The sequence below is a fragment of the Zalophus californianus genome, chromosome X (assembly GCF_009762305.2).
Source record: "Zalophus californianus isolate mZalCal1 chromosome X, mZalCal1.pri.v2, whole genome shotgun sequence".
NCBI lineage: Eukaryota > Metazoa > Chordata > Mammalia > Carnivora > Otariidae > Zalophus > Zalophus californianus.
In genome coordinates, this window is record NC_045612.1 from 31,177,122 (window position 1) to 31,295,497 (window position 118,376).

The window sequence follows — 118,376 nt, forward strand, 5'->3', positions numbered from 1 at the left end:
TGTGAGGGTGAGAATTAAGTAAAATAATCCACCTGTTAAAAATAAGACCGCCAGCCCAAAATGGAGTCACTCATGCTAATCCCTGAATCACCAAAACCAGACCTAATATCGTTTTCCACCTCTCCCAGAAATGGAATCCTAAAGCAGTCAGTCGGGAATCACCAGGTCAGTACTAATGAAGTAACCTAAAGAAAAGTGACCTCACCCAACCAATTCACTTTTTGCTAGTATCTTCCTTGTTCCTGCTCCCTTTTGTATACAAAAGTCTTTCATCTTGTACAGCACCTCTGAGCTTCTTTCTGTCTGCTAGGTGGAATGCTGCCCAATTCATGAATCCTTAAATAAAGCCAATAACATCATCTTTAAAATGGACTCAGTTGAATTTTTTTTTAAGATTGTATTTATTTATTTGAGAGAGAGAGAGGGTGTACACATGAGCACAAGCAGGGGGAGGCAGAGGGAGAAGCAGACTCCCCACCAAGCAGGGAGCCCGACGTGGGGCTCAATCCCAGGGCCCCAGGATCACGACTTGAGCCAAAGGCAGATGCTCAACCGACTGAGCCACCCAGGTGCCCCATGAATTTTGTTTTTTAACACACATAATGGGTTTGGCAGATTGGTTAAAGCTAGTTATATAATTTGTTTTGCAGGGCTTACTTAGCAAACTACGTAAGAGTAGGGGTCGGGCGCCTGGGTGGTTCAGTCATTAAATGTCTGCCTTCGGCTCAGGTCATAGTCCCAGGGTCCTGGGATCGAGCCCCGCATCGGGCTCCCCGCTCGGCGGGAAGCCTGCTTCTCCCTCTCCCACTCCCCCTGCTTGTGTTCCCACTCTCGCTGTCTCTCTCTGTCAAATAAATAAATAAAATCTTAAAAAAAAAAAAAAGAGTAGGGGTCATCTTTCCTCAGGATTCGGGGAAACGAAAGGATTTTGACACCACAAAATAAACACATACCTAAGGTGAATTATTCATTAAAATGGTAAGTATATGAGAATGAAAACAGTCTATTGCCACACCTTACTGTCTACATACACGGGACTTTGCTAGTGTGCTGTCTTCATTTGCATTGCTTTTCCAGGACTCTACTGTCCACACAGAAGTTTCTTCATTACAGGAACTTCCCCATAGTCCCATCAACTCTTCAAGGGAAAGCATCAACAGTTTGTGCTCTAAAATCCTTCCCTTTCCTCGAAATTCTCCCCTTGCTGTTTCCACCAATCCTAGACTGTTGGTATCATGATCCTTATCTCATCCTAATCAAGTCTCCATGTTGAAAGACCCTCTGCCTTAAATCAAAATCTTCATTCCTCAATAAATCCCGACCTCTCCTTTCCTCCCTGAAACACTGCCAAAACCTTGTGAGGTGGGGGGGTCTCCCATACTGAGGTAAGGAATAAATTCAGCCTTGTCAAATCAACAGGTATGTCGGTGATATTTGGGGAGTTCAGCATTTGACAGCTTTGAAGGCCCCACAGAGATCCGGTGGTGGCTGAGACCTCATCGCGATAGTCCAAGACCTTCAACTTGAAATGAGTGTCCTCTTCTGAGGCCTCTTAAGCTTCCTGCTTGGGGCTCTCTGACTGCAAATGTGGGTTTTGTAGGTTTCACATTGGCTGAAGCTCTGATCCCTTTCTTTGAGCTCCCAGTTGCTAAGGATACTGGTCCTGTGGTCCACACATCACCCCCAATGAGAAGCCATTCCTAACCCCTGGACTGTAGGGCCCTCTGTGTGCCAACTGTCCCGGGCTCCTCCTTGCCATGGCTCTCACTATAAGGGTAAGCCTAGTGGGACCAAAGTTCCCTGCATTGTAATCGTGAGGTCAACCTGTGATGTGGCTGGGACCTGGGTGATTTTTATGGTGATCTCTTTCTCTCCACAGGCCCCATGCCCCCCATCCTTGAGTCTTCTTCTTCCTTGTTCTCTCTCCTTGAGCTTGAGTTCTCTTCTTCCATTCAAATCTTCTCATTGAGTGCCCAAAAGAGTTTTAACATTTTCTTCTCAGTCCTTCAGATTTTATATTAATGTCCCTCATTATTTTAAGACATTCCCACAACTCTCTTGCTTTTTCTGTGAAAACAGTCATACTTACTACAATTAATGCTCAGGCGACTGTGTTTATTTCTTGCAGGCTTTTTTGTATGTTTCTATATTTGCTTAGACTTTACCCCCCTTACTCCTCTTTTTGCAAATGATCTTTAATTTCTGCTCTTGAAATGACTACCTTTATCATTAGAAAAAGAGCAAAAACTGATAGCTATGTATATGTAAAATTCTAGAGAGTATAACCTCAATAAATTTTATATGTATCTACACTCACATACAGAGTTAGAAAAACATTTTACGAGAAATATGCCCAAAGGTTCGGTGCTTACCTATGGCTTTTTTTGCTCTTTCTGTGCACTTTTGTAGCTATTTAAATATTAACCATACAAAATCTTTTACATAGTTTTGTGTCATTCTGAACATCCTACTCTTATAACAACTCTAAAATTATTTAATAAATAAAATAGTTGCACAAAACATTCTGGCAGGCAGCAAAGGAAAAAGTTTGTATGTTGTCTCTTAAGTGTCAACTATCAATGATACCATAGAGAGATACCATAGAGATTCTATTTTCAATTATGTTCTCTTGAGCTAAAATAGATCTTGGTTCATCCAGGGTATTTAAAATCAACCTTCATCAGGGCGCCTGGCGGGCTCAGTCAGGAGAGCATGCGACTCTTGATCTGGGGGGGTGGGGCGTGAGTTTGAGCCCCACGTTGGGTGTAGAGGTTACCAAAAAAAAAGGTAAGTCAACTTAAAAAAAATTTTTTTAATCAACCCCCATCGTATCTCTCTAATAAAATTTATTTTACTTACAGATTTTCCAACAGCTTTAACCTGTGTTTACCAGACAGGAAACTGGGCAAATATTTGTATCTGCCTATTACCCCTGCCCCCACTAATCTTCCACTGCGATACAGTTTTTCTCAGTAATGTCAATACTTTGCCTTGAAATATATGATAGGAAGTTCACAGGCTTTGGTGCCAGGCTTACCATCTGTTTACTGCTATATCACCTTACTTGTTGCTATCTCTTCCTGAGACTCATTTATATCCTTTAAAATGAGGTTAATAATTCTTACTCTATTATTGACATGTTCAACACCTCGCAACTGAAAACAATAGTCGTCCTTATTGTTATTACTCTTGATTATTCTTTAGTATAAGGAAAAGAGCAAACAACACCCCAAACAGTCATATTTTACAGGGCAGTTGCCTTTTTTTTTTTAAGATTTTATTTATTTATTTGACAGAGAGAGAGAGATAGCGAGAGAGGGAACACAAGCAGGGGGAGTGGGAGAGGGAGAAGCAGGCCCCTCTTGGAGCAGGGAGCCCGATGTGGGGCTCGATCCCAGGACCCTGGGATCATGACCTGAGCCGAAGGCAGACGCTTAACTGACTGAGCCACCCAGGCGCCCCTACAGGGTGGTTGCTTTTAATATTTACAAATGCACATGGAGTGACTGGGAATTTGAAACACCTAAACTTAAGGTCTGATGATGTCACAGCAATGAGGCTACAAAGAAACCCATCTCTCACCTTCTGCCATGCGAGGGGCAAATGGTCCAACTGATAAGCCACAACCTGTGAGAGTGAGAAGCAAGCAACTGATCTAGAACGTCTCCCATGTTTCCTACCTTATCAATGAGAGGCGGATGGCGGTTCCATGCGCGCTGTTCTCTCCTTGACCATCTGCTCCCCAGCAGCGCTGGTTCCAAGAGAGCGGCCTGGCACTTCATTCATTCCAGCGACAAACCCGTAAGGCGAGCCAGCTTGTGTTTCAGGCAGCGTACTAGGAGCTGGGGATGCGCCTGTGAACTAAGCAGACTAAAACATTGGCCCTTTTGAGTTTATATTCCAGCGGGGAGAGACAGGAATAAATAACTGATATAATCCATCAGTAAATTAGGTAGCCTAGAAGAGAGGCATGTGACGGAAGGGGCGTGGGCTGGCCGGGGGCCAGGTGTGCCGTTGTTAATGGGCTGCTCGGGGTCAGCCTCATTGAGGCGGTGCCATTTGAGCAAAAACTGGAACGTGATGAGGGATCAAGGCACAGGGACATCTGGGGGGACAGTAACAAAGTACCAAAATATCCAAATGGCGTGCTGTTAGGTATGGGGGTTATAAGCTTAGAGGGGAGGACAGATATAAGCAATTATGACAAACTGGTAAGTACTGACTCTCAACTCTAGAAAACAAACGGAGAGTTGCCAGAGGGGAGGTGGGTGGGGGGCCGGGGGGTGACTGGGTGATGGGCCTGAAGGAGGGCACGTGATGTGATGAGCCCTGGGCGTGATACGCAACTGATGATGAATCATTGAACGCCACATCTGAAACTAAGGATACACACTATATGTTGGCTAATTGAATTTAAATTTAAAACGTGATAAGTACTGCCTAAGATATAAAGAATGACCTCGAGTGGAGTCAGGGAACGCTAGCCCGAGGGGGAGATGATTCTAGAAGGTCGACAAGGGTTTGGCCAGGTGACGAGGAACACTGGGCCGATGGGACAGCACGTTGGGAGTCAAAGATGACACAGAGGACCGTAGACTGGTGATCTTTGAAGGCCCTTTTCCAGAGGGGCCACACTTCATTTGTCTGGTGAGGCCCCAGTCATGTGAAGGCACACCCAGAGTTCTGGATGCAGCGCGTTCCATTCGAAGCACGGAGCCTACTTTGTTCGGCCAAACCTCACTAGTGGTCTTTCAAGTTGTTTGCAGCTTCCCGCTATGACCCGAGAAAGCTAGGGTAAACATCTTTGTTCATAAAACTTTTTTACACTTGTTCAGCTATTTTCTTAGCACGAATTTCAGGAAGTTAAGCTGCTGGATTCAGGGGTTTTCATATTTCAACCTTTGATACGTTTCCCGCTTGGCCTTCCAGAAAGAAGGTGTCAATTCTCAGTCCTACCAGCAGTGTGGGAGAGAGGCTCTTTGCCCACATCCTTACCAACAGTTTGTTATTTTTAGTATCTTATCCCAGAAATTGAATATAAAAATAAATATGAGGAGAAGACAGTTCCAAGCTCTGAGAAGGAAGTTTCCGAAACGGATCGTTTTTCCTGTCTTGTTCGATAAAAGAAATGAGACGGAGGCCATCCTGCCGGGCAGACTTTAAATCGTGAGTATGACGGTTCAGAAATCCGAACTCAGGATGCAGCCAATAGAATGATCAGACCGTTTGTACCCATTACCTTAGGAACGCCTCCTCCAGCTTAGGCACCACCTCTGGCCCTGGGGTGGGGCAGACCTGAAGTTCAGGGCCAGCTCCACCCCTCATTCGCTGTCTGATCTTAGGCAAGTTACTGTAAGTGGGTGTGCCTCGATGTCCTGGTCTGTAAAATGGGCCGGTGAACGCAGCACATATCTGAAGGAGTGGTCATGAGAGACCACAATGAGCTGTAGGTTCTGGCCTCAGATGAGAAGCTGTAGCCGGAGAGCCATGCATCCTGTCAGCATGAGGCTGGAGACCCAGCTCTACTCCTTCTGCCCCCTTTTATGCTGCAGGGTGAGACCCCGGGGAGTCGTGACAGGATTTCAAGGTTACCTGGGTCATGAAGGACTCCTCAGACCGCAGTCCTGGCCCCTTCCCCGCCCCACAGCGGGGAGGCTCGGTGTCCCTCTGCCATGAGCACCCCCTGGCCCCCATCTGTTGCTCAGGGGCGTGGCTTGGGTGGAGGAGGACTTGGCCGGTCTTGGGCTCTCCGAAAGGACCAGAGGCCGTGTGGGGGAAGAAGACATGCCCTGCGGACACATAAAACAAGGAGAGATCCACCTCAGCGTTTAACAAGTGTTCTTTTCTTGCCCTACATCATCGTCACCGTCACCACCGCCATCACCACTGAACTCTCAGGCATTTCCGAATCCACTCCGCGGCTGTCGCTGCTGCAGCCAGACGGTCGCATTGTCAGGTTGACACTAAATAAGGCCCGTCCGCACGGCCTGGACAGCCTCTCATGCGCCCCTGTCTTCCCTTCCGGGGCAGCGTAATGCCTTCTAGGAGAGTAAGAGCTAGCGCTTCTCGAGAGCCTATGGCGGACCAGCCGGCCCTGTGCCCGTCATACGCGGGGCACCCCTGGGAACGGCAGGTCACCTTATCCTGAATGGACAAACCTCAGTTCACTCTGAGGATCACGGCCCCGCGGGGTCGTGATCCCAAGCCAGCCTTGGGAAGCCCGCGCTCCTCACCCCCTTCTGAGCCCTTCTGCCGCGGCCAACTAGCTGCCCGACCCCTAGGCAAGTTTCTTAACTTCCCCGCATGTTTCCTCATCTGAAATGTGTGCTCATGGTAATGCCTATTTTCGGGGGTTAAAGGACTTTGGTACAGGCTGCCCGGCCCACGATAAGCTCTTCATAAACCACAGTTGTAAAGATTTTTTTTTTTTCTTTTTAATACGATCAGGGAGGGATCAAGAAGAGGAAGGAGATTCAGCAAAGGAGACCGAGCAGCGGCACCAACAAGATCAGGGAGGGGGAACCGGGAGAGAGGGGCGTCATGGAAACCGAGGGGAGAGTATGCCGGGAAGGAGGGGCCCTAACGCAAAGGGCTACTCAGAGGCCGGTTTCTTCTGAGAAGACAAAAGAGCAATTTTCATCTCTTAGCGACCGATGAGAAGAAAGGAAGAAAGGAAGAAAATTGGCCTATAGCTTTATTTTTTTAAGCTTTTTCTATTTAAATTCCAGATAGTGAACGACAGGTGTTATAGGGGTTGCAGGTGTACAAATAGAGGGGTTCGACACTTCCATACGTCACCCAGCGCTCATGGTGACAAGTGCCCTCCTTCATGCCCATCCCCTAGTTCTCCCATCAGGGTGTCCCCTGGAGTTCAGTCTGTTTCTTGCTTTGCCTCTCTCTCTCTTTTCCTCCTTTGCTCATCTGTTTTGCCTCTTAAATTCCACGCACGCGTGAAACCACAGGGTGTTTGCCTTTCTCTGACTGACTTGTCTCGCTTAGCATAACACTCTCTAGCGCCATCCATGTCACTGCAAATTAGCCTACGGCTTTCAGGGAAGCCTTTTTTTTTTAGACTAACTCCATTAATCTGATCAGAATGCTCAGGTGTCAGTTCCAAGTCTTCTAATTAGGGAAAATGCATATTTCTTTGGTTTTTTTTTTTTTCTTTAAAGTAAAACAAACAAGCAAAAAGACATGTCAGGTTACATCAGGCTGGTGAAATAAAAATTCAGACAATCTCAAACTGACACTGCGGAGAGGAGGGGAAAAGAAGAAAAAGGGATGGATCACAGTACAGGTTTCCAAAGCAATGGTCTATACTGAAACCCCCAGACTAACTCCCGTGAAAAGGAGGGTAGGAAATGGACAGAACTTACTGGTGTTTCATTCCATCTTTCTATTCTACCTGGTGCCACAAAGAACTTACGGCCGCCTATACTGTGTCTTTGGACAAATATTCAACAAGTGTTTCCAGAGTACAATCGAGAAAAAAACGATCGGGAAGCGGCCTGCTATTCTACTCTAGACTAGATGAGGGAGAAAGATAGCTCCCGAGGGGAGATTCAGGGAGACATAGAAAGGAATTAAGGGTGAAAGTCTACATACGCTGTAAAGCACTGGGGGCCCCTGCGGCTTTGGGGGCCTGAGTGGAGCTGCCACTTACCTGGGGGTGGCGGAAGGGCCCCCTTTGGCTCGGGAGAAATGAGGGTGGCTTTCATGGTCCCAGAGGTGCCCCAGAGGGATGCAAAGAGTGGCCCTGTCCTGGCCAGTTATCAGCTAAAGGATCTGAGGCAGAGAGGCCCACGCAGTCTCCTTCTGGCCCAGAGGGTTGAGAAGGCTGAGGCTTAAGGCAAATTCGGGGTGCTGAGGGTGGGGGAGGGGAGATGGCAGAGCACAGGAGGCCGAGCCTCCAACCCTCACCACCGTCACCACCGAGGGGTGAGTGTGGGTGGCCGAACTGCGGGGTTTTAGGGCCGGATTGTGAGGTCATTGATGGAAAAGGAGCAAGAAGCCAGGGAGGAGCCGAGGGGCTATTTCTGGAAAAAGCAGCACTTCAAGGCGCGTTCTGGGTATGGCAGCCCAGGGAAGACCGCCCCGGCTTCTCCTGCTCCCTCGGGGCCTCAGCCTGCACCCCCCCACCCCTCCTGAGCTGTCGTCAGCTGCTAGCCTAACTAAAACCCCAGTGTCTCTCCCAGAGCCCCTCAACCTCCGCCATTCCTAGGACAACACAGCCCCAGAGTTCTGTGTGACCCCCTGGGCTCTGCGATTCCTCCCAGGCTTCTTGAGGCTGTGGATCTCCGTGTGTTTCCCTGGTCATCGCGCCCTCACGGGGTGGGGGGCAGCTCCCCTTACCCAAACAGCTCTGGGCTTCCCCCGATGCCGCCACCCCCCGCCTCCCCCCCCCCCCCCCCGCTGCCACTGCTGTTTATGGTAACCTCTCAGCTCGGTGGAGTCCCCATTTCAGGCACGACAAATGCCCCCGGGGGGCCTCAGTTCTGGCATTCGGTTCCCTCTCGGCACCCTGCCCTAAATGCAATCACCCCCCACCCCCAGCCGTGTCCTGTTCACAGAAATAGGGACATGTGCCCCTACACAAGACCCAGGGGCCCTCTGGGGCTGGGGCCACACGCGTCCTCTTTTATCACCCTCCAAAATGAGACCCAGAGATGAGACAGGGCAGGTTCCAGGAAGGTCCACCTTTTCTTTCCCTCCCTCCCCCGTGAGTGCCCTCCACTCGACTGAAATGCGGGGTGGGGCTTCCCGGCTTTCTGATCACCAGTACTTCAGGTGCCACCGGGCAACTCTGATGGCGGCTAGTCTCAATTCTTGGGGTGGGGAGGGGTTGCCTTGGAGTCCTCGGGGGCGCCTGTGTCCTCCAGCAGATCCCTTCAGGGCTTATGGGGGGAGGCTCTGGCTCTATCAGGAGCCAGAGCCTCCCGGGCTGGGCTCCCAGGAGGAGATGCCCTCTCCTTCCCTTGACTGGGGAGTGAGGAGCGGTGGCGTCGGGGCCCCAGGAGAGAGTCCACGTTGGGACCGGGATGTCCACAAGCAGCAGGAGCTACAACAATCCAAGGAATCCATCTGGAGGAGGAAGAGCGCTCCTCCCCCGAAGTGACCAGGAACGGCGTCCCCGGAATCCCCCACTTGGGGGCTATTACCCCAGCGCCAGGCCCCTCCACTGGACTCCTTTGGATACAGTAGAGAGGAAGAAAGCATTGGGGCGGTCAACAAGTGGGTGCCATAATCTGGCTGTATGACCTGCGGGACAGGCCAGTTGTGGCAAGGGGCTCTGTCCATCTCCCTCTGGGGACTATTTCAGCCCATTTCTTCATCCCTTTACCACAGCTGCAAATTGAGGTTGATCAGAACCCCACCCGGGGGTCCAACTGCACCCCTTTATAGCTTTGTACTATATTTCTCTTGTTCCTTTTTCTTTACCTTTTCCTAAAAGAGTAACACAGAGACATTAAAATAGATGCTGATATATATTTATTGACATAGAAAGAAGCCCACGACATACATTGTTTGGTGAAAAAATACAGACTATCGAACGGCACTTATATTTGATCACTTTTATCTGCACATATATCTGGGTACATAGGTAGAGGGAAATATCTAGAAGGACATTCGTCAAAGGGTTGACAATGGTTAGATCAGGGTGGAGAGTTTGGGGTAACTGGTGCTTTGACTTTTTTGTACTTTTCTTTATTGTTTGGAGGTTTAACGATGCATTATGCCACTTTCACAAAGAGAATAAAGCCATCAAAGAAATAGGCACACAAAGAAAACAGACCCTTAGGCAGCAGAGAGGGAGTGGGGAAGCAAGGGCAGAGGTCAGGCCGTCTCCCTCCACTGAGCTGGTATCCAAGACCCTTTCTGCTCCGCTCCGCAAAGAAAGCTGCTTGGTGGATTCATGCAATTAGAAGCGCCCCTCCCTAGTCGTCCCATTGCCGGACTCGGAGTTTGGGTTAAGGGTTCACTTAAGGCCGGGGGCTACCACCTCACTGCGGCTCGGAAGGGTCATCTTGTTTGCCAGGGGCCTCTCGCGGCCCCTCCTCCTCCGTATGGGTCAGCTCCTGCAGGGTGATGATCAGATTCTCAAACACCTGGGCCCTGTTGCTCTCATTGTCACAGGTCTCCTTCGAGTGGCCCTCCTCACCGCAGTATGAACAGCGGATCGCGTGTTTTCGCTTCCTGGCTCTACGCAGATTCCCAGGATCATCATTCTTATACCCCGAACCCCCACTGGTGGAAGGAGACTGAGCCCGGGAACTGCTGGGGGAGTCAATGACTAGCACTCGGTCCCGAGGTCTGGGCCTGCGTCTGGGGAGAGGAGACGCCGAAAAGTGCAGTGGAGGGTCCGGAGACTCCACCAGGATCACATCCTCGTCGGAGTCCTCGAGGGCGTCGTCTATCTCTATGACGTTGCAGTCAGCACCGTCCACCACTATCGGGGGGGAGCCCTGGGAGGCCACTGGACTGGTGGCCCTCTCCACCACGGGCTCAGATCTTTTGGGCCGTTTCTGCTTAATGAAAGTGTCGTCCCAATCCTCTTCCTCTCTTACCATTTTGATTAACTCTAGGAAACTGGGGAGTCGCTCCTGCTCATTTGCGTACGTCCTAAGAAGATGCTTCAGCCTAAAGCGCAGGTCCCCGTTCAGCTCGGCCCCTATAAGGAGCTGGTGCAGGCGACTCTGGTTGGCATCTTTCTGAGCTATGATCCCTGCCTGAATAGCGTTCTGGAGCTGCACCTCTAAACGGATCACATAAAGGGAGGCTTTCTCCCCCTGTGCCTGCAGGGTGTTAAAAAATTTACCGTGAGCGGACGCACTGCTCTCAGACTCCCCAAACACCAATTTCATGGCGCGCAAGAAATCAGCCACGCTTAGGTTGGGGTTGGCCGCCTGGAGCAAAAGCATGACCTCCCTGGCGGGGCCTCGCAGGGTTTTGAGCAAGCGCTTGAGCTTTTCCTCCTCAGACATATTCCAATCGGGTAGGGCCCCATTGACTTGGATCAGCCAGTTTTCGAAGGTTTCTTCCCCCTGGGCTGGCACCACCCTCCCCGAGAACACCTTCATGTTTCTCTCGGCCATGGTGGCCATTAAAGGACCGAGACTTCTCCCCAGGGACCTCAGCATAGAATGGGCCCAGGGCGGCAACGGTGCGTTCTGCCGCCGGCTATTACCCATGCGCGCAATGATGCTAGCCATGACTGACGACGATGGGGTGGGGGTGGGGGGGTGGGGATCCGAGTATAACAAGACGCTCAGGCTCCGTGGAAATGCCTAATCTGCGGGCGCGCTGGGGCACTCCGCCTTCCTCCTGTCTCAGTAGGGACTGTAAAAAAGAAAAAGAAAAAGAAAAAACAAAACAAAAACGGGGAGTAGTTAATAAAGGAACTGGCTGCAATGGTATTCTCTCCCTTCCTGAATGTCCTGCAGTACAGTTTATATCTGCCCACTGCCCTAAAAATATCCTCCAGGAGACCGGCAATTACAAGCTCACGGAGCCAGCCGGTGTCTCCGTTGTTAGCAGGGTGCTTTTTACAGCCACATCCATCCCCTCCCGCCCGTCGTCCAGGAGGAGGGAGGGCAACTGTTGCTTCTAAGTGTAATAGTGGATGGAAGCTGATATTGGGCCCTCAAAATAGAGCACAGTGGTCACAGATTTATAGGAATAAATAAGGTCTCATCAACCTCCTGGTCTCAGGTCCCAACCACACCCCCTTCTCAAAGTTCTCCCCTCCCCCGTTATTTCTCAGATTCTCACGGGAGCGCAGGAACAGGCGCGCGCGCCTTTATTCCGCTTCCAGCTTCTGCAGCCGGGGGCCTCCGTGGGAAAGCTCGTCTCCGGGCTCGGGCCGATCTCTGTCCACCGGGGGTCGCCGATCCGGGACCTCGGGGCGTCCAGACTGCGCCGCCGCGGAGGGCAGGGCAGGGAAGGGTCAGGTGCAGCCTCATCCCTCATCCCGCTCCCTCCCTCCCCGCATCCTCCCTCCCCGCCTCTCCCCCGCCCCCCCGCCCCCCCCCGCCGCCTCCGCCGCCCCCCCCCCCCCGCCGCCGCCGCCTGCGCCGCCTCCGCCGTCTGCAGGCGGAAAATTCCTCTCCCACCTTCTGAGTACGAACCAAAGCGACCCCCGCCCCAGGATATTTCCCCCGGGAAATCGTCGGCCTACCAGCTCTGCAATCGGCCGCGCAGAATTCAAGTTCGGATTCGGCTCTGATGGCCTGCCACGGAGACAGGGAATAGGAGTGGGACACGCACAGCCACACACTCCTCTCCAGAAGAGATGAGGAGATGCAAAGGGGGGGATCAAGGCAGACAGCTTGCGTTCCTCCCCCCCCGCCCCCACCCCCCGAAAACGCCCCCCTTCTCAATCTAGGCAAATCCTACCCATTAGGCAGCATCCAGGGGCACCCCACTTCCTCCCTGAGCGCCGCCGGGCCACGGGAGTGCTCCTGACCTTCGCAGTCCTCGATTCCCCAAGCGGGGAGCCGCCCAGGACTGGTGGGGCTTCCCCTCCTCTCTCGGCGCCGGGCCGATCGCGCCCCCTTTCTTTACCTGCGCTCGGGCCTTGCCCGCGGTGGACGCCGCCTTCCGGTCTCCGCGGCCCTGCAGGGGAGAAGGGACGGGCACGGCCTCGGCCGCCCAGCGACCGGGAGCTGCCCGCGGAGCGGCTCCGCACGGCCTCCCAGCGAGGGGTAGCCGAGTCCAGACAGCGCGGTTCCCACGGCAGCCGCCGCGGCTTTTATCCTCTGCCCACTGAGACAAAAGAGCGTGACGAGAGGGCCGGCGCGGCCAATCAGCGGGGCGCGGGGGCGGGCTCCCGCGCGGTCTCCAGCCGGATGCAAATGCACGCCCGCGGAGGCGGTGGCGGCGGCGGCGGCGGCGGCTGCGGCGGGGGGGGCGGGGGGGGCGGGGGGGGGCGGGGGGCGCCGGGGAGGGGGAGCGTGAGGTGGGCCGCCGATCCGTCGGGTGTCAAGCGCAGCTGCATTGCCTCGACTGGAAGAGTTCGCGACTCTTCCCTTCTTCTGTCTCCCTCGGCTCAGCTCCGCGCCTCGGGGCCGGGTGCATTAAACACGGGATGGAAATCAAATCGACGAGAAAAGTAGTTCACCTTTGTATGGGGCGGGGGGAGGGAGAGAAGAGCATTAGCGCTTTCTGGGTGCAAACCCGCTCGCCCAATTCTTTTACTGTGAAGAAGGTGGTAGTGCGTCCATTGAACAGTGAAGGTCCTCAGGCATCCAGGCGCTTAACCAGTACTCACCGAAGGATGGGTGCAAGGCTGGCTGCATGAGAATCATTTTGGGGCGCTTGTTAGATAGGCAGACTCCTGGGCCCCGAATCGGGGGGATTCTCATTGCCTAGGACTAGAGCTGGGCGTGGTTTTGCGCCTCGTATTTTTGACCAGCGCTGCAGTTAATTCTGAGAGGATGCAGGGAGGATGGTGAATGAGTAAATGGACCTGCCCTCAATGTATCTGTTCATAGCATTATCTGTGGTGAAACGCAGCTCGGGAGCAGATGCCCCTACCTGGGGGGTCCGTGGTCTTGCCGAAATTGTATGCAAAGATTCTGGACTCTGTAGGAAACTGAATCACGGCCACCCAAATATACCAAGTCCTCATCCCTGGAACCTGTAAATGGTACCTTGTAAAGTGAAAGAGTCTTTGCACTGGTGGTTAGATTAAGGATTTTGAGGTGGGGAGATTATCCTGGAGTATCTGGGTGGGCCCTAAATGCAATCACATGCGCTCCTGAGAGAGAAGAAGAGGGAGAGCTGACGCACACTGAAGAGGAGAAGGTGACATGAAGACAGAGGCAGGGAGTGGAGTGGTGTGGCCACAAGCCCAGGAATGCTGGCAACGACCGGAAACGGAGAGGCCAAGTTGGGAGCACTGCCCTGCCCACTCCTTGCATTCGCCTGAAGAAACTGATGTTGAACTTCCGGTCTCCAGAACTATGAGAGTATAAATTTTTCTTGTTTTAAGCCGCTGAGTTTGTGGTAATTTGTTATGGCAGCTGAATCCACAGCTTTGTCGATTTTTAGAGGGGCCTGTGGTCCAGTAATGGTTAAAAACCCCTCTCTTCCAATCTTTCTTCATTAATATCTTGCTCCTTTGGGGCGCCTGGGTGGCTCAGATGGTTAAGCGTTTGCCTTCGGCTCAGGTCATGATCCCAGGGTCCTGGGATCGAGTCCCGCATCGGGCTCCCTGCTCCTTGGGAGCCTGCTTCTCCCTCTGCTTCTCTCTCTCTGTCTCTCTCTGTCTCTCATGAATAAATAAATAAAATTTTTTTAAAGATTTTATTTATTTATTTGAGAGAGAGAGAATGAGAGATAGAGAGCACGAGAGGGAAGAGGGTCAGAGGGAGAAGCAGGCTCCCCGCTGAGCAGGGAGCCCGATGCGGGACTCGATCCCGGGACTCCGGGATCATGACCTGAGCCGAAGGCAGTGGCTTAACCAACTGAGCCACCCAGGCGCCCAAATAAATAAAATCTTTAAAAAAAAATCTTTCTCCTTCATTTTGTACTGCAGGAAGAAGTGTGAGGAATAACACACCCTTCGACCAGACCCCCCGAACTGCAGCTCTCTGCCGGTGATACAGTTCTTCCGTTTCTCACCTCGAGGACAGGGTTCTAGGTTGCCCTTCTGTGAGCTCCTGAGTGGACCACTCCTTTGCTGGATTTGGCATCCCTGGCCTCAGAGAAGGAGCCACCCCATGAAGGATGAATGGGGCAGAAGCTAGGGGCTCCATGTACTAGCCTGCTAGGGCTGCCATAACAAAGTGCCACAGATTGGGTGGCTAAAACCACAGACATGGATGTTCTCACAGTTCTGGAAGCTAGCTGTTCAGGTCGAGGTGCCCACGGGATTGGGTTCTCCTGAGGTCTCTCTCCTGGGCTTGCAGAGAGTTACAGTCTCGCTGCCTCTCCACAGGGTTGATGCTCTGTGTGCCTGCTCTGATGTTCAAATTTCCCCTTCTAAGATTTTATTTATTTATGTATGTATGTATGTATGTATGTATGTATGTATTTGAGAGAGGAAGAGAGAGTGAGTGAGAGGGAGAGAGAACCTCAAGCAGACTCTGCGCTGAGCACAGAGCCTGACGCGGGGCTCGATCTCACAACCCTGACGTCACGACTGGAGCCGAAACCAAGAGTCGGACGCTCAACTGACTGAGACACCCAGGCGTCCCTCCAATTTCCTCTTCTTATAAGGACCCCAGTCATATTCGACTAGGACCCACTCTCACAGCTTCATTTTGACTTAATCACTTCTTTTCAGGGCCCATCTCCAAATACAGTTACATTCTGAGGTACTGGAGGCTAGGGCCCCTACACACGTTCTTTGGAGGGACACAGTTCAGCCCATCACGCTCTATTTTCCCTTACTTTTGGTTCTGGGAAAGCATGTCTCCTTTTCCTAATGTACAGTGTAGCCAGGAGGTCCCTGTGGGACTTTCGGGGCTCAGGGTGGTGGTGGCATGCACTGTCCAAGGGGACCACCCAAGTTCAAGGTTGTTGCTGTGTTGCTTGTTCTTGACTGGTGATGCTTGGAAGTAAGTGAACAACTGGATGCCCTTCAGCTCCTGTTGGATTCTTCTTTAGCCTGTCGAGATACTTCGCCTGCTCCTTCCTGCTTTCTTATTTCCAACCCTACTACTTAGCATCCCTTGGAGTATATGATCCAAATCTGGAGGCGAAGCCCCTTCCATCTCAGGACTGTGGCCTGTCTCTTGTGGATGGAACAGTGTAGGGTGGGGAGGGTGGTAGAAGTAGGGAGAAGGCAGGCCGGCCACCTTGCAGAGTCAGGGGTGAGCTGGCAGTGGCTTATGGGTTAACTTCGGACTGTTCCTTTGGCTCCCCAGCACTAGGACATCTGACCCTGGCCTCTAAGCAGATTCTTTTTCTGGATTTGAACGGTTTCATCACCACGTCAGGTCATTTGCAGCTGGACCTGGTGGGTGGCATCCAAGAAGACAAAGACGAGACCTCAGAGCTCTGGCAGAAATGTTGAAAGGAAACAGAGGGTGTATCAGGTGTCCAGGTTGGGTCATTAGAACAAAGAGAGGGTCTTTCCACACGGGGCTAGGAGGAGCATTTGCTAAGCCAGCTCTGGTCGGTTAGAGCATCCCTTATCTCTGGCTTCCTGTTTTGGGGGTTTCCGGGGACACTTCCAATCACAACGATTCAGGCTCTGATGGCTCTAAGGAGGCCACATTTTGTTTTCCAGTTGCAAAATATAAACTTTAAAAAACCCGATGATTACGAGCTAAAACTTTCAGTCGAATCAGTAATAGCTACCTTTGGTTGCCTCGCTCCTCTTTGTCAGGAATTTCCCATCCATTATGTCCCTTCAGCATCTCCAGCAGTCCTGTTGAGACATTGTTCTCCCACCAAAGTAGCTAAGGGCTTGCAGACACTTCACACCGGAACTCTGGCTCATGGGAAGTCAGAGCCAAGTGGCAATGTTTATGAAAGACCCTCCCCAGACTAAGCTGGGACCCCATGGGCAGCATCTCTCATGAAAATAGTCCACGAGATGGTGATAAAAAGCTATTTTTAGACAAACAAAAACTAAGAGAGTTTGTCACTGGCAGACTGCACTAATGGAAATTCTAAAGGATGTACTTTGGGAGGAAAATTATCTTAGAAGAAGGAGATGCAGGACGGAATGAAGAGCAAGGAAAGTAATAGTACGTGGGCAATACAACTGAACATTGATGGAAGAAGGAATCATAAAAACGTCTGTTCTGTTTTTTTAAAAAATAAAGTACTTTACAATATGAAGAGACGTCAGGAGCGACATAAGTGGAGCTCAAGTTTTCTAAGAACCTCATTTCATATTGGAAGTGATTTAGGTACTTATTAAATCTAGACTTTTATCAAAAGTAATAATGTATGTAGGAAGTAATAGGATGTAATTATTAAAATAATAGCAAGAAAATGTAAATCTTCAAACCAGGAGACAGGGGAAAATAATTTAAAATTTTAAAATTTCTCAATTCTTTTTAAGTCAAGAAAGAAGAGGCAAAAGAAGCATAGGCAGGGGGGCGCCTGGGTGGCTCAGTCATTAAGCGTCTGCCTCCGGCTCAGGTCATGATCCCGGGGTCCTGGGATCGAGCCCCGCATCGGGCTCCCTGCTCCGCGGGAAGCCTGCTTCTCCCTCTCCCGCTCCCCCTGCTTGTGTTCCCTCTCTCACTGTTTCTCTCTCTGTCAAATAAATACATAAAATCTTAAAAAAAAAAAAAAAGAAGCATAGGCAGAACCAATACAAGCACAAAATAAAATGGTAGCTTGGGGAAAAAAGGGGTAGCTTGAAACCCCAATCTATCAATAATTTTATTAAATGTTTATGAGCTAAATGCTCAAGTATTGTCAAATAGGATTATCAAATACATCCATATGCTGTTTAGGATAGACAAATCCAGGGCGCCTGGGGGACTCAGTCGGTTAAGCCTCTAGCTCTTGGTTTCAGCTCAGGTCATGATCTTGGGGTCGTGAGATCGAGCCCCGTGTCAGGCTCCATGCTCAGCGGGGAGTCTGCTAGATATTCTCTCTCCCTCTCCCTCTGACCCTGCTCACACAAGCTCTCCTCTCTCTCCCTCTCTAAAATAAATGAGACTTTAAAAAAAAGGGGGGGTCACCTGAGTGGCTTAGTCGGTTAAGTGTCTGACTCTTGGTTTCAGCTCAGGTCGTGATCTCAGGTTCCTGAGAGCGGGCCTGCATCCTGCTCGGCGCTCTGTGCAGAGTCTGCTTCAGTTTCTCTCCCCCTCTCCCTCCGCCCCTCCCCTCCCCAGCACTTGGGGAGAGAAATCCAAAATATAAGGATACAGATAGGTTGACAGTAAAAAGGTGGAGAGAGATAAATCATACAAATAGTTATGCAAGTGATAGAAAACATGTATAGTGATATTCACATCAGACAAAATACAATTAAAAGGCAAAAAGCATTATCAGAGATACAGAAGTTCATTTCATAATGATAAAAGATTCAGTTCACCAGGAATGATTATGCATTTATAACAAAACCTGGAAAAGTTAACTTACTAGAAGGAGAAATAGACAAATATACAATCAGAGTGGGAGGTCTTTCCCCACCTCTCTCAGTACTTCGTCAAAGAGACAAAACACATGTCTCTAAGGATATAGAATTTTTGAACAACATAATTAATAATCTGAGTTTATAGCCAAAGTATAGGACATTGCAATCAATAACTACAGAAGACACATACAGAACCTTTATAAAATTTGACCATGTACTAAGCCAAAAGGCAAGTCTTCACACATTTCAAAAAATTGGAATCTGATCATAATGCAAATAAGTTACACATTGATAACTATAAAAGATAACTGGAAAATCTCTGTATGTTTGGAAATGAAGATACACATTCTGGAATAACTGATGGGTCAAAGAAGAATGATAATGGAGTTACAAAACATTTGTAGTTGAACAATAATGAAACTACATCAAAACTTGTGGGATGCAGCTAAAGCAATGCTTAGAGGGAAAAAGTATCTCATAGCAATGATGAAAGGCCAAAAGCTGATGAGTTAAGTATCCACTGCAAGACTTAAAAAAGCAAGGGGCGCCTGGGTGGCTCAGTCGTTAAGCGTCTGCCTTCGGCTCAGGTCATGATCCCAGGGTCCTGGGATCGAGCCCTGCATCGGGCTCCCTGCTCAGCGGGAAGTCTGCTCTCCCTCTCCCGCTCCCCCTGCTTGTGTTCCCTCTCTTGCTGTGTCTCTCTCTGTCAAATAAATAAATAAAATCTTTAAAAAAAGACTTAAAAAAGCAAACAAGATAATCTCAACAAAAGTAAGAAAACATGAAATTATAAAGAACAGAAATTAATGAACTAGAAAGAAAGAAAAAATCCCCACAATTCAATGTCCTCTCTTGACAATTCTATTAAACATTGTACTGGGGTATGATCTAATGATTTATAAGAAATATATATTTTGTCATTCAGATGACCAAAATAATATTCCTCAGATATATTGATTCTTCATCCCCAGTTCCTGTAAATGCTTCAGAGGCATAAAGGTGAAGTGGGTGTCTTGTTATTGATGAAGGTTGACTTTTGGACCCCACACAAGGGTAGGGGCTGGTTGCCAGGAGGACCAACCAAGTGATTAAAGTGTTGGAACTGGGCCTGGGCGCCTGGGTGGCTCATTTGGTTAAGTGGCTGCCTTTGGCTCAGGTCATGATCCTGGAGGCCCAGGATCGAGCCCCGCATTGGGCTCCCCGCTCAGCGGGGAGTCTGCTTCTCCCTCTGACCCTCCCCCTTCTCATGCTCTCTCTCTCATTCTCTCTCTCAAATAAATAAACAAAATTTAAAAAAAAATAAAGTGCTGGAACTTTCAGTCCCACCCACACTGGAGAAGGGGGAGGGGCTGCAGGTTGAATCAACCAATGGCCAATGGCTTAGTCAATCAAGACTGTGTAATGAAGCCTCCATAAAACCCAGAAAGGACAGCTTTTTGAAGAGCTTCCATGCTTGGGAAACCAGAAGGCTTCCACATGCCACAGAACCAGGCCCCAAGCTCCGTGAGGACAAAAGCTCCTTTGTTCAGGACCTCACCCTATATATCTCTTCATCTGGCTGTTGATTCGTATCCTTTATCATATTCTTTCATAAACTGGTAAACATAAGTGTTTCCCGGAGTTCTATGAGCCACTCTAGCAAGTTAATCAAACCGAAGGAGGAGGTCGTTGGAACCTCCAATCCATAGCCAGACAGAAGCACAGCGAACAGCCTGGGCTTGAGACTGGCATCTAAGGTGGGGGTGGGGGACCCTCTTGTAGGACTGAACCTTTAACCTGTGGAATCTGATGCCACCTCTGGGTAGACAGGGTCAGAATTACACTGAATTCTCAGACCCCCTGGTGGTGTTTGAGACTTGCTTGGTGTTGGCCGGGGGAATCACCTCTCCATGGTGGAGTTGGGTCTAGGAATCCTGAAAAGATGGGGGTTCTAGCCAGGGAAATTAGGCCAGAAAAAGAAATACACAACATCCAGATTGGAAAGAAGTAAAATGATCTCTATTTGTAGATGATACGATTTTGTACATAGAAAAGCCGAAGGAAACCACTGAGACACTACTAGAACAAATAGATTAGTTCAGCATGATTGTAAGATACAAGATTACTATACAAAACTCAATTGTATTTCTATACACTAGCAATGAACAACCCAAAAATGAAATTAAGAAAACAATTCAATTTACAGTAACATCAAAAATAAAATATTTATGAATAAATTTAAAAAATGTGAGACTCCTACCATAGGAACCACAAATCATTGCTGAAAATACTTAAAGATCGAGGGGCACCTGGCTGGCTCAGTCAGTAGGGCATGTGACTCCTGATCTCAGGGTTGCAAGAGTTTGAGCCCCACATTGGGCATGGAGCCTACTTAAAATTTTTTAAAAAAGAAATTAAAGATCCAAATAAATGGAAAGATATTTCATGTTCATGAATTGGAAGACTTAGGATTGCTAAAATCGTGATCTACAGATTGACCTACAAATTCAATGTGATCCCTATCATAATCCCAGTTGTCTTCTTGGTAGAAATGGACAAGCTGATGGTAAAGTTCATGTGGAAATGCAGGGGACCCAGAATAGCCAAAACAATCTTGAGAAAGAAGAGCAAAGCTTGAAGATTCACACTTCACAATTTCAAAACTTATAAAAAGCTACAGAATCAAGACTGTGTGGTACTTGCATGAGAATAGATATACAGATCAGAATAGAATAGAATTGAGCATCCAAAAATAAATCCATACATTTATGGTCAACTGATTTTCGACAAGGGTGCCAGATCATTCAGTGGGGAAAAATAGTCTGTGCAAGAAATGACACAGGGACAGTTATATATCCACATACAAAATAATGAAGTTGGACCCCCACCTCACACCACATATACAAATTAATACAAAATAGGTCATAGATTTAAATATAAGAGCTAAAATTATAAAACTCTTAGAAGAAATCATAGTAGAAGTTTATATTTGTGACCCTGAGTTAGGCAGAACCTTCCATGACACCAAAGCACAGGCAACAAAAGAAAACACAGATAAATAGACTTCATCAAAGTATAAAACTTTTGTGCATCAAAGGACACTATTGGGAAAGGGAAAAAACAATCCACAGAATGAGAGAAAATATGTGCAAGTCGTATATCTGATAAGGGACTTGTATCTAGACTATATAAAGTACTTTTATAACTCAATAATAAAAAGACAAATAATCTGGGCACCTGGGTGGCTCAGTCGGTTAGGTGTCTGCCTTCGGCTCAGGTCATGATCCCAGGGTCCTGGGATGGAGACCCATGTCAGGCTCCCTGCTCAGTGGGAAGTCTGCTTTTCCCTCTTCCTCTGCCCCTCCCCCCACTCATGTTCTCTCTCCCTCAAATAAATAAAATCATTTTTTATTTTTTTATTTTTATTCTTTAAGATTTTTATTTATTTATTTGAGAGAGAGAGAGAGAATGAGAGAGAGAACACGAGAGGGGGGAGGGTCAGAGGGAGAAGCAGACTCGCCGCTGAGCAGGGAGCCTGATGTGGGGCTCGATCCTGGGACTCCAGGATCGTGACCTGAGCCGAAGGCAGTCGCTTAACCAACTGAGCCACCCAGGCGCCCCTAAAATCATTTTTTTTTTAAAAAAGACAAATAATCCAATTAAGAATGGGCAAAGGAGGGGCGCCTGGGTGGCTCAGTCATTAAGCGTCTGCCTTTGGCTCAGATCACGATCCCAGGATCCTGGGATCGAGCCTCGCATTGGGCTCTCTGCTCCGCGGGAAGCCTGCTTCTCCCTCTCCCACTCCCCCTGCTTGTGTTGCCTCTCTCGCTGTGTCTCTCTCTGTCAAATAAATAAATACAATCTTAAAAAAAAAAATGGGCAAAGGATCTGAATAGGTATTTTTCCAGGGAAGATACAGAAATGGCCAATAAGCACATGAAAAGATGCTCAACATCATTAGCCATCAGGGAAATGCAAATGGAACCCATAATGAGAGACCACTTTATACCTACAAAGATGTCTACAATAAAGAAGACAGACAGTAACAAGTGTTGGCAAGGCTATGGACAAATTGGAATCCTCAAATATTGCTGGCAGGAATGTAAAATGATACAGCCATTTTGGCAATTTCTGGAATTTCCTCAAAAGGTTAAATACAGAATTACCATACCATGCAACAATTCCACACCTAGGTGAATACCGAAGGGAATTGAAAACATCTACCCACATCAAAACTTGTACACGAATGTTCAGAGCAGCATTGAAAGTAATAGCCAAAAGGTGGAAACAACCCGAAAGTCCATCAACTGATGGACGAATAGAAGGAATGAAGTACTGATCCACGCTACCACACCCATGAACCTTGGAGACATGATGCTAAGTGAAAGGAGCCAGTCACCAAAGGCCACGGATTCTATGGTTCCATTTATATGAAATGTTCAGAAGAGGGGCGCCTGGATGGCTCAGTCGGTTAGGCAGCTGCCTTTGGCTCAGCTCATGATCCTGGGGTCTTGGGATTGGGCCTCACGTCGGGCTCCCTGCTCAGTGGGGAGCCTGGTTCTCCCCTGCCTGCCATTCCCCCTGCTGGTGCTTGCTCTCTCGCTCTGTCAAATAAATAAATAAAATCTTTTTAAAAAATGTTCAGAAGAGCCAAATCCAAAGTGATGGAAAGTAGGCTAATGGTTGCCAGGGGCTGGGGGGAGGAGAGAAAAGGTGGCGACTGCTAATGGGTACAGGGTTTCATTTCAAGGTGACGGAAAAGTTGTAAAAATCGATTGTGATAATGATTGTACAGCTCTGAATATATTTTAAAAACCACTGAATTGTATACCTTAAAAGGATGAATTGTATGAGTGTGCACTGTATCACGATAAAGTTGATTTTTTATCATTTGTTCATTTTTATGTATTTATCTTTTTAACTAGGCTCCACACCCAACATGGAGTTCGAATTCACGACCTGGAGATCAAGAGTTGTGCACTCTACTGACTGAGCCAGCCGGTTGCCCCTACATTTTTATTTATTTTTTCAGATCGCTTTCACATCTGTGTTTTTAAAAATTTTAAGTGGCTTAGATTTTCTTTTATTCTTGAAGTATAGTTGACACGTAGTGTTGTATTAGTTTCAGGTGTACAATGCAGTGAGTTGACAATTCCACACATTACTCAGTGCTCGCCACAAGAGGAGTCTCCATTGGTCACCACACGGATGTTATTACAATATTGTCGACTAAATTCCCTGTGCTGTACTTCTCATCTCCGTGATTTATTTATTTTATAACCGAAGTTTGTATGACTTAATTCCCTTCATCGATTTCCCCCCGCCCTCCCCTCTGGCAGCCACCAGTTTGTTCTCTGTGTTTTAAGAGTCTGTTTGGGTTTTTTGTTGGTTGGTTGGTTGGTTGGTTGGTTGGTTGGTCTTGTGTTTTAGATCCACCAGAAGTGAAATCATATGCTATGTGTCTGTCTCACGGACTGATCTAGAGCAAGAGAGGGAGGAGGGTGTTGTGCAGAGGCGGAAGGCAGGCCGGACAGCCCTGGGTGTCCCCCTGGTGGAGGGAGGCTGGCGGGTGAGCAGCCTCTGAGGCTGCTGGCCTTTCTGGTGTGTGTGATCAAGGGGAACACTGAACCACGTCCTGGAGGCCTGGGTTCAAATGGCAGCTCTGCCGCTCTTGGAACAATTCATCAGTCTCTGGGTGTGTCAGTTTCCTCATCTAAAGGGCAGATGTAGTAACAATGGGAGCTCTTTCATCAGACTGTGGCGAGGACCACATAAGATCATGCTATAAAAGCACTGTGAGGGGCGCCTGGGGGGCTCAGTCGGTGAAGCGTCTGCCTTCGGCTCAGGTCGTGATCCCAGGGTCCCGGGATCGAGCCCCGCATCGGGCGCCCCGCTCAGCAGGGAGTCTGCTTCTTCCTCTGCCTCCACCCCTCCCCCTGCTCATGCTCTCTCTCTCTCTCTCTCTCTCTCTCTCTCTCAAATTAAAAAAATAAATAAATAAAGCACTGTGAAAGCTCGTGGTATACAGAAAGACAAGGTTATGTTTTTGCTTGCTTTCTTTACTTGTGCGTCCCTGGCACCTGGGACAGTGTCTGGCACACAGAAAGTTCTCAATAAACACTTGTTGAATGAATGAAGAATATATATACTAGATTATGAGTACTATTTGGAAGACTAGGTGCTCGCGATAAGCAAAAGTAGGAGAGAGGCAGAAGCAAGTTTCTGCACCCTTCTCCTTGGAGCCCCGTCCCCTGTCCCTTGACAGGGAGGTGCCCTGGAGGTATCAATACCCAGTGTGCTCATGCTACCACGTTTCCCCTTGCCCAGCCCGCTTGGGACCGGCCACGAAAAGGGCAATGGCTGCCATTCCTCCAGAGCTTCTTACCGTTCTTGGCACTAGCCTTTGCATGCACATCTTCAGCTTCAGCTTCCAATCTACCCCCAGGTTTCATGACTATTTTTCTTGGGGAAAAAAAAAATACATATTAATGGCTCTAAAGCTTGAGTTTTCTCACTGAAGCTGTAAGGCAAATCGTACCACAGAAACTCGATGGTATGTGGGAAGGGGCCCAGCCACCATAGCTGTGCCATTAGGCGTGGCTGTGACTGACCGGGGCGAGAGCAGGGACCAGGCCCAGGGGCGCGAGCTGCTGGGGCTCTGCTTCCTGAGGTGGTCCCCAGTGTTGTGACGAGCCGGCTAAAGACCCCTCCTGTTGCTGGGTTCCAACCTGCACTAAGGCGCCGAGGCTTTTCTATTCCTTTCATAGCTTCATCTCTGGGACACGGCAGCTGTCATTCAAATCCAGGTAATCTCTTTTCAGTGCTCTGTGACATTTAAGGGAGCAGATGGAACGGCTTGTCAGATGCTTGTCGGAAGCTGCTCACCTGGGCCCACAAATCCTTCCCCTCAGCCAACAGATTTTTCATAAAGGAGCGCTAATCTCTCTGGCTTACTGCCCTTTGCATCCCTACAACCTTAGATGCTGGGGCCATTGGCTAGGTTCAGAACCTTCTGGTAGGCTCTCCCATACCACCACCTCCACCCTTCCTTTGTAATTCTATCACAGGTAGAAAGAATAGAACTACTTGTTGATTACCTTGGGTCTTCCCTAAGTGCCCCCAAGTTCCATGGCAGTAGATGGAACTGACTACCTTCTCTGCTGGACTCATGGTGCCCAGCTGGGCCTGGCCCAAAGCAGATGCTTAATCCATATTTGTCGAAGAATGAAATAATGAATGAACTAACAAGTGAGTGAGAGAGAAAAGTAGAATCACATAAATGTGGTAATCGTTCTCAAACCTTTGAAGAGCCGTCATATGGAAGAGGAAGGATTTTTTTATTAACTTTTTCTTTTGAGATAATTTCAAGATTACAGAATAGGTACAAGAGGGGTGCCTGGGTGGCTCAGTCATTAAGCATCTGCCTTGGGCTCAGGTCATGGTCCCGGGGTCCTGGGATCGAGCCCTGCATCGGGCTCCCTGCTCCATGGGAAGCCTGCTTCTCCCTCTCCCACTCCCCCTGCTTGTGTTCCCTTTCTCTCCGTGTCTCTCTCTGTCAAATAAATAAATAGAAATCTTAAAAAAAAAAAAAAAGAATAGGTACAAGAATACTACAAAGAGGGGCGCCTGGGCGGCTCAGTCGGTTAAGCTTCCAACTCTTGATTTTGGCTCAGGTCGTGATGTCAGGGTTGTGGGATGAAGCCCCGCGTGGGGCTCTGCTCGGCACGGAGTCTACTGGAGAGTCTCTCTCTCTCTCTCTCCCTCTGCCCCTCCCTCTGCTTGAGCTATAAATAAATAAATAAATAAATAATAAATAAATAAATAAAACCTTTAAAAAAATACTACAAAGAATCCTCCTAGACTATCTATCCAGATCCCACCAATTGTGAATATTTTGCGACTCTCTCCCTACTTACGTATTAATGTTCTTTTTTCTGAACCATTTGCAGAACTATTGTATATGTCATTTCACTTCTTTTCATATTTCAGTGGGTAATTTCCAAGGACAAGGACATTCTCAGAGATAACTACAGCACGGTTATCAAATTCAGGATCTACCATCTACAGTCCTTGCTCCCAGTTTGCCAATAGTGTGGAAAACTTTTTTGTTCTCTTTGTTTCCCCAGGGCAGAAGGATTCACAGGTAGATGGATATACAAGGGAGACGATTTTTGACCATAGAATGTAAAGACTGATCTAAAAAAATTAGAATGGACTATCAGAGAATGAAACGGGCTCTCTCCAATAACAGAGAACTCCCTGTCGCTGGAGGTATTTAGGTGGAGACCAGATTACCTGTCAGGAACGGGGGAAGAGGAGATCCCTTAGGAACATGAGCTACAGAATAAGCTTCTCTCTGTGTGCACCTCTCCAAACGGGCTGACTTACATGCAACATTCTCGGCTTCTTTTTTTTCCACTTAGCATTTCTAGTGTCAGGGTTGGCCCTTTGTGTGTGGCTGGAATAGCCAGTCTTTTCCATGGCATGGTGTCAGAGCAACCTCATTCCAGCAGCCTGATAGCCTTTCCCCTGACATGTTCTATGAACAGTCAGCCCCGAAATATACTACTAATGTGTATTATGTGCTTATGATGGGCCAGGCACTGGTTTAAAGTGCTTCGCAAGTGTTAACTCATTACGTCTCAAAAAAAAAAATAAAAATAAAAATAAAAAAAACCCCAGGATGTATCTACTATTATCCTTATTTTACTGATGAGGAATCTGAAATTCAAGTAGATTTTTGATATCTTGCGTTGGTTCAGATCCAATGTGTTAGCATATTTAAGACATTATGTTCCAATTCAAATGAGTGTATGTGGAGATTTTAAAAATTGGCTCAATTCTTAGAAAGGAAAAAAAGTGAAAGAAACTGAAACATGGTGCTTTGGGACTTCAAGAATATTAGTATTTCTTTATCTTCTTATATGTGTTCTTTTCCAAAAAGGGCAGGCTAATACAGAGTTTGGGGGGTTATTTTTGTTGTTGTTGTTGTTCTGTATTTCTTTAAGATTTTATTTATTTGAGAGAGAGAGTGCACGCAGAGGGGAGAGGGGCAGAGGGTGAGGGAGAAAAAGTCTTTTTTTAATTGTTATGTTAATCACCATACATTACATCATTAGTTTTTGATGTAGTGTTCCATGATTCATTGTTTGTGCATAACACCCAGTGTTCCACGCAGAATGTGCCCTCTTTAATACCTATCACCAGGCTAACCCATCCCCCCACCCCCCTCCCCTCTAGAACCCTCAGTTTGCTTCTCAGAGTCCATCGTCTCTCATGGTTCGTCTCCCCCTCCGACTTACTCCCCTTCATTCTTCCCCTCCTGCTATCTTCTTCTTTTTCTTTTTTCTTAACATGTTGCATTATTTGTTGCAGAGGTACAGGTCTGTGATTCAACAGTCTTGCACAATTCACAGCGCTCACCATAGCACATACCCTCCCCAATGTCTATCACCCAGCCGCCCCATCCCTCCCACCCGCCACCACTCCAGCAACACTCGGTTTGTTTCCTGAGATTAAGAATTCCTCATATCAGTGAGGTCATATGATACATGTCTTTCTCTGATTGACTTATTTCACTCAGCATAACACCCTCCAGTTCCATCCACGTCATTGCAAATGGCAAGATCTCCTTCCTTTTGATGGCTGCATAATATTCCATTGTGTATATATACCACATCTTCTTTATCCACTCATCTGTCGATGGACATCTTGACTCTTTCCACAGTTTGGCTGTGGAAACTTCATGTTTTCCTTTTTTTTTAAAAGATTTTATTTATTTATTATTGTGGACATTGCTCCTATAAACATTGGGGTGCACATACCCCTTTGGATCCCTACATTTGTATCTTTGTGGTAAATACCCAGTAGTGCAATTGCTGGATCGTATGGTAGCTCTATTTTCAACTGTTTGAGGAACCTCCATACTGTTTTCCAGAGGGGATGCACCAGCTTGCATTCCCACCAACAGTGTAGGAGGGTTCCCCTTGAGGGAGAAAGAATCTTAAGCAGACTCCGCACTGAGCGTGGTGCCCAATGCGGGGCTCAATCTCACGACCTTGCGATCACGACCTGAGCCGAAACCAAGAGTCAGAAACTTAACCAACTGCACCATCCAGGTGCCCCTGGTTCTATATTTCTATGTTTCCTGATTTTCTGATTGTTGTTGTAACTATTATTTTTATTTTAAACACCTACTTTTCACTTTAATTGACATGCCAATTCCAGACTCAAGACTCTCTGAGGGACTGTGTGTATAAAGCTGATGAATCTCCCTATTGCACTATCATCCCAGAAGACAGAGGAACCAGGACAATGGCTCCTTATTTCCAAAGCCTTGGGGATTTCATATTTTTCAGAATAGTTATCTCCTGGCCAATTTGTACTAATCGTTCAAATTTCAGCTTAAATGTCAGAAAAGTTTTCACTACCCTTCAAGATGTGATCAGATTCCCGTTTCCTGCTCCCACTGCAGCATCCACCTTTCCCTCAGAGCAACGATCACACTTCTTATGACTGTCTTCTGTCTTTACAGTTAGACTGTCATACAATTTTATTTATTTATTTGAGAGAGAGTGAGAGTGAGAGCACGGGAGTAGGGTGAGGGGCAGAGGGAGAAGCAGACTCCCCGCCGGGCAGGGAGCCCAATGAGGGGCTTGATCCCAGACCTGAGCCGAAGGCAGACGCTTAACGACTGAGCCACCCAGGCGCCCCTGTCATACAACTTCTTGAGGGGCCACATCTGTTTTCCTCCCCAACGTGGCTTCAGTGCTTAGCACAGTGTACCCACTCAATAAATGTTTGCTAAATGAATGAACCGAAAAGACGAAGACCCGGTTCCACTCCAGAAAAGGAGGTTGGCAAAAGAAAACATCGAAGGAGGAAGCGGTGCCCCTGGAGGCAAAAACGAGGGTGTCCTAATATCAAAAGTCAAAGCCAACCAGTGACTCGGTCAAAACGAGGGATTTGGTGGGTCCAGCGGAGAGCTGTGGTCCCAGCCAGAACCTTGGTCGGCAGCTACAGGACAGCAGCGGGGGCAGGAAAGAGCTCAATTCGGTGCCAGCATGCCATAGCTGGCCGGAAGTAGTCTGCTGTCAAGGGTTAAACGCTTCCAGAAAGAAAGGATACTACAGAACACGTGCCCCCACAGTTTCCTCCGTTGGGGATGGAGGAATAGACCTAGCCTAAAAAGACTTCGAGGAAGAACTATAAAAGGTTTTTGAGAGGAGGGGTCTTGGTGGCCCCCAAATCATGTCCCCTCTCCCTAAGTGGCAATCACAGAGCTGCCATTAGCATTTCTCCATGCAGCCCCCAGATGGCAGCAGTGTGTTACTCTGGAGCTGCGAGTTGCTGGTAAGGGCTCTGCCTTGCGGTCTCGCTTGCCACTGCATGACTGCCCTGTAGCAAGCTCAGATTTGGAATTTCTTCACCCTGTGCCCAGAGGCTTGCAATGAGTCTTCTGGGAGTGAGCCCACTGCTCTTTTCCCGGGGGCTGGCTCCCGCACCCCTGACTCTTGAAGTTGCTTTGCTCTCATTGCCACCCGAGTGCCCTCCAACCTTGTTGGAAATCATGACCCAGTGGTTCCCGCCAACAGCCTACAGTCCACATGTCCAAAACAGAATTCGTGTTTCTCATCCGCCCCCTCCCTCACCCCCACTCCAGGCTTTGCTTCTCTATAGCATCTTGAACATCTCCTGTTCATTCGTCAAGTCCTGGTGAGTCCACCTCTAAAATATTTCAGATCTGAGTTCTCTTTTCTAATTTCCCTGGCACAGGAGAGCCTCGCCACCTCTCAACTAAGCTCCTACCTCATTGGCTTATCTCCATCGTCTTCCTCCCACAATCCATCCTGCTACCACCATCTGTGACTTTGCCCAACCTCTTCCCAGGACAAGAATGCCCCCTTTTGTGAATCTGTTCAGATTCGACTCACACTTCAAGGTTCAGATCATTCCTTCTATTGCCTGTCTACAGCACTTCATTTGGACCTCCTTTTATAGCTTTAATTTTTCACACTCTGCCTTGAAGATTATTATTTATATATATGGATCACTCCCTCCCTCCCTCCCTTAGCCCAGGATGGCAACTACGTGGCACAAATTCTTCAAGTCATCCCCCAACCAGTACCCCATGAGAGGCATCACTAACGGATCTTAGCTGTCTTTCTGCTGAGCCTAAACGCAATCTCAAAATCCTTCTCAAAACAGTATCTCCAGGCAGAACTGGTTCACCAGATGAAACAGATGTCCCGTCCCTAGCTCGGACTCTGAGAAACAAGGAGACAGAAAGCAAGTCCTATTCTTCTTTGAACCCACCACAGCATCTTATACATACTCTATACTCATGTAAAGGCTTCCTGAATGAAGGAATAAAGCAGTGGACTAGAGCAGACCCTGGTAGCAGGAATGCTGCTCCCAGACTCCACGGTTCAATTCAATCAGCTTTTTTTCACTCCAGTGGATCTACTCCATCCTGCTGGTGGTAGTCACATGGTGCATATCAATATTTCCCAATGCTATCCAAGCCAACAACTTACCAAAAGCTGCATGACTAAGTGTTCACTCAGCAGGTGGAAGGAGCACGTACTTAACCACACATCATTTCCCTCAACCTACCATGCAGACTCCTAAGCCTGTTTTTCCGGCCTGCTTTCCAGTTTTCAGTACATTTAAAAATATCCTAAAGGGGTCACGCCATTTTGGTCCTAATGAATCCATGCTTAAGTGTTTCTTCATTATCACATTTCCAACATGCTTATATCAGTCCTTATCCCAAGGGGGGAGAAATGATACAACACAGATATGCTTTCGATTGCCACGTGCACAAACATTCCCTACGCGTATTAAAAGTTGGCATTTGGTTGTGTGGGGGGTGGGGCAGGGTGTGTGTGTGCGTATAGGGTTGTTGTTGTTTTTTTTTTTCCAAGGAAAACTGAGTGTTGGCTGTGTAAGAACTTCCAAGGCCAATCTTGAGTTTTCACTTTGTTCATGGCTGACTTACTGTCCTTATCAAGAATTTCCAGAGCCCAGTGCAAGACACAGTGACCCTAATGTGCAGTCAGAGCAATCTGGAAGGTCGTGGCGGGGAGCTACTTTGTGGTGACAGGGCCATACTCATTACTAGATGCCAATGCAGTAAGGTTTTGAGGGCCAAACAACTATTTGTTCCTAAATCCTTGCCCCTATATATAACAAAGTGTTGGTATTCAAAAATCCACCATGAGCCTTGCTGGATCCTGATTCGAACAAACAATAGAAAAAAAAGAAGTGAGACAGTTGGGGAAGTGTAAACACTGACTGGATATTTGATAATATTAAGCAATTATTGTTAATTTTTTTAAGTATGGTATACTTAATGGTATTGCAGTTTATTTCTTGATTGATTTCAGTACTTCATGTTTTCCTTTTTTTTTAAAAGATTTTATTTATTTATTTGAGAGAGAGAGAACATAAGCAAGGAGACTGGCAGGCAGAGGGAGAAGCAGGCTCCCCGCTGAGCAGGGAGCCCAATGCAGGACTCATCCCAGGACCCCGGGACCATGACCTGAGCCAAAGGCAGTCCCTTAACCAACTGAACCACCCAGGTGTCCATACGTCACATTTTCTTATCTTACCTTTTTGGAAGTGATCTAGACAGTCCATGATTTTCACTTCACTCATCATTTAATTTGGCAAAACTTTATAAAGTTACTGGTTACCAAAGATTTTGGAAGCTATTTAAAAGTTTGCCTATAAACCTTTTAATCTTATTTACATCTATTTGATTTACTTGTTCTTAACAATTATGTTTAGACTACCCACAACACTTCGGGAGGCACTGGACAAAGTCAACCATTATTTCAAGTTTTTTTTTTTCTGACAAATTTGCAACAGAGATAACATGAACTTATGTGATTTTCAGTAAACACAAGCAGAAGAGAAGTTGTATATTTAATCCCGGTAATTCTAAAGACATGTCTATTTTCATTAACCCCACAACCTTAAATTAGCTTTAATAACGAACACTTTCCCTATTGTAGTTTTTTTTTTTTAATAAAAGGGGTCCTTAGTTTTTAGAGATGTGTACTGAAGTATTTACAGATGAAATGATACAACGTCTGGGATTTGCTTCAAAGTAATTCATTGTCTGTGAGATGGAGAATGGGTGGAGGTAGAGACGAAGCAAGACCAACCATGTTGATCATTGGAGGATGGTCATTCATCTTAACAGTCTCTCCACTTTTGTTTATGTTTGAACTTTTCCATAATAAAGGATTTTAAAAAATCCACCATGAAAGCGGCAGCATGATTTCGGAAAGGCTCCTCGGACGATGAATCTCACCCAGGAGAGGGAGCCCACAAACACGTTGGCCTTCCTTGACCACGTTAGAAAGGATGAATGGATCAAACGTCTTGTTATCAGGAGGCAGAAGCCAAAAGGGAGGAGAAATGAGGTGAGGCGGAGTCTGAAAAGAGAGGAAGGTAGGAAAGGTCTGGAACATGGACTCTTGCCAGACTGGCGAAGCCACTGCCAGCGACGGAAAGACAGCACTGAGGGTGGTGGCAGCTGGGGAGAGGATGCTGAAAGAAAGGAGTCGACTCGGGGCACCTGGGTGGCTCAGTCGTTAGGCGTCTGCCTCCGGCTCAGGTCATGATCCCAGAGTCCTGGGATCGAGCCCCGCATCGGGCTCCCTGCTCAGCGGGAAGCCTGCTTCTCCCTCTCCCACTCCCCCTGCTTGTGTTTCTGCTCTCGTTGTCTCTCTGTCAAATAAATAAAAAAAATCTTAAAAAAAAAAAAAAGAAAGGAGTCGACTTGGAAGGGGGAAGATATCTTGCCTACGCACTCTGGCGGGGGCTGGTGGGATGCAGCTTGAACGTCCAAGCTATAAAGCCGACTCACGCTTGGGAGAGAGCTGTCCTTATTGCCCCTCCACTGCTTTCGGACACAGCACGGAGAGAAGACGTTTGGGATTCACTCTTAGTCCAATTCTTAAGTCAAACAATAACGCATAGAATCATCTTCTGGTTTTGTCTGCATTTTCAAATCTACAAGTCTTAGGTCAGCTGCTCTTTTTTGATGTCTGCTCCCATTATTTTTCTAGAAAAACGACTCCAAATTGCCATTTTCTTAACTGTGAATATTAGACCTGAAAGGCCCCCTGTAGATCGCTTACTGCTTTTTTCCCAGGTGAGAAAACACAAACTAAGAGAAAGGAAATGACTCGCCTGGCAGGCACGTGGTAGGTGCTCAGTACCTTTCTACTGAGTCCGGTAGCGGGTCATACTAATCTGCCTCTACCAAGAAATTGGCATCAGATCTGGCAGGTTGGTGCCCATGTCATACAGTTTGCACATCACTCCTGGTCGAAAGAAAATGATCACATCGACAGAGAAGGCAAGCTTAGACTGTTCCTAGCTTGGGTACCTTCTTCCTCTATGATTCTAGTTCTAGTCTCTGTGGGTCCCCTATGTGCTGGCAAGGCAGCTCCTGGGTGCGAAGCTCACAGCTAACCCAGGCCTCCTCTTCGGGCTGAGGCTTGTCAATTGTCTCTTAGCCTCCTCAGTGCCCCCAGGTACTGGCCAGCCTTATTTTGGGCTGCATGGCAGGGCGCGCATTAATCCCCATACATTAGATGTTTACACTGCACTCCCATCCTGAGAAAATGGTTAGTTTGGGCTCCAAACAGCCTATTGTACTGCCAAGGAGCAGCTATCTAGCATTATTTCTTCAGTTTCCATCTATCCCAGGGGAAGGAAGGAAAGGGAGGGAGAGAGAGAGGGAGAAAGATAGAATGGAAGAAAGAAAGAAGGAAAGAAAGAAGGAAAGAAAGAAAAACTACTTTTGATTTGGGGCGCCTGGGTGGCTCAGTCAGTTAAGTGGCCCACTCTTGATTTCAGCTCAGGTCATGATCTCAGGGTTGTGAGATCAAGCCCCATGTGGGGCTCCGCGCTCAGCAGGGAGTCTGCTTGAGGATTCTCTCCCTCTGCGCCTTCCCCCTCCTTCTTTCTCTCTCTTTCTCAAACAAATCTTTAAAAAACTACTTTTGATTTTAAGTGTTTTTAGAAGCATAAAAAGAGCTAAGATTCTGATGTCCTAAGAGTTGAATATAGCATTCTTTTTCTCGAAACAGTGCAATTGGGAAATGTCATGCCACTGCCAAGTCAATACAATGAAGGAAAATAGTGCAACATGATATTGTAAAAGCAGGATACATTGCTGTCACCATGATTCTCATTTTCGCATAAAGGAAAAGGAGCGGCACCTGGCTGGCTCAGCCGGTGGAGCGTGCATCCCTTGATCTCAAGGTTGTAAGTCTGAGCCCCACGTTGGGTATAGAGAGTACTTAAAATCTTTAAAAAAAAAAATTATATGCCCAAGAAGACATCTCATTGTGAAATTTTAAAACACTAGAGACCAAAAGAAAACTTTTAAGCTTGCAGAGAGAGTTACACCCAGAAAATTGGAAATCAATAAAGGAATCAGACTTTTCAAAAGCAACGCTAGAAGCAAGAACATAGTGGAATATGGTTTTAAAAATCTGAAGGGAAATTGTTTCTAATTAGGAATTCTTCACCAAGGGCTAATTTTAATCATATGTGAAGATATGTTCAGATACAGAAGGGTTTTATTAAAAAAATTACCTCCCTCGCGGGCGCCTGGCTAACTCACTCACTTAAGCATCTGCCTTCAGCTCAGGTCATGATCCCAGGGTTCTGGAATCGAGTCCCGCATCGGGCTCCCTGCTCAGCGGGAAGCCTGCTTCTCTGCCCCTCCCCTGCCTGGCTCGTGCGCATTCTCGGCATTCTCTCTTTCTCTCAAATAAATAAAATCTTTTAAAAAAAATATATACCTCCCTCGCAATCTTTCTAAGGAAGTGAGTACAGGATGTAGTCTGGCAAAACCAGGGCATAAAGCAAGAAAGAGGACCACCTGAAATGTGGAAAGCAGAGTCGAACAAAGAAGAGAAGCTAAGGGCACTCCCCGGATGACAGTTGGGTGGCAGGCCCAGAGGGCAAATATTCCAGAATGGATCGGGTAGCCAGCAAACTCCACGAGGGTTGTCTCCCAAGAAAAAGAAATGGAACTCATTGATTACGTGTGATAGATGACCATGCCAAATGGAGTTCTGTGGTTCTCTCAGCAAGTTTGGGGCTGAACTCATGACAGGTACTTAGAAAAACAAATCAAAGAAAAGAGACAATTTGGGGAAGACAAGATAAAGGAAATACAATTTAATGGTACTGTACATGGATCAACTGTGCATGATTATACAAATATTGCAAATATTTAATATTTTAACCAAAATTTTTTTGTATTTGTAGAAGTGTGAGTGCCTGTGGTGTATGTCTGCATGTGTGTGTGTGTGTTGGGGACATATAAGAGAGCTAGTTCCTCATCCTCCATAGCAGAAATTCAGAAATAGGTAATTTCTAAACCTAAATAAAAATAAGAAACATCATTAAGTATTTGGGCATTAGTCAGAAGGGTTAGATACCAAAAGAACCAGCTAAAAACGTTAAAAGCAGTTTAAAACAACACAAATTTATTATTTCACACTTCTGTAGGTCAGAAGTCCAACAAAGTATGATTGATTTTCTGCTTGAGGTCTCATAAGGCTGAAATCATGTAGTTGGCCAGGCTGGGCTCCTATCTGGAGACGCTAGGGTTAGATTCAGATGCCAGGCTCATTTCACGTTGTTGGCAGGATTCGGTCCTTCTAGCGCTTTCTAGCAGCCTCTTCATTCTCAAGCCCATGACAACACTTTGAGACCTTTCTGTGCTTTGACTCTTCCATTTCTAGCCTGAGAAATTTCTCTGCTTTTAAGGGCTCAAGTGATGAGATTGGGCCCACCCAGATAATCCAGGAAAATCTTCCCATTTTAAGATCTATAATCGTAATGACATCTGCAAAGCCCCTTTTGCCATGTAACGTAACGTTTTCACAGGCTCCAGGGATAGGGTGAGGGCATCTTTTCTGGGAGCAGGAATCAGGGGTCAGGAGTGGTGGGGCAGGAGACCACTGTGTTTTATAAGACCTGTGGTATTCTTCGATTTTTAAAATTATGTACATGTTGGGGCACCTGGGTGGCTCAGTCGTTAAGCGTCTGCCTTCAGCTCAGGTCATGATTCCAGGTCCTGGGATCAAGCCCCACATCGGGCTCCCTGCTCGGCGGGAAGCCTGCTTCTCCCTCTGCCACTCCCCCTGCTTGTGTTCCCTCTCTCGCTGTGTCTCTCTCTGTCAAATAAATGAAATCTTTAAAAAAAAGATAATGTACATGTTTCATTTTGATCAAATAAAAACCAAAAAGTTAAATCCAATGACCAAATTTGCAAGTATTGAATTCAAAGGGACTCTATTTTAGGTAACGTATCAAATGTCATTATAGAGGCAATCTGTATTATACAAAAATCCCTTTTTGTGTCTCTAGGCAAAATGACCTACGATCTGCAAAGCATGGTAAGAAATAGTTGTTAGGCACAATCATGGCTGGGCCCTTGTGAAAAATTCTGATTTGGATGTACCACAGGGCTCATCCAAGGTATCAATCCCTCTGTTCGTACTGTTGTATTAAAGGACCCACTCTGGTTACTTTTGGCAGTTAACCACCACTCATGGCTAGCTATTTCCTGTAGCAACAGGAGGTGACCGTAAATGCATTTTCTTGATATGCAAAACAAGTCATTATCTCAGTTTTTGTTGGATGTCAGAATAGAGCTAATCTAGTCCAGTCTCCTTATTTTACAGAGAACACTGATGCCCAGCCAGAGGTAGGGACCTGCCCATGGCATTGCTTGTGTCTGTAGCAAAGACCCCCACTTCTGAATGAGTTCCACAACTTACGGCCACTGTTAGGAACTTTGGATGGCATGAAAAATCGCGAAGTCTAACATCTTCATCTTATAGATAGGGAAGCCAATGCAAACAGGAAGAAACGTCTGCCCAAGGTCATTTGGAACTCCGACATTCTAAGCTAGGTTACTTTGCACTGTGCAAAGCACACAGATGAATAGCATGCACAAACGAATCTGAAGACGCTGTAAAAAGCTCACTTAAATGGTTTAAATTCTCAAATAGCTTCTGTTTGATAAGCAATTTGGCAACAATTTGAAAGAAAATGTTTCTTCTTTAGGTAGCTTTCTTCTTAGGACAAGTAAATATATCACTGGCCTCCTAATACAGGCTCTCATGTCAGGCTGACTTGGTTTCCAATTCTGTCTCAGTCATTTACTAGCTGGGTGATCTTGCATACACAACTCAATTGTTTTATTTTTTTTAAATATTTTATTTGAGAGAGAGGGAGGGAGGGAGAGCGCACGAGCTGGGGGAAGGGCAGAAGGACAAGCAGACCCCCAACTGAGCGCAGAGCCTGCCACAGGGCTCGATCTCAGGACCCCGAGACCATGACCCGAGCGGAAGTCAGATGCTTAACTGAGTGAACCATCTGGGCGCCCCCAACTCAATCATTTTATATCTCAGTCTCTTCATCTATAAAATGAAGGTAACAATGCCACCTATCTCATGGGTGTCACATGGGAATTTAGTGAAATAATACATCTAACTTGGCACCTGGTAGCCACTCAATAACTATTTTCTCTTTTTATGTAATGTTCATACCTAAAAAATGTTGAAAACTAGCAGTCAAATATTTTCCTGTTGCTAATAGTAAACTAATAGTGTGACGATTAGGAAAGACAGTTAAAGGCCAAAGAACCTTCAGGAAGAATTCATCTTGGGGATTGATGTCAAAAATATCTAGCATATCCAAATGCCAATAAATCTCCTCCCTCGCTTAAAGTAATAGCATGCCATGACTTAGCTACAGTATTTACAAGAAACTTACTGCTTGATCTAATCATCAGCGTTTAAAAGAAGAGTCTCTGAAATAAGTGTTCTTGTTTCCTTGCTTTCTTCTGAAACTACTAATACTCTGATGGCATAACGTGTTTCTTATGTGAGCTTGGAAACGAGCAGGACTTCATGGAAATGACAAAATGGTAAATTACTCTGGAAATCAAATGTACTTCAATCATTCTGGCTCCTCTCCCCGAGACAAGGTGAACATGTTTATGACTACAAAAATGTGTTTTCCATAGATCTCATATAGATAAGCAACCTCAAGTGTCTGTACTCAAATGTTTTCTGTCATAATACTCAGTATATTGATGTATTAAGCAGCAAAGCTTTCTTATTAAAAACACAACTATACTTACCTGGAGACAGATTTCCAGACTCTTCTTGGATCATTCTAGATAGTTACAGAAATAACCTCACCGAGCTCAGCAGCCCCTACCCACCCCCTAGGGTTTGGATCTTGTAAAGATTCAGGGTAATTAATAAATGTGGTCTGGCTAAAGACCCATTCCTAGAGCTTAACACTGTTAAATAACAAAAACTCAACAAAGTAAATTTGAAAGATCTAATCGGCTTTATTATTTGACTCATGAATCCAGCAGCATCCGCACCTAATACGTAGAGAAGAGTTCAAAAGGACCACAGAGGGGCGCCTGGGTGGCTCAGTCATTAAGCGTCTGCCTTCGGCTCAGGTCATGATCCCAGGGTCCTGGGATGGGGCCCCGCATCGGGCTGCCTGCTCAGCGGGGAGCCTGCTTCTCCCTCCCCCACTCCCCCTGCTTGTGTTCCCTCTCTTGCTGTCTCTCTCTGTCAAATAAATAAAATCTTAAAAAAAAGAGCCACAGAAAAGAAAAGTCTTTTGTATTTTTTTAAAGATTTTATTTATTTATTTGACAGAGAGAGACAAAGCGAGAGAGGGTACACAAGCAGGGGGAGTGGGGGAGGGAGAAGCAGGCTTCCCGTAGAGCAGGCAGCCCGATGCGGGGCTCGATCCCAGGACCCTGGGATCATGACCTGAGCCGAAGGCAGATGCTTAACGACTGAGCCACCCAGGCGCCCCAAGAAAAGACTTTTTAAAATTTTTATTGTTATGTTAGTCACCATACATTACATCATTAGTTTTGGATGTAGTGTTCCATGATTCACTGTTTGTGCATAACACCCAGTGCTCCATGCAGTACGTGCCCTCGTTAATACCCATCACCAGGCTAACCCATCCCCCCACCCCCCTCCGCTCTAGAACCCTCAGTTTGTTTTTCAGAGTCCATCGTCTCTCGTGGTTCGTCTCCCCCTCCGATTTCCCACCCTTCATTCTTCCCCTCCTGCTTTTTTTTTTTTTCTTCCTTAACATATGTTGCATTATTTGTTTCAGAGAGTGAGGGGCGCCTGGGTGGCTCAGCTGGCTAAGTGTCCGACTCTGTATTTCAGCTCAGGTCACGATCTCAGGGTCGTGAGATCGAGCCCCACATAGGTGGCTCCATGCTGGGTGTGGGGCCTGCTGAAGATTCTTTCTCTCTCCCTCTCCTGCCCCTCCTCCACCTTACCTCTCTAAAAAAAATTAATAATAAAGATAGGGAGTGGAAAAAAGGAAATTATTAGCAAGGAATCCATTGTTTTAAGCAAGGTCACCCTCCCAAAGGGAACGGAAAGGGTCTATCAGTAAAATTCCTAGTGCTGAGCAGGAAATTCCATGTTGACTGGCTAAAGGTTAAAGGCTGAAACTGCAGTTACGTATTAAGTCTTGGCTTACTGACTTGGGTTAAGTGACACCATGCTGGGCCCGTGGTTTCCCTTTTAACAACACGAATGAGAAAAAAAAAACCCTCCATGACACTGAAACCATTTTGCTATAGTTATAGAAAATACGAAACCACATTACCATCTCTTAAGAGGACAGTTATTGAAAACTGATTATTAGGCTCAAATCTCACCTGCTCATGTGACTAATTTCTAACTGGGGGTCCCCCATCATGTATACCAGGACAGTCTCAACAATGTGCGTGCGTGTGCGTGTGTGTGTGTGCACGCACGTGTACACTTGTATTTCTTTTTCTTTTCCCACAGGTTTCCTGCCGCTGGTTGGGGGTCACAATCAGGTTGGTGACGACAGACACTCTCTCCCCGCGGTGGGATGACATCGTGGGCAACAGGCCGGAGCCGCTCCCCGAGCTCTAAGGTGGTGTTGGTGAAGGTCACGCCCTTGACTATGGTGACACGCTGCTCTGCCGGGAGGTGTTGCAGTCTTGGTAACCCTTCTTCACCAGGACCACCCAAACCACCAGGTATGTCAGGATGGAGATGCGCAGGCAGCCGGCAGAGTCGCCCCCACCCCCACCCCATCTTTGGCAATGACATACTTTGCTGTCCCGCCGTTGGAATGACGACAGCTGGAGCCCCTTGCAGCCGCCTGCCCCGTGGAGCTACCTCAGCTGTACCTGTGGACCCCGCTCTCCCTCCTGGGCCCCCCACCCCCGCCCTGCAGCCGCCCCGCAGTGCATTTCCCTTAATTACCACAACTACGGTTTATCAAATACTTGCGTCCCTTTAGGTACCGCTGATACTAAACTCGGTGCATGTTCTTATCAGAAAACACAGGCGCACCGAGAACAGCAGAGCAGCTTATAAGAAATGACTGTAAGATAAAATAGCTGTTTTGGATTTTTTTTTTCCCCACAACATTTATTCTTTTAACTCCAATTTTTCCACCACCCACTCCTCACAACGCTTTACCCCAAAATAAGACCAAAGGAGAACATGTGGGTGACATACAAAAAGACAGTATTTATTTCACTCAAGCTTTCCTATAAGAAGTTAAACAAAATGATCCCTAGTTGAAGGCATTACCAAAAATATTCTTAACATTGTTTCGCGTATCCCTTCAGTGCCCAGATAGAGGAAAAACTTATCTGAATGAAAGAATAAGAATGACCATCCTTACACTGGGTTTACTTAGGTGGGTGGAGGGAAAGATAATCCATATAGTTTAGGCATGACACAGCGAACGAACCTACGTGTTTCCTACAGGTTATGGAAATCCCACTGATGTACTCAAGTTCCCGAGAGCTCCCAACACCGGGCGAATCACTCTTCAGCAATTCTCCAACAGCCATAGGTACTCCTGTAGTTTGCTGCCCCCCTTTCCCTCAACTATCTGACTGCTCAAAGCGGAGAATGGAAACCAAGTGTGATGTTCCCGCTCCCGGGCTGTGACTGTCACCATCTGCAGTCCCTTGGGGAACCATGATCCCAAAGCATCCCCTCCCTCACTGCCATCTAAATAGGATATCAGGAAAAATGGCCCTGGCTGAGGCATGTAGGTGTTTTGCTTTCCAGAATTATAAAAGATTTGACTGGGAGAGAATCTCATTCCGACACAGGAAAACCAAATGCTCTTTCTAGAGAACCGCAGAACAAGGTGGGACATCTACTCTGCCTGTCTCTCACCTCAATCTGACCTAAAAAAAAAAAAAAAAGGCACAGGGAGGAAACACGTTGACATCTACCCCTGGCCCACAATTTCCTCCGACAAGCCAGGGCTCACTCCTCCTCCGCGGCCGTGCCAGCCGGTGGCCACCTGGGCCCAAACCTCTGACCTCCTGTCGTCCCCTAAAAGCAGGAGCTGCAAGTCGCAACATCTGATTGCTGCCCACGGGTGAATGTCTGGAGAACCTGCGGTATCACATTTTCAAGTTCTTATCAGGGATCGGAGTCCGTGCGTCGGGGGAGAGAGACTCGGGGGGGGGGGGAGGGGGGCTTCTCGCTTCCACGCTTCTTTAAATTTGGAGGAAGGAGGAGGAGTGGAGGGAGCATCTCTGTGGGTCTGATGCAGGGCTGGGTGAGAATGGAACCCTAACTGAGTATGCAAAAAAAAAAAAAATACAAATGTTGGAGCCTCAGATGTTGTCCATACAAGAAGCAAAACCTACTCATAACCAGTCGTGGCTGGAAGGGAAAAGGGGAAGACGGAACTATTCCTTTCTGAAGCCAAGAGCAAAGCTCGAAGTGAAGATAATACCTCGTTTCTGCTTAGAAAATGCATAGAGAAATAGTACACACTGAAAACCTTCCAAGAAATGCAGACTCAACGCAGAAGTTACAAAATATGCAAGAATCAGTCATTGTTTCTTAGTCTCCTCACACTTTACCTGAGATGCAAATTACTCCCTGCCCCTCTAGGTGTTCTGCGCAGCTTTACGTTCTAATTTCTAGCCAGAAGGGAAAGACCCGCTGGCTGCCGGGAATGAAGGTGCACGTGGACGGCCAAGGTCTGGCACCTGACCGGTGGAGATAAAGTGGTAAGGACAGAGGGGTCTCGGCCCAATTGTCGTCCGTCCGAGTGAGCGGCGCCTCAGGGCTGGGGGCCAAGTGCAGGGGCACGGGGGGTGGGGGGGGGCGAGCATCTGCTCTGAGCAGTGGAAGGGAAGAAGGCATGAGCTGCACACCCTCACACCCAGCAAGTCCTGCCACCCGCTACGGGGGCCCCCAAAAGCCTGCCGTGGCTTTGAAAGGTGTCAGGAAAGGAGCGGCCTCTGCTTTTTCTGGAGGTGCCCTCCTCGGGGCCAGCGCGGATGTCCGAGCCTTTCCAAGCGGAGACACCTGCTGCTCACGGCGATGAGGATTCCAGGCTGCTAAGAGGTTTCAGAGCCACACACATTCCTCCACAAGATCCCAAGCAACAGATAACAGATTTTATCAATTTCGTTTGCTAGAAGTTCTCTGTGACTCAGGGGCTGGCATGAGCAACTGCACCCAAAATGAGTTTCACACAACAAAATCGAATGTGTTGGTTTTGTTGGACACAGAGAATACAAAGCAGGCACAGATCCCTCAGTTGTCACAACTCTTGGTAAGATTAACTCTACCGCCATCATCGCTGTTTGCTTTGTCCCTGACTTTGAAGGCGTCGCGAGGGCGGTCTGCTTTCACAATTCGACAACAAGGACTCCACTCTCTTCACCAAAGAGCCCCTTACGTTTAGTTTCTCAGTGCTCCATTCAACAGAAAGACCGCGGCTCTTCTGAGCTGCCTGTTTTTAAATGGCCCAGTAGTTTCAGTTTCCGTTTCACGAGTTCCCAGATAACAAATGCAGAATGGGATGAATCTTCACAAGGTCATGCTGAAGGTTAAAATAAATATCCCCGTCACTGAGAGGTTCTCTTCAGGTTTTCTATCAGCACCACAGAGTCGGTCTCTTCTTTGGTTTGCTTCTCATAGATGTCGTACTTCTTCCAGTGCTGGAAGGAAAACACACACAAACACAAACACACACACACACACACACACACACACACACACACACACACACACACACACACACACACACACACACACACACACACACACACACACACACACACACACACGACTCTTCTAAATAATGTTCTCTCCCTGAGGACCAGCGGCCAGGGCTTATTTTTAGGTTTATGTGTTGGAACCAGGAGTGTATGTTATCCTGTTACGGTTTTGGTTTGGGGTTGTTTTTGTTTGTTTGTTTTGTTTTTTTACTAAGAATCTTCATCTATTTGAACAATTCATGAAACCAAACCATCGGGAATTAACATTCAAGGGGGAGGGGAGAGCGTGGGATTGTTACATGATGTCTGATAGCTATCTTGAGAGAGAAAGTGGACATCTCCAAAACTGGAAACACAGTCTTTTGAAGAAGAAGAATATAAGGGTGGCGTGCTTTTCTTCCATTAACTGTTACTACCTTCATTTTCTTGCCACTCAAATTTGGCCATTGCTCCAGAGATAATAGGCTCAAAAAGTCAACCAGTGTCGAGGTCAATGGCAATATATAAAATGTCCCCAAAAGTCTTAGTGCAGTTAAAACTTTTGAAAGACCCTATATTAACAGTTTCATGCTAGACATGAATTTGCTTGAACCGGGAATCATGCACTCAAAGGTAAGTTCATCCTGAACTCAATGTTAAGTGTGTCTCTTAATGGCAAAAGCCAGTATCCTGGCCTTTGCCTTCTTTACTTACAAAACAAGGGAAAGGGTAGAACCTGAGCTCAGTCGCCTCATCTGTAAAATAAAGTTGCTGGACCAAACCAGGGGTCAGCAAACTGTGGTGGAAGGGCTGGATCCAATAGGCTGCCTGTTTGTAAATAAAGTTTTATCGGCACCCGACACACCTCCTCGCTTCTGTGCCCTCTGTGGCTGCTTTCAGGTTACCACAGCAGAGGTGAGTTGCCATGACTAAGACCGAATGGCCGGGTGAGTCAAGAATGTTCCCTCTCTGGCTCTTTACAGGAAAAGTTTGCCACCCCTGCGCTAGATTATTTCTAAGCTCCTCTGCGCTGACGTTTTCTGGTTTGAGAAGCCTAGTAGGAAAGGAAAGGGAAAGCAGAAAAACAGAAGCAAGAGCAAAAGTGACGCTTCCACTGCCTCGGGCTGTCTAATGAGAGATGGACTAAGCAGGTTGGGAGCACCCGGTCTTAGAAAGCACAGGCAGGGACGAGTTGAGAGAAACTGCTGAAAATATCCAAATTATTCTAAATAAGTGATTGAACCCTCATATTCCTAGTAGAATGGCTAAAATAAAAAAATACTGACATTCCCAAGTGCCGACAAAGATGCAGAGTAACCGGGTCTCTCCTATAGTGTCGGTGGAAATGTAAAATAGCACAGCCTCCATGGAAAACAGTTGGATGGTTCCTTATAAAATGAAACATACATCTACTTCATGACCCAGGAGGCCCACCCCTAGGTATTTACCCAAGAGAAGGGGAAACCTATGTCTACATAAAGACACATACATGAATGTGTACAGTAGCTTTCTTCAAAAAAGCCCCAAACTGGAAACAAGCCCACTGTCCTTGAACAAGTGAACAGTAAAATAAACTGTGGTATAGCCATATCACGGAATGTTGTTCGACAACGAAAAGGAATGAACCACTGATAGACACAACACGGATATCTCTTAAATGCACTGTGCTAAGTGAAATAAGCCAGACCCCAAAAGCTATGTGTTTGAGGATTCCATTCGTAAGACATTCTAGAAAAGGCAAAAATTTAGGGATACAAAACAGATCAGTGGTGGCAAGAGTACAAGGTCAGGGGTGAGGGGACTGACTACAAAGGGGTACAAGGGACCCTTTTGGAGGACGATGAAAATGTTCTAGATCTTGACCGGCATGAGCGGTGGCGACAAAACTGCACACATCTGCTACAACCACAACCGTACAGAATAACTGCATGCTTAAAAAGAAGAAATTGTATTTTACATAAATCAAATCAACAAATCTGGCTTTTGAAAATGTGAAATGCACAGGATCTAATAAGAAACAGTCTGAAAAAAATTACATAACCTTGAAATAATGGCTTATTCAATAAATGGCACTAAGACAACTGGCTAAGCATTTGAAAAATAAGGTTAAACCCTACTTGACAGCCGACATGGATAAATTCCCTACGGATGAAAGACCTAAGTGTAAAAAACAAAATCAAATAAGAACTAGAAAAATATAGTGGGCAACAAGCACATCAATCTGAGATGGAAAAAGGCTTCCTGCACACAAAAAATACAGGAAGATTTGAATGCATAAAAAAAGAAAAACACCATTAAATACCCTAAATACTACACAGAGGCAAACGGACAACAAGCAAAGGATTAATAGCTGATAGATAAAAAGAGCTTTACAGGGGCACCTACCTGGGTGGCTCAGTTGGTGGAGCATCTGGTCATGATCCCAGGGTCCTGGGATCGAGCCCCCCGGATCGGGCTCCCTGCTCATCGGGGAACCTGCTTCTCCTTCATCTGCCCCTCCCCCCTCCCCCCTGCTCATACTCTCTCTCTCTCTTGCTCTCTTTCTCTCCCCCAAATAAATAAAATCTTTTTTTTTTAAAGAGCTTTACAAACTACCAAGTTTCCAAAACATGAAAATGGCAAGGAAAAAGAAATGGACAATGGACAAGAATTTCACAAAAGAATTCAAGCCCATAAACATACAAAACAATACAAAAGTTGATATATAAAATGAAAACAAGATGCCCTTTTCTTGTCTGTCAATTGGCAAGAATTAAAAAAAAAAAAGGCTGACAAAAGCACGGCAAAACCACTGTTCAGACATGCTATGGCTGGGTGTGTACGCTGGTATAACCTACTTGTAATCTATGCTTCTTGTGAAAAAGCTAAAAGTATGTATTCTAATTGCCCCCCTTTCCTTAATCTCAAGGAATCATACTCTACGCGTGTAACCAGGGTGTTTAATTTAACAGCATATATTACAGACTTTTATATATGAGTAAAATTAAGCTACCTCATTTTCTTTACCCTCTGCACAATATTTCATCGCATGAAGGCACCATAATTTATTGAATCAGTATCCTTAATAGATATTTAGCCTGTATATCCTTTCTGGATGACAATTTGTCAATATTAATCAAAGAGTTTAAAAAACATAATCTCCTCTGATCCAGCAATCTTACCTGTAACAATATATCCCTCCCCCAAATAATAAAATATATATGCTAATATAGCTATGAAATGATGCCTATAATGATGAAAATTTAGAATTGATCTAAATGCCCAATAATAGGGACTTGGTTAAGTACATCATGATATATTCACACAATGGAATACTATTTAGCCATTAAAAAAGTATATTATAGGACCAGGGTTGGCAAACTTCTGTCAATGGCCAGATAATAGGTATTTTCAGCTTTGAGTCTCTGTCCCCAAAACTCACTCTGCTGTTACAGCATGAAAACAGCCACAGAGAACATGTAAATAAGCAGGTGTGACTGTCTTCCAAAAAAACTTTAACGGATGCTGACATCTGAATTTCAGATAATTTTCATGTGCTAGGACAAAATATTCTTCTTTAGGTCTTTTCAACTATTTAAACGTATAAAAACCATTCTTAGCTTGCAGGCTGTAGACAAGCAAGCGGCAGACAAGATTTGGCCCGTGGTCCGTAGTTTACAGAGGAATCCTGGGAGGAAGGTAGTGGTTGGCAGCATAGTTTTGTTTTTGTTTTTAAAGATTTTATTTATTTGACAGAGAGAGAGCGAGCAAGCACAAGGTGGGGGAATGGCAGGCAGAGGGAGAGAGAGAAGCAGATTCAGGGAGCCCGACGCGGGGCTCGATCCCAGGACCCCGGGATCATGACCTGAGCCGAAGGCAGACGCTTCACCAACTGAACCCCCCAGGCGCCCTGGCAGCATAGGTGTTTTTTTTTTTTTTTTTTTAAGATTTTAATTATTTATTTGACAGAGAGACACAGCGAAGAGAGGGAACACAAGCAGGGGGAGTAGGAGAGGGAGAAGCAGGCTTCCCGCTGAGCAGGGAGCCCGATGTGGGACTTGATCCAAGGACCCTGGGACCATGACCTGATCCAAAGGCAGGACACCCAGTGACTGAGCCACCCAGGCGCCCAGCAGCATAGTTTTTAAATGTCCCCAAATGCCACCATAGAAAACACAAGTAGGAAAGGTAACTAGGGTAAGGAGGGAAGCAACAGCCAAATCCACAGACACAACCTATGACAGAACCGGATCAAAATGATTCCCCCGTGAACCCCGAAATACGAATGGGTGGGACAAATTTGAGACAGCTACAAGAGCACAATGGAATCAGTTATGGAGGGATATGGAGAGGGAACCAGCCAGACATTTGATAGATCTGAGAACTCTAAAATAACTCAAACCTCAGCAAGCTAATTTATGAACAACAACTAAGACTGGCAGGGGTTTGCCCTTTCAAATAGTGACTGAGTGCAAGGAGTCCATGGTAGAGCCTGGGAGCTGCCCAGGCCCCATGAACTCTCAAAACAATCCAAAGTTCCCTTCCAGGGCCAAATCCCACTCTGAGGAGCAACTGGGGCACATAGACGCCACATTGACCCAGACAGAGACAGGGTGGCTCAGTGGGTTAAGCAGCCAACTCTTGACTTCAGCTCAGGTCATGATCTTAGTAGGGTCCTGGGATCCAGCCCCGAGTTGGGCTCCGCACTCAGCGGGGAGTCTGCTTGAGATTCTCTCACTCTCTCTCCCTCTGCCCCTACTCCCGCTCGCACGCACACACACACACACTCTCTAAAATAAATAAGTATATTTTTTTGAACATCTTAGAAAACATGAAGGTGCATAAAAATTATTCAGGAGGATGTGACAAATATAGAAGACGGGCAAAGAAAACAAGGGAACAGAAAAAGTGAAGCCTATAAGGAAAGACATTTTTACTGACATTAAAAACAAACATCTCAGACTGCATACTGAAAGGGTACACCACCTACCTCAGAAATCAAGCCTGGATGACCAACACCACCAAGACATATTCTGGTAAAATTATTGGACTTGGAAGAAATAAAGCTTTTGACAATTGGACAGAAAAGAACAAGTGTTTGTTGGTTTGTTTTTAAGTAAGCTCTACACTCAACATGGGGCCCAAATTCATGACCCCAAGATCAAGGGTCACACACTCCACTGACAGACCCAGCCAGGTGCCCCGAGACCAAGTATTTCAATACAGAAAATTACATTGTCAGCAGACTTGGACAACATTTTATGCCAGAAGAAAATGGATGCCACATTTAAGATACCCAAGGCAAGAACATGTGAGCCATGAATTTTATATCTAGCTAAAATGACTTTCAATTATTAATGCAGCAGACTCCATCAATGTGTAAATAATTCAGGAAATGCTGGTCCCATGAATCCTCCCTGAGAAAACATTTAGAGCTTCAAACAACCAAAGTGACTGGAGAGACATGAACATGAAGACCGGTAGTGAGCATCACGTATATATATCCACCCAGAATGAAGACCACATGAGGGTTCTAAGGGAGACACTGTGGTATAGAATAGTTACCTGCACTGACAATGCAGACACTGGACAAACTTCAAAAAAGGAGAGAGAACAGGAAGAACATATAGGAAAATGGCTCTTTTCAATAATCATCAAAACTTATTTTATAATTTGTCAGAATTTCAGAAATTCCTTCAGTTCCACCTGTTTCTCATCTGTTAAATTAAGGATTACTAAGGTAATCCTTAATTAAAATTAAATATGAGCATTGTATTAAAACATATCCTATGACTGCCTCAGAGTCTAGACTGGAGAATCAGGATGCCTGGGTTCAGCCCCCACGTCTGACTCTTGTCCGTTAAGTTTGGATCCTAGCTCTGTTGTGTCCTCGCAATGTAACCTGGAGCAAGCTACACCTATTCCCCCTCTGGTACCTCACCTTCATCGGTGTGCTGGAGATAAGGCCGACTGCAAGATGGGGACACACTAACGAAGGAAGTGTGTAGAAAAGTGTCTGATACATAGCAAAAATTCAGTAAGTACAAACTATTATTATTGCTGTCATCTGTTACTCCATTTATGATTAAAAGTTCCATTTCTCTCTGTTGTTCACATAACATTAGAGATGGTTATATCAGGGTGATAGGATGAAGAGTGATGTTATTTTTCTCTTTTGGTGATCTGTATTTCTCCTTTCTCTATAATAAATACATGTTGCTTTTAAAAAATATTTTTTTATTTTTAAAAATGCATGCTGACAATTACACCTTCATTGGTTTCTAGTTGTTAGATCCAATGGTTAGCTGGGTTGGACAGGGGAATAAAAAAACAATCTATTTTAATGAGGTGAACACCGCAGCAGAGATGGCTTCCAAGAAGACATTAATTTTTTCAATTGCCTTTTTTTTTTCATTTCTAAAACTCAGATTACTCTCATTTTCATTCATCATCAGCATTGTGGCCTTTTCCTGAGGACTGCTTTTATGAATAAGTCCGTGTAAGAAAAGGGAACAAATGCTCTGACCTATTATTCAATTTCGTGAATTATATGCCTGTCTATTTTTAAAATTACTTGCAGAAAAAAAAATAAATCCACAAAATTACCCATCTGTAATTCGATTCTCACACTGCCAATTTTTTAAAACAAGGTAATCAACAACAGAATAATGGCCAAAGATGAAAAAGAACATAGATGGAAAAAAGAAAAATCAGTGTTTGGGAGGCTACCACCACTGGGTTTTAGTCGTTAGTCATCCAATCCTAGAAAAGCAGCAGGCTACGTAGGCTTTTATATTTTAAAGAAATAAACAAATTTCGTGGTTTCATGGAACACTAAATGTCCAGTTAAGAATACTTTCAAGGTCTGGTTGGTTCCCACAGTGCATTTTCCCTAGGAGCGAAGTGGGTTTCGTGCCCCTAAGCCCTGTGCATAACAGTGGCCTCTTGTAGGAATACAAGTCAACGGATTACATGCCCTGGTTTTCTTCAGATCAACATCCACAACAGAAAGTTGAACAATATAAACTGGGGGTCGCCACTGCCTTAAAAATCACTGCAGCTTAAAAAAGAACCAGTTGAGGGGCACCTGGGTGGCTCAGTTCGTTAAGCGACTGCCTTCGGCTCAGGCCATGATCCTGGAGTCCCGGGATCGAGTCCCGCATCGGGCTCCCTGCTCAGCGGGGAGCCTGCTTCTCCCTCTGACCCTCATGCTCTATCTCATTCTCTCTCTCAAATAAATAAATAAAATCTTAAAAAAAAAAAAAAAAGGAACCAGTTGAGGGGCGGCCGGCTGGCTCAGTCGGTAGCACATGAGATTCTTGATCTCGGGGTTGTGAGTTCGAGCCCCACGTTGGGGGTGGAGTTTACTTAAATTAAAAAAAAAAAAAAAAGAACCGGTTGAATGTGGTGTGAAGGGGATGAAGGTGGTACCATTTAAGGTGGCTATGGCTCCAACCCTTTAAAAATGTCTTTAAAAATTGAGAAGTAAAGGGAAAGAATTAAACACGTACCTGCCTTCCTAGCAGAAACAGAATTTCAGAACAACCAAAGAGCTGAGTTAATGACTCAAAGCAGTGCTTTAGAGAAAAGGGGCAGCTTATAAATGTAGAGTAGATGACAGATGAGAAAAATCGTCACTTTGAACGCCTGCTGAAATTCTTGATTCACTGAAGGAGACCAACCAGCACAGAAAGCATTAGCTGCAGAGCTGAGCTAAAGCGCCAACAGGGCGCTCACTGACAGGGTGCTAACCCAGCACCGCGCAGACCATCTTCAGCCAGCGAGGGGGGAAATAAGCATCAAGGGGCAGGAGGGGACACCCCGTTATCGCCCTACACACAGCGCTCCCTCTTTGCGTCCCTAACGGTGCCATGACTGGATCCGACCTGGCTCCCCACGATTGGGGGACAGCTGGAAAAACTGCAACAGGGGCTGAGTATTAGATGATATTAAGGAATATGAATCCTTTTTAAAAGGACGGCCATTCTATTCTGCTTATGTAGGAAAGTGTTCCTAATTTTTCTTGCGTTCCTAGTTTTTAAAGATACATACTGAAGCGAGAAAAAAAAAAAAAAAAAGGAAGAAACAACTCAGCAGTATCTGGAAGTCGACTCCCAGTTAGAAAGCCACTTTCCAATCAGGAATGTGAAACTGGCACGGTGCTGAAAACATAGTTGGTTTCCAAGAAGCGGGGGAAGAATAGATAATTTTTTATGGATAAAACAGAAATGCAGATGCGGAGAGCAATCCCCTCTGCACAGACCCCCGCCCCCCAGACGTGGCCCGCAGCCCAATTAGTCACAAAGGAAAGGCAAGCAGCAAAGCCACAGGAAGAAATGCTGTTGGCCACAATGTTACTATAGTGATGAACAAAACACTGTCAAAACACTAGGAACCTTAAGAAAAACTATACAGAGGATTTCATTCCTTTGTGGCCACACCTAAATGAGGTTTTTTCTGTTTTTGTTTTTGTTTTTTGGATGGATGTAGTGGGGAAGAAGAGTATTAAGAAAGGACAGGGATTATTATCCCTGTCTATGGATGGTGTAGTGGGGAAGAAGAGTATTAAGAAAGGACAGGGATTATTTCTTGGGATTAGGAGGTGGTAACTCGGCTACCGTGGCTTCTGGTTCAGGTTCTGCCATGACCTCTCTCGGGACAGTCCCTGAGAAACATCTCTAGGGCCTCTACTGTCCCTGTCTCTAAAAATGAGGGGGTAGGACTAGCATCTTAGCGTCTTAACAATTCATGGTTAAAGATAAATAATTCAACACATGAAACGTCCACCTCACTGGATGACCTGTAGGGCTATGTTCACTGTATAATTCGATAATTCTAGAAGTAAAAGGCTCATCTTTCTGCTGCATATGCAGTTCCACTGGGGGAGAACTACTGCCATGTAGAGAAAAGAAGATTATTCATTTGCTTAAAAAGAAAACATGAAAATTTGTTCTATTACCCTTTCCCCTGTCTGGCATTTTTATTATACTTTCAGTTTTAAACCCTGATTTTATTTAATGGTCTGCAACCACCACAAACAAAAACATCTTATGCTTTTAGTGGTCCCATCTTGTCAGTGTATCTGCCTCGCTAAATTATAGAATTCTGACTCATCGGGACAACATATTATCCTCTAGACAGCAAATTGAAAAAAAGCAATTTTCCCATCTCTGAGAAAGATAATTGATCTGATTTTGCTGTCAATGTTACCATCATTCACTCTATCACTCAGGCTCCAAACCTTGAGATTATTTTTACTCTCTGTACCTTTCATCGCCCACAGAGTCCCCACGTTGTAATGAGTTGCCTTTAATAATGTCTCTTGCGTCAATCTCCTCTGCTGCGACCTAAGTTCAAGTCCCTATTATCTCTCAAACCCGGATGACCAAAATATTCTCTTTTCCCTTAATGACTTGTACACGGTTCCTTTTTATTATGAAAGTAATACCTGCTCATTACAGGCAATTTGGAAATTTCACAAAGGCAGAGAATAACATTAATTATCCGCGCAGCCCTTCTGCCCTGAGATGATATTTCGATTCCTTTCCTTCCACTCGTTGTTCTATGTGTATGTTCATGCGTTTTTATCCAAATTAGGATTGCAGTGTACTCTGTAGGGATGATGTTTCTTACTCTTGTATCATGAGTCTATTGCTGTGACATTAAATGCTTTGAAAGCCTAACTTGTTTTTTATGAGGACACGATAAGGAACAGAAGCCCAGCACCTGATGTGCTGTATCCACACAGCAGACTTTCAAGGACCAGTCAGAGGTGTCCGAGGACCTGCGCCATCTCCAGCCCCCGGCTGCTAGCGCACTAGCTGGGGAGATGAAGAAAGAGATGGGGTCTTCCTAAGGAAAATAGCCACAACAGCATTTTTCAAAGTGGGCTCTGCAAACCATCTCACCAGAATAGAAACCCTCTGTGGGCTCCTGTTAAATACGCAGATTCCTGGGGCCCGTCACAGACCTGCGCAGTCAGACTTGCTGGGGGCAGGGCCTGGGATGCTCTATTCTTGCAAGCGTTCCAGTTGGTTGTGACTCAACTAAAGGTGAAGAGCCACCGGTTGCCATATTCCCTCTTGGTGACAGTGTACCATCTCCTCATCAGGCACCTGACTTTGGGACCCACCTGCCTGGTGATGCCCTATTCGCCCGGGGTCTGGCAGCGTGACCATGACTTGGTGAGAAAGTGATCCAGATGCATCCTCTCCTGAAAGCACATCGGCCTCCCTGCCTTCCTTCCCCCACTATACATCATCGTTGCTATTGTGAATCACTTGTTATGACAAGAATTGTTTGGGGAGGGGCGCCGGGCTGGCTCGGTTGGCCCAGCATGTGACTCTTCATCTCGGGGTCATGAGTTCAAGCCCCATGTTGGGCGTAGAGCTTACTTTTTGAAAAGAAAAAAAGAAAAAGAACTGCTTGGGGATTAACAATAAATGGAAAGTTATCAACAGTAAGACTAATCACTGATGCTTACTGAGCACTCATGAATGCTTGTGTGCTAAGTGGTTTTTATGGTATTAAATTAATTGAACCCACATACCACCACCATGAGGCAGGCGCTATCACTACCTCCACTTTACAAATGAGAACACTGAGGCACAGAGAGGTTAAGGAAGTCACCTGAGGTCAGACAGATGGTAAATTAGATTTGAATCCAGACAATCTGACTCCAGAGCCCAGGCCATTATGTGCTATGCTGTACTACTTCACTAAATTAACTGCCCTGTGCCTGATATTACTAATTTAAAATATATGTAATAATATTGATATTTATTCCATTTAGTGTCTTTGTTATTTTATTTGGGTGAATGTACTTATCAGGGAAACCTGAAACTCTTTGGTTCCCCTGAGGTCTTGGGTTTTCCAGCCACAAATTCTAGCATGAGAGTCTGCAGCAAACTAACCATAACAGTTTGGGTGGGTTTGCCTTGTCCTCAGAGGCCAGCTTTCCAGGCAATAACACGAAGAGAATCTATTTCAATTGTTTACCCTATCTTTATATTTCCCCACGTCTCCAAGAGTCAGAAGCTCTGTCTATGGACTGGTTTCAACATGGAGGCTCCACTCCTTGAATGTTTGGATTAAACAGATTCCCTGCTTCCGGGACAGAATGAAGTCCCATGAGATGAGATGGGCAAAGTATTCTGAGGACTTCTCAAATGGTATGCTTAGTATGAGATACCACATTTTTTTAAATTAATTATTTATTTTAAGCAGGCTCGATGCCCAGTGTGGGGCTGGAACTCATGACCCCGAGATTAAGAGTCACACGCTCTATTGACTGGGCCAGCCGGGCGCCCCTGGGATACAACATGATAAACTGCCTCTTCTTTAATCTTTTAGATAAAATGAAGTTTAAAATAACCAATGTTAGGGGCGCCTGGGTGGCTTAGTCAGTTAAGTGTCTGCCTTTGGCTCAGGTCACGATCCCAGGGTTCTGGAATCGAGCCCCGCATCGGGCTCCCTGCTCGGCGGGGAGTCTGCTTCTCCCTCTCCCTCTGGTGCTTGCTCTGTCAAATAAGTAAGTAAAATCTTACAAAAAAGTAACCCATTCTGAAATATAGTTCTGACATACACTACCACATGGATGAACCTTGAAAATATTATGCTAAGTGAAAGAAGCCAGATACAAAAAAGGACAAATACTGCGGGATTCCACTTACACGAGGTACCCAGCAGAGGCAGATTCAGAGAGACAGAAAAGCAGAAAAGAGGTGACCAGGGGCTGGCGGGAATGGGAACTTAGTGCTTAACAGGCACAGTTTCTATCTGGGATGATGAAAAAGTTCTGGAAATCGTGACAATGGCTGCACAACACTGTGAATGTACCTAATGCCATCGAGCTGTGCATTTAAAAATGGTCAAAATGGCAAATTTTATGTTTTGTGTATTTTACCAAACTCTTTACAAATCCCATAGCCTCCCAACAAAAACCAATTTCAAACTTCATTGGAATCAGGGCTTACCAGAGTATCATCGTTCTGGTCTCCAAACATTTCTTTAAAAATCTTGCCAGGATCAGGAATTGGAGGGAATATAATGATCTTGAGCCTTTAAGAAAACAGAGACATTTTTTGATCAAATCTTCCAGCCCATAGGAACGCCCCACTTAAAAAAAGCCACATTAAAAGAAGACTTGGACTAAAGACATGGTATAGAAGTCATCTTGAATGATGAAGCGGCTGTGAAGAAATTTCACAAGAAGCTGAGAGACCGATGTCCTGAGAGCACCCAGTATGGGCAGACCAAAGGGGCCATCAGGGGAAACAGACTGCTCATACCCTATCATTTTTAAAACTTTTTTTCCAGCTTTATTGAGATATACTCAACAAATAATCATCTATATTTGAGATGAACATGGTGCTCTGATATATGTATACATTATGAAATGATGACTACAATCCAGCGAATTAACAGATCCATCACCTCACATGGTTATGACTCTGTGTGTGTGTGTGCATGCACAAGTGTGCAGGCATGTGCACTCTCCCCTATTATTTAAATAATAATGGTGCTTTACTCATCAGAGACCTGATGGGGGCTTACTGCTTATAATTTTGAAAAAAATAATCTTCTGAGAACAGGGTACATTCTTCTTCAATTTTTCTTTCTTCTTCTCCCCCTGTCCATCTTTGTACCTTAGAGTACCCTTTGGTGGCCCCACCTCATCTCCTGGGCCCTAAACGTTGGTGTGGCCCAGGGCTCTGTCCTTCACCCTCCATCCCACTCGCTCTGCGAGTGATCTCTTCCAGTCTTAGGGCTTCGGGTCTGTTTACATGCCGAGGGCTCCCCAAATTCGATCTCCGGCCCAGACCTCTCCCTTGTACTCCAGGTTCATCACACAACTACCCATTTAACGTCTCTACTTGGGTATCTACTAGGCATCTCGAACTTCCGTTCAGACCTGAAGTCCTCACCTTCGCCCTACAGCCAGTGCTCCTCGCAAATCTTCTCCGTCTCAGCAAACGGCTCCCGCGTTCACTCAAGTTGCTGAAGCCCCATGTCTGAGCACTCCTTGAACCCTCAGTACCTGCCTCAGACCTCCACGGATGGATGAGCAGCTTTCAGCAAGTACCCTCAGTTCGCCCTTCCAAATACATCCCACCTCTGACCACATCTTACCGACTCCGCTGCTCACTTTCTAGGTTAGGCCGCCCTCACCTCCCCCCCCCACCTCCCCCCCCACCCACTGCAAGGCCTCCTCCCTGGCCTACCCGCTGCCATTCTTGCGCAAGCCAGTTCTTCGTTCAGCAAGTGAGGTGACCTTTTATGACAGTACAATTAGGTCGTGACCCTTCCCTGCTTAAAACTCTCCAATGGGTCCCCGTCATGCTTAGGAAAAAAAAAATCTCAGTTCCTTGCCACGGCCTACGGGAGCTGGCTCTGGCCTCCGCTCCGGCCTCCGCTCCTGTGGCTCTCCACTGGCGTGCGCAGAGCACCATCCAATCACACGCAACTCGCTGAAGCGTTCTTTCCCACAGCTTTAAGCCGCAACCTGCTCTGCAGTAATACTAGCCGGGTCATTTATGGCCAAAGCGCTCCTGATACCCGGGCCAAACACCCAACACCCTCACAGAGTAGTAACTGGAGCCCGCAGGCTAGCAGAAACTGCCAGGCCGACCGGGGCCGCGGCCTCACCTTTTGAGATAAAGCAGAAGAACTATGATTGCGCCCGCGACAATGACCGGAGTGGCGAGCAACATGCTTATGTAGAACGTGGGGTCGGTGTTCTCACCTGGCAAATTGGAAAGCAAACACAAAACGTGAGCAATCGACCCCTTTGAGAAAAAAACACCAAGCAACGGTTGGCTCAAACTAGCGAGATCACAGACATGTCTGCGCTCCGCCCCAACCTACTTTCCTAAACTCTTTGATTATCTTATCTTCTGCTCCCTTAATCGTGAACAACACAGTCCTGCTCTAGGGCCTAAAATGCTGCGCGGATAAATAAACACCTTGAGGGTTATCCGATACCAGCATATCTTAACTAGTTTTTGGACACTATTCACAATGTTAGACCTGTTAAAAAAGGTCATCTCATTAACAGTGACTACCTTTTACTGGTTACTTACCACTATTAGAACATGTATTAAATTAACCCTAACTACCACTCCTTCTTAACTGAGCATCTACTATATACGTGATACCATCCCAAGGGCTTGTACATGTTCATATCTATGCAATAGAGATATGTAATAGTATCTCCCATTTATACAGATGAGAAGGACAAGGCTCACAGGGGTTCAATGGCTTGTCCAGAAGGGTTTCGGAAGTGATGCCATCAAGCCTCAAATCCGACACTGTCCAAAAAGTTCCAGAGCTTTTTAACTGCCTTGCTATACCTCACACACAGAATGTCATGCCTACTTATAGGCTCATCTTTTCCACTAGGGCATGACCATCTAGAAAGCAACATCAGGGCCTAGCATCATTGTGTTAGCCTCTAAGGTGACCCCAGATGATCCCTGCCTCCTGATATTCACACCCTTATGTAATCTCCTCCCCTTGAGGGTGGGCTGGACTGACTGTCCTTTGTAAAGAACTGAATAGCAGCGCTGACGTCATTTCCAAGATTAGGTTATAGAAAGACTGTGATTTCCACCTGGGTGTTCTCTCACACACTCTTGCTTGGGTCACTTACTTGAGCAAGCTAGCTGCCATTTCATGAGGCAGCCCCCTGGAGAGGTCCAAGGGGCAAGACACCGAGGGACGCCTCTGCATTAGCTCCCTAGGGCTGCTGTGGCAAACCACCACACACCAGTTGGCTTAAAACAGGCATGTATTCTCTCACAGTTCTGGAGCCTGGAAGTCCAAAATCAAGGTATCCACGGGGACATGCTGCCTCTGAAGGCTCTAAAAAAGATCCCTTCTTGCTTCTTCTTAGCTTCTGGTGGCCCCCAGGAATCGCTGGTGTTCCTGCATCATTCCTGAAGGCTGTAGTTGCATCACTCCATTCTCTGCCTCCATCCTCACAGGGCCTTCTTCCCTGTGTGTCTGTGTGTCTCTCGGTGTTTCCGTGTATCCTCTCTTCTTACGAGGGTACTAGTCATTGGATTTAGGGCCTACTCTAAGACAGTGGGACCTCATCTTAACTTGATTACATCTGCAAAAACTCTATTTCCAAATACAGTCACATTCACAGGTATAGGAGTTGGGACTTGAATGTATCTTTTTGAGGGATATGATTCAACCTGCCACAGCCTCCATCCAGCAGCCAGCAAGGAATGGAGGCTTTCCAACGACCACAAAAGTGAGCCTGGAAGTGGGTTCTCCAGCCCTAGTCAAGCCTTCAGATGAGGCTGCAGGCCCAGCCAACAGCTTGACTGTAACCCCACGAGAGAACTTGAGCCAGAGGTACTGAGCTAAGCGGGGCCCTGATTCCTGACCCACAGGACCTATGAGATGGTAAATATGTATCTTTTAAGCCACCAAGTATTGAGGTACTTTGTTATGCAACAATTCATAACTAATACAACCATGCCTGGCCCATAGCTTGTTCGGTCCCTCAATTAATAGGGAACTGCCTACCTCAATGATCTGTTTCTCTGACCGTTAGAGAACTATTAGAAGGTTCTGCAGTTGGTCCTATTTTGCCCCGTGGAGCCACGAAAGAAAATAACCTATTCCCTCTTCTACCTAACAAAAGCCCAAATATTAGAATTCTGCAATCAGGACTCCTCACCCCTGAGCTTGCTTCATCAACCACTCCCCCCAAAGTTTTGAGATTCTTTCACATCCTGTTACCCCTTTTGTGGATAGATTCCAGTCTGCCACTGAACCTCCTAGGGTGTTGTGCCCAGAATCGAATACCGCACCCTTGTGAGGTGGTTGGGACACTGCATCCCCACCCCGTAGCACTCCCTTGTTCCGGGTGCTGCACCCTCACTGCGGCCTATGGCTGCATATGCCTTTGGGGGATATTTAAGTCAATGCTGAGTCACTCTGAGCTTACAGTTCAATAAAACCCTATGCCCCCACCCCACCCCACCCCACCCCCCCCCCCCCACACACACACACACACACCCACCCACCCATAAAGCATAGGTCCTTCCAATCCTGTACTTGGGCCTGACACAGAGTTTGCTCAGCCACTCCATTAATAAATGAAACTGTTGTTTTCAAACCTAGATACAGTTTGATCTCTATTAAATGACATCAAGGTCACTGTTCTACTCTCGATTCTGTCACCAGCACACAGGCTAGCCCTCTAGCATTGCACAATCTGCAGATTTAATCGTGCCCGCCTTCTGATATTTTTGTTCAGGTTGTTAAGAAGATGGAGACAGGACAGAAGAGAGAATAACACCCTTTGGACTGTGGATTTTCAAAGAGCTGTACATTGTGAATTGAACCTGGGTGATTTGACAGTAATTAAACAGAAAACACAGTTCAGTTGTAGATATTCTCTGGATGACATCAGTAATGCAGGACAACCCCTCACCCCAGTCTCTTTTCTGCTTCAGCTCAGTCCCCGCGCATCGGTCGCTTACACTGTGATGAAGCCCGGTTTCGCTTACCTATACTCATCACTTGACTCCAGTTGCTCCAGAGTTTGTCATCCTCATAGCATAACTTATTTGTTCTGACTCTTATTCTGACTGTGTTCAAAGTATCAGGAAGAACACCGGGGACCATGAAACAAATTGTACCCTTAGATATAAAATAAAAACACACAAGGAATGTTATCAGCTTATTCTCTTTCTCCGCCTCTGAATCCTAAATACAATTATCTGCCAAATTCTGTATATGATTAAGACTTGGACTGCAGTCCAACTTATCTGACTTTAACTCCTCAACTAACAATTGGCAATAACCCAGAGAATAAAGGAGTCTGTTTTTCTCAAAGCAGTTCAAATTTAGGCTATGGTCGCCCTGCCCCACCCCCAATTATTCTATGACTTTAAGCCCAAATAGCTAAAGTTGAATTTACTGACCTCCAGGTTTCCCTCAAATTCTGAATTCTGACATTTGGCCTCTTCAACCTTGAAGATATAAAAAACAAATAAATTCAAAAAATTTAAGAGACTACATTATATCATTTAACTATTTCTAACAAGGTTTCCTTTTATCCCATCAAAAGAGGACCAGGTGCAGTGAAAGAAGGCTGGGTTTTTTTGTTTTGTTTTGTTTTAATAAGTGGTGCTGGGTCAATCACATATCCATACAGGAAAAAAAAGAATCTTGACCCCTACACCTCACGCTATTTATGAAGTCATTTCCAGATGGATTGCAGATCTAAATGTGAAAGTTAAACTGAACAAATACACAAATACAGCAAGATTTTAGAAGAAAATGTAGAACATCTTCATGACCTTGAAGATTTCTTAAATAAAACCAAAAAATATTAACCCTAAAGGAAAAATTGTTATGAAGTCATCTATACTAAAATTCAAACTTCTTCTGTTCATCAAAGATATCCTATTAAGGAAATTAAAAAAAAGTCATGTATAGAGTGAGAGAAGCTATTTGCAATTCCTGACAAAGGACTTGCATGTATACGTATCATATAATATATACTTCCATTTATATATAATACGTACACACATATATACCTATATCCCACCCAACCCAACAGAAAAACTGGCAAAGGATTTGAACAGGCATTTCACAAGAGGGTATTCAAATCGATAAGGAACATGTGCAAAAGTGCTCAACTTCATTAGTTCTCAGGGAAATGCAAATTAAATCCACAAGATAACAATACACACACCTACCAGACAATACCAAGTGTTGTTGAGGATGTGAAGCATCTAGCACTCTCAATTTCTGCTCTTAGTAGTGTAAACTGGCACAACCATTTGGGAAAAGTCCTATTATCTATTAGAGACAATCCTACGTAAGCCTCTGAGCCACACATGCCCCCCAGAAATGTATGCACACGCACACCAAGAGACAAGTAGGCAATGTTTATAAAGACTCTATTCATAAAACCCCAAGCTGGAAACTATCCAAATGTCCACCAAAGGGAGAATGGAGAAATCAAATGTGACATAGCGACAGGATGGAATGAATGCAATGAGAATGAAACACTGACAACTGCAGGCAACAATATCTGTGACTCTGTAACATCGAGTGAAAGAAGGCAGACACACACAAAAAGGAAATTCTGGGCGCGCCTGGGTGGCTCAGTCGGTTAAGCAGCTGCCTTCAGCTCAGGGCGTGATCTTGGGGTCATGGGGTCGTGGGATCGTGGGATCGTGGGATCAAGGCCCCGCATCAGGCTCCCTGATCTGCAGGCAGTCTGCTTCTCCCTCTGCCCCTACCCCACGTTTGTGCATGCGTGCTCTCTCTCAAGTAAATAAAATCTTAAAAAAAAAGTAAATTTTGTATACTTCATTTATATAAAGTTTAGAAAGAGGCAACAAAACTAATCTATGGGATTAGAAGTCAGACTAACAGTTGTTCTTTGGGAGGGTAGTGACCAAAAGGGGTCACGATGGGGCTTCTGAGGTGCTGGTTACATAAGTGAAAAATCATTTGCAAAAATACACTTGTGAAAAATCACTGAGCACTACATAACAACTTGTGTGATTTTTCTATTGGACACAATACGTCAATTAAAAGTTAAAAAAACAGGGGCGCCTGGGGGGCTCAGTCAGTGAAGCATCTGCCTTTGGCTCAGATCATGATCCCAGGGTCCTGGGATGGAGCCCCGCGTCGGGCTCCCTGCTCAGTGGGGAGCCTGCTTCTCCCTCTCCCTCCGCCCCTGCTCCTGCTCTTTCTCTCTCAAGCATGCTCTCTAACAAATAAATAAAATCTTAAAAAAAAAAATGTTAAAAAGCAGTCTCCCTTGTTGAGAGTATAATATATCAAAAACAACTGGGTTAGAGTAAAGATAGTATAATGCAAAATTCTCATCCACACAATTTAAGTCATTTGCTGTCTGATGGAAAGAGAAAGATCAGTTCCTAAAATGCAAATATTTCAAAACTGGAGCAAAAAATCAACACATGAAAATCTGTTGCTTAGTATAGTCTACTTCTGGCCAACAGGTTATATGAAAAGATGTTCAACATCACTAATCATCAGAGAAATGCAAATCAAAAACACAATGAGGTATCACCTCATACGTGTTAGAATGGCCATCATCGAAAAGGTAAGAGATAACAAATGCTGGTGGCAAGGGTGTGGAGAGAAGAAAACCCTCCGTGCCCTGTTGGTGGGAATGTGAATTGGTACAGCCACTGTGGAAAACAGTATGGAGCTTCCTCGAAAAGTTAAAAATAGAAATACCAGCATAGGGAATATAGTCAATAATACTGTGATAACATTGTATGGTGACAGATGGTGACACTTATGGTAAGCACTGGGAAATGTACAGAATTGTTGAAAAAATATGTTGTACACCTGAAACTAACACCATATGTCAATTATACTTCAATTAAAAAAAATACCATATGATTCAGTAACTCTACTATTGGGTCTCTGAAGAAAATGGGGGCGCCTGGGTGGCTCAGTCAGTGAATCCTCTGACTCTTGGTTTCAGCTCAGGTCATTATCTCAATGGTTGTGGGATGGAGCCCCGCATCAGTGGGGAGTCTGCTTAAGATTCTCTCCCTCTTACTCTCCCCTCACACACGTGCTCTCTAAAATCAATCAATCTTTGGGAAAAAAAGAAAATGAAAACACTAATTTGAAAAGGTACATGCACTGCTGGGGCGCCTGGGTGGCTTAGTTGGCTAAGTGTCCAACTCTTGATTTCGGCTCTGGTCATGATCTCAGGGTTGTGAGATCAAGCCCCGCGTCGGGCTCTGCGCTGGGTGTGGAGCCTGCTTGGGATTCTCTCTCTCCCTCTGCCCCCTGTCCCCGCTCATGTGCTCTCTCTCTAACAAAAAGAAAGAAGAAGAAAAAAGAAAGAAAAGATACAAGATATACACACCCCTATGTTTGCTGCAGCGTTATTTATAACAGCCAAGATATGGAAATAAGCCAAGTGTGCACTGACAGATGAATAAAGATGTGGTGTATATATATATATAATGGAATATCATCCAGCCATGGGAAAGAAGGAAATCCTACCATTTGTGACAACATGGATGAAACTCGAGGACACTGTGCTAAGTGAAGTAAGTCAGAGAAAGACAAACACTCTATGACCTCCGTTAAACGTGGAATCTAAAATGAGCTCCTAGAGGCAGAGAGTGGAATGGTGGTTGCAGGGGCTGGGTGATCGGGGCAAATGGGGAGATGCTGGGCAAAAGGGTACAAACTTCTGGTTGTAAGTTCTGGGGATCTCATGTACAGCGTGGTGATTATAGTTAACACTACCACATTGTATACTTGAAATCTGCTTAGAGAGTAGATCTTCAGTGTTCTCACCATTTAAAAGAAGGTAACGGTGTGATGTGATGGATGTGTTAATTAGCATGATTGTGGTAATCATCTCGGAAGACATATGTATATTAAGTCATCACGTTGTACACCTTGAAAATAATCACACTGTACAACCCAAATATATATAGTTTTACTTGTCAACCGTACCTCAATAAAGCTGGAACAAACAGCCAGCTTCTTTCAAAGGGACGTTTAAACATGAGACGAAGGCCAGAACACACAGCTCTGATTTTTGACCTTGAATGTTATTTACTAAATGGTCCCTAGCCACATCTGTGAGGAGCTGAAAGGCCAACTGAATGACGAAGAGCATCCTACTGATGCTTCCTATACGGCAGAGAATAAGCCACTTGGGAATCAGAGGCCTGGAGGGGAATCGCAAGTACCAACTAGTGCTTGAGGGATCAGGTTGCAGGTTCCTGTCTCCCTCCCCTGGGCCATCTCCCAGATGCGTGTCCATTCCCAAACTGGCACATCACTGTGTAAACTGAAGGTTCTGGGCTCCTGTTCAAATGTAAATTCCCTTGCACGGTTTATCCACGGCTCAGATAACTCTGTGAGGAAAGGAAAACAAGGGCACAGAAGGCCAAGTAGATCGATCGTGTGTGGAAAAGCGGGCTGCTCAAAGGTCGGTCCTCGCTTTGTGATTCTGTCATGAGCCACCTCTGACCAGAGCCCCCCTGTGACGGCACCAGTTCATGTCCCAGCCAACTTCCCCCTCTTAACTGCAACACCAGGCGAAAGAATTCCTCAAAAAATCTTGCAAAAAAGGGGAAAAAAAAAAGGTCTAACCAGCAGAGCTCAAAATCAGTGAGCACACAAAAAGCTGATGACATTTTAGGAGAGGAAGCAGCTGGTGAACATCTGCTAGGAGAAAGAACATTCAACTCAAATGTACAAACAGAGTTAATTCCAAATAGACTACGGTTTGGATTCAGGAGGATAAATTCCATAGTATGTACATTCTCTTCAGTGCAGAAGTTTGTGGGGGAAAAAAAGGTAACTCAGTTCAACAAGAGTTTCTTTTCTTTTTTTTTTTTTTAAGATTTATTTATTTGACAGAGAGAGACACAGCGAGAGAGGGGACACAGGCAGGGGGAGTGGGAGAGGGAGAAGCAGGCTTCCCACCGAGCAGGGAGCCCGACACGGGGCTCGATCCCAGGACCCTGGGATCATGACCCGAGCCGAAGGCAGACGCTTCACCGACTGAGCCACCCAGGCGCCCCTCAACAAGAGTTTCCTAAGTGAGGACTATGCACATGGTGTTAGACCAAACGCTCTCGGTCAAAGTTTAATATGTGAAGACCAACCTTTGAATACATAAAGACCAACTTATCAGCTGTGTGGCCTGCGGCAAGTGTCTTTACCTCTCTGAGCCTTAGTTTCTCAATAAAATACAGGTTAAGATAGAAGCATTTCATGGACTGTTAGAGGCTATTGTAGAAGTGCCTGGAAGAGGATCTGTGCAGCGCATCATAAACACCAAGTGACGACCGGGGACAGTTAAGAGGAAGTACTGAGGTGGCCACCGGGGTTAGGGACACAAGCTTTAGAGTCAGACCTGCTGAAATCTTGGTTCTACCACTTACCTTAGGAGTAAACCTCTGAGATTGCCTTTTTCTCATCTGTGAAACTGGAACAAAAGCACGGGCCCCAGATCCTCAGGGTTACCGTGAGGACTACACGAGACAGCTGAGATAAGGTGCTTATGAAAATGCCTACTCCATAGTAATCGCTCCATCCACGTCAGCCGCTATTAGCAGGAGCCGCACAAAGTAAACACCACTACCTACTAACTCCTCCCTACGGGAGCTTTTATTTTTAGTCGGGACGCAAGGCCTACCCATGTGATCAGGGGAACCAGCAGGACATAATTCAGTGCCAAGTGAGTAATACAAGCAGCATGATGTCTCAGGATTTCAGACAGAAGAGAGCAGTGAAGGCCGGAGTAGTCATTCTGACAGCTGACTTCGTTGTAAATCCAAGCCTCACCTTCTCCCCACGTGGAAGCCCTCTGCTTTTTCCCTTTGCAGTACCATATGGGGACACCGGTTTCTGGTATGGAGAGTGACTATTCTATTTCAGCAAACAGATTCACCTGCGATTGCCCAGAAAAGCTCTGGTCAGCTGTGGACCTGGGCACTCCCTCTGGGGTTACAGCCTGTCAACGCTGGCTTTAGTATTTTGAAACTCCCATGGTAAGCTAAAACAACTGGACCAAGGAATTTGTCCATGTGCGAGATGTGGGGCTCCTTTAAAAGCCAATATAAAACCCTTGGTCTCGAACTTCTCCAACTCCAATGCACCCCGGGGCCTGGGGTGGCTGGCACGCCAGTGACCAGCACAGTCCCTGTGGTCTTGAGGTGCCACCTTATGGAAACTACACTCCCCGGGACCACGGTATTTAAATCTGGGCAAAAATTTTCGAATTTAAGCAAAACCCCACTTGGTTTGTCGTTCAGACAAAAGCGTTGAAGGCCCGAGTGTGTGACCTCTACCATAAAGCGGAACAATGGGACCGATGCTCCAAGGTTACCCCACATCCTGTTATGCCCAGTGGCCCACAGGGACCTCTCATTAGTAGGTTTTCTACTAGATTCCCAACGGCGTAAATGTACCAAATCCAACAACTACAGGCTACTCAAATTTGACAACTCTAGTTGCCACGAACTCCAAGACCATGGAATGGCCACCACCAGAGCCTCAAAGTATGTACCAGATCGGACCCCGGCCTCCTGCTTACATGTCTTTCCCTACTCTATTTTGGCCACACCAGTCTCCTGTCTGTCTCCCACACATGCCAAGCTCATTCTTGCCTCAGAGTCTTTGTACTTGCTGTCCCCTCCACCCCCAGATCTTCACAGGGCTAGCCCCTGCTTGTCACTCTGGTCTTATCTCAAATGTCGTCACTTCGGATGACGACCCAACCTCTTATTCCCGCAGGCCCTCCCATCATGCTACTACATGACCCATTTGATTTTCTTCATAGCATTCATGCTCTGAAATTAGCTTGCTCATTTACATATGTACTTCCTAGTAGGTAGGCTTCACGGGAAAAACAGACCTTTTCGTCAGGGTCATGTGCACATAAAACAGTGCCTGGCACATGGCAGGTATGTAAAAAAATTTGTTCAGCAAATTAATTGATGAATGGCTTGAATCTTACAGCTAAAGCTCCTACCATAAACCATCAAACCTTCCACCATGCCCTATTTCAGACAAGAAATTTCATCATCACCATCGTCACCATCAGGTGACAAATCTAAGAGCTACATTTCACTGATGTTTCCCTTTCTTACCCTACAAGAAATTCAAGTGAAAGAAAAATATCCAAATAAAATCAACTAGCTAGGAAAAACTTACGTAGAAAATATCATTCGTCTCAGTTTGGCTGTTATTGACTTCTACTTGATAAGATAAACATCTGCTGTAAAAATTCTGTGGATTCTTCCATTGCACATACAAGTTACCATTTTGGAAGAAGAGACGTTTAATATGTGGGGGATCAGGTTTCACTGAAAGACAGAAACAGAAGAACACAAATTAGCTTCCAGAGTATTTGTGATGAGGTTCATATACGGGTAGACATATGAAGGTCACGATTAATGTAGAAAGCTTATTTTAAACTGCTCATAAAATGGATCCAAAGAATATCTCTGGGGTGTCTGGCAGATGACGTGAACTCTGACCTGCATCGATCCAGTGAGAACACAGCTGGGGTATCACCAGGATATCCAGCTGTGACACAGAGAATAAAGAAAAGAAGCACTTGGGTCCAGATGTGCATCCACCTAATGGATAATGAGGGGCACCAGGGGTTTCCTCAGCTGCCACTCACTTGTGTCAATCAAAGACCACAATTAAAACATTAGCCTAGTCTCTGTCACATACTGCAACATGGACAAACCTCAAGGACATTAGACTAAGTGAAATAAGCCCATCATAAAAGGACAAACACTGCAGGATTCCACCCATATGAAGGATCTAAAATAGTCAGAATCATAGAAACAGAAAAGAGAAAGCTGGTTACCAAGGGCTACGGGAGGGGAAATTAGTGTTTAGGAGGCATCGAGTTTCAGTTTTAAAAGATGAGAAAGTTCTAGAGACCTGTTGCACAACAATGTGAATATACTTAACATTACTGAACTGTACACTTAGAAATGGTTACGATGGGAAATCTAATGTTATGTGATTATAACCACAATTAAAGTAAAAAAAAAAAATTACCCTAGTCAATTTAGTTTTTCAGGAGTCAACTATGCTTCAGACTAAGTGACAGAAGAGAGTGGAGGATGAGCAGAACACAACTCGAAAATATCATCTTCCAGCTGAGAAGGATCTCCCTTTATGTCGCCACTAATCTCCAGGAAGAAGAAGAGCAAAATGAGCTTTAAAAGGTCCACCGAGGGGGCGCCTGGGTGGCTCAGTCGTTAGGTGTCTGTCTTCAGCTCAGGTCATGATCCCAGGGTCCTGGGATCAGGCCCCACGTCGTCGGGCTCTCTGCTGGGCAGGAAGCCTGCTTCTCCCTCTCCCACTCCCTGACTTGTGTTCCCTCTCTCTCTGTGTCAAATAAATAAACAAAATCTTTAAAATAAAATAAAAGGTTCACCGAGGACAATCCACCAAGCAAGGGGGAGGACAGCAAAGGGCTTTGCTTCAGATTGTCCCACTTGGCAAGTTACCACGACCTCACTCCCCTGGCCTTCGGTCCACAATTAGAATTCACTTGCGTGACTATCTGAAGGGGTGGCAAATAGTGTTCTGCTCCCAGACTTGGGAACCTTTGTCAATTCATGGTTATGTGCCTATAAATTTTCTGTATACCACTTCACCAGAATCTGCGCTCCCTGTTGGGATCTTACAACAAATAAATAAACACGATGCTTATAGTAGTAGTCTGCTTTAGAGATTTACAAAATACTTATATACCTCACATCATTTGGAACTTCGGACAGTCCTCTGAGGTCAAGAGGGACTACGGACCCTGTTTTACAGATGAGGAAACAAAGAGAGTTTATATGCTTTGTCCAAAGTGAAGACCTAGGAGCTCAAGCAGATACTGTGTTTTCAAGTCGAGGCCTCTTTCTAATAGGCCAACATTTGGCTGCGTTGGCTGTTCTGAGCGGTCGGGGCTTACGCCACCCTGCATGTTAGCTAGTTTGAATCATTTCTGATCACTCCTCCTCCAGTTGAAGCCTTTTTTCAACTAAGAGAAAGATTATTCAGGAACCATATTTGATTTTATTCTGCAGCATCATCCTCTCGAGCATCATCAGTAAAAGAGAACAGATCTTAAGAGTCAGAGAGCCTGGTTCCAGTCTCGATTCTACAACTGACTGTGTGTTCGAAGTCTTGGCACACTCAGAAGCAAACAAGAGCAAAGCATGTGCACATATACTCAAGAAATATTAGAATTTCCAAGCCTGCTGCTTTAAAAAAAAAATCAAATAAAGGTATACATAAATACAGTCCTTTTTTTTTTTCTGGGAAAATCTTAAAACCAAAGTCATCCCTTTTTTATTCTCTGTATTGACTGTTCGAAAGATGTAACACTTTTATCCACACTGTTGTACAGGACTTCTAAAACTTACCATGAGAAGTTAAAGGCACTATATTGAAGGATGGTCTAATTTTTCCTGCATTATCCTTGACCACTATTTGGACACTGTGTTGTTCAAAACTGGAATCCTTCAAATTAGTCAGAGCAAAGGAACAACCAATGTGTTGACCTTCCCTATAGATGTCTTCACATTGAAGAATTTTTCCCAGGCTGCTGTGCCTGCAAGATATAATGAGACAACCTTCTGGATTATTTTTCACAAGGTGTTCAGGAAACAAAGGCAGACGTTTGTTTTCTTTTAAATGGCTGAAGAGGACCATGAAAGGCAACATTTGCAATATGGAAAGATAACTTTTCTTAAAACCCTATTTTATAATGTGGCTCCGTTTCATACTCTAGGAAGAAACGAATGTTCCTTTTTGATGAACACTGGTACTTTCTTCTTCTTTTTTTTTTTTTAAGTAAGCTCTACACCCAATGTGGGGCTCGAACTCACGACCCTGAGATCAAGAGTCACCCAGCCAGGCGCCCCAAACACTTGTATTTTCTTTCTTTCTTTTTTTTTTTTAAAGATTTTATTTATTTGTCAGAGGAAGAGACAGAGAGCGCAAAAGCAGGGAGAGCGGCAGGCAGAGGGAGAAGCAGGCTCCCCGCTGAGCAGAGAGCCCGATGGGGGCTCGATCCCAGGACCCTGGGGATCATGACCTGAGCCGAAGGCAGACACTTCACTGAATGAGCCACCCAGGCGCCCTAACACTGGTGCTTTCATTAGCTATGGAAACTATAGGAGCCCTGACTCCTTTTCGTCTTCTGTATGAAAGATGTTATGAGGCCAGCATGAGAAGTTTTGGGCTTCTTGAAAATGCCTCATCTGCTGAATTCCTTGGTTCTCCTCTGGCCCTTCTGGCTGCCTGCCTTGTTTTCGTGGCTTCTCCTCCCTTTCCCCTTTTCAGAGGGTTCACATTCGGTCCTCCGCCCTCTGCACTTTCCTCTCTACTGCTTCCTCCCTCATCCATTCTCCCCCAGTTTATCACGCCTGTCCCTAGACTAGAATTTCTACACTGGGGATTCCTCAGAGCTAGTCCCAGATTTCTAACCGCTCCATTGGAGTCCTCCACTCCGGCCTCAAAGTCAACGTCCTTATGCCCTCTCTTCCCTGCCAAACTGCCTGTCTTCTGAACTTCCCCGTTCCCATCAGTCAGAGCGCCTTGTCTCTGGACTCCTTGAGTAAGGCCTTTGAAATCACCCTTTCCCCTCCTCCCCTTTCCCCATATTCTGTCACCAAATTCTGTTACTTCTTCCTTCGCAAAGCTTCTTGGATTCTCTCCTGCGACATTCCTGGAACCCTCACCCTGTTTCGTGCCCTCATCACTTCAGGCTTCATGTCCCTTCCAGAAGGACCTCTCTGACCTTCATTATTAGTGCCCTCTAACCCCTGCCAGATCAACGTTCCAGAACCCAGTGGTTTTCTACATGTCTTACTCCAGCTGTGGCTTTAGATGCCTTCAATAAGCAGCAATGCTGGCATCTTATTTCCCATCCCGAACCTCTACACACACCTTTCCCCAGTGAGCATCAGCACCCAGTGTGGTGCGGGTCCACAGAAGGTACTCGTGACACTTCTCTCTCTAGGGTGTCAGAGGGTTCTGTCTTATAGTAGCTGGCAGAAGCCAGAGTCAAGCCCTACCTCAGCCATAATGGGAGCTGTGCAAAGGTTCTACAGAAAAGGAAGGCAATTTTAAGAATGACCTAACAGTGACGAGTCCCAAACCCTTGACTTATTACCTCCGAGTCATCTGTAGCTGTATAAAATGCAGATTCCTCAAGCCCTCTCCCAGGAATCCTACTGACAGGTTCTGCCCAGGGCCGAGGCATCAGCATTTTGACAGCGATTCTCCAGGGGATTCTTTTGCACATCAGATACTCTCTCATAAATACAGTCAACTGATCTTTGACAAGGGGGAAAAGACAGTCTCTTCAACAAATGTGCTGGAACAACTAGACAGACGTCCATATGCAAAACTGAATCTAGACACAGTCCTTCCACCACTCACAAAACTAAACTCACAATGGATCACAAACCTAAATGTAAAGTGCAAAACCATAAAACTCTTAGGAGATGACAGAGGGAAAAAGCTAGATGAGCTGCAGTGTGGTGACGACCCCAAAGACAGGGATCTAGAAAAGAAATAATCAGTCAGCTGGACTTCGTTAAAATTAAAAAACTTCGGCCCTGCAAAAATCAGTAGTAAGAGGATAAGAAAACAAGCCACAGACTCAGAGAAAATATTTGCAAAAGACACATCGGAAAAGGACTGTTACCCCCAAATATACAAAGAATTCTTAAAACAATAAGAAAACAGGCACCTCACCAAAGAAGAAATATAGATGGCAAAGAAGCGTCTGAAAAGATGTTCCGCACCGTATGTCATCAGGGAAATGCAAATTACAACAACACGATGCCACTACACACCTATTAGAATGGCCATGACCCAGAGCAGTGCCACCAGCAAATGCCGGGGGGGTGGGGGGATGTGGAGCGACAAGCATGCTCTCTCGCTGCTGGCGGGAATGCAAGATACTACAGCCACTCTGGGGGCAGAGTTTGGTAGTTTCTTACAAAACGCCACATACTCTTATACCATACGAACAGTCATCACACTCCCCAGTATTTACCTAAAGGAGTCAAAAACTTATGTCCATGCGAAACACTGCACACAGATGTTTACAGCAGCTTTATTCATAACGGCCAAGACTCAGAAGCCATGAAGACATCCTTCAGCAGGTGGATATTTAAACTGCAGTGCATCCAGACAACGGAATATTATTCAGCATGGTAAAAAAGAGGTATCAAGCCAGGAAAAGACACAGAGGAAATGTAAATGCACATTACGAAGCGAAAGAAGCCAATCGATCTGAAAAGGCTGCATGCTGTAGGATTCTGACCACAGGACCCTCTGGAAAAGGCAGCACTGTGGAGACAATGAAGGATCAGTGCTGTAGGGGCTGCGGAGGGAAAGATGAACAGGGAAAGCACAGAGGAGTTTGAGGGCAATGAAAATACTCTGTACGAGGAGGCTATGATGACGGACACGTGTCATTATACATTTGTCCAGACCCATAGTAAAGACGACACCAAGAGGGAGCCTGAAGTTAAAGTATGGACTGTGAGTGGTTAGGATGTATCAACGTAGGTTCATCAGTTGTGTCAAATGTACCACCCTGGCGGGGGGGATGCAGAAAATGGGGGAGGCCATGAATTGTGGGGGCAGAGGGTACACGGGAAATCTCTGTACCTTCCCCTCAGTTTTGTTGTAAATCTAAAACTTCTCTACAAAAATAAAGTCTTTAAAAACAAACCCCAAAACTCAGATCTAATGTATTTACTCCTTCAAAGGCTATGCAAAGAAATATTTAAATACAGAAAATGCAGGGCGCCTGGGTGGCTCAGTCAGTGAAGCATCTGCCTTTGGCTCGGGTCTTGGGATCGAGCCCTGCAGGGAACCTGCTTCTCCCTCTCCCTCTGTTGCTCCCTCTGCTTGTGCTTTCTCTCTCTCCAATAAATAAATAAAATCTTTTTAAAAAATACAGAAAATGCTCTTGTCCCTTACGAGATGGTACATAAAGTTTTTCTCCTAGTTGTAGGCCCCTGTGGTTCATGAATGAATACAGTCTTAGAAACTATAGTTTCTAAGTTAGTGCCATGGCTAGTTTTTAGATCAGACAGGCCTGGAATGTTTTCCACCCACACCCAGAAACAGAAACTGAAGAAATTTATGACACTTTTGTTACATAACTTAAAAAAAAAAAACAACTAGGCAGAAAATTAATTTTTTCAACCAGTGAAAGGAACTTCTCTAATGGGCAATCTTTAAGATTCCTTTTTCACTTCTGTACCTTGGGTGTTTCACGATACTCTCACGGACCCCAGATAAGAAATTTTTAAAAACATTTTGTTGTTGTAATTTGGACAAAATAACAAAAGGGGAAATATTGGGTTTTGAACAGACAACTTTTGGGGACTTCTTGCAAAATGCTAGATAAGAACCTGAGCCAGAAGGCATTCAGGTGCTTCCTGTGAAGATTCAGACACTGAAATCTTCCACAGAATCACACTATAGACATAAGGAGGAAATGGACAGATTTAAAGACAATTTCCCCAACTCTGAAGATGGTTAATGTGGTAAGAAATTCCCTAAAATTCATTGGCAGAGCTAGTCTGTGGCTACTTTTTTTTTTTTAAAAAGATTTTATTTATTTATTTGAGAGAGAGAGAATACAAGCTAGGGAGAGAGGCAGAGGGAGAGGGGAGAAGCAGACTCACCACTGAGCTGGGAGCCTGACATGGGGCTTGATCCCAGGACCCTAGGATCATGACCTGAGCTGAAGACAGACTCTTAACCGACTAAGCCACCCAGGTGCCCCTAGTCTGTAGCTATTAAGGTCAGGCTCCTTTCAATGCCAGACTAGCCCTGCAGAACCACAAGTCATTGCCCTGGGGCTTCAAAGTGATTCCAGTTTCTGACTAGGGAGTAGGGAAACAGTCTCTGGCAGTTCGTTTGACATGATTTAAACTGGTACCTAAACCAGTTCCAAGTGCTTGATAATGAACGAGCCAAGCATCTGCCTTTCTTTTGTGGTTTTGATTGGAAAGGATCTCTCTAGGGGAGGACAGGGGTAGAGGAGGTAAGGACTAGCTGCTAATTCTTCCAAGTGGGGTAAGAAGCCACCGATGCATACCAGCTACATCTACAAGGGAGTGGGGATGAATAATAGTAATAAAAAAAATATAGCTCTCACACACTGATCACTTACTCTGTATGTGTTAGCAGTTGGGCACAGCTCCAAATATTTCTCACCCGATAACAGCCCTTACACCAACCTTAAGAGGTAGCACTAATATTACTATGCCCATTTAACAGAATAATCTGTTAAAAGAATAAGCTGCAGAGTGCCGAGGGCAGAAGAATATAGAATCTGTACCAGCACTGTCCAAGGAAATTTTCTGGAATTACAGAAATGTTTGCTATCTGTGCTGTCCAAGGCAGGAGCCACTAGCCACGTGTGAAAGTGACCAGTAAGACCGAGCAATTGAAGTTTTAATTCGATTTAATTTTAATTAATTTAAATTCGTATCTAAGCAGTCACAGGGGAGTTGTGGCTTCTGTATCGGACAGCACAGGTCGTATGTACTACAGAAAGAGTCCACGCTGATGACCGATGCTGGGAACACGCATGACAAGAAGTGGTGTCCCTAACACCTGCCCCCTCGGGCACCAGTGAACCACCACTCTCTTGGGATGGCTTTGTGAGCCACCCCCAACGGCTGCAGGTTATACTCAGCACAGTGGCATCAACTGAGGGCTGATAGCCAGCCCAAGCACCATCTGCTCTCAGCTTTGGCAAGATGCTGCCTCAGCCCAGAGGAAGAGGAATCTTTCAGCCCAGAGGAAGAAGAATGCTTGTTCCAATTGGTGGGTCCAATTTTTTTTTTTTATAATTTATTCACCCAGAGGGGGCGCAGGTTTTGCGATTGGCACAAAGACTTGTTTTGTGCTAGTACGTGCCTCAAGGCACTTCCCTATCTTTGGCTCAGAACTCCAAGGACTGGGCCACTGTTTGCCTCCAGCACCGCCCTGACTCCTAATATCTGATTGCTTTCCGGCACAGGTGGCCATGGAACGAGGGACGGTTTTCATGCTTTTCCTTCCTTCCCCTGCACCTTCTATAGACACAGATTCTAAAGGTTTTCCCTGTGATTTTACCAATAACTACTCCAGGGAAAGCAAGAGAAGTTAACAGCATAATAAACACACAAAAAAAGTTGGATGCTACCAACTTCTAAGACATCTTAAAAGCCTGTACTAACAGCTCTCCCCAGACTTCACTGCAACATCTTCCGAGCCAGGCTACTCCTTTTAAGGCTTAGTCCTCTGGCCCCTTCACTAGCAATTCCTTGGGGGAGTCCGACCGACTCGGTCCTTCTCTTTTTCCTCCTGGACCATAATGCTCCCAAGTTGCTTACCCCTCCTAGGTCCTCACGCTAATCCCAAATGTTCTCTAAGCTTTGGACCCTACCACACATTTCAACCTTATTTCTGGAGCCCCTACCATGTGTCAGGCCCTGAGGGTAACAAGACACAGCCTCAGCTCTCAAGGGAGACAGCAGCCCGGGGAGGGCTACCGCTAAGTAAACAGGAAGTGACAACACAACGTGCTGAGTATGAGGACACAGGAAAGTGCAAGGTACCACGGGACACAATGACCCAGCACATATCTAGATTTGAGAGGTCAAGGGAGGCTTTCTGGAAGGGAAGTGATGTCTGAGCTGAGCTGAGGACAAAGCAGAGGTGTCCAGGTGAAAGGACGAGGTCCTCGCTACACGGGGACGCGGCGTGCTGCCACTGTTCTGTTCGAGTGGCTGAAGGGTCTGTTTGAGGAACTGAAAGGCGCTGGGCGCTGGCTGGACGGCAGGGGAGGATGCGAGAGGGTGGGGGTGCACAGAGGGAGGGGGAGGAAGCTGGGGCCAGACGGGGGCGGAAGGAGCCAGGTCAGAAAGGGCTTTTGTCCGTAGTGCTGAGGAGTTTGGACTTTATCCCAAAGCCACCAGGGAGCCACTGCAGGGCTTTAATGAAAGGAGAAACAAGTACCACAAAGTGGGCCAGTGAAACTACAAAACCTCAAATGAGAATTGTTGATCTCGGGAGGAAAAAACCACCCTCGAGACTGAACCACACAGTTTCAGTGCCGTCCGGCTTCCCAGGCGCACTCGGCGGGGAGCACCCCGCGTGCAGCAGGGGAGGAGAGCGCGGGCTTTTCTCAGCGAGCCCACAGGGGACTGGCCGGAGAGTCCTGCGATGCCGGGATTCGCAGAGTGCTTTGAGATGCCAAAAATTTGTCTCATCACATCATCGGGCAAAATGGACGTTCCGGGAGCCGAGGCCATGTTTATCCTACAGTTTCGGAAGTCCTGGACGTGGCCCTCCGCACCCCATTCTCTCAGAAGCAGTCTGAATGAAGGACAGAAGGAGGGACAAGGCCATGGGGAGAGCACACTGCCGACGCAAAGTTCTCCCTCTTCCCCAGCCTGGTATCACACAGACGGAACATGGCCCTTCTCCCTCCCCCGCCCCCCGCCGCCCGTGCTCAGAGAAACCCCCCATGGGTGCAGTCCACCCCCTTCATCCCAGCCCCCCAGCCTTGCCCTGCCACCACCCCCAAGCTCCACCCTAGCTTCTAAAGAGCATTTGTGCCTCTGCTAGCCTTCATCAGACACTGTTATTTTTATACAGGTAATTGGGTTGGGGGCTGTCTCTCCCCCTCTACGTTTTAAACTTATGAGCAAAGAGCCGTGTTTCCTATCTCTGCTGCCTATTCAGTGCTTTACCCACAATGTGCGCCAAGTCAAGTCTTACTGAATTGAACTGATTAACCTGGTCCTTTCTTCCTTGTTCTGCTGCTAATAATTCTAGGCTCTAAAAGAAAGGAAATGCTTAAAGATCAATTTAGAAATTTAACACATTTTGTGGATGTGCTCACAAATCTCAGATATGTTATTTTGTGGGGAGCTAATCTACTTTTTTTTTTAATAGTTGTTTTCTCATCAGTTCCTTAATTTTTTTTAATTGATGTAGAGTTGACATACAACTCTACATCATCATCATTTGTAGAGTATGTCATTATATGTCATCATCAATGTAGAGTTACATTAGTTTCAGGTGTTGAGTCAACTTACTTTTTATCACCGGGCATGATATTGTTTTCCTTTTTAAAGGTAGATACCAATCACTCATACGTTGCTGGTGGGAATGTAAAATGATACAGCCACCCTAAAAAATAGTTTGGCAGTTGGCTATAACACAAAATATGCAATTACCATATGACCCAGCAACTGCACTCTTGGGCATTTCTTCCAGAGATAGGAAAAGTTATTCTCACATAAAAACCTGAACACAAGTATTTATAGCAGCTTTATTCATAGCTGCAAACAATTAGAAAGAACCAAGATATCCTTCAATGAATAAATGTTTAAACAAACTGGCACATCCACACCATGGAATAAAAAAAGAAAAAATGAACTACTGATACACACAACTTGGAGGGACCTCAAGGGTATTATGCAGAGTTTTTTTTTTTTTTTTAAAGTCAGCCTCAAACAGTTATATGCTATGTCTATTCTAGTAACATTCTTGAAATGACAAAAATATAGAGATGGAGAAGAGTTTAGTAATTGCCAGAGGTTAGAGACTTGGGGGAGGGAAAGGCGGGAGAGGGGTGCAGAAGGGAAGAGGGTATGGGCATAAAATAGCAACTCAGGGGATCCTTGTGGTAATGGAACTGTTCTATGTTTACACGTGTGATAAAATTACATAGAACTCACACACACACACACACACACACACACACACACACACACACACAAGTGCATGTGACACTGGTGAAATTTGAATAAGGTGAGTGGATTGTAACCACAGCAACTTTCTGGTTTTGATACTGCCTTCTAGTTGCAGACCGTGTTACCTTTGGGAAAAACTGCATGAAGGGTACACTGGGATCTCCCTGTACATTTTTTGCAACATCCTATGGATCTACAGTTACTTTTTAAAGAAAGTAGACACCAAAAGCAGATGCACCTTCCACTGAAGCAAATTGCCCATCTTCTTGGATTTGTAAAAAGAATATGTGGTATATATACACAATGGAATACGACTCAGCCGTAAAAAAAAAAAAAAATGAGATCTTGCCATTTGCAACAACATGGATGGACCTAGAGGATATTATGGTAAGTGAAAGAAGTCAGACAAATACCATATGATTTCACTTCTATGTAGAATCTAAAAAACAAAACAGACTCTTAAATACAGAGAACAAACTGGTGGTTGCCAGAGGGAAGGGGGGTGGAGGGTGGGTGAAACAGACAAAGGGGATTAAAAGGCACACACTTCCAGTTAAATAAGTTAAATAAAAATAAGTTAAATAAAAAATAAATAAGTCAGGGAGATGCAAAGCACAGCATAGGCAATATAGTCAGTAATATTGCAATAACGTGGTATGGTGACAGGTGACGGCTGCACTTATCGAGGTGAGCACTGAGTCATGTACAGAATTGTTGAATTACTATGTCATCACCTGAAACTAATATAACATTGTGTGTTAATTTATACTTCAATTAAAAATAATGATAATTAGGGGACGCCTGGGTGGCTCCGTTGGTTAAGCATCCGACTCTTGGTTTCTGCTCAGGTCACAATCTCGGGGTGGTGAGATCGAGTCCCGCGTCGGGCTCCACGCTCAGCAGGGAGTCTGCTGGAGACTTTCTCTCTCCCTCTGCACCCCCCTCCCCATGCTCATGCTCTCTGTCTCAAAATAAATAAATAAAATCTTAAAAAAAATAATGATAAACAAAGCCCCCAAAACCAGGATGTTCTTTCTTCGGTTTCGGTTTTTAAGTAGGTTAGATCCCAACGCTCCCCAAACAATCACAATCAGTCCTTCCCCCACACGACTCCCATACACACTCACCAATAGTAGAGAGTATAGTTGGTGTCTGGACTTGTATTCCTTCCAGGGAGCCAAGTACACTTCATGTAGCTCAGGTTGTGCCAAACGCATTGTAGCTCAGTCACAGCAGACTCGGGATCACCTAGAAGATCCAGCCAAGGGTTTAGGATGCTTCTTTCCCTGTCAGCCAAACCCGCCAAACCCCCTGGGGCATGAGGGATGGTGAGAGTGTTTTACCAGAAAACCAATCCCTAATTTCTCATACCATTTTACACAGAAGTCACCCAGGATGGAGAAAACCCAAATCTAACTTGTCACAACTTTCTCTCTCACCTCCAGATCCCAAGAAAATTATCTTTACTATCACTGAGGGACCCTAACTTTGTATTCCTAACTGGAGAGAGAGTTTCATGGTCAAATAATGTTTCAGTGGTAGGAAATGAGTATGGCATTCCTAAATGAGTGTGAAAACACAAACAACCCATATATCTACCCGTCTTTAAAGAAAACAAGTCTATTGAGTTAAAATTTGCTTTCCTGTCTTTTGACCAATACTAACACATGTTGTTTTAAAGACGAAGCAAACATTCTTCCTGAAGCAGTTTGGGGGAAAGTCAGCATTAATATAACTCTTGGTAGTTGTTTACTGTGTGTTAAGACTTTAGGAGCCATATAATCTTTATCATCTGAAATCCCTACCTTTATAATATAGCCTTTTGAGTTAAGGCATCGTGTCCGGATTCTTGAAGGAGTATTATCCGGAGGCATCATCAACCATTTTAATGCCATAGTACAATTTAGGCTTTTTCGTATTATTTACTAAACTTCTAAAGAAATGAGAATGGGGCAGTAAGTTGTTTCAAACCAGGTTCCCAGCCTCGTGGCAGTACTGAATTTTACAGTTTTACAAATGGGACTTCATGTACTTTTGATCTGTGCAAGGCAGGTAGAGGGAAAGGCCTGCAGAACGGGCCACATAGTGCTAAGGTTTGGAAGTGGGAGAGATGGGACCCTCCAAACAAGGGGCAACACGGGATTACTAGGTGATACACAACCAGCCTTTACGCGTTGCCGGGCGCTGTTCTAAACCCCTCACCTAGACTGACTTCCGTAACCCTTTCGACAGTCCTGGGAGGCAGGTGCTACCATCAAGGCCATTTTACAGCTGAGCAAAGTGAAGCGGGGAGGGGTTAAGTCGTCTGCTGAAGGTCACGCAGCTGTTCACTGGCATCGCTGAGACTTAAACATGGACATCCGGACTCCAGAAGCCCTGCCCTTCATCAGGATAAGCTCCTCCCTGCACACAGCCCAAGTGCCAGCAGGACATGGGTGATGGGCAGGAAGGGGCCTGGGGGCCAAGGCCCAACCTGCCCACGTGGCCGCTTTTCCTAGGGCTCGTCCTGAACTGGAGCTAGGCCAGCAGGCCCATTTTCCTTTTCTAACATCTTTCCCCAAATACATCTTGTCTATCAAGCTAATCTTTCTATCAAATGAGGAAGATAGTATTTGGGGTTTTCTTAAGGCACTGGACCGGTAATCTGAAGACCTAGAGTAACCCACTCAGTTCCCTTCTTGCTCATAAAATGGAGCAGGGTAATAATCCATGCCTTGCTCGCTTCGCAAGATAAGCTTCTGAGGCTCAATTTAGGGGAGGGCGTCCGTGTGTGTACATCGCATGCCGAGTGATTAACCGCTATAGAACTCTGAGGCACAGTGAGTCAAGTCGTAAGCATCTCGAAGGCAGGGATGTCCTCATATTTATCACCTAATAACATGCCTGGAACTTATCAGACTCAGCAAATATTTGAAAACTGAATGAATTAACGAACACTGAACATGAACATATGGACAATTTGCCTTTCTCCCCCAAGTACCAACAAACAGTGCTTTCGGTTGTTACCTTCCGGGGGCGGGGTGCACTTCTCCACCAAAATGCTAGGATTGTCACTTTCATTGGTGCTGCACTGGGACCCCACTTGCAGACAAATCCTCTCGTTCAGGGGCACTTCTTTTGAACGATGGGTTTCAGGAGCAATTTTCTAAGGTAAGGAAATTGTAAAAAGCTATTGCTCTAGCAAACATATAGCAAAACACTTAGGTAATAAAACATTAGCATGTTCAAATGTGTAAAAAAAAAAAAAAGGGAAGGTTATCAGATGGCACAGGTCAGTGACTCTCAACCTCGGTGATTTTGCTCTCCCTGCCCCCAGCCCCAATCCCGGGACCGTGTTTGACTGTCAACAACAACAACCTAGGAGGGCACTGCCACTGGCATGTGGTAGGCAGATGCCAAGGATGCTACTGAACATGCCTCAGTGCGCAGGACAGCTTTCCCTCCCCCTACAGCAAAGAATTATCCCGCACCAAATGTCAGTAGTGCCACCGCCGAGAAACCCTGGTATAGATAAAAGACAATTTCCCGCATTTTAAATGTATAAACATCATGACATTTGCCTATAAACCTACCACGCTAACACATCAACTGTCTAAAAGCGATTTTAAAGGAAACACAATAAGATGATCAAAATTAAATTTCTAGGGGCGCCTGGGTGGCACAGTCAGTTAAGCGTCTGACTCTTGGCTTTGGCTCAGGTCGTGGTCTCGGGGTCGTGAGATCAAGCCCCACATCGGGCTCCGTGCTCAGCATGGAGTCTGCTTGGGTTTCCTTCTCCCTCTCTCTCTGCCCCTCCTCCTTGCGCTCCCTCTCTTTCCCTCTCTCTCTCTCTAAAAATAAATAAATCTTAAAAAAAATTCATTTCCTGGGCACCTGGGTGGCTCAGTGGTTAGGCGACTGCCTTCGGCTCAGGTCATGATCCCGGAGTTCCGGGAGCCCCGCATCGGGCTCCCTGCTCAGCGGGGAGTCTGCTTCTCCCTCTGATCCTCCCCCCCCATGCTCTCTCATTCTCTCTCTCTCTCAAATAAATAAAATCTTTAAAAAAAAATTCATTTCCTAACTAGATGCAGTATACTATCAAGATCAAGGTAAAAACTGCTTTAAGAATTCAGTAATCCGGGGCGCCTGGGTGGCTCAGTCGTTGGGCGTCTGCCTTCAGCTCAGGTCATGATCCCAGGGTCCTGGGATGGAGCCCCGCGTCAGGCTCTCTGCTCCGCGGGAAGCCTGCTTCTCCCTCTCCCCCTCCTCCCGCTTGTGTTCCCTCTCTCACTGTGTCTCTCTCTGTCAAATAAATAAAATCTTTAAAAAAAAAAAAAAAAGAAAGAATCCAGTAATCCTGGTCACTTCTGAGGACAGAAAGTAAAGGAGGCCCCGAGGACCAAAGAGAGACTTTTCATTAAACATCTTTCTGTACTGTTTGACCATTCTGACTACCTCACACAAACACAGAAATTTTAAACGTTGCTATGTGCACTGAGTATACCACACTCTTATTCTGAAAAGTAGATGGGCTTGTGGAACTACAGAAAGCCAACTTATAGACAGCATACAGATATAAATCACAAATCTGGTCATTATGATTCAGAATAATGAGATTAGAGGACTCTTTAGGAAATTAACATTTCCCAAGCGGACAGAGTTGGATTAAGAATGAAGCTGCTTTTAATCAGAGCTCCAAGGAGCTTCCTGTTTTGCAATGGTTTCTGACTCAAGTTGGAGAGAGCATTTCCTTTTATATACGTGCTGATGGCCCCGAAGTGGAAAATTTGTCACATTTACCTCTATCTGCCCCCCTAAGGAGCTACTCTGCCATTTCCCATGCCTGTGGCCTGCTGAGCATGGGGGCTACTGTGAGATATTCCCAAAACCAAGACGTAAGGATGCTCTCAGAGAGGTAGCTAGCAAACCAACAATTAACGAATCATAGCAAAGACATGAAAAAAAATCACGTCAGAGAGACTGAATAGCTCTTCGGTCCAGGCAAGACAGCACTCTGAAAAGGGAGCCAGCTGGTCAGCTCTGAAGAAAAGACAAACAAAGGTGTGTGAGCAAACTTCTGGCAGGGAGAAAAGAAGGGGATTTGGCCCCATAGACAATGAGTACTTCTGTCCTACTGGCAAAGCTATGCCTACCTTCAGTGAGACCTCTAGCTACTCTAAGTCAAGGACATTTGCACAACTAATTTCTGATTCCTTCACAAGAAACCTACTTATCATTTGGCTTTCTATAGAGTTGCTGCCTACAGGGATGGAACACACCAGTTATGCCAACAGAAAGCTTTCTAGAATCCAGTAATAGTCTTTCTAGAATCCAGTAATAGTCTAGAAGACCAGCCCGAGGATCATGGTAACAGTGGCACAAAAGTTTCAAGTGCAAATTTCACCAACGTTACAATTTTACTAAGCTCAAGTCCTATATACCCCTGAAGGAGCCACCCTGACCCAAGGATCCTTGATAATTCTTGTTTGGAAGCAGCCTCTGTTCTTTGAAGATACCAGACAGAACATGTATGGTTAAATGCCATAAATTAGAATCAGCATGGGAAAAACCCCAGTTCTCTTATATTAGATACTGTTCCAGTGAGAGGGCTGAGGAATTTTATTACACAAAGATTATTATAATCAAATTTTTTAAATTAAAAAAATACTTTAGTACTTAATCTGAACCTTGTCCTTGGGGCATATAAATAATAACTGAGAGCGGCGCCTGGGTGGCTCAGTCGTTGGGTGTCTGCCTTCGGCTCAGGTCATGATCCCAGGCTCCTGGGATCGAGCCCTGCATCGGGCTCCCTGCTCTGCGGGACGGCTGCTTCTCCCTCTCCCGCTCCCCCTGCTTGTGTTCCCCTTCTCGCTGTGTCTCTCTCTGTCAAATAATAAAATCTTTAAAAAATAATAACAACTGAGAAAAGAGATAGTAGGGGGAAAAACAAAATCATTTTTAAAAATCTCTTTCGGGGGCGCCTGGGTGGCTCAGTCGGTGAAGCGTCTGCCTTCGGCTCGGGTCATGATCTCAGGGTCCTGGGATCGAGCCCATCAGACTCCCTGCTCATAGGGAGCCTGCTTCTCCCTCTCCCTCTGCCCCTCCCCCTGCTTGTGCTCTCTCTCTCTCTCTCTCTCTCTCTCTCTCTCTCTCACAAATAAATAAAATCTTTAAAAAAATATCTTTCAAAGTTTAAGGTAAACAATATTAAATTGGCATGAAAAAAAGGAGAAACCCCAGTTGTCAATGATCACCAAGTCCAGCACATCTCTATCAGACAAGGAACTAAATCCCTCCCAACAGATCTGGATGAGATATGGCTGATGGCTCCCATGTGACTTTCGGCTGTGGTGACTCATTCCCCTGGTAGCTGCTGTAGGACACTCTGCTCCACCCCTTGGGGAATCTGGGCTTCTTTGAAAATTTATCAAAAACCAAGGCCAGAGTCCTGAACTGGTCCCTCCCCCCTCAGGACCAATGTTCATTTGGCTGGATCACACCTTTCCAATTCCAGATTCCTTTCTCAGTAGAAAAAGAGAGTCGGATTCAGCTCCTGCCTCTCTGGATGCCTGGATGGAACAATAGCTTTTTAATTTATTCACCTAGTAAGACTTGCTATCTCTGGGTGATGAAAGAGATCTAATCTGATGCCAAAGCACATACATCAACATTCTTTTTAAGAACAACAAGTCAAAAACAAAAACAAAAACAAAACTTGATGCCAGATCCTCCTTCTACTTGCCAGATTGGGAAACTAGTAGATATTGCTAAAACAATGGTGGAGGGCAGCCACTTAAAACTGACCTTGTGTTTTTATTTTTTATTTCTTTTTAAAGATTTTATTTATTTATTTGACAGAGAGAGAGCGTGCACAAGTAGGCACAGTGGCAGGCAGAAGGAGAGGGAGAAGCAGTCCCCTTGCTGAGCAGGGAGTCCGACTTGGGGCTCGATCCCAGGACCCTAGGATCATGACCTGAGCCGAAGGCAGCTGCTTACTGACTGACCCACCCAGGCGCCCCTGACCTTGTATTTTTTTAAAAAATCATCTACAAATCCCTATCTCTCGTGTTAATGGTCCTCTAATTTGAAGATTGAAAATGACCTCAAGGGTTTATCTCATTTAGCACCTTAGGATCTTTAGAAGGTCGCATGAGCCCCCCTAACATGTACAAACTATCCGAAAGCTGCTCCTTCAATATGCTTCAAAGCTCATATACACCCTAGTTTTGTCTGATGATGGCAATGCTTTGTCTAAAGGATGGAAAGGGGAAAAGGAAATCACTCCTGCCCTTAATGGTCGGCCTCAGGATTGTAAACTTCAAAAGGTTAGCCAGGAAATCTCCCATCACTGATTACAAGGGATAATCCGTGTTTATCAGACTGCAGCACGGACAGCCATGAACACTGTCAAATGGCTGGACTATAAAGGAGCAGGCCTCAGGCAGAGGTCTCCCTTCGTGGTCTCCATCTGGTCTCCGCAGGGGCAAAATGGAGGGTAATATTAGGTTGAACCATACGACCTAAAGGAGCAACAATTTCACGTGATTCAACTTAATAATAATAAAAGCTGACAATTATTGAACGTTAATGTGGTGCCAGGTGCATTACAAACATCATCTCCTTGAATACGCACACCGTTCACACAAAGTAGGTCCTACCCCAGCATTTTACAAACAAGGAATTGGAAGCTCAGAGAGGTTAAGTGACTTGCTCAGGGTCACACACCTCCGAAAGGCAAAGAGGCGAATGTTCAAACCCAATTCTGTCTAATTCCACTGCCTCCTAAAGCTACTTTCAAGTCTAAATGTCTGTATCTACACTGTGGAATGAGCCCCATTTCTAGGCTAGACTACCACCATGTCTACCTGATCGATCCTCGGGTGTGCTTGGCTGGCTAATGAATGTGGACCTGTTAGGAAAAAAAGGTGACCTCTCCTCAGTTTCAATGAGATACTTAGGCGAAGGACTTAAAGGTCTTTCCCAGAATTTCTCAAGGCTCAACTAGGAAAGTGGCCACCAGGATCCAAATGCCTACGGCCCCTCCTTAGGAACAAGAGGAAGCCAACAGTGTGAAAAGGGGAACTGAACTCCTGAAAGTATTACAGGCTTCTTTTTGCATCGACAGCATCTCTTTGTTTGTTTGCTCTTATTTAATTGAAGTATAGTTGACCTACAACATGATACTAGTTTCCGGTGCACAACATAGTGATTTGACATTTATATACCTTACCCAGTAATCCCCGTGATAAGTCTAGTTACCAACTGCCACCATACCAAGGGCCACCATAAAAAGTTATTACAATATTATTGGCTATATTCTCTACGCTGTTCTTTTCATCTCCATGACTTATTTATTTTATAATTGAAAGTCTGAATGACTTAATTCCCTTCACCTACTTCACCCATCCTCCATCCCCTGCAAACATCAGTTTGTTCTCTGTATCTATGAAACTGTTTCAGTTTGGTTTTGTTTGTTCCTTTTGTTTTTTAGATTCCACATGAGTAAAATCATATGGTATTTGTCTTTGGTTCCAACCATGTTGTCACAAATGGCCACATTTCATTCTTTTTTATGGCTGAGTAATATTATATACATATTAATATGTGTATATATATATATATATACCACATCTTCTTTATCCATTCATCTATCCATCTGTCAGTAGACACTTAGGTTGTTGCTTCTATCCCTTGGCTATTGGAAATTGACCACTGTCAATAATGCTGCAATAAACACAGGCGTGCGTGTATCTTTTCAAATGAGTGTTTTCATTTTCTTCAGGTAAATACCCAGAAGTGGAATTGCTAGATCATAGGGCAGTTCTATTTTTAATTTTTTGAGGAACCTCCATATTGTCTTCCATAGCGGCTGTACCAATTTACATTCCCACCAACAGTGCAAGAGGGTTCTCTTGTCTCCACATCCTCGCCAACACTTGATATTTCTTGTCCTTTTTTTTTTTTTTAAGATTTTGTTAAGTAATCTCTACAGCCAATGTGGGGCTCAAACTTACAACCCCGAGATCAAGAGTTGCATGCTCCACTGACTGAGTGAGCCAGGTGCCCCAATATTTCTTGTCTTTTTGATACTAGTCATCCGGACAGGTATGAGGTGATTTATCTAATTGTGGTTTTGATTTGTATTTCCCCGACGATGAGTGATGTTGAACATCTTTTCACATGTCTGTTGGCCATCTGTATGTCTTCTTTGGAAAAATGTCTATTCAGGTTTAGAGAACCTTCTTTAAAATGCAAATACTTCTGGGGTGCCTGGGTGGCTCAGTCGGTTAAACTGCCAATCCTTGATTTTGGCTCAGGTCATGATCTCGGGGTCCTGGGATTGAGTCCCCTGTGGGGCTCCATGCTCAGTGGGGAGTTGGCTTGAGATTCTCTCTCCCTCTCCCTCTGCCCCTCCCCAATGCACTCTCTCTCTCTAAAATAAACAAATCTTTACAAAAATTAAAAATAAATAAAATGCAAACACTTATGAGTAGCCTCAATTCTTCATCAGTGAACACCTGAGCCATAATTAATACCTCAGCAGAAAAGGGGCAAGAAAGGCAGATTAGCAAGTTTCCCTCAAGAGGAAGAACCTTTTCCATCCTCACTTTATTAAGCTTTCACATACATTATTTGTCATGTCCCAGCAAGCCAGGGAAGTGAGTAAAGCCATACTTTACACAGCAGGAAACTAAGGCTCAGAGAGGTTAGGTAACTTGCCTAGGCCACAGAGATAGCTGAGTGGTCCGCCAACTAGAACCCAGGTCTCCTGACTTTCCCTGCCACCGAGCTGCATAAACCTGATGATCTCGAAATTCACTGAGCTAAAGCCCTGTCACTGATAACAACTTCTCATTCGGCCTCCTCACAATCCTGGACAAATTCAACCCCAAATGTCCCTGACCTCCCCCCTCACTGAAAGAAGGTATAAAGATATAAAACAGTTTTGGACAGATGATCTGATGCTTTGAAGAACCTGTCAATTAGAAGGGACTTCAAACCAATCAGGCCTGAGTGAAAATTCCGCGGAATAAGACTATCATAAAGAATCTGAAATGATCCAATCCTGTTAACAAAAATTCACTTATGCCAGTTGACCACATCTGACTGGGAAGGCTGAATGTTCCCCTAATTTCTCCTCAGGCATCGGGAAACCTAGTCAAGCCTATCTGCCACAGACATCTTATTTTTTCACTTGCCACGTGGCCATTTATTCTTGCGTTGCATGGTTCCTGCATATCTGTGTGCATGTTGTTAGCAAGACGCTGAGTATGAAAGCTCCCTGAGAAACTGGAAGTGTGGTCTACATACGAGGCTACAGGCAGGAACACGGGAACACATTTTAACATAATTATTTGTTGAGTGCCTAGTAGATAAAAGATATCTCGTATTTCCTAACAGAGTAATCTCACTGCATTTGATTATCAGATAATGAGCAAATATTTTCAAATGTTCAAATGCCCAGTTTTTTTTTCAACAGTCTTTTCAGCCATCTTCCCAGGTAAAATTGGGACACGACCCAAAACAAAATTCCCACTTTGAAGTAAGATTAGAATTCCGTTTATTCTTGGCTCTAATTCATAGTGTTCACTTTACCTCATCAATGCAATACGTTCCAGAACACTTACCTTATCCTGCTTGTTGTCAAAATGACTAAAATACCGTAAGGTGCAATTCGGGCTGGCTCCCTCAGGAGGATCCCATGTCCAGATGACCGTGCAGAGGTTTTCAACAGAAACACTCAAATTTGTCACAGGTGGCTGAGTTTCTGCTCAAATCAAGCACAAGAAATAAATTTATCAACATCAGCCAGTGCTTTTAGTGGGCGACGTAAGCCACTCCTCCCAGTCCTAGAGGCCAAGAATAATAAAACTGAGTTAACGACAGCTAACATTTATTGAGCCAGGCACTGTTCTAAGTACTCTCCCCACTAATCCATTGGCTCCTCACAACCATCTTGCGAGGCAGGGACTATCAGCCTCATCTTAAAGATGAAATGACAGAGGTCAAGAACAATGAGCCACTTGCCCCATGTCCCCCATAGCTCATAAACGCCAGAGCCAGGATACAAACCCAGAAAGTGTGCCTCCAAGGCCACATTCTTAATTACTTACTATAGTGTGGACCCAGGGAAGAGTATAGTCTCAAATTTCCGTTTCCCTCCTGCAGGAATTTGGGGTTCCCTATGCTTGGGATCTACACCTCACTCGACAGAGCCACTTCAATCTCAGCAGTTCTGGGCGTGAGTTTAAGCAGCATATCTTTTCATCATGCTTGCTAACGTGACCTGGTAACTGTTTCTATAACTTTTCCAAAGAAGTCCTGAGAGAGATTTAGGAGTCCTTGTTGTTCCCCTGAGGTCTGACAATAAACAGCTGGGACTGTAGCCTTGACTAATCTGAAGAGGGAAGAGAAAAGAGGAGAAACTGAACCAGTGTCTCAAAAATGTGTTTCATTTGAAGAAAACCCACCACTGCTTCTACCAAATACTTAGTGACTCTACTATTTTGGACCAAGTTCTATCACCAGGGAAAGGAGTTTTAACGCTTCTGCCCAACGCAGGGAAATACAGAGAGCGGGGGCTGGGGGAACGAAACATCATCTCAAACTCTGCTGACAGCTCCTGTGACCAGGACTACCAAAACTATCCCCCAGAAACTGGATGAGGAGTGTACAGGAACTCTCTGTCCTATCTTTGCAACTTCTCTGTAAATTGAAAATCACTCCAAAATAAAGTTTATTAAACTAATTAAAAAGAAAAACAATCCCTCCAAATGGTCCAACGTTGCAAACAATCATTAGTAATTACTTACGAGCCACAGTTGTCTTAATTTGTCAATCCGCAGAGTTGTATTTTTTACTCTATGCCAACACTCTGTAGTGCACTGGGCCTCTTACATGATCTGTAAATACTTACACCATTACCTTCCTCTTTAACTGAACAAAAAATGCCTTTTGTCCCCAAACAGGAGCCCCACAGGCACTACATAGTTGACATTTCCCCAAACGTCAGTTTTAGTCATGCAGCCTGCAAAGGCCCTGGACTTTGGATATTCATTCCCTCTTTCCCAACTCTTCTACCATTAGTTTTTCCACAAGGCTGACCAAAGGCCCAACTGTGGGCAGAAGCAGCCCATAGCAGGACCAGCAGAAGCAGAAAATTCCTATTGCACTGCATCAAAACCCAGCTAGTGTCTGGAAGCCCCCACGGCTCGGGCAACAGTGCTAACGTAAGGATTCGAAGCGATGACCGGCCAGTACAGCTACTCCATTTTGGTCTTTCTAACATCACGTGGATGAAACTTGGGAAGACAAATCATTTGTCAGCTATGGAGCCTCTAATAAAACCTTTGTTCCGGGGCACCTGGGTGGCTCAGTCGGATGAACGTCGGACTCTTGGTTTTGGCTCAGGTCATGATCTCAGGGTCATGAGATCGAGCCCCGTGTCGGACTCCGCGCTCAGCACAGAGTCTGCTTGAGATTCTCTCTCCCTCTCTCTCCACCCCTCCCTCCCCCTGCTCTTTCTCTCTCTCAAATAAATAACTCTTTAAATAAATAAATAGTACAAAAATAATTAAAAAATAAAAACTTGGTTCCTCCTAAAGACTATAATCTACTTTAGGCTTATCAGTCTTATTCTGTACTTTCCAGAAACAGAGTGCAGCAAACTTGCTGACACTCTACCTTCCTACCCCCACACAAAAATCAAAGCTCTGATAATAAAAAAAAAAAAATTACCTATTTATGGTTCACATAAATCACACTCCAATCTTCAAGGCGACTTATAAAATCTACTTTTTAACCTCAGTATTTTGATAGAACAATAGCCTGCATTATTTCCAATCTCTCCAATGGGTTTATTTTTCCCCCCATCTGTTCTGAAGTGTCTTTTAGTCAAATCTCCTAATTGGTTTGCATTTTAGAGTATTTGCGGCTATCTGCCATCCTTTTTTCCCCCCAATGGTTCCTTCCATTTCCCTTGAGATTTTTCTACTTCTTATACTTTAAAATACACGCATGTACGTGCACACACACATACGCGCACTTGTCCAGAAACTTTAAATACAATCTCCAAACGTTTAGATAGAAATGAATACGTGTGTATATGCATATAACACATTGAGCTATGTACATAAATAAGTGGTGGCTGTACTTTTTGTAAAGACCTCTGACAGCTCCTCATGTGTAAGACATAATATACTTTCAGTAGAGGTTAGGATTAAGAGCATGGACTCTGGAGCCAGACTGCCTGAGTTCCTGTCCCAGCTCTGCTACTTACTAGCTGGCAAGTTACTTAACCTCTCTATGCTCTAGTTTTCTTACGTGTAACACAAGGATAAAAATAATAACCCATCAAAAAAGGGTCATTTTGAAGATGAACTGAGTTAATGCAGATAAAATGCTCAGAACAGTGCCTGGCCCAGGGCAAGTGCTATGGAAATGTTATCTACTTTCTTTTTGAAGAAACAAAACAGCTCTTAACAGTTGCTTTTGTTGGCTGTGGAACGTATACGTGCCCGCAGCCTGTGAGACAGAACAAGTTAGACCATTTCTTAGAGGTTGATCACTGCCTTCCAAAAGGGGAATGGGCAGGTGGGAGGGACTCAAGTGGGTGGCTCCCCCCAACTCAACTTCAGACCTCAAGTGAGTCTGTATGGTCATGAAGCACAGCGTCCCATTCTACTTAGGAACTGACACGGTCCGTGCTCTTTCTAATAAGGCATTTTGCTTAGGGATTCACTTTTGCTCTCTCCTATCCCATCCCAGGAGCTGGCAGAGGCATGCATATTCCGGGAAAAGTTAAGGAAATCACAACAGTCATATATGAGTCACCGCCTCCTTCCCTTACATCTAGTCAGTCATCAATGTCTGTCCATTTCTTCTTGCAACATCTCTTTTAATCATCCCAATTACACCAACGTGCTCTGCTGGGCCCCTTGAGGCGGGCTGACACCAGTTAAGTCACTGCCCTGGACAGGAGACACTCACATCTGTCTAGGGGACATCTTCAACCCTGGAGCCCTGGGTAGCTTTACATTCCAGCGATTGCTGTCACCCGGTCAAGTCTCCCTGCTTGCTTCTCCTCCGCTGTCATGTCCCTCACGCTGTGCCCCGCTCAGGGCCTTCGTGGGCAAACAAAACTCTTCCGCCTCGACCGACTTTGCCAACACACCCTCCTGCCAAGCCGGGCTGCTCACTGCCCACAAAGGAGCACCCTCTGCCCCCACACTCCTGCATCTCTGCTCCTGCTATTCTCCCCCAACTCGGAAGAATTTCTCCACCCAAATTCTACCCATCCTGAAAGTCTAGCTCAAGTTTTTACCACTTCCACACAACTGCCGGCCCTCACGGCTCTCCCTCCTCCAGAAGCCTACAGTGCTTACCGTTTGGACCACGCGCTGTGGCCATTATAAAGCGAGTCTCCAATATACAGTCCGTCACTTCTTAACAGATGACCTGGACATCTGTTCATGGGTCCCAACCAATCCTGCCATGCTGCTCTGGGAGGTGCCCAGCTCCTCTCCCAGCCAAGGACTCCCCTCCCTTCAACAGAGCAGGCACTGAATACAGTGGTCAAGGGCATGAACCCTGGAGTCTGGCCACAGGGACTGGAAGCCTCGCTCCACTCTACCATAACCCATGAGACCTGGAGCAAGGCTCTTAACCTCACCGTGCCTCAGCTACCTCACGTACAAGGTGGGACTCAACAGCAGCACCTACAGGATAGGTTTTGTGTAAAGACGAAATGAAACAACGTAAGTGGAAAAAACTCACAACCCTGCGTGGCACAGAGTATATTAAACACTACAGAATGCTAGTTGTGGTTATTAAGACATGCCGCCACGTGGACCAGCAGCCTAAACAGACTAAACAAAGCTGGTAACCTAATCATTTTCATGAACACTGAGAAGCTTAGAGCTAGGAAGAGCCCTTAGAACTTACGGATCAGAAATTGCCATGCGAGCACAGGGAAATGACTAGCCCAGAGCCCCACAGCTGGGAAATGTCAGAAAACTTAAGTCCCCTGTTTCTTTCTTTTTTTTTTTCCCTTCACCATACCTCCTTGCAATTCTACCAATATTTTTTTTAAAGATTTTCTTTATTTATTCGACAGACCAGGACCCCAGGATCATGACCTGAGCCGGAGGCAGCCCGCTTTTAACCGACGGAGCCACCCAGGCGCCCCATCAATATTTTTTCTAATGGGAAAAAAGTTTCTGTATTCTAAGTAACCAAGTTACCAATGAAGCGCTGAGACAAAACTGATTAAGTGGGGGGTTGCCGGGCATTATCTAGAAGGCCAGCTGTTGTTTGTTGTGTGTGTGGGAGTCTGTAGGAGGGAATGTGTTGGAGCAGGTCGGTGAAAATCAGGAGCCTAACGAGTGGGGTGACCCTCAACAAGTCCCTTCCCTTCTCTGCACTGAGCTTCCTCATATGGTTGTAAGAATCCGATCCCGCACCTGCACTGGAGGCACGTGGGGGGCGGCAAGGATTATGCTGTACACTCTAAGGCTCTCCGAGAACCCCCAGAGCCTGGCTCAGAGCTCAGCAACGCAGACGCTTGAATAATTATTAACTGGAAACTTCAAACCTGCCTCAGGCCTCCACTTTAAATGCCACCTTTTCAGTAAGGGCTTCCCACTCACTTCACCGTATTTATAACGGCAAACCCCTTCCCGGCTTCGTTTTTCTCCATCGTACTCGGCGCCACCTGACATACCTGATATCTTACTCCCCGGCTCCGCCCGCCCCCAACCCCGGGACTCTGCCAATAGCACGGAAGCTGTGCAGGGCGGGGGCTTGGTCTGTTTCACTCACTCCCGCATCCTCAGCCCCTAGAACACCACCTGGCATAGAGCTGACTGCGTACGTTTTGTTGACTGAATCAATAGAGGGCATCAAGATTTCCCAATCAACACTTCAACTTGGGTTTCAAAGCCCAACACACTGGTGAAAATGCAATAAGCAAATTGTGGGTGTCTGTGTCAATATGGTAATAAAACCTCTCAAATTTGGAGCCACTGTGGTCACCCGACGTGGCCACAAGGCCACTCGAGCCGGGAGCTGTCCGTGAGGAAGTCATTCTACTTTTCCCGGTAGAACTCTGCCCGGCTGATTAATGAAAAAGTTGCCGCACAGGGTGAGGGGTATATTCGAACTCCCTGGAGTACCTTGGCAACTTTTCTGTAAACCTAAAATGATTTCCAAATCTAAGGGCTATTAAAGAAAAAAAAAAAAAAAGGCCTCCACCCCGATGCTGCTCCGGGTTTCCCAAACGGATCTGTCGAACGCCAGAGGAGGCCGTGGCCCCCACGTCCTTTCTGTGCGAGGACCGGGGTCTTCAGGAGCTCCCTTCAACTCCATCCCCGCACTCGACCGGCGAGGTCCCCGGCAAGGAGCCCCGGGGCGATCCCGGCTCGCCCGGACCTTGGTCGCCAACCCCGCCGGTTCCTGGCCCCCTCATCCCCTCCCGGGCGACTTTCCGGGTCCCGACCCGCCGCCCTCGGACACCGCGGCCCCTTTTCTCTCCCGCGCCTGGGCCCCGGGCTCCTCGGCTCTTCCCGACGACGCGAGGGAAGTGCGGCGGCGAGTCGTCGTCCCGCTCCGTCGCCGCCGCCGCCACGGCCGCCCGCGACCCGGGAACCCCACCTCGAACCGGGCGCCGAAGGCTGCGGTCTCCGAGCGCCGGGCGTCGTGAGGCGGCCCCCCGCAACCAGCGCCCTCCCTCGCCGCAGCCCCCGGCCCCTGTCGGCCGCGACCCCAGCCGCCCCCTCGGCCGCCGCCCCCGGCCCTCAGCCAAACTCACCGGTAGGCGCGGCGCCCTCGTCGCCGCCGCCGCCGCCGGCGCACAGCAGCAGCGCCCACAGCCCGCAGAGCCGCGCCGGCCGCTCCATGCAGCCCCTGTCCTCGGAGCCCGGCAGGGCTGCGGGGCTCTGCAGTCTCCGCCTCCTTCGCTCCCTCTCCCACTTCCCGGCTCCGCCGCCCTGGAGACTGGGGGCCGGCGCAGACCGGAAAGGCCGCCCCGCCCACCCGCCGCAGGTAACCCGAGCCGCAAGCTGCGGGCGCCGGGGGCGGGGCGCCGGGGGGGGGGCGGTCCTCGCGCCTGCCACGCCTCCCGCACCTCCCGCGCCTCTCGCCGAGCCACACCTGGCCCCGCCGCGGCTCCACGGCCCCGCGGCGCCGCCGCCGCAGCCCCTGCCTCGGCCCCTCCGGAGCACCGGCTCGGCTCGGGCCAGACTGAACTTCCTCGAGCACGTCGCGGCTCAGCCCAGGCGCCTGCCGGTCCCGCCCTCCGCGCGCCCGAGCCAGCCCCGGCCGGCGCGGACCTGCGGGACCTGGGTCGAGCCGGGGCTGCCGCCGTCCACCCCCCCCCCGCCCCCGCCCCGGGGCCCCGGGTTAGGGCCACCGCCGTGAAGGAGCCTCGGCCTGGGAGTCCGGAGAGGCGGCTCCCAGTCGTCGGCCTCTAAGCCCCTGTTTCCTAAACTCTGACTCCAGCCTTCCTAATCCCAACCCCACCTCCCAGGATGGGCTCAGGCCCAAGACCCAAGAGGGGACTTAGCAGGGGCTTGTTTGGCGAAAAGGCCGGAAGGTGTACTGGAAAGCTGGTAATACAGAATGTTGAGTCGGGGGTGGTGGTGGGGAGCAAAATTTTAAATGGGAAGGACAGTGCCACACTATGTCCAGTACTTGCATTCCGAACAGCACGCAACCAACTTTCTACATACTTCTTTTTCACAGGTTTAGAGTCAGAAGGTGAGTCAGAAGGACACACAGAAAGCGGGTGACTATGAAGGTCAATGAGGCTGGGGATGGAGGAGAATGGGAACCCCTGTTACTTTCCTATTGCTGCTATAACCAATTACCATAAATGTAGTGACTTGACACGGGTTTTTTTTTTTTGAGTTCAGGAGGTCAGAAGTCTCACTGGGCCAAAATCATGGCGTGAGCAGAACCGTGTTCCTTCTGGAGGTTCTGAGAGAGAAGCAGTGTTTAGCTTCTCCAGGCGGCCCAGGCCACTGCTCAGGTCGCTTCTCTGATTCTGACCCTCCTGCCGCCTTTTTTGATTAAAAAAAAAAAAACTTGGTAATTAGATTGGACCTACCAGATAATCCCCATCTCAAAATCCTTTATTGAATCACATCTACAGAGTCACTTTTGCCATATAAAGTCACATATTCACAGTTGGCTGGGACTAGGGCATGGATATCTTTGGGGAGGGGCATTATTCTCTCACCACCCCCCAAAAAAGGGTCAGATCTGGATGGATGATGAGACCCACTAACCCAGGTGTATTTTGGTTGAATTAAGCCAATGTGTACACCTGAAATCTGTTGCAAAAAATACAGCAGTAAAAATGCGATAACACACCTAGTCTCCAGGCATAGGGATGTTTAATCTACCTGAAACAAAGGCCTCACTCTGAGAATTATGGCCCTTGAGTTCAATAAATATTTACTGTCCTTCTGGGAACTGGGGTAGCCCCTAATTAAAAGCAGGCCCTGCCAACAAAGAGCTGCCACCCGTGTGGGGGGCTCTCATAAGGGCAAAAGCAAGGAACTGTGGGGCACAAAGAAGGGGCACCTTCTGGGAGAGAAGGAGCAAAGGAGGCTTCCAGGAGGCAGGCCTCCCTGCAAAGAATCTCGAGATAAGTCTTGCGTTCAAGGTTCAGAATCACTCGTCTGCATGTATTACTGAACGACGTAATGTTTATGAAAACACTTGGTAAGCTATGGAAGCTGGTAGAACTGAGAGATATTACTATTCTGAATCCCCTTGCAAATAGGCCCCCCACTCTAACCTAAGACCTCCCCCCCCGCTGACATCACCACACGCATATACTTGTTGACATTTGCTATAAACATTATACAATAAGTTTATAATAACATTTCCAAAATGATCATGTCATCGGCCTTTTACGAAGTCTCCACTTGGAACAGGAGCCCCTGGGGACTGGCTTAGTGCCACCGTGGGCACTGTCTGGCACAGATTGAGTGCCTAATGAATTGGCAGCAAATGATTAGAAAAATAAGGGTCACGACTGGTCATTAGCCTCCAGAGAAGGTCCTGAGAATTGTGAGAGTTGTGAGGCAAAAAACAAAGGGCAGTGGCATGACCATAATTTTACTGAGCTGCTGACGGTGAGCACAAGTATTCTAGGCAGGGCCGCCTGGGTGGCTCAGTTGTTAAGCGTCTGCCTTCGGCTCAGGTCCTGATCCCAGGGTCCTGGGATCAAGCCCTGCATCGGGCTCCCTGCTCAGCGGGAAGCCTGCTTCTTCCTCTCCCACTCCCCCTGCTTGTGTTCTCTGTCTCTCTCTGTCAAATAAATAAATAGAATCTTTAAAAACAAAAAACAAGTGTTCCAGGCAGTCCCACTTCCTCTCTACCCTAAATTTTAAGCCACATTTAAAAAAAAAATGTTTAGGAATGCTCTCTCTTCAACATCAATCTTTTATTTGTAATTTCTGTGTACTTTTACTCAAAGAGCATCTTAGATTGAATTAGGCCACTGCTCTGGTCTGCAGGAGGATGAAGACGACGGGATAGGTTCCCAGGCATTGCAATAAACAGCTCTTACTTGGGCTTTGTGTAATCGGAGTCACGATGAGTCCGCATCACGTTTAGCTTTAATTTGTAATTCATTGGGCCCCTGACGATTTGGGCGTGAGACTACCAATTGTCCTTCCTTTCGCCTTGGCTCTGAGGTGGCTGGAATTCTGGACTGCCCCAGGTACCCTGGCCGCTCCCGTTGGCTTTTTGGATCTTTACCCTTTTCGCTAAGGCCTCCTCCTTTTTTGTGAGTGGAGTTGGGAAAGGGCAGAAACAAGAAAATAGTTGGGGAGAAAGAATGATGTTCCTCTTTCCAAAGTCAGGTCTCCTTCCAGCCAGTTAGAAACACCCTCCTGAATTCATCAAGGACACAGACGTCAGCATATATACCAAGGGCTGAGCTAAGAATTCTGGCCTTTAGGTAAAAATCTCACAAAGGGTCTTATGCCTTTTATCAGGCCAAAACCGAACAGATACCACCACTGCAGTGAAAAGAAACAAAGGGAAACAGCAAATAGGGAATTTCCCTTCTTCTGACACTAAAGCAATAGCTCCCCACGAGGGTTGATTTGTCCTCTTCGGGAGACATTTAGCAACGTCTGGAGATATTTTTGGTGGTCCCCACTTGGAGTGGGAGGGTGTGCTACTGGTATCTAGTGAGTAGAGGTCAGGGATGCTGCTCAACATCCCACTAAGCACAGGACAGCTCCCCCGCCCACCCCTACAAAGGATTATCCAGCTCAAAATGACCATAGTGCCAAAGTAGAGAAATCCTGAGCTAGTGTACTCTTTGTTATATTTGCACTTGGCCCATATCCATCCATTGTCCACATGTCCACCAAAAATCAGTGAGAGGTTGGTGGTCAAAGTATTTAACCTTGACACGTTCCTTTCCTGTATCTGGCGTGTGTGGTTTCCCCGCCCAGCCATCCAGCCTCGCAGGGCTTCTATCACAAAACATCTCTCATGTCAATTCTCCCCCTTCCTTGCCTCCACTGGTCTCAGGTCCTTACTGCCTTTCCCTTACAAGGGTCTGCCCTTCTCCCCACCAGGTGACAAATCTTCCTGATGTGCAGGTCGGATCATTTCACTCCCAGCTCAATCTTCTTAAAGGAACACCTCTTCCCCTCAAATGCCAAAAAAAGGTAGTCTTGACGCCTTTGCCTGCGGGCTTGCTTCTTCATGACGGATTCCCCGAATTTTTCAGTCTCTTCACCAGCCAGGCTCCCCCCAGTCACTCTGCGGCCCAGCACTCTCAGCCAACCGGCCAGCTTTAGGCTCAAAGTCCTTTGCAGGCAGTTTTGTTTGGCCCACATCGTGTTTAAATATATTTGGATTTAGATACTAAACATGAAAAAAAAATCAGGAGATTTTGCATGACACCCCGGATTTTCAGCTTCTCTTAAGAAATCAGAAGTTCTGGGGACACGTGGGTGGCGCCGTCAGTTAGGTGTCTGCCTCCAGCTCTGGTCATGATCCCAGGGCCCTGGGATCGAGTCCCGCATCGGGGTCCTTTCTCAGTAGGGTGCCTGCTTCTCCCTCTCCCTCTGCCTACCGCTCCCCCTGCTTGTGCTCTCTTTCTCTCTGACAAATAAATAAATAAAATATTTTTTTTAAAGAAATAAAGATACCAGAAATTGGGGTAGCGTTGGACCTGAGTTCCAGTGCACCCACGGTCCGCAGGTGCTCATCAGGTGCTGCCACCTTATCAACAGGGCATGTGCTCCCAGTCGGCACAGGCCCCATGCTCCCTGGCCTGGCCTGCTTCCCCCACTTACCACTTGCCTGGCCCCTGTTTGTCACCTCTGATGTTTTCTCCCTACAAACCATCCCTCTTGCTGTTCTCTTTAACCAGAACGCTTTTCCGTTCCTCCAATGTCACATTTTTTAAGGTTCTTTAACCCCCAAATGCAAAATTCTTTGCTCTCTCCCGACAAATGCCTCTACTGTAGCAATTAACAAAGAGGTTTGTGTGCATGTCCTGAGCTGCCACCAGATTCAAGCTCCTGGAGGCCGGAGACTCTGCCCAGGGTAACTCTTGGATTTTCACCTAGGAGGAGCTTCCGGGCAGTAATCTGATTGGAAGGGAAAACCACCGGGGGGCTTGTCCTGAAACCATGTGCGTACAGCAAGTGTGGACACGCTTCTCTTACTTAGATTCTGAGTTTGTTTGGGGTGGCTTGAGGAAACACGCTGTCTGGCACCACAGAGAACGCAAAACTGAACGTGACACAGTCAACGTCGGTGACATATCATGCTCTTGGGGTCTGGGTTTCATTGACTTGGAGGTTCTTGCTCTTCTGTAAGTGGTTTTCCTCTACAGGTTTAGTGCAGCTCACTCGAGAGAGTGCCGTTTGCACAAGGGGCTCGTGACCAGATCCCCTGGGTTTCGCCTGAGGCCGAGAAGTGTGGTGCTGGGGTATCTGTCTGGATCAATGTCCTGAAGCTAATTGACTTCAGGTCTCCAAACTTTACAGTGATTATTAAATTGACTCTTGGATTCAACAGGGCACTCATGTGCTCAGGACCCTCCACCAGCCCCCAAGGCCCTACCCTATCCCACCTGCTCGGGACCCTCCACCAGCCCCCAAGGCCCTACCCTATCCCACCTGCTCGGGACCCTCCACCAGCCTCCAAGGCCCTACCCTACCCCATCTGCTCAGGATTCTCCACCAGCCTCCAAGGCCCTAACCTAACCCACCTTTCCAAACTCCCCTCCTGCTGCTCTGCCCCAGGCATGCTCCTCCAGCCACCCTGACCTTCTGGCTGTTCCTCACAGGAGTCAAGTGCCCTCCAGCCTCGAGGTCTTTGCCCTGCCCTATTTCCTCTGCGAGTGGCTCCAACCTCCCAGGATAGCCACACGTCTTACTCTGTCGTGTCATGTAGATGGCTCATCGAGGCCCACTCTAGCCACCGCTCGAAAATTTCAAGCCCCACCTGCCCCCGCCTGCTAGCCCCCTTCCTGGGTCATTCTGCCCCATTACCCTGGAATGTAAGCTTCATGAGGGCAGGGAATGTTTTCTGGTTTGTTCCCAGCTCTATCCCCAGCACTCAGAACTGTACCCGACACATAGTACATACTCAATAAATATATGAATGCATAAATCACACTGTGCTAGGTGCTGTGAGGGATACCAATCGACCAACGAAAGGCAGCAGTTCGTGTGGTTGTCCTTGGGAAATTTCCAGTCAAAGCTGTGGGGAGGCATAGAAAACAATTAGGGAAAATGCAGCAAACACACAAACATAAATGCTCAGAGAAAGGCAAGACGGACCAGTGTGGTTGGAAATGCTTTGGACGACTTCTTGGAATGGATGGGCACTGAACTAGACCTTGAAGGATGACCAGAACTTGAGAGAGGCAGGCGAGAGGGAGACAGGAGAAAGAAGTCAACCGCAGTCACTTTCTGGCTGGATCTCATAAGCAGTAAGGAGCCACGGAAGACTTTTTTTTTTTTTAAGATTTTATTTATTTATTTGAGAGAGAGAGAATGAGAGATAGAGAGCACGAGAGGGAAGAGGGTCAGAGGGAGAAGAAGACTCCCCGCTGAGCAGGGAGCCCGATGCGGGACTCAATCCCGGGACTCCAGGATCATGACCCGAGCCGAAGGCAGTCGCCCAACCAACTGAGCCACCCAGGCGCCCGCCAGGGAAGACTTTTACGACCAAGGTGGTGACATCGTAAAAGTGACATTTGGGAGATCTGGTTTTCTGAGATCAATGATCAAAACTTCCTTGATTCTTGCCTGGAGGCCAGGAGGCTGGGGGAAGACTAGGTGAGGGATTGGCAGTCAAGGACAGGGGCGGCCCCCACACCCACCTTCTGGCTCCACCATCAGACCCCAGGGGCTGTGAGGCTGATTCCTCCCTGCGCCCAACTCCTTGGGGGTGCTGCTCTATGAAAGAGCGTGCCCTCGGGGCCTGGCCCCCTAGTTTTTCTTGCACCCCTTGAAAGCAGTCAACATCCCGTCCAGTCACTCCATGGCCTCAAGTCCCTGCAGGCTGCAGACTCTTCCTCTCTGGAATCGGCTCTGTTCTGCTTTCCAACACTTCGGTCTCCGAAAGAGGAAGGGCCTCCATGCGTCAGCATCCAGGGCTCCTCCTCTGGCTTTTGGTTTGGGGTGCTTTCGTTGCTGCCACCACCCCAGCATCTCACCGCACCCTCTCCCCCGCCGTGCCTGACCCTATGTAGGTCCTGCCCCCTCCCCTGGCCCAGCCAGGACGGGTCTAGTCTTTGCACACCGTTGACAGGATCGTTACTGTCTCACCACTTAGCAATCATTGGTGTCTGTCTGTCCGTCTGTCTCTCATCTTGTCAGCCTCAAGGCTCCTGAGTTTAAAGATTCAAATGCCTCCTTTGCATGTTAGTGCCCCGCACCTTCTTGCCCTGAAGTCTCCATTGTTTGTTTGCCTTAAGCGTGTAGGATAATTCCTCTTCAGCCGTGCCCTCATTCACGCAGCCTCTTGGGGGCGGGGGGAGGAGGCCATTTGCATAGCCGCGACTCCCACAGGAACCCACACTCTAATTTGCACATCCCCTCCCTCTCCCAGGTCGTTTTGCCTACCTGCCTGTTGGACAGTTCCCTAAACAAGCAAGGAACTGAGAGCCTCAGTCTGGAAAACACTGGGCTGGGCTGGGGAGGGGATGCGTGGGAACCGCCAAACTCATCATCGCACCCTCGTCCCGAATGGCCCTGCCTCTCCCACATCCCCTCACCTGGACTGCCTTTTGTGACTGTACTAGTCAGAACCAGGCAACTACAGGACTGCGACACTGCCTAGCTGCTAGCCTCCCCCCGCCGACCCCCCCCTCCGCCCCCGGCTGAGCGGTGGCCGTGTGTGCTCTGCGCTCTCACAACGGAAGGCCGGGAAGTGGCTAGTCATTTCCCTTCTCTGCAGCCTCAGTTTCCAGGATGCTACCCTTCCTTGCAAATTTGATGAGGTTCGCTTTGTGACACAATGTAGAGTTTATTTTTGTAAATGTTCCATGAGTGCTTGAGGAAAATGTAGACAGTTGACTCTGGAACAATGTGGGGGTTAGGTACGCCATCCCTGTGCGCAGTTGAAAATCTGCAAATAGCTTTTGGCTCCTCCTAAACTTAGCCTACTCCCCCAAAATAGCATACTCTTGATATGAGGCCTTACTGGTAACATCAACCATCAATTAATACATGTTTTTGTATATTCTGTGTATTATATACCATCTTCTTAAGATAAAGTAAGCTAGAGAAAAAAAAAATCTTATTGGTGGGGGGGGCGCCTGGGTGGCTCAATCGGTTGGGCATCCGACTCTTGCTCTCAACTCAGGTCTGGATCTCTGGGTAGTGAGTTCAAGCCCTGTGTTGGGTTCCATGCTTGGTGTGGAGATTACTTAAAAAAAAGGGGGGGAGGGGAATCTTATTAGGAAAATCATAAGGAAGAGGAAATGCATTCACAGTACTCTGCTGTATTAGTTGAAAAAAATCTGCGTACAAATGGACCTGCGCTGTTCAAACCCGTGTTGTTCAAGGGAACACTGTATTCTCAAATTATAGGCCCAGTGTTCTTTGTATGGATCAAGTTTGTGGATCATGTTAGTCAAATTAATATTCTTGCTAATTTTTTTGTCTGTTGGACCTATCAGTTACTGAGAGACATGTTAAAATCTCCCGTCATGACACTACGATGGTGGATTTGTCAAATTCTTTTTTTTTTAAGATTTTATTTTTTTATTTTAGAGAGAGAGCACACACGCAAGCAGGGAGAGGGGCGGAGGGAGAGGGAGAGAAAGAATCTCAGGCAGGCTCTTCACTGAGCATGGAACCCGATGTGGGGCTCGATCTCACGACCCTGAGACCATAACCCAAGTGGAAATCAAGAGTTGGACGCCTAACCTACTGAGCCACCCAGGCGCCCCGGATTTGTCAAATTCTTTGTAGACTTTAGTTGTAATACATTTATGCTTGTTTTTACCATCTGATTTTGTGCCATATACCCCCCTTTTTTTCTGTTTCTTTTTGTCCTTTCCTCTCTCAACTTCTTTTCAAAGCTGGGCTCTTGGGAGTCGTTTTCTCATTACAAGAGGGTGTTTCATCTTTTGTAAAATAGGCGTAATAGGGGCGCCTGGGTGGCTCAACTGGTTAAGCGACTGCCTTCGGCTCAGGTCATGATCCTGGAGTCCCGGGATCAAGTCCCGCAACGGGGGGGGGGGGGGGGTCCCTGCTCAGCGGGGAGTCTGCTTCTCCCTCTGACCCTCCCCCCTCTCATGCTCTCTCTCTCATTCCCTCTCTCTCTCAAATACATAAATAAATAAAAATCTTTAAAATAGGCATAATAGTAGTGCTTACCACAGGGTTTGTTATAAGGATTGAATGAGATGAAGAAACTCACATTGAATGTTAATCCAGTGCCTAACATATAGTAAGCACTAATAAATGGGAACTATTATTAGAAGTTCTAGTACTCTATCATCTTCAGGGTTCCCTTGTCTCTCACGGTTCCGCTTCTATTGTTCTCCTTTCTGCTGATATTGTCCCATTTGTTCTCAGTCTTTTTTCTTTCATTTCTGCTTTACTGCCATTCAGTTTCCTGTTTCCTCGTACCCCTTCATCCCCAGGCGAGCTCCGCATGCAAGCTGCAATGGTGAGGCCCCTTAGGGAAGAGTGTCAGCATGGAGGGGCTTGGTGGCCCAGCGAGGGCAGGAGGCAAGACAGTGGTGCCTTGTCCCCTGATTCCCATTCCACAAGGTGACAAACGTACCGCCCAACACGAAGCCAGCCCTACCCATTACTCTAGGTTAGATCGTCCCTGGTGGTCTAGTGGTTAGGATTCGGTGCTCTCTCCCCATTACTCTAGGTTGGCTCTGGGGAAATTGGACCCGCTGGGATCATCGGTTTCTGTGAAATGGGTACAAAGCCAAAGAACTCGCCACCTAAGGATACAGTTGCATTCCTTAGTGCCTTTGCCTGTGGAGTACAGCTGGGGCCTCATGGTCTGCTCTCAAGAAGGAGTCCTGCTGTGGGAGAGTGGGTGTCACCTCACTAGGAATTTGTATATGTACAAACCAGAACCTGGAAAGAGGAACCATTTGTGCTTGAACACATTGTGGTCAGAGGAAAATTTTGTCATCATTGTTGTGACAGACCTGTAGCTAAATTTAGCAAGCTGTGTATTTGTGTGTGTGTGTGCGTATATCATGCTTGGACATCACACACGATGTTTCCGAAAAGCAAAAACTCCCCAGACCAAAAAAGAAGCCCTCTTCTGATTTGGTATTTGATTGCCATGGCCATCCCTTAGTCCAGTTACTTCAGAGCTTTGCTTTTTTTCTGTGTCCTTTGGAGCATGACATTCCTTCAAGAGACATTGTGTCACTGGAGGAACATTGGCACTTGGTGGAGTTTTGGGTGTTTTTCTGTTCTCTGGTGGTTTCCACACTTGGATTGAAATAAACAGAGGTGTTTAACTTCCATATTTCAAATGGGCGTCACTCGAATATGAGAGTCTAATCTTTTGATGGCAATTAAACATACACCTTTCTTCTTCACAATAAATTTTATTTTGTTTTAAAGATTTTATTTATTTATTTGAGAGAGAGAACATGAGAGAGAGATCACGAGCAGGGGGAGGGGTAGAGGGAGAAGCAGACTCCCCACTAAGCAGGGAGCCCAATGTGGGACTCAATCCCAGGACCCTGGGATCATGACCTGAGCCGAAGGCAGACGCTCAACCATCTGAGCCACCCAGGTGCCCTTCACAATAAATTGTAAAAAGATGCTGTTGATATTTTTGCAACTTCTTTTTAAAAAAAAAATGATTATTTATTTATTTATTTGAGAGAGAGAGAGAGAGAGAGAGAGAGAGAGAGAGAACAGGAGGAGGAGCAGAGGAAGACGGAGAAGCAGACTCCCCACTGAGCACAGAGCCCAAAGGACGATGCTGGGCTGGATCCCAGGACCCTGAGATCATGACCTGAGCCAAAGTCAGACGCTCAACCCACTGAGCCACCCAGGCGCCCCTGAAACTTCTTTAATACAAAAGTGCAATCGCAACTTCTGATGTAGATGAAATGCAATATATTCTTGGCCGTTAGCAAATCACAGAATGCCTGTCTGTGATTCAGAAGTTCAAAAAAAAATATATGTGTATATATAATGTGTTGGATCTGTCTTCCTGGAAACAGGAACAGGAACCATTTAGTTTCTTGTAAGCCACAGAAAGGATATGGAGTAGCAGATGAGATAAACATGCTGGAGATAGGGGTGCAAAATGGGAAAAGGAACGGAGATGAGAGGGAGAGAGAGTTTTCCAATTATAGAAGTCGGATAAATATTTTGACTGAAGTGACTCTGAGTGGGTTTTACTTCCCTTAGCATGCTCCAGACCAGTGGAGCTGCAAATTTTTCATCTCAGGACCTGTTTAAACTCTTACAAATGATCCAGGACCCTAGATCCAGTCCCAGATTTTACTTCCTGGGGAACCGAACCTGTGACAAGTGTCTAGCCCAGGGCACACCACATTGATGCCTAAAGTATCGAAGCAACTAGTTTCCTCAGTTACAGGTATAGTTGACCTGAAACAAACTACATGTAATAGCTTCTAGGCACACGTGGGGGTCATTCATTTTGTGAACAAGTTCTTTAAATCTCTTAAGGCGTTTCTCGATCATAAGATTTATTAAAAAGAAGGTGTAATCGTTAGGGAAACGCAAGTTAAACCCGCAATGAGATGCCACCCCACAACCATTCAGAGGATTATTATTTTAAAAACAACAGGAAATAAGTGTTGGTGGGGATGTGGAGAAGTTGGAATGCTCGTGCTGGCGGGAATGTGACCTGGGGCAGCCACTGTGGAACATAGCTTGGCGGTTCCTCAAAAACTTAAACGCGGACTTCTGCTACTGATGTCGTTGGGAATGTTGGTGGGGTCCGGAGCAAAGGCCAAGAAAGAATTCTTGAGACATCTTCGGTGCAGAAAGGTGATTCTATGAAAGCACGGGGACGGGACCCGTGGGCAGAAGGGGTTGCTGCAGCGGGGTGGTGAGGGGTGGCTGATTATATACTGGGGAGCTGGGGGAGGTAAGGAAAAGGGGGGTGTCCAAAAGGACTTTCATATGCTGAAGAAGACTCACAGGATACTGGAGTCCTGGCCGTTGTCAAGCTAAGGTTGTTTTTCCTTCTAGTAAGGCATTAACATTTGGACAGCTGGGAGCTTCCTGGAGGAATGTTATACTCTGCCTTTCTCAGGTCCTTGTCAATGGGCTGCAGGTGGTAAGGAAATTTAAATTTGTTCCCTTTCCCTTCGGCCTCGGTTTCCCACATCACGCATGGAGGGGAGGGTGACGTTGGGGCTCCAGGAAATTGAGTTATGCATCTGTGGAAGCTAGGTTATTGATAAGAATGCTTTTTCCTTGTAAATCACTAAGTCATTGGTAAACAGATGGAGACTCAGGTCTGGCAGGACTGTGATCTCTGTCAGTTATCTATTTGTTTTCCCTTCCTTTAGCTTTAGGGCAGCCAGGGGTGCCCGAGGAATGTCACACATGTCCCACCTGGCAGTGGTGGTGGTGGGGGAGTTTGCTGGGTGTCAGCTTCTGCTTTGTCCTCAGCTTGTCTTCTGTTCCCTCATCTGTATGATCCAGCAAGTCCACTTCCAAAATTCAAAGCAATGACTTAAACAAATATTTGTATGCCCAGGTTCAGAGCAGCAGTATTCACAGTAGCTAAAACACGGAAGCAACCCAAGGGCCCATTGACAGGTGAATGAATAAGCAAATTATGGTATACACGTGGAATGGAATGGAATGTTCATCAGCCTTTTTTTTTTTTTAAGATTTTATTTATTTGACAGAGAGAGACACAGCGAGAGCAGGAACACAAGCAGGGGGAGTGGGAGAGGGAGAAGCAGGCTTCCCGCCGAGCAGGGAGCCCGATGCGGGGCTCGATCCCAGGACCCTGAGATCACGACCTGAGCTGAAGGCAGTCGCTTAACCAACTGAGCCACCCAGGCGCCCCTGATGTTCATCAGTCTTAAAAAGAAAGGCAACTCCGACACATGCTACAACAGAGATGAGCATGGAAGATAATTGTGCTAACTGGAATAAGCCAGTAACAAAAGGACAAATACAGTATTACTCCTCTTCTATCAGGTATCTAGAACAGTCAGATTCATAGAGACAGAAAACAGAATGGTGGCTGCCAGAGGCTGGGGGGAGGGGGAAGTGGGGAGTTATTGCTTAATATGCACGGTTTCAGTTTGGGATGATGAGATAGTTCTGTAGTTGGACGGTGGTGATGGTTGCACAACAATGTAAGTCTATTTAATGGCACTGAATTGTACACTTAAAGTGGTTAAAATGAAAAAAAACAGAAAATGGTTGAAAAGGAAAATGTTATGTGTATTTTACCACAATAAAAAAATGTAAACAAGTATTTTTTTAAACAAAGATTTTATTTAGGGGCACCTGGGTGGCTCAGTTGGTTGGGCATCTGCCTTCAGCTCATGTCATGATCTCAGGGTCCTGGGATCAAGCTCCGCATTGGGCTCCCTGCTTAGTGGGGAGTCTGCTTCACCCTCTACCCCTCCCCCGACTCGTGCTCTCTCTCTCTCTCTCTCTCTCTCAAATAAATCTTTTTTAAATGATGTTATTTATTTATTTGAGAGAGAGGGAGAGCTAGTGAGAGAGAGCACAAGGAGGAGGGTTAGGGAGAAGCAGCCTTCTCGAGCCTGACGTGGGGCTCGATCCCAGGACCCTGGGATCATGCCCGGAGCGGAAGGCAGATGCCCAGCAACTGAGCCCTCCAGGCGCCCCTAAACAAGTTTTAAAGTACAAATATGTCTGAAATCTTGCAATACATTAGTAAAAGGGTTGCATTAAATAGTTAATGAATCATTCCTTTTTATTGCCAAATGATGGTTCATTGTATGGATATACCACCTTGAAAACATTAGGCTAAGTGAAAGAAGTCAGTCACAAAAGTTCACATATTGTCCGATTCCACTTACATGAGATGTCCAGATGAAAGAAGTCTATAGAGAGAAAAACTAGTTGAATGGTTGCCTAGGGCTAGGTGGAGACGTGGGAGGAAAAGAGCCATGACTGCTAATGGTGCTAATGGACCCAAAGGTTTTGGGGGCAGGTGATGACAACGTTTTAAACTGATCATGCTGATGGTCATACAACACAATGGATGTACTGAAAATCACTGAATTCAATTTATTTATTTTTTTAAAGATTTTATTTATTTATTTGACAGAGAGAGAGACAGTGAGAGAGGGAACACAAGCAGGGGGAGTGGGAGAGGGAGAAGCAGACTCCCCCCTGAGCAGGGAGCCTGATGCGGGGCTCGATCCCAGGAGCCTGGGATCATGACCTGAGCCGAAGGCAAACGCCCAACAACTGAGCCACCCAGGTGCCCCTGAATTCAATTTAAATGAGTGAATTATATCTCAATAATTCTGTTGTTAACAAAAAGGTTAACAAAACCGAAATAATAGAAAGACCCTCTAGAGGAATATCTTTCCTAATTGACCTAGGAAATTAAACTTTGATGCCCCAGTGTGGAAAAGTTGATGGGTTTTCTTGTATTTCCCTTCGATCATTCAGTAAATATTTATTGAAAACTTTCTGTGGGCAAATAATACTATTGAAGGTACAGAGCAATCTACAAAAAAAATATTGTTTTAAAATATGGTGTCTGCTGGGGCCCCTGAGTGTCTCAGTCAGTTAAGCATCTGCTTTCGGCCTGGGTCATGATCCTGGGGTCCTGGGATCGAGCCTTGCATCAGGCACCCTGCTCAGCAGGTAGTCTGCTTCTCCCTCTCCCTCTAACCATGCCCCCTGCTTGTGCTCTCTCTCTTTCTAAAAAAAAAAATAAATAAAATCTTTAAAAACAATATGGTGTCTGCACTGATCAATGGAACAGAAAGCCCAGGAATAAATCCACACTTATATAGTCAATTAATCTTTGACAAAGGAGGCAAAAATAAACAATGGGGAAAAGACAGTCTTTTCAATAAACAGGGCTGGGAAAACTGAACAGCTACATGCAAAAGAATGAAACTGGATCACTTTCTTACATCATATACTAAACAAACTCAAAATGGATTTAGGATTTAAATATAAGACCTGAAACCATAAAACTCCTTTTTTTTAAAAGATTTTATTCATTCATTTGAGAGAGAGAGAGTGAGTGAGAGAGAGCACAAGCTCGGGGAGCAGCAGAGAGAGAGAGAGGGAGAAGCAGACTCCCTGCTGTGCAGGGAGCCTGACTTAGGCCCGACGCCAGGACCACGGGAACGTGACCTGAGCTGAAGGCAGATGCCTAACTGACCGAGCCACCCAGGCACCCCAAAACCATAAAAGTCCTAAAAGAAAGCCTAGCCAGTAATGTCTTGGATGTGGGCCTTAGCAATATTTTTCTGATTTGTCTACTGAGGCAAGGGAAACAAAAGCAAAAATAAACTACTGGGACGACATCAAACTAAAAAGCTTCTGCACAGCAAAAGAAACCATTAACAAAATGAAAAGGCAACCTACTGAATGGGAGAAGATATTTGCAAATTATATATATCTGATAAGGGATTCATATCTAAACTATTATAAAGACCTCATGTAACTCAACAGCAAAAAAACCCCAAATAATCTGATTAAAAATGGGCAGAGGAATAGGCATTTTTCTAAAGAAGACATACAGATGGGCAACAGACACATGAAAAGATGCTCAACGTCACTGATCATCAGGGAAATGCAAACCAAAACCACAATGAGATATTACCTCACACCTGTCAGAATGGTTAATACCAGGGGCACCTGAGAGGCTCAGTCAGTTAGGCATCGGACTCTTCATTCGGCTCAGGTCATGATCTCGGTGTCATGGAAACGATCTCCACATTGGGCTCTGTGCTGGGCGTGGAGCTTGCTTAAGATTCTCTCTCTCCCTCTCCCTCTGCCCCTTTCTCCCTCTCCCTCTCTAAAAAACAAAGAGTGGTTAGTATCAAAAAAGCAAGAAATAAGTGTTGGTAAGGATGTGGAGAAAAGGAAACCCTTGTGCACTGTTGGTGGGAATGTAGGCTGGTGTGACCACTATGGAAAGCAGTATGGAGTCTCCTAAAATGTTAAAAACAGAACTGCCATTATGACCCAGTGATTCCACTTCTGGGTATTTGCCCAAAGGAAACAAAAACACTAATTCGAAAAGATTATGCACCCCTGTGTTTATTGCAATATTATTTACCATAGCCAAGATATAGAAGCAACCGAAGTGTCCATTGGCAAATGAAGGGATAAAGAAGATGTTGTATGTGTATGTTCACACACACACACACACACACACACACACACACACACACACACACACTGCAATATCACACAACCTTAGAAAAGAATAAAATCTTGCCATTTGTGACAGCATGCATGGACCTAGTGTACTATGGGAAGTAAGTCAGACAGAAAAACACAAATACCATATGATTTCACTTACATGTGGAATCTAAAAACCGAAATAAGTGAACAAACAAAAAGCAGAAATAGACTCATAAATACAGAGAACAAACTGGGGGTTGCCAGAGGGGAGGAGGGGAAGGGGTTGGGGGAAATAGGTGAAGGATATTAGGAGGTACAGACTTCCAGTTATAAAATAAATCAGTCTCGGAGATGAAAAGTCCAGCATAAGGAATACAGTCCATACTGTAATAACTTTGTATGGTGACTGCGCTTAGAGTGGCGAGCATTTTGTAATGCACAGAATTGTCAAATCACTATGTTGTACGCCTGAAACAAATATAACATTGTATGTCAACTGTATTTCAATTAAAAAAATACAGTGTCTGCCTTTCAGAAGCTCGCTCTCTGATTAAGGAGACAAGCCATACCCACGTGAAATCAGATTAATCAAGGCAATGCCATGCTGGGGTTCTTTATTTTATTTTATTTTATTTATTTTTAAAGATTTTATTTATTTATTTATTTATTTATTTGTCAGAGAGAGAGAGAGAGAAAGCACGTGCACAAGGGGGAGCGGCAGGCAGAGGGAGAAGCAGACTCCCCGCCGAGCAGGGAACCCCATGCGGGACTTGTTCCCAGGACCCCGGGATCATGACCCGACCCGAAGGCAGACGCTTAACTGACTGAGCCACCCAGGCTTCCCATGCTGGGGTTCTATTATCAACTCATGTTCACGATTGCACTTGCCCCATACAACCAACCAAAAGTATTGTTATCGTAAAATTAGTGATACAGAAAATAAGACTAGAGAGTGGTTAAGATCAAGGGCTCTGAAGCCAGAGCGCCTAGTATGAATCCTGGCTCTACCACTTACTAGCTGTGTGACCCTGTGCCGGCTACTTAGCTTCTCTGTGCCTCAGCTTCCTCCTTTGGAAAATGGGGATGATTATGACAATAACAGCGCCTAGTTCAGATGGTTGTTGCGAGGATTAGATGTGTTAATGCATGTCAAGTGCTTAGAACAGGTCCTGGAATATAGCAAATGCTCCATAAAAGTATTAGTTTCTGCTATTTCTGGAAAATGATGGGTCATCCCTTTGATGAATATTGAATATTTGTCCAGTGAAAAACCTTAAACACACATTAAAAGATACTTCTTAACAGAGCTGTGGCCATTTTGCCAGAGATTTCAGACAGTACATATGGCAGGGTGTGATTCAGGAATGTCACAGTATTATTGGCCTGGGGTATCTAGAATGTTCAGTATCCTGAGGTGCCTGGGTGGTACAGTCAATTAAGCGTCCGACTCTTGATTTTGGCTCAGGTCGTGATCTCAGGGTCGTGAGATCGAGCCCCTCAGCATGGAGTCTGCTGGAGATTCTCTCTCTCCCTCTCTCTCTGCTTCTCCCCCTACTTGTGTACTCTGTAAATAAATAAAATCTTTAAAAAAAATAAGAGACATTAAAAAGAATAGAATGTTCAGTATACTGGTTGGGCACAAATCAGGGATTCAAAAGTACTAGAAGGTAATGAAAAAATTTACATTAAAATGTTAACATTTTTGGATGATGAGATTATATTACTTTTGCTACTTTCGAATTTTTTTCTCAAAATGACTGGATTACTTCTGGTTTTACATTTTTATTCTTAATATTTTCAGCATGCAGAAATGTATAGAGACCAACATGATGAACACACATGCCCATTACTTAGCTTTATTAAACTAACCCTATGCCATATTTATCTGAGTTTCCTCTCTCTTTAAGAATTAAAACGTTATAAACAGAGTTGACACCCCGTGTGAACCCTTCCTCGAGTCTGTCCCGCACCATGTCTCCCTAGAGGTACCATGATCTTGAATATTTTTATACTACTACTACAATGAGGATATTCATAAATATGTAGAACTGTTTTGCATATTTTAAAACTATATACAAATGGTAACCCGTACCTATATCACTCTGAAACTTGCCTTCTTCTCACTTGTGTCGATACATATAGGCTGTTGTAGTTCATTCGTTTCCCTTGTTGTAGACTATTCCAGTGTGTGTGTGTTTCCATATCCATTCTCCTGATGGAGGATGTATATATTGTTTCCATTTTTTCACTATTACAAATAAAACAGCTGCTATGAAAATTCTTGGGTATAAGGGCAGATTTCTCTAGGTGTCCGTCAAGAGGTAATATTTGCATCTTACCAGGAGTACCTGAAAGTTACCATTGCTTCACACCCTTGCCAAACTTCTTTGTTGTGCTTTTAAAAGTTCTGCCAAGTTGATGGGTATGAGATGGTGTCTTATGTAAAGCCTTTTAGAATGTTGCCTGGCACATAGTAGGGTCTTGGTAAGGTTGAGTTATTATTTTAATTAACATTTCCATAATCAATGTGGACATTGGGCACCTTTTCATCTGCTCACCGCTCATTCAAGTTTCCTCTTTTGTGAAGTGCCTTTTCATCTCCTTTTTCCGTTGTTTTTTTTTACGAGGTTGTCTTTTTCTTATTAATTTATAGGTTTTAAAAAATATTTTCTTGGGGCGCCTGGGTGGCTCAGTCGGTTAAGTGTCTGCCTTTGGCTCAGGTCATGATCCCAGGGTCCTGGGATCGAGCCCCGCAGAGCAGGGAGTCTGCTTCTCCTTCTCCCACTCGCCCTTCTTGTGTTCCTCTCTCACTATATCTCTGTCAAATAAATAAAGAAAATCTTTAAAATATATATATATATTTTTTCTTGCATGAATCCTTTGTTACTTATGTAGTTTGTGGCATGTCTTTACTTTCATTTATGGTGCTTTTTGTCATTTGGAACTACGCTTTTTATTTTAATGTACTCCGATTTATCATATCCCCCTTTGGGTTGTGCTTTTTAGAGTTTGTCTAGAAAATCCTTCCCTATTAGTGGTTATGAATTCTCAAGGCGGCTCTATTTTTCTGGCCAGAATCTGGGCCTGGGTAGGCAATCTTTTAGTTAGATCTCTTCAGCCAGTGGACAGCTATTTTCCTAATTCGCCAGTTCAGTGAGGGATAGCTAATTGAGGGTCCAGGATTTAGATGAGGTTCTTGGTTCCCAGGCCTTGGCTTCTTTCTCTGTGTACATTATACTGATTGGTGTTAGGATCAGCTGAGAACAACAGAGCTCCAAAATAATAGTGGTATAAACAAAAGAAAAATGTCTCACGTAACAGTCCAGAGAAAGGCAGTCTAGGCTGTTGTGGAGTGTTTGCCCTCACTGTGCTCTCAGATACCCGAGCCTCTTTATATCATTTTTTTTTTTTTAAGATTTTATTTTTAAGTAATTTCTGCACCCAGCCTGGGGCTGGAACTCACAACCCTGAGATCAGGAGTTGCACGCTCCTCCAACTGAGCCAGCCAGGCGCCCTCGTATATCTTCTTGTTCCATTCTATGTGGTCTCTGTTCCTCAGGTCACCTCATGGTCCAAAATGGCTACTCCAGCTTTAGCCTTCACTTTCACGTTCCAGCCAGCAGGAAAGAGTCAGAGGTTAATAAGGGACATTGGGGCGCCTGGGTGGCTCAGTTGGTTATGTGTCAGACTCTTGATTTCGGCTCAGGTCATGCTCTCAGGGTCATGAGATTGAGCCCCGTGTCAGGCTCCATGCTGTGTGTGGAGCCTGCTTAAGATTCTCTCTCTGCCCCTCTCCTCCCCTCTCTCCCTCTCAAAAAAAAAAAAAAAAAAAGAAGAAAAGAAAAGGGGGGACACGGCCGCTTTTAAGGAAGATTCTTAGTAGCTTCCATATGACATTTGCTTTTAGATCCCCTGCATGTTCTCGGGGCACCTGGGTGGCTCCATCCCGTCGGTCAGAACTTAGTCACAGTAGGTTTTATTTTGGGTGGCCATGTATCCAACTGAAAAGTAAGAGTTCTGTTACTATGGATATACAGGAAACTGGATGGTGGGGGATAACAGTCTTGGCCACAATGGTCAAATCTCAAGTCAGTGGTTCACAGGTGACCTGTACGCCGCTCTAGTTTTTAGTTCTCTTGTTCTTTCTGGTGCCTTATTTTCTTGTAATTTCACCCGTGCCTTTCAGCCGTTCATCAAATAAATATTTACTAAGCACCTACTACAGGCCAGAAACTGTTTTCAGAGCTGAGGTTACAGCAGTGAACAAGACAAAGGCCCTGCCCTCACAAAGCTTGCATTATAGTCGAGGGAGACAGACCATAAAGGAACTGGGAAACGTAATGTTGGAGGGTGTGTATTGGTATGGAGGAAAATAAAGCAGGTTACGGGGGAATGGAGAGTGCTGGGGAGTGGAGTGAGCAGTTATTTCAGGGAAGACCTCTGTGGTGAGGTGACATTTGAATGAACCCTGCATGAAACGAGGAAGCAAGCTAGGGGGTTATTTTGGCCAAGAGCAAGTGCAAAGGCCCTGGAGTGGACGTGGACACGGTGTGTTCAAGGACCAACAAGGTGGCCTGTGTGATCGAAGCAGACGGGACGGTGGAGAGAGATAGCAGTGGTGTGCCAGGGGTAGCAAAGGACCAGATCAGTTAGGGCTTCGTAAGCTTTTGTTTTCCCCGGAGGGAGACGAGAAGCCACTGGAGGGTTTAAACAGAGGCATGATATGATCTGCCTCATGTTTTTTTTTTTTTTTTCTTTAAAGATTTTATTTATTTACTTGACAGAGAGAGACACAGCGAGAGAGGGAACACGAGCAGGGGGAGTGGGAGAGGGAGAAGCAGGCTGCCCGCCGAGCAGGGAGCCCGATGCGGGGCTCGATCCCAGGACCCCAGGATCATGACCCGAGCCGAAGGCAGACGCTTCACGACTGAGCCACCCAGGCGCCCCATGTTTTTTTTAAGATTTATTTATTTATTTTAGAGAGACAGAGAGACAGTGCGGGGAGGGGAGGGGGCGGAGGGAGAGGCGGAGAGAGAGAATCCCCACGCAGACTCTCCATGAGCATGGAGCCCAACGCGAGCCTCGATCCCAAGACCCATGAGATCATTACCTGAGCCAAAACTAAGGGTCGGATGCTCAACAGAGTGAGCCACCCAGGCGCCCCCGCCTTATGTTTTCAAGGATCTCTTCAGCTGTTGAGTTGAGAATAGACCCTAAGTTAGTAAATGGTGGATGCAGGGAGATAAGTTAGAAGACCACTGTGGTTGGCCAGGCAGGGGAAGCATGTTATTTGAACTAGGATGGTAGTAATGGAGGTGGCGAGAAAAGGGTGAGATTATATTTTGAACGTATGCCAAAAATATTTGCTGAAGGATTACAAGCAAGGTGTGAGAGAAGGAGAGAGGCAGTAGACCCGACTTCTAGGTTTCTGGCCTGAGCAACTGATTGAGGGGCGATGCCATTTACTGAGAAGGGAGACCGGGGAAAGAGCAGGTTTGGGGGATGGAGATCGAGAGTCCTGTTTCAACCAGGTTAAATTTGACAAATGCCAGAGGAGAGGTCATTATACAATTAGGCATAGGACTTTTGAGTTTAGAGCAATCTGGGTTGAAGGTACAAATCCGGGAGTCATCCGCACATACGTGGCCATAAGATTGGATGAGATCACCGGGCAAGGCAGCAGGGAGCTTGGCAGATTTGGCAACACGGAGGACAAGAACATTCTCTTCTGATTCCTCCTGTTTTTTTCAGTGAAATCAGAAGATCATTTGCTAGTGGTGAGATGGTGAAGAGGAGACTGGAGGTTTGAGGGCAGGGGAGATGGTATAATATCTATCTGTGATGTGATGTATTTTTTTAATTAATTAATTAATTGATTGATTTTTAAAGTAGGCTCCATGCCCATCGTGGGGCTCCAACTCACGACCCTGAGATCAAGAGTCACATGTTCTCGGGGCACCCGGGTGGCTCAATCGTAAAGCGTCTGCCTCCGGCTCGGGTCATGATCCCAGGGTCCTGGGATCGAGCCCTGCGTCGGGCTCCCTGCTCGGCGGGAAGCCTGCTTCTCCCTCTCCCACTCCCCCTGCTTGTGTTCCCTCTCTCGCTGTGTCTCTCTGTCAAATAAATAAATAAAATCTTTAATAAAAAAAAAAAGAGTCACATGTTCTACTGACTGAGCCCACCAGGCACCCCTGTGGTGTTATATTTTATTTATTTTTTGTGATGTTATTATTTTTTTAGATTTTATTTATTGAGAGAGAGAGAGAGAGAGAGAGCATGAGCAGGGGTCAAGGAGAGGGAGAAGCAGGCTCCCTGATGAGCAGGGAGACTGTCACGGGGCTCGATCCCAGGACCCCTGGATCATGACCTGAGCCGAAGGCAAATGCTTCACCGACTGAGCCACCCAGGTGCCCCTGTGATGTTATATTTTATAAAACATTTATAGGTGTTTATTGTGGGGAGGAGTTTTGCATTATCCAGTGAGCAGTTTGCTGTCATAGCTCACTTTTATGAAGAAAAAGTTCCTTTTTTAAAAAAAAAAAGATTTATTTTTAGAGAGAGAGTGCGAGCGAGAGAGCTCGTGCACAAGCGGGGAGAGGGCCAGAGGGAGAGGGGGAGGGAATCTCTAACAGACTCTGCACTCGATGTGGAGCCTGATGCAGGGCGCCATCCCAGGACCCTGAGATCATGACCTGAGCCCAAACTATGAGTTGGGTGCTTAACCGACTGAGCCACCCAGTCGGCCTGAGGTCCTTTAAATGAAAAGACATGTAGCTACTTACAATCATCCTATCCAAAATAAGCCAAAAGATGCTTTATTAAGAAACTGACTTATTAGGCAACATAGAAAGAAAAAAAAAAAGGAAACAATTGAAAATCTAAAAATGTTTCTTAAGTTTCAAAAATGAATAAAATAAAATAACAAAATAAAAGTAAATGCGTTCCCCTTATTGACACAGGAGGAGTGACATCAAAGACTGATTTACTGAACATTCCTTGCTCCCACCAAGACTTGGCGACTCTCAAGCAGGCAGGGTGAACTCCCAGGATGTCTGGCCTCTGGTCATGTTTCCAGAGAAGAACACTGCTGCCCAATGCCACACTGAGACAGGGCAGAGGACTAGAAATTGAGGAGCAAATGTTTCAGAGGTCCTTAGCTGATCAGCTGGGTCCTAGGCACATGCAGACGGTGTGGCTCCAAGCTAGAGCAGATCTGAGTGTCCAGTCTGGAGACCACTAGAGAAAAGAGGCCCGACCTAGTCTATCCAGCCCCTGAGGTTAGACAGAGCCAGCATGCACCCAAGTTGTCTTTCCCACTCCTTTTGTAGTCCTTCACTGGGACTAGATTATAGAGCACCATTTACTTCTCTCCCAGGCCATCGCAGAAAATGGTGGCATACATTAGCGATATCGTGTCTCCAGTGCCAGATGAAGGAAGAGGCAAACTAATCTGTAGCTTATGCTTCACACTGTGAGGAACTTAAAAAATATGAGAAGCACATGCACTTCCACTTCCCATAGCTGTAGAGGATCTTTCCTTGCAGACTTCAATTTTGCTCAACTGTCCATGTCAGAAAGCAATACGGGCAAGTACCTGAACTAAAATGATGTAAACATGGATGTTTATCAACCATTTGCATTTCCTCCTCTGCAAATGGCCTATTCATGTCCTCTACCCATTTTCCTATTGGGAAATTCGTTTTATTGATTTGTAAGAGCTCTTTTCATATTAAGGATATTTATCCTTAATCCATCATACGCGCTACAAATATCTTAGTCATTTTTTCCTTTGAGTTTACTTATGTTTTTAATTTAACTTTGATGTGATCAAATGTATTAGTTGCTTTTCCTTTTTGACTTCTGGATTCTGAGTCTTCCTTAGCAAGACCTTCTCAACCTTAAGATTGTACGCATGGTAATGCATGTTAAATTCTATTTTTTTAAGGGTCTTGTTTTTCACATGTAAGTCTCTGATCAACTTGAAATTTATTTTTGTGTAAATGGTAAGGTAGGGAATCCCTTAAATTTCGTGCAAATAGCCAATTATTCCAACACTATTTATTGAATAATCCCAACACAATTTATTGATTTATTTCTTGAAATGCAACCTTTGTCATATAGATTTTTACATACACATGGATCTATTCTGTTACATCTTT

The 118,376-nt window shown here is 46.0% G+C and overlaps 2 protein-coding genes across 7 annotated transcripts; both read right to left on the bottom strand.

Moving 5' to 3' along the window:
• Positions 1-9,471: 9,471 nt before the first annotated feature.
• Positions 9,472-12,838, bottom strand: ZCCHC12 (zinc finger CCHC-type containing 12). 3 transcript variants are annotated; one of them, XM_035725535.1, is made up of 4 exons: positions 12,562-12,838; positions 12,176-12,227; positions 11,770-11,911; positions 9,472-11,337 (listed from the first exon to the last, which is right to left on the bottom strand). In XM_035725535.1, the coding sequence occupies exon 4, from the start codon at positions 11,208-11,210 to the stop codon at positions 10,002-10,004; it is 1,209 nt and encodes a 402-aa protein (XP_035581428.1). In that variant the 5' UTR covers positions 11,211-11,337; positions 11,770-11,911; positions 12,176-12,227; positions 12,562-12,838; the 3' UTR covers positions 9,472-10,001. The 3 variants fall into 3 exon arrangements, with proteins under 3 accessions (XP_035581428.1, XP_035581430.1, XP_035581429.1); XM_035725537.1 differs by having other exon boundaries at positions 12,394-12,838; XM_035725536.1 differs by lacking the exon at positions 12,562-12,838 and having other exon boundaries at positions 12,176-12,384.
• A 120-nt stretch (positions 12,839-12,958) lies between these two features.
• Positions 12,959-94,400, bottom strand: IL13RA1 (interleukin 13 receptor subunit alpha 1). Of its 4 annotated transcripts, none has more exons than XM_027607821.2 (11): positions 94,194-94,394; positions 88,015-88,154; positions 80,414-80,552; positions 78,535-78,655; positions 69,044-69,231; positions 66,816-66,967; positions 60,053-60,100; positions 59,636-59,768; positions 56,757-56,853; positions 55,085-55,169; positions 12,959-13,117 (listed from the first exon to the last, which is right to left on the bottom strand). In XM_027607821.2, exons 1-11 carry the CDS (start codon positions 94,279-94,281, stop codon positions 13,046-13,048), a joined length of 1,263 nt encoding a protein of 420 aa, XP_027463622.1. In that variant the 5' UTR covers positions 94,282-94,394; the 3' UTR covers positions 12,959-13,045. The 4 variants fall into 4 exon arrangements, with proteins under 4 accessions (XP_027463622.1, XP_027463619.1, XP_027463621.1 ...); XM_027607818.1 differs by lacking the exon at positions 12,959-13,117 and adding an exon at positions 32,266-32,469 and having other exon boundaries at positions 94,194-94,400; XM_027607820.2 differs by lacking the exon at positions 12,959-13,117 and adding an exon at positions 40,619-43,091 and having other exon boundaries at positions 94,194-94,389.
• Between the last annotated feature and the right edge of the window lie 23,976 nt (positions 94,401-118,376).

Excerpts from the sequence above, each read along its gene's own strand:
- ZCCHC12 (XM_035725535.1), bottom strand. The coding sequence starts at position 11,210 with ATGGCTAGCATCATTGCGCGCATGGGTAATAGCCGGCGGCAGAACGCA.
- IL13RA1 (XM_027607818.1), bottom strand. The coding sequence starts at position 94,281 with ATGGAGCGGCCGGCGCGGCTCTGCGGGCTGTGGGCGCTGCTGCTGTGC. Across the intron at positions 78,656-80,413 it reads GTGCACCCCGCCCCCGGAAG|GTGATCCCGAGTCTGCTGTG; the intron begins GTAACAACCGAA and ends TGGATCTTCTAG. Across the intron at positions 66,968-69,043 it reads AGTGCCTTTAACTTCTCATG|TGAAACCTGATCCCCCACAT; the intron begins GTAAGTTTTAGA and ends TCTGTCTTTCAG.